Here is a 121,896-nt window from a genome sequence, read left to right as displayed (position 1 = left end):
ACTTCCACCTCAATAAGCGACGCCACCCTACACCTTGAATCCCATTAATAAAAATGCAGAGAATTCTTGGAGTAATAAACAAGGGCGGTTGTTTTTCTCTCTTATTTTTTCCATTATTTTGCAAATAATCTATAAAATAGTTTAACTCTTTCACCAATATTAAAGTCATGCATACTTATCCCAGCAATCAAAGATTTAGCTCTTTGGGTTTAGGCGTTTCATGGTGGGAGGAAAGAGTACTAGATCCATTTATTTAAAATCCAGGCTGAAAAACAAACAAGAAGTCCTTGTCCATCTGAAGATCTTAATATATTTATTTGAAAACCAAGTTGTGTGAAAGAGAACACTAAATAGTCATATACCATCTCTTCAACCAAAGACTTGGACACAAGGTCCGCACAGAGGCAATGATACATGCAGTGAATAGCAGGTCTCAGCATGAACTTCCTCACAGGCGTTTCCAATATGAGCTTGGACAATCTTCTTCAGGTGAGTAATAAAATCCTGGGGAAGCGGGGAGAGAGAGAAGCTAGGGTTATTCTTTATTTTAAAAACATTGAAAAAACCCCAAACAAACTACTAGATGTTGAAGTCTAAAACTAGCCTATAGACTTCCCTGGTGGTCCAGTGGTTAAGACTCCACGCTTCCACTGCAGGGGTAATGGGTTCAATCCCTGGTTGGAGAACTAGAATCCCACATGTTGCACAGTGTGGCAAAAAAAGAAAAAACAAAAAAACACGCAAAATAAAAAACCAAAACAACAAACAAACAAACAAAACCAAAATAGCCCCTAACTCTGCTGATGCAGTCCTAATACGACAGTTCGTGCTAAGACAGACTATAGTTTCCGAATTCTCATTTGACTGGATATTTTACCCTTTTAAAAACTAACAAGGGGAACTTCCCTGGTGGTCCAGTGGGTAAGACTCCACGCTCCCAATGCAGGGGGCCAGGGTTCGATCCCTGGTCGGGGACTAGATCCTGCATGCATACTGCAACTAAGAGTCCGCATGCTGCAACTAAGAAGTCCGCATGCTGCAACTAAAAGATCCTGCATGCTGCAACTAAAATCTGCATGCTGCAACTAAAATCCCGCATGCCGCAACTAAGACCTGGCGCAGACTAAATAACTAAATACAAAAGTAAATAGATAAATAAATAAATATGAAAAAAAACCTAACAAGAATCTAATTTCCAACTGAAAACTTCTAAGCCATTTTGTAGTTAGCTGTCTTGAAAGACTTAATCAGGGGGTTTTCAGTAAGGTATTGTGAAAGGCTGAAGAGGGCTAATGTGAGTTCAGTTCTGCACCCAGACTGCACCCAGGGTATTAATATTGTCATGTGCTGGTTGGGTAAAGCTTAGGAAACCATCAAGAGCTGGAAGACAATTTTCAAAGGCAGGAAGGCAAGTTATAAATCTCCAAACTGTGTCTTGGAGGCTTGAATATATTTTTCTACTAATAGCAGGGTTTCTGCCTTAACATTTATCTGAGATTTCTATAAAAGCTTTCATTAATTGCTTACTTAATGTGTAACACTCACAGCGTTAGATTTGCAACTTGATATTTCAAATGTATTTTTCTTTTGTCCTAATGTAATAAATGGTACTGATCTTACTTTCTTTAAAGAGTAGAATAAATTCATATTTGTTTGACAACGTACTTGTAGTAGGGTGGAATTAGAGAACCTTGATTATACAGTTTATATGTATCTTCAGATACGTGATGACCATTCAAAAAAAATTGGAGGAAACAGAATGACAATTTCGTGAAATTGCAATCTTTTTGCATCTAAAAACCCCCTTCAACATTGTTAGGACATTAGCATAATAATAATCTTTTTCAACTGGACAAAGCTTTGTGTTACAGTCTAACTGACCCCAAAGTACCTATAAGCACTATGGCTTATACATATTAGATGTTCAATAGCTTCTCAAATAAATGAATGGTAAGGCTTTTAGTGCCAAAAGTATTGCCAAAGGAAAGGGAGAGAGAGAAGAATCAGTGAGGAATTTAGACCTGTGCTACTCAAAGTGTGATCTACGGACCAGTGCCCGTCCACAAACTATAACTGATCCACAACAAGGAGCTTACATCAAAATGGAAATCACCTCCGTCACTGAGCTGTCAGTTCAGCTGACTTTTTTGGGGTTAGTGGGTAGCAAGGCTTTTTTGATGAGAGAAGCATTGAGTTACATTCTGGAGCAAGCTCCCTACTTCGTCATGGACCTATGAAATCAGTTTGCAGTCCAGCCACTTTGAATAGCACTGGTAGAACACTAGAGGGTAGAGAGTCAAAGAAGGAAAAAGGAATAGGTATATTTCATATTCATGAAGAGGTCAAAGAAGGATAAATTTTAATACTGTTTAGGTAAACAGGGATTAAGTACAAAAGGGAAAAAGTGAGACCATGTCTCTGTATAAAACATTTGTGAAGAACTGACTAAGAGATTTCCCTTGATACACAATTTTGTTCCACACACACCTCTGGTCCTTAGTCATCAATATACTCAAATGGTTCTGGGGGTTCTGGCTCTTGCTCCTCTTCCTCAATTTTCGGGCCATGGGCTGCCACAGGTTCCACCAGCTCTTCAATGTCTTCACTGGTATCCTTCAGAATGATGATGCCTCCAATGGACAGCTATTAAACAGAGCAAGGAATGAAGAAGCACAAGCTCCACTCGTATTTCCAGAATGCTCCAGAATCTTGAGTGCATATTTGTTAAATGGTACCTCAAGGCTACTAGAATGATTTGGAAATAAAGAACTGGGATGGAACTACCTTTCCTTGATGACAGTCAGGAAACCTGGGCATTTGTGCCTGTGTGATGCTACACTAGTGACTTAACTAAACTGTTCAAACGTAAGAAGGGACTAATAAAATCTTCCTGATCTATTCCTTCAGGTTAGTCTGAGGGCTGAATGAGGACATCATTGCCAATGTGCATAAGAAAGGATAAAGATAACTGTAATCTATAGGAGTACCTGCAAACTTAACCCAGTGGTTCTGGATGGTAGAACATGTGGTGTTGCTGTTTGGATGATGCATCCCAATTTAAGAAGTATTTCTCAGTACTGCACTAGCCTCAGTCGGACTGCAGGGAGAATGTTTACTATCCAAAGACGGTATTCTAATGCCTTGTTACTCAGTGTGTGGTCCTGTACCAGTAGCATCCTCATTACCTCAGAGCTTGTTAGAAATGCAGAAAACTTAGTCCCGCTTTAGATCTCTGAATTTGTATTTTAAGAAGATCCTCAGGTGATTTATATGCATGTTAAAGTTTGAGACGCACACTAGTCTAACAGATACTTTATCATTTGTGAGAAAACCATCATTTTGGACACAAGAGACAACCTAGAAATGAAAAGCCAATTTTTCTCCAGCAATTTCAGAATGATAGAGCAATATAAGTATCACAAATATCTGAGTGTTTTTCACTATAATCTACAAATCCTTGTGATGCGAGACAGTGAAAAACTAGACTAGAAACAAAAGGGAAGTAGAGTATAGAAGCAATTCTATTAAGCCCTCTCCCAAACATATTAGCAAAAGGTAAATTCAAAAATCAAACTGTCTGCCCTTCTCTGGTGTGCTAATCTTATTCTATTTGCTTGCCTGTGTCAAAGGAAATGGAAAGCTGCTCTCTGTAATTAAATCAGTCAACAGTGAAGGGAACATCTGGCAAAAACATATTTCTACCAAAGCACATTACTGGGAAGGAAAAAAAGCCCAAGCATGTTAGGAAAATGATTCATATATGTATAAGCATCTCTGCAGTTCAACCTAATCTAATTTTTACTCATCAGAACTCTGCTCTGCCACGCTATAAAACTGGTGTGCCTTCATGAATTTCTAAACTATTTCCCTTCTCTCAATACATACATATTCATACACATTAATCTATAATCCTTTCACTTAAAAAGCTTGCTTTCCTTGAAGAAAAGCCATTTTATGAATGGACCCTTCCTTTAATACCAATATTCATCCAAGAACAGAGTAACATGGCCACTATCCTAATACTCCACGGTCTAAAAGTTTATTTGAACCTTCTAAAGGACCAAATGGAGATCAATCTTTTACTCAACAGAAAATACCCATGTTCACCAAAGGACTTCCTGCATTTTGGAAATACATGGCTCCAGATTACAATGGAACTATTTCATGCTTAACTGGAATGCTCCAGCCCAAATCCTGCAATATAATCAACATATGGGAAGAGCTTTTTATAGCTACATGGTTTAGATTTATTAATGCCTTATATGTTAGAGAGAAAGTTCACACTCTCTAAGCAGAGAATAAGATATATGACATTCTGTTTTCTGAGAAGGCTAGTGACAATGGAAGACAGAGGCAATGGGGCACTTCGGCTGCCAAATGTTCCACACTCTCTATAAGACATCTTTTAAGATGGACAGGAAACAGAGTAGGAATGCCACCCATTTTCAAAACTAAAGCTGCTGGGACTTCCCTGGTGGTCCAGTGGTTAAGAATCTGCCTTCCAACGCAGGGGACGCGGGTCTGATCCCTGGTTGGGGAACTAAGATCCCACGTGCTGTGGGGCAACTAAGCCCATGCACCGCACCTATTGAGTCCACGTGCTACAAACTACAGAACCCATGCACTCTGGAGCCCACATGCCACAACTACAGAGCCCACGTGCCGCAACTAGAGAGAAGCCCACACACTACAATGAAGAGCCTGTGTGCTCTGGAGCCCGCGCACCACAACTAGAGAACAGCCCGTAAGCCACAACAAAAGATCCCGCGTGCCACAAAGAAGATCCCATATGCCACAACCAAGACACAACGTAGCCAAAAAATAAAAAATGAAATAAATAAATATTAAAAAAAAAAAAAAACAACCCTAAAGCTGCCTCTTTCAAATGCAATGTCTGAGGAAGGATCTGATGACCCTGCCATTGAGGGTTCTGGAGGGAATGAGTCAGGGGGCACCTCTTTCTTCACTGCATACACACAGAGGCAGTCTTTCCATCCTTTTTTAAAAAATTGAGATATAATTCACATAACATAAATGATCTCTTTTAAAGTATACAATTCAGTGATTTTTTTTAGGATACTCACAAAATTGTGCAGCCACCTCCACTATCTAATTCAAGAACACATTCATCAACGTAAAAGAAACTCTGCATCTGCCAGCCGTCATTCTCCATCCCCCACTCCCAGCTCCTACAACCGCTAAAGCAACTTCTGTCTGTATGGATTTGTCTATTCTGGACATCTCAAATAAACAGAACCATACATTATGTGGCCTTCTGCGTCTGGCTTTTTTCACTTAGGATAAGGTTTTTAAGTTTCAAACACGGTGGAGTATATATCAGTATGTCATTTCTTTCAGCTGAATAATATTGCATTGTGCATATCACATTTTGTTTATCCATCCACCACTTGATGGACATTTAAGTTGTTTCTACCTTTTGGCTATTATGTATAAAGCTGATATAAACATTAGTGTACAAGTGTTTGTGTGGACATTCACTTGGGCATATACTAAGGAGTGGAATTCCTGGGTCATGTAAGTCTATATTTAACTTTTCGAGGAACTGCCAAACTGGTTTCCATACAGGCTGCAACACTTTACATTCCTACCAGTACTATATGCGGCTTCCAATTTCTCCATATCCTTGCTAACTTTAACCTACAAACCTATTGTCTTTTTTTTTTTTGCGGTACGCGGGCCTCTCACTGCTGTGGCCTCTCCTTGTTGTGGAGCACAGGCTCCGGACGCGCAGGCTCCGCGGCATGCGGGATCCTCCCGGACCGGGGCACGAACCCGCATCCCCCGCATCGGCAGGCAGACTCTCAACCACTGTGCCACCAGGGAAGCCCCTATTGTCTTTTTGATTATAGCCATCCTAGGGTATTATGAAGTATCTCCTTGTGGTTCTGATTTCCATTTCCCTAATGATGAATGATGTTGAGCATCTTTTCATGTGCTTTTGGCCATTTGTAAATCTTCTTTGGAGAAATGTCTATTCAAATCCTTTGCCCATTTAAAATATACATTTTTTTAAAAATCATTGAGTTTTAAGAGTTTTAAAAAATGTATTTGGGTATAAGTCTCTTATCAGGTATGTGATTTGAAAATATTTTCTATTCTCTGGGTTTTTTTTCCACTTTCTTGATAGTGTCTTTCGTAACACAAAAGTTTTTAACTTGATTAAGTCCAATTTATCTTTTTTTTGCGGTTGCTTCTGCTTTAGATGTCACACATGAGAAAACACTGCCTAATCCAAGATCATAAAGATTTACAGATAGGGTTTATGTAGTGTTAGCTCTTATATTTGAGTCTTTGATCCATTTTCAATTAATTTTTATATATGCTGTAAGGTAGGGATCCAATTTAATTCTTTTGCATATGGATAGCCAGTTGTCTTAAGCACCATGTCTTGAAAATACTATTCTTTCCCCATTGAAGAAAACCAATCGACCATAAAATGGATTAAAGACCTAAACGTAAGACCGGATACTATAAAACTTCTAGAGGAAAACACAGGCAGAACACTCTTTGACAGAAATCGCAGCAAATTTTTTTTTAGATCCATTTCCTAGAGTAATGGAAACAAAAGCAAAAATACACAAATGGGACCTAATTAAACTTAAAAGCTTTTGCACAGCAAAGGAAACTATAAAACAAAAAGATAGCATACAAAATAAGAGAAAATATTTGCAAATGATGTGACTGACAAGGGATTAATTTCTAAAATAAACAGCTTATACAGCTCAATATCAAAAAAACAAACAATCCACTCAAAAAATGGGCAGAAGACCTAAATAGACATTTCTCCAAAGAAGACATACAGATGGCCAACAGGCACATGAAAAGATGCTCAGCATCACTAACTATTAGAGAAATGTAAATCAAAACTACAATGAGCTATCACCTCACACAGGTGAGAATGGCCATCATCAAAAAAAACTACAAATAATACATGCTGGAGAGAGTGTGGAGAAAAGGGAACCCTCCTACACTGTTGGTGGGAATATAAATTGGTGCAGCCACTATGGAGAACACTATGGAGGCTCCTTAAAAAACTAAAAACAGAGTTACTATATAATCCTGTAATCCCACTCCTGGGCATGTATCTGGAAAAGACAAAAACTAATTCAGAAAGATATATGCACCCCAATGCTCATAGCAGCACTATTTACAATAGCCAAGACATGGAAGCAACCTAAATGCCCACTGACAGATGAATGGATAAAGATGTGGTATATATATGTGTACGTACACACACACACACACACACACACACAGGAATATTACTCAGCCATAAAAAAGAATGAAATAATGCCATCTGCAGCAACATGGATGGACCAAGAGATTATCGTATACTCAGTGAAGAAAGTCAGATAGACAAAGACAAATATAATATCATATCACTTATCTGTGGAATCTAAAAAAACGGTACAAATTTATTTACAAAACAGAAGTATACTCAGATAATACTGTAGAAAGCAAACTTACGGTTACCAAAGGGGAAAGGTGTGGGGGGGGGGGATAAATTAAGGGGAAAGGGTGTGGGGGGGGATAAATTAGGAGTTTGGGATTAACAGATACACACTACTATATATAAAAGAGATAAACAACAAGGACCTACTGTATAGCACAGGGAACTACATCCAACATCTTATAATAACCTATAATGGAAAAGAATCTGAAAAAGAGTAGATATATACATAAATGTATAACTGAATCACTTTGCTGTATGTATACCTGAAACTAATACAACATTGTAAATCAACTATACTTCAATTAAAAAAAAAGTCATATTGACCATAAATTTTTGGACTCTCAATTTAAAGTCATTTATCTGGATGTCTATCCTTATGCCAATACCAGTTTTGATTACTGTAGCTTTGTAGTAAGTTTTGAAATTGGGAAGTGTGATTCTTCCAACTCTGCTCTTCTTTCTCAAGATTGTTTTGGCTATTCTGGGTCCCCTGTATTTCCATATGAATTTTAGGATCAGTTTGTATATTTCTGCAAAATAAAGTTACCTGGGATTTTGATAAGGACTGTGTTGAATCTATAGATCAAATTGGGGAGTACTGCCATCTTGAGTAATACTAAATTTTCCAATTTGTGAACATTAATTATTGGCTCTGTAGTTTTTTTCCTTGTAATGTCTTTGCCTGGTTTTACTACAGAGTAATATTGGCCACACAGAATAAGTTTGGCAGTGTTTCCTCCTCTTGTATTTTTTAAGAGCAGTTTGTAAAGGATTGGTGCTATTTTTTCTTTAAACATTTGATGGAATTAACCAGTGAAGCCATCTGGCCCTGGGCTTTTCTTTATAGCTTCCTGATTATTAATTCAATCTCTTTACTTGTTATATATCTATTCAGATTTACTATTTCTTCTTGAGTCAGTTGTAGTAGTTTGTGTCTTTCTAGGACTTTGTCAATTTCATCTAAATTACCTAATTTGTTGACATATAGTTATTCACAGTATACTCTCATAATCCTTTTATTTCTGTAAGGTTGGTAGTAATGTGTAAGGCTGGTAGTAATGTCTCCTCTTTGTTTCCTGATTTTAGTAATTTGAGTCTTTCCCCTTTTTTTGATTAAACAGATAGAAATTTATTTGCCCTATATAGTAAGAATCATAACAATATCCAACTTTAGTATACACATACTGTGTGCCAGACATGGTTCTGTATGGCTCACGTATGTGCCAAACATACCTATATGTTGTGTCCCCTCCCCCAATTCATATGTTGAAATCCTACCCCACCCCCACAAAGTGTAATGGTATGAGAAGTTGGGTCTTTAGGATGCAATTAGGTCATGAAGGCAAAGCCCTCAGGAATGAAATTCATGCCCTTATAAGAAGAAACATGAAGGGAGTTTGCTTTGTCTTTCTCTGCTATGTGAGGATACAATGAGAAGAGGGCTGTCTATAAGCTGGGATGATGGCCTTTACCAAGAACTTGCTCATGCTGGCACCCTGTTCTTGGACTTCTAGTCTCAGAACTGTGAGAAAGAAAGATTTGTTGTTTAAGCCACCCAGTCTTAAACAGTAGGTGGCAATTTGCTATAGCAGCCAGAACAGACTAAGACATATTTTAATGCAAATTACATTTTTATACAGTGTGTACACATCAACACCAATTTATGATTGCACTGTACACTTGTCTTTTAAATCAGATAAGAGGAAAAAAGACCAGGGAGTGGGTGGTGAGCTGGCCACCCTGGGGACAGGGTGAGAGCAGACTCGGGCCACAGGGTGGGGTCCCTCTGGTCTAGAGTTCTGTGACCACATTTTCTGAACTCCAACTCATCTGATAAAGAATTTTACTGGATCCCTTCATAATCTTAAGAATTACTGAAGACCACAAATAACAAATATTGGCAAGGATGTGGAGAAAAGGGAACCCTTGTGCACTGTTGGTGGGAATGTAAACTGGTTCAGCCACTATGGACAACAGTATGGAGGTTCCTGAAAAAACTAAAACTAGAACTACCAGATGATCTAGCAATTCTACTCCTGGGTATGTATCTGAAGAAAATGAACATTAATTTGAAAAGATATATGCACTGCAATATTCACAGCAACATTGTTTACAATAGCCAAGATATGGAAGCAATGTAAGCGTCCATAAACAGGTGAATGAATAAAAAAGAATAAATGGAATACTACTCAGCCATAAAAAAGAATGAAATTGTGCCATTTGCAACAACACGGATGGAATTGGAGGGTATTATGCTCAGTGAAATAAGTCAACGAACTAGCAGAAAGAGAAACTAAGAAAACAATCCCGTTTACAATTGCAACAAAAAGAATAAAATATCTAGGAGTAAGTTTAATCAAGGAGGAGAAAAACCTATATACTGATAACTGAATAAGACATTGTTGAACAAAACTGAAAATACAAAGAAATGGAAAGACATTTCATGCTCATAAATTAGAAAAATTAACAATATTAAAATGTCCATATACCTAAAGCAATCTATAGGTTCAATGTAATCCCTATCACAATCTCAATGACATTTGTTTTTACGGAAATAGAACCAAAAAAATCCTAAATTTTAAAATGTAAATACAGAAGACCTGGAATAGCCAAAGAAATCCTGAGAAAAAAGAACCAAGCTGGAGGTGTCACACTCCCTGATTTCAAATTATACTACAAAGCTGTAGTAATCAAAGCAGCATGGTATCGGCAGAAAAATAGACACAACAGACACACAGATCAATGGAACAGAACTGAACATTCAGAAATAAACCCACATATACAGACAACTAATTTATGACAAAGGAGCCAAGAGCATACAGTAGAGAAAGTAAAGTCTCTTCAATAAACCGTGTTGTGAAAACTGGACAGCCAAATGCAAAAGAATGAAACCAGACCACTTTCTTACAGCATACACAAAAATTAACTCAAAATGTATTAAAGACTTGAATGTAAGACCTGAAACTGTAAGACTCCTAGAAGAAAACACAGGCAGTATGCTTTCTGACATTGCTTTTAGCAGTATCTGTCTGGATATGTTTCCTCAGACAAGGGAAACAAAAGTGAAAATGAACAAATGGGACTACTTCAAACCAAAAGTTTCTCCACAGCAAAGGAAACCATCAATGAAAAGAAAACCTACCAAATGGGAGAAGATATTTGCAAATCATATATCCATCATACAAGAGGTTCATATCCAAAATATATAAAGAAATTTACAACTGACCAATAAAAAAACAAATGACTAAATTTAAAAAATGCAAAGGAGTTGAATAGATATTTTTCCAAAGAAGATACAGGTGGCCAACAGGCACATGAAAAGATGTTCAACATTGCTAATTATTAAGTAAATGCAAATCAATCAAAACTGCAAGATATTACCTCATACCCATTAGAACAGCTATTATCAAAAAGGCAAAAAATAACAAGGGTTGGAGAGGATGTGGAGAAAAGGAAACCCTGGTACACTGTTGGTCGAAATGTAAATGGATGTAGCCATTGTGGAAAACAGTATGCAGATTCCTCAAAGAATAATCCAGCTATTCCACTTCTGGGAATATGAAAACACTAATTTGAAAAGATATATGTACCCCTCTGTTCATAGCAGCATTATTTATAACAGCCAAGATATGGACACAACCTAAGTGCCTATTGATAGAAGAATGGATAAAAAAGATGTGACACACACACACACACACACACACACACACACACACAATGGAATACTTACTACTCAGCCATAAAAAAAGGATGAAACCTTGCCATCTGCAATAACATGGATACACCTTGAGGGTATTATGCTAAGTGAAATAAGTTAGATGGAGAAAGACAAATACCACGATTTCACTCATATATGGACTAAAACAAAAATATTAATGAACAAGCAAAACAAAACAAAGCAAAAAAAAAAAAACCATAGAGAAAACAGTAACTTCTTGGGGGGTGCGGGAGGGTGAAATGGAGAAAGGGGGGTCAACTGTATGGTGATGGATGGAAACTAGAGTTTTGGTGGTGAGCATACTGCTGTGTATACAGAAGGTGAATTATAATGTGGTATACACAAAACTTACATTTGTTATAAACCAATGTTACCTCAGTTAAAAAAAAGAAGAAAAGAATCCTTCTTTGTCTTTCAACAGTGTGATTATGATGTGTCTAGGTGTGGATCTCTTTATCTTACTTGGATTCACTGAGCATCCTGGATATGTAGATCAATGTTATTCATAAAATTATGGAAGTTTTCAGTCATTATTTCTTCAAATATTCTTCTATAATTTTCTCTCTCTTTTTGGGACTCCCTTTAGCCCATTTCTGTGTATGCTGGTATGCTTGGCTTTTAACAGGTCTGTTCATTTTTTCTTCACCCTTTTTTTGTTGTTCCTCAAATGACCTATTTTCAAGTTTGCTCAAGTCTTCCTGAATCAGCTGTTGAGCTCCTCTAGCAAATTTTTCATTTCAGTTATTGTATTTTTCAAATCCAGAATGTCTATTTGATTATTTTTTACAATTTCTATCTCTTTACTGATATTCATGATTTGTTTAGATAACATTCTTATACTTTCCTTTAGTTCTATAGACATAGTTCCTTTAGTTCTTTGAACATATTTTAGTTGATTTAGTCTGCCTATTATGTACAACACCTAGGCTTCCTCAGAGAGAGTTTTATTTATTGCTTTTTTCCTGTGTATGAGTCATGTTTTATTGCTTTGTATATCTTATAATTTTCTGTTGAAAACTGGACACTTAAATAATACAATGTGGCAACTCTGGAAATCAGATTCTCACCTCTCCCCAGGGTTTGCTGTTGTTGTCTGTTTTGTGACTTTTCTATAAAGTGTTTTCTGTTGTGTGTGATCACTGAAGTCTTCTCTCAGTTACCTGATTGGACAGCTAATGACTAGCCAGGGATTTCCTTAAACATGTGGAACAATAAGTCTCCGAGTCTTTGCTGAGGGGCTATGTGTGTGATTGGGGCACACCTTCAATAGTCAGCCAGGCACAGACAGAAGAAATCTTTTCGCTTGTAAATGAACAACTGTTACAGCTTCCTCGGATTTATTTTGAGCAAAGGCTTAACAATCATTTAAGTTCCAGCTGAGGAAAACCAGTCTCCTCATATGGCCTCATGACACTGAGCATATACTTTGCTCTCTTTAGTTCTTCATAATTGTCAAAATCACTAGGTGTTTTGTGTGCTTAAAGTACTCACTAGTTGTGTACTAATATACCTGTTCCAGCATGAGCAGTTTTGAAAGGATGCTGTTAGAATATATTCTCCAGAAACATGTCACTTTAGCGAGCTGGGTTGCAGATTAGATAGCGACTACATTTAATGTGTCCATTAGTGGTTCTATTAATTCATTCATTCGACACTACAGACCAGCAGTATTAGGTCCTAGTAATGCAGAATTAATAGGAGATGGGAGAAAACCTGCAAGCTATTCCGTCTTTCCCGGCCTGACTGCCTGCTGCCCACAGATGGCTGATGATTTGTCACCACCACCAAGTAATATTCACTGACTGAGGATTTACCATGTTCCACATGTTGTTTTAAGTGTTTCACATATAACAACCTATTTAATCTTTACAATATTCCTAGGCGGTAGGTAGTATCACCATCCCAATTATTAGATGAGGAAACTGAAAGACGAAGCAATCAAATGACTTGTCTCAGTTACACAGCTAAGAAACAGCAGATCTGCAATATAAACTCAGTTCCGCCCAATTCTAGCTCTTCCACTAAATATCTTCCATCCTCTGCGCTTGTCTCCTCTAGCTGATAATCTAATCAGGTAAGAGCTTGACTCACAATTGTGGTTAAGAGTTGTCACCACCATCAGGGACCACCTTCAAGCTGATGAGAATGGGTTTACTTTTCTATAAGGATCTAGAAATCTTGTCTATGACATTTGAGACAGGCCCAGGATTTGAATGTATTAAATATGTCTACTAATGGTTCTCTAGTTTTCGAGATACAAGAACGTAGAAAATAAAGACATTATCATGGCTCAAATTTCTGATCAGCATTCGTTTCTAAAATGAAACATTCTGCCCTAGAATAAATTAAATGGTGTGAAGATCCTTTTCTAATTGTATAATAGAACACTCTAAGTGCTTATGTATTAAATGTATTACCTTGTTCAATCACATTCCTATGAGTTAAGGATGATAATTCTTATTTTATAGTAGTGAAAACTGAGGAAGAGAGGATTAGTACTTGGCTTAAGGTCTCATAGGCTGAGAGTGGTAGAATCAGGATTCAAACTCAGGATGTCTGGCTCCAGAGTCTGTAGTCCAAATCACTATGCTGTATTAGAAACTTCCATGATGTAAGCCTTTGGTAGATGAAGGATGTTTGCAGGGTCACACAAAGAAAAGTCTCCCCAAATCTATATGGAATGCAAGGGAATGTCCTCTTTTGCTAAGAGATTTATTAGTACTACAGAGCTTTTCCCAATACTTTGGAGATTTATCCTTCTCTATAAAGATTCCATTGCCCTACAGATTAACATCCTACTGGTATATAGTTAAGGGCCATTGGTGACTTACTGGTTTGAAAGGCTGGTATCTGCAGGTCTCTGGCATGCTTAGGACCTTAAGCTGGGCAGGCATAACTCGGGCTGGGTTATCCAATAACTGGAAGTTTGGCTCAGGTTCTTTTTTCTTCTCTTTTTCTTCCTTTTTCTCTGCCTCATCCTACGGGGGAAAAAATAGCCCCATAAAGGTTCACTTCTGTTCTACATCACTGAATAATGTTTAATAAATTTACTGAGCAACTATTGGGTGCAAAAGGTAGTTAGGATTAGACATAACGGAAGTAGAAGTAAAGTGATACCAGACTCAGACAAGAGAGATGGTAACTCTGCTTGGGGGTGAGAATGATACTTAACTTAGTTGTAAAGAGTGAGAAGGTTTTTCTATCATCAGAGATATTCAAAAATAAATGATGTTCCCTTTGCCTGAAAGGGCTTTTCTCTCTACCACCATCATCTCACTGTCTAATGAAAATCCTACTCTGCCCTTCAAAACTCATTTTAGTTGCCATTTCCTCCAAGAACTCATTTTTGATTTGTACCCTTCTATTCTTCCCATGAATGGGTATAATTTCTAAAGTCTCTTCCAATTAAAATTTTGAGTCTCCATGCTTGGAACAGGATAATTATTTAAAGGAAGCCAAGAGCAAGGTATAACAATGTTCAACTAAGGAAGAATCTGGACCATGACAGAGAAAGCTACATCAACCCATATGACCACCAAGTTATACCTACCACTTCCATTTTCTCCTCTTCCTTTTTTTCCTTTTCTTTTTCCTTCTTTTTAGCCTTGGCAGTTATAGATAGCACAGCAGTGGAAACCTAGAGGAGTGAACAGGGTAAATCATTTTAATCCCTTACTTACACGCAAATGTACAAGCCCAATGAGAATTCAGTTCTACAGTACTATTCTGTTTCCTGGTAGTAAGTATCATAAAGAACAAAATAATCTGGGAATATAAAGATAACTTACTGTTACAGTCATCAGGTAAATCTTTAGTTCCTAGAGGCCTGTGTCCAATATAACTCTAATTTTTTCTGATCTGTAGTATACCTTGGATGTGAGTTTGCTATGATAAGTTTCTAAGATAGAGATTTGGGTGCCACATCCTTTTTTACTTCATAGGGAAAGCACTGGAAAACAAAAATTTTCTCCAAACCTGGTCGTAAAGATCTCTCACTGGACTAGATGCCCTACAATGGTAATCCACAGTGGGTGAGTCGTTAACCTAGAATTATCCTCCTTGATGGGTCTCATTGAAATCAAAGGTGAAACAGGTACTTCGAAAGGCTGGGCAGTAATGGTGTAAAGCTGCCTTTGTTTTAGACTCAAAAGGGAGAGGGCCCTGAAACACAGCTGATGAACAAGATACTGTTGTCAAAGGATACCATCACCTACCACCCGCAAATTTGGTCAGTTATATAATTATCCCTACTTAACTATAACATGTACAGCAAATAGTCAACTGGCTAATATGGAACATTTTCTTGAGGGAAAAAATCATTTTCCTAAACCTCAAGTGTCATAAAGGGTAATTTTACTGAGAAAACTACAGGGGCAAGCACAGCTCTCAATTTCACCATACTTTAACTTAACACGTATCAGTGAGTGTCTTCATGCTTGTGGGGAGGAGTATAAATTGGTTATATCCATTTTGAAAAGAAATTTAGTTGACACTTATAAAAATAAATAATGTGCATTACTTTTGATCAAGCAATTCCATATCTAAGATCCTAACCTATAGATATACTTGTACAAGTGCACAAATATACACGTATAAAAACTCTATTCCAGTCCCATTTGTAACAGTGACAAATCAGAAATAACCTTAAATGTCTATCAGATAAAGAACTGGTAAGACAATGATATATACATAAAGGGATTGCTCTGCAGCTTTGGAAAAAGAGATCAATACACATTGAAAGTTTTTTAAAAAACTGTTAAAGTGAAAACAATAAGATGCAGAACAGCACACAGAATAATTCGATTTGTGGTATAAAAAGTATAGCTATGTGCAGAAAAAACATTTGGAGGGATTCACAAATTGTGATTCCTGCAACATGGGACTTGGATGACCAGGAGAGAAAAGGGCTTTCACTTTCTATTCCTGTGTAACGTTCGATTTTACTATGAGAAGTATTACTTTAAAAATACCTACTTTAAAACATAACAATATTTAAAACAAACCCAAGTAAAACACTAAGCAGCTCCTATATAGGTACAAATGGTGCCCAAAGTAGCAAAAAACCTACCTTTTCCTTTTCTTTTTCTTTTGGTACTTCCAGAGGGGCAGGATATGCAAATGTTGATGGTTTACAGTTTGATTTATATTGAACTTTCGGCATCTGAAGAAATAAGAGAATTCCCCCCCTCTATTAAAATAATCAAAATCAAGATTTAAGTATTCTATGCTCTTAACAAGCATACAGATGCCAAGGGGTGCCAGAAGTTTCAATCCTGGCTAAATTACACAGTTATTCAATTATGTTACCACTCCTCCCTTAAAGGCATCTCTTTCTTTCACTGAATTAGTTTTGAGGTGCTTTACAGAACTACTGTGGTTCCCTATACTTTCTTCAAGCTCTGTGCCTTTAAACAGGCATCCCTTTCATTTTTACTGACCACACATCCTGCTTCAGAGCGTTAAGTCCCACTCACAGTGTGAGCGTCAGATCAACTGTTACCTTCTTTGTAAAGTGTCATCTGATTATCTAACCTGCATTCCTAACTTCCATGTCCCTTCCTTGTACCACAGTAACAACCTATACACGTCCATATACAGTTTCTACACCATATAATCACAACTTACAAGAGTCTAGCATGAGCCTAATGGAAAAGTCGGCTTTGCATTACTTATTGACCAGGTTTAAAGTTCTCTAGTCTGAATTTTTCTCTATTTACCCAAGAGAATGGTAATGAGCATCACATTTACTAGGACAAGCAATCTTGTCTTTTCCATCCCACTTTCACTGTAAGGAATGGAAACAGAGATCATAAAATTGTGTGCCAGAGGAAGAAGTCCCTAAAGATTATACAGTATGTTTAACCACAATGTTAAATGTTAGGGATTGGGAAAACAAAAGATTCTTGCTCTGAGAGATAAAACTGCTCAATATTTACAAATGTGAGTAGTTTAATACTGAAACACTTAGAGGATAATTAATTGGCTATACAGTTATACTGAAAAAAATCAATTCAATGAAATACTCAATCTTTACCGGCCATTTTTTGGCCTAAAATTTTTCCACTCTGAAAACTTAACAGAATGTTTTAACAATGGCGATGACCAAATGTAAGAGTTATTTAAAGATCAAAAAGCCTCTGAGAGGATGCAAGACCAAGAAAGTGATTCATCAGGCCATAGGACTGAGAAAAAAGACATAAGCAAAAATCTCATTTAAAAAAAAAAAAAAGGATAGTGTGATGACAGGGAATGTATCACCTTAAGTCTTTGACTTAAGTGACTAGTTTTCTGTCAGTGTCCCTGGCTCCTCACTGCTGGTCTTGCTTTCTGCCACTACCAAACGGACATCCTCCTATCTTGTTTTCCCTTTAGCAACAATCCTCTCTTCCATCAAATGCTCTAGCATCACATAACACTGAAACATATCCCTGTCTCAAACCTTCCTTCCTTAATAAGATTTAGTTTAGGTCTTCCTTGCCCAGATTATTGCAATAGCATTGTAACAAATTTCCACTGATATCAGAATGTTTCTAAAATGCAAATCTCATTTATCTGCATGAAATCCTACAACAGCTCTCACAGACCTTCAATATTAAATAAAATTCATCAGTGATTATAAATCCTTTGCATATTTTTATATTTTGCCCCCCTCTTACCAATCCCTCTCAATTGATTTACCCAAGGTTACGCAGTTAGTAAAAAGACTTCATTTTCAAAACTTCCACCAACACACTCCTCTCAATAAGGTGATGATTCAGTCTGAAGGGAAAATACTTTATTAATAAGATGCCAACTAATCTTTAAGATTTTATGAAAATCCTCGTGAGTGGGTGGCAAATAGGATATGGTGAAGATACAATATAAAACTGAGGTCTCACAAACATACCTTTAAGTCCTTGTTAAGGCCAATGACACAGGTAGGGGTATAAGCCAATGACAGGAAGTGTGAAAGAGGAAACCAGAACCAGAATTGGGTAAAGACAAGGACGCCAACCACAGAAGGCATATGGGTGTGCCCAGTTCTGGACTGCAAGGAGATTGTGACATTATGTCCACCTGTAGAAAAGGAGAGAAATCATAAACATGAATCTAGTTGAGCAATAATAAAGATTTCTAAGTACTACACTAGGGAAAAATTTGGTGATTATTTTGAGAGTATAGTTCTAAAATCTAATATGAAGTCACTGGAATTAGTTAGCCAATGAGCTATCTAGGGTGTCCAAAATTGGAAATACTGGACTAAGGGTAATTTAGAACTTCTTTCTATATAGATAGGCATTTTTCAAAAACTAAGCCTGAAGGATATCAGAACGTGTATGCTTAATTAAATATTAATCTATATTGTACATTGGCTTTTAATGTGCAAACAAAAAGTAAAATTTTAGTACATATCATATTTGTAAACAGTGGCAAAGAGACAAGAGGTAAATACTGTTTGCTTATTTTTATTCTTTCTGCTTTAGTCATGTCTGAATGTAGGCAGCTCCAAGATTAACTAGCCTTGTGATCTTGGACAAATCACTTTACCTCTAAAAGTTTTTTTTCCCATTGGCAAAATGAGAGTTTGAACTTGAGCATTTGAACTAGAGCACTACCACTAACAAAAGAAAAATTTTAATATCCAATCCTTGATTCAACTGAAAAAATTTTTTGAGGAAGCACAATATGTAAAACAATGAAATCAGAGCTAATTCTGTTAAATCAGAAGAGATTTGGGGCTTGAATCTGACCTGTAAATCTACCTCTTTCCACGTCCCCTAGACTTTCCCTTGAGGGAGTGCAGAGAAACACAGTTTGAAAGCTAGTGAACAAGAACTAAGATCCAAGTATCAGTTAGCTAAGATCTCTACTGGGACCTCATAAGGCTGAGATTCTAGGAGGCTTTAGGGGTTGCAAACTTGAATGTCTTTAGGAACTGGTCAGGTAAACAAATGAGAAAAGTTGGACTGAAACCAGTGTGAATTGAAGCAAACTGAAAAGTTCATGTCGGGCTTCCCTGGTGGCGCAGTGGTTGAGAGTCCGCCTGCCGATGCAGGGGACACTGGTTTGTGCCCCGGTCTGGGAAGATCCCACATGCCGTGGAGCGGCTGGGCCCGTGAGCCATGGCTGCTGAGCCTGCACGTCGGGAGCCTGTGCTCTGCAACGGAAGAGGCCACAACGGTGAGAGGCCCGTGTGTTGCAAAAAAAAAAAAAAAAAAAAGTTCGTGTCATATTTAAAGAGGACATGTTACTAGGGGTGTTAGATCCAGGGTCACTATGTAATTTTGTTTTTAAGAGTACACTTGAATCTGGATTTTGGACAAAATTTTGCAAATTTTGCTAGGCAGGCAAAAACGTATTTAAGGCAGGTACGGCCCATGGGCTGTTGTGTTGCAGCCTCTGGCCTATAGTAACAGTGTTAGTGTTGGACCCCAGAACTTTGAGACACGAATCTTTTAGTTTATATAATATAGCCCATAAAAATAAGGCTTGTTTGTGCCTAGTCACCATCCTAATATGAATTCCAATTCTGGATTTCCATTGCTCACATTTCACTTCTCTTCATCTCAGTATCACACAGACACCTTCATGTTTTTTATGTATTTATTTATGGCTGTGTTGGGTCTTTGTTGCTATGCAAAGGCTTTCTCTAGTTGCGGTGAGTGGGGGCTACTCTTTGTTGTGGTGTGCAGGCTTCTCATTGCAGTGGCTTCTCGTGTTGCGGAGCACGGGCTCTAGGTGCATGGGCTTCAGCAGTTGTCACACGTGGGCTCAGTAGTTGTGGCTCACGGGTTTAGTTGCTCTGTGGCATGTGGGATTTCCCCGGACCAGGGCTTGAACCCGTGTCCCCTGCATTGGCGGGCCGATTCTTAACCACTGCGCCACCAGGGAAGTCCTGCCTTCATGTTTTGCTTGGAGTTAGGAAGTGAGTACTAACTTTACTAAGCCAAAAAGCATTTTTTATAAGAATCAGCGTTCTACTGTTCAACCAAATAACCTAGATTTTCTTAATACTCCCTCTACAGATATTTCATTTAAGATTTTACCTAGAAATAAATCAGGTATACTTTAATTGTGTTTTTCCAACAGGAATGAGTTATACTTTTACTGTCTACTTATATTCTTCCCTACTCTAAACCCTACATTCACAGAATGCTTACAATATATTAAAAATTTTGAAATACTGAAAAAGATTCCAAGGAGCCTCCAATCTAGTGAAGACAGATAATTAGATAATTAAAATAAGGCACAAAAGTATTATGTTAGGTATAACTGGGTACTAGGCCCACCTACATGGTGGAGGCTGAATACAGTAGAAGAGGGGGGAAAGGCTTCCTAGAGAATGTGATATTTGATCTAAGTTTTGAAGCTGAATTTTCTTTTATTTCAATGAAACCTATCTTCTTCAGACTTAGAAACTAAACTAGCCTTTAGTTCTAATAGTTTGAGATTTAATATGAAACAAGGGCAAGTTTATTCTGTTGATAGTGTTTGCACAGTTTTACAAACTTCACCATAAACTTTCTTAATCTTCAGCTTTTCTCCTTGAAGAAACCAAATCATTGAGTGAGTTCTCATAAACTTTACTCACTCCTTTGAAGTTGCCCTCTCCAGATTTTCTCTACTACCATTCACTTCTGAGAGAGAAATTACAGGACTAAAATTTTTTCTAATGCAGTTGCAGAAATGTTTTCCAGGAAGAAAGGATATTAGCAAAGTGAAAAAGGGTAAGAAAATAATCTTATGCTCCTAATAGCAAATATGGCAGTACACGACTTTCATGTACTTAATGACACTAAAAAGAGAAATGGAAAGAAGCATCAAAACTTGATTGGTTCACCACAGATCAAACAGACACTCCCCAAAAAAAAGATGGAAGGAGCGAAGGGCTCAAAGAGGAAGGAGGGGAAACCAGAGAGAGGACTTCTAGTAAAGATGGCAGAATAAAGCTAAAACAAAGAATTATTCTCTCCCCAATTTCGTAACAAATGACTCTAACTTAGTAGTACTAAAGAATGAGTAAAGGGTTGAAGCCTAAAACCACAAACTTCAAAAACTAGCAGCTAAAAGAAAACATAAAAGATTATGGAGTAGTAAAATGCTACTTCTAAATCCTATTTAAAAACCAGTTACCAAAAGTAGCCAATCTGAAAAGGTTACATACTGTATGATTCCAACTATATAACATTCTGGAAAAGGAAAAACTAAAGCTATAGAGACAGCAGAAAGATCAGTGGTTGCCCGGGGACTGGGGGTGCGGGGGTGGGGAGGGAGGGAGGGATGCAAATGTAGAGCACAGAGGATTTTTAAGGCAGTGAAAGTATTCTGTATGATACTGTAAAGGTGGATACATATCATTACGCATCTATCAAAACCCATAGAGAGTGAACCCGAATGTAAACTAGAGACTGACAAAATCCAGTCAGTTAAGGGTTAAGTCTTAGTATAGATATCTTGGAAAAAGAAACAGCAATAAAAGAAATGGTGGTGAGCACTGAATCCCTTTAAATAAGAAACTAAGACTAAACTGTGAGAATTATGATTTCACAAGAGTATGTAAATGTTACGAGCTATGACAATGTAAACATAAAAATTTTGGAAGGTGGCAAAGAATGAGAAAGGAGAAACTATGGCATGTCAATGTCTGTATCATTTATACATGGGAGAGAGTACCATCAAGAACTGAAATGGTTTACTTCATCTAAAGTATCTATAGAATACTGTCCTTATTTATATACAGCTGCAACGAACTATCTTTAAATTAAAAAGAGAGAAAAATATAAATTGTACGTTAAACACTAAAAATTTAAGCAGAAAACTCTCAACTTCTTGGAAAATTAAAACAGAACAAACTTTACTAGACAAATGGATTAAAAGAGAAGGGTATTTGCCTCAAAAATTTAGAAAACAAGGACTTCCCTGGTGGTCCAGTGGCTAAGACTCCACGCTCCCAATGCAGGGGGCCCGGGTTTGATCCCTGGTCAGGGAACTAGATCCCACATGCATGCCACAACTAAGAGTTCGCATGCCACAACTAAAGATCCCACATGCTGCAACGAAGATCCTGCGTGCTGCAACTAAGACCCAGCTCAGCCAAAATAAATAAATTAATTAATTAAAAAAAATTTAGAAAACAGCACCAACATTCTAAGAACGAAAAAGCAAATAAGAGTCAAGCAAAAATAAAGAATTTAGGGGAAAAAAAGATTAGCAATAGCATATAAACAAAAAGAGAAATCTCTAGCAAATCTAATTAAGAAAAAGATAATATAATCAAATTAGAAAGGAGACAGATTTTTTTAAAAAGCCTTATATATAAGGGAGATTACCTAAAATTAAAAAATAAGGATGCTGAAAATCTTAATATGACTAAAAATACTCTAAGTACAAAACCTGACAAGGTTAACAAAAAAAACTTACAATATCAAAAACTTCAGCTTCTTTCTCTGATTTCCTTCACTAGAAATATAAACACATTTCTAGTTGACCAATAAAAGAATATTTGCAATAAATATGGCTAACAGTGTTTTTATTAGAAGAAATTAAGATAACCAACAAGTTTTAGAAAAGCTCATCTAGTAATAGAATTACTATGAAAACCTTGAGATACTATCGTTTTACCTTCCAAATTAGCAAAGATTAATGAAAAAGATTATATTCTACATGCCTAGGGTACAGTTAGAAAAAGAATCTCACACTTGAATGAAATAGTTATGCTTCCTCCCTTCTACCCTACTGAGTGAGATATCACCAGTAATAACAGTTAAAGAATAGGCTGAATGAACCCCAAGTCCAAGGTACTAAAGCACACCATTCTATCTCTTTTTTTTTTCTTTTTGCGTTACGCGGGCCTCTCACTGTTGTGGCCTCTCCCATTGCGGAGCACAGGCTCAGCGGCCATGGCTCACGGGCCCAGCCGCTCCGCGGCATGTGGGATCTTCCTGGACCGGGGCACGAACCCGTGTCCCCTGCATCAGCAGGCGGACTCTCAACCACTCCGCCACCAGGGAAGCCCCACCATTCTATCTTGAAAGGGTAGCCCATCTCTTTCTAAATAAACCATAGTGTAGTGGTGAAGAATGTGAAGTCAGGAGCCAGTTGGTACAGTGTGCTATGCATTTACTAGGCAAATATTCCATGTATCTTATTTTAGGATGATTTAGCTGCTAGAGTTTGTCTAAAACCTAATTTTTTCCTCAAAAAAATTCCAATGTCAAACTGTTTAAAACTGATATATATTAAGAAAATTAAAGGAAAAGAAATCAGCCAACACTCACTGAGCACTTTACTAAGTGACTGGGACTGTTTTAGTTGCTTTACATGTATTTTTAATCCACCAACACTATGAGGTAGACCTTACGAAACAAGAAAACAGACATAAAGAGGGGAAATATAGCTAGTACTGTAAAGGGACTGGGATTCAAACCGTAATAGTCTGCAGTCTTAACTCTACTAAATTATTTCTATGAACTACAGGCTCCAAATTTTCTCCAGGAGTAATTTGTCCCAGACTCCATTTCTACATTGTCATATAGTTAGAACATATATTTCATTAGATTTAGTTTAAACAGACAAATTAATATGGAAGATTTAAAAACATTTACCTGCATCCAGTATGCCCTGGGCCAGAATAGCGCCAAACTTGGCCATGACATCATCGTGTTTATCATTGATGACTTTCGAATACAGCTGTCTGAACTGATTCACCTGAAGGAACAAGAAAAACAATTATAGTCTAGTTCTATTCACTTGCTGTGTCATTTTCGAGCAGGGAATAGACTGCTCAAATGGCAATGAAACCTGAGTTCTGATTCACAACATTCAAAAAGAGAGTGTTCTGGGCTTCCCTGATGGCGCAGTGTTTGAGAATCTGCCTGCCAATGCAGTGGACACGGGTTCGAGCCCTGGTCTGGGAAGATCCCACATGCCACGGAGCAACTAAGCACGTGAGCCACAACTACTGGGCCTGCGCACCTAGAGCCTGTGCTCCACAACAGGAGAGGCTGCAATAGTGAGAGGCCAGCACACCGCGATGATGAGTGGCCCCCGCTTGCGCAACTAGAGAAAGCCCTCACACAGAAACGAAGACCCAACACAACCAAAAATAAATAAATAAATTTATTTAAAAAAAAAAAAAGAGAGGGTTCTGGACCGGATTTGAAGGCAGAACAGTCCCATGGTTGAAATCATGGATGTCATGACTTTTCTGGTATGGGAGCACCAGCTCTGTTTTCAATCCTCATTCCACAGTGGATGATTCAGACTCGGGGGAATGCTGAGTGTGATTTCATATTGTACCACTGTTAGTCAGCAGGCTTAAACAGTTCAAGTGAACACTAAGGCTTTCAGTGAACTCTGAATTACACCTCTTCTGCTCACCATCAACCTACAGATTTCCTAATCGGCACAGTCCTTCAATTCTACCTTACAACAAACTACCTTTCACTGCAGCTGTGTGAGGCATATTTTGGATTTATATTCACATATACAATAAAGATTTTCATTATGCTTACACATCAATTTTCAGAGGACACATCACAATAATTACTCTTACCAAAAGAATACATCAAGGGACTTCCCTGGTGGCGCAGTGGTTAAGAATCCGCCTGCCAATGCAGGGGACACGGGTTGGATCCCTGGTCCACGAAGATCCCGCGTGCCGTGGAGCAACTAAGCCTGTGTGTCTCAACTACTGAGCCTGTGCTCTAGAGCTTGCGAGCCACAACTACTGAGCCTGCACTCTAGAGCCCGTGCTCCGCAACGAGAAGCCACCGCAGTGAGAAGCCTGTGCATGCCAAGGAAGAGTAGCCCCCACTCGCTGCAACTAGAGAAAGCCCGTGCGCAGCAATGAAGACCCAATGCAGCCAAAAATAAAATTAATTAAAAACAAAAAGGGAAAAAAAAATCTTAAAAAAAAAAGAACACAGCAAAATGGAATATATGCTGACTCATTCAGGGAGGGATTACTGGTAATTTTTGTTTGCTTCTTTATTATTTTCTGTATTTTCTAAAATTAACATATATTACTTTTATAATTAGAAAATAATATTTATAAAATATATGTTCTCATCAAAATATCTGATTTTTGGGTGACAATAAGGGAAATATTTTATGCTTCCTCCATGTCTTACACTTCTCTATTTTCCCACCAAGTGCTTTTCAAATGGTAAGCACCCAGAAAGGAGTCGGCTTGTTCAAGAAGCACATGATCACCAGAGCTCCCCAAATCTGCCAAAGGCAGAAAATATTGAATTTGAGTTTCCCAATATAATGATTTTATCTGCATTACATATTCTTTCAGAATCTCTTACCCTTTTCATTTATCTTGGTCGGGGAGGCCACACTGTGATACAGCTCAGAGTAACATAGGGTCAGACAACACTGGCTTATAAACACCTCTGCTCTAATAAGCTGTTTGGGTAAGTTACTTGGCTTTTCTGAGTCTCAGTTTCTTCGGCTGCTGTAAGGACTATATGAAGTAATACATATGTAAAGTAATGTGTAAAAGTAATGTGCAAAAGGCATTTTATGATTCAGTAAGCATGGCTGTCTTACCATATCAGAGCAGAGTCCTACCAGTCCTCCATGACTATCCTCTCTGCAACCTAAATACTGCTATCAAAATGATATTCCTTAAAATGGTTCTCACTTATTTATTCATAGGCAACGACAGAATGTGATAGCGAAAACAATGAACTAACTCTGCCACTACCCAGCATATGACCATTAGCAATCCACTCACTTCTTTACATCTTACTTTCTCTAACTATAAAACCCTGCACGATGAGATCATCACAAAATTCCCTTCTAGTTTTAAAAATCCTAAGGTTTGATGATTTTACTCTGGTTCAACAAGTCAAATTCCTTTGATTCTTAACTTATTTTACATGAACACTTATATTACCTTATATAGGATGGAAATTTTATGTGCTAAGTTTACATGAACTTACAAAAAGAAACGTTGGACAAAGCACTGTATGTACATTATAAGGAAGAACTTAAATATAAAACCACATCCCAAACAACAGGACATTTGGTGAAACTAAAAGATGGAATTAAAAAAATCAATGCAAATACATAACGGGTTTATCCAATCAATATTAAGTAGACTAGTACTTTAAAAAAGCTAGTTTTTGTTCATCACTTAAAAATTTTTCCTCACATTTTATTACTTATGCAGCAGTAACTTAATTTTCATTATTACGATTCTTCATAAAGAATTATTATATTAGGTTAGGATAGTATCTTATTTGGAAGGCGACTTTGAGCCCATCTGGTCTACTCTGCCTAATTTACAGATGTGAAAAATGGAACCAAGATAGGTAAAATGACTGGCTTGCTTGTGATTACAAACAATTAATTGCAGTCATGGCTAAGGATCATGATTTTCTGACTCAATTTCATCGCTATGAATAGTATGGCCCCCACATAAAACAAATTAGAATTTGTAGGAGAAAATCATATTAATTTCCCATTTTATATTATGATAATCTCACAGAAAAGACAATTAAATTTCAGACAATGCCGTGACCCATGCCTTCTGCTGTGCCTGATTATCTAAAATCTACCTTCTCCAAATCCTGCATTTAAAACACTCATCATGTTTTTAACTCTGTACACCTTATACTGTTGGAAAAAAACAAAACCCATACTTCTATGTCAGCGAGAAAAATAAAGGATGGGAGAAGGGCATAAAGTTCCATAAACGTCTTTTCTGTGGTTACTTATCACCTAGGTGTGTCTCTTCCTGTTTTTTTTTTTTTTTTCCTGTTTTCCTGGATATAGAAATGAAGCTGTACATCAGGGATCAGTTTTAGAGGTTTTTTTTCCCCTCTTCTCTTTCTATGACATTACATTAGCTCTTATGACTTCAACTAGGTATATAATTCCTTCCATGAGCTCACTGAGGCCCGAAGAATTTTGGAATTCAGAATTTAGAAAGGTGACATGGTGCACACACCATAAGTTATGCAATATGCTCAGTGGAGCGTGGGGGTAATATCCCGTAAGCAACCAAATTAATATTTCTGAAGCAGCAAAATGAATGTTTACTAAATGGGATAAAGGCTATAAATGAGTTCATACTGGCTCAGATTTTACAGCCAAATGAGTCCTTAAAGACAGACAAAACTCTTAGTTTTCAGACCTTTCTGTAAATTAGAATTGCAGATAAAGGCCATGAACTTATATAATTTATCTGGGCTAGCTCCCATCTCTTTCTTTAGTTCTGTTTTTTTTCCTATGCTCTCATCTTAAATCCAACTGACTTGCTATAATCTCAAACTTAACATGCCTAATGTGAAAATTATCTTTATTCTTTTTCAAGATTCCTGGCAATGCTATCATGATTTTCCCACTATCAATATCCCAAGTGATGTTTTCAGCTCCCTCCTCAATCTTATTAGTATTATTTTGTTCATGGTAGTTGGTTGTGCCTTTTCTTTATATTATCACCAACACTTTTAGGGTCCAAATCCCTGTCTTACTTAAGGCAACAGTATGGTAATACAAATTACTATTTAAAAATGTGTTATGCTGTAAAATAAAACCTTATAATATAAACGTTCATGCTGATTTATTTTAAAACTGCAAAAGCTGATCAAACTTGGCCAAATATGATCCTACTTCCAAAAAGGGTACATGCCAGTGGTGGGAGAAGCTTCCTTGTAATAGGCCTCAGGCTAGATGATATTAGGCAAGGAGGAGCATAGGATCCCATTCTTACACTTTAATATTTTTATCTGATTCTATATATGATACTTGTTATATACATGTTCAAATAACTGCTAACAGTGGAATTCACTTAATAAGAAAAACAGAAGATAGATCCTTCATAAAGAGTTGGGTTCTGGAGACAAAATAACTCCAAGGACCCATAAAAGAACAGTATTCTAGTTAAATGGTTCTGAACCTCTGGTCTAAGAGCCTTCTAAATTGGGTTTGTAATCACCCAAGGGTGTATGTATGTTCTGGGGTCTATGTTTGTGAGAGTGAGTGAGCAAGAAACTGGCAGAAGAAAAGCAAAGATGTACTGGAGTTAGTTAAGCTAAGACCACAATGTGTAGAGCTTAGTGTTTAGACAGCATTCTGTAAAAGGATGTGAGGTAGATCATGACTGCATAAAAAACATTTCCTTTGGAAATTTCCATTAAAAATCTCACAAAATATCTGAGAAATGTCCCTTCTGTATTCCTTTGAGGAGGGGGTTATAGTCTTGATGAAATTAACACTTGATCTTTGATTTCAAGGCATTTTCATGGACTGGTTTGTAACCTTGTGACTAGGACTCTGTAGCCTTGAGAACTTACTTCTCTTCAAGCTTGTTAACAGCTTTTTCTTTTCAGCAATATCACATACCACCCCAAAAGAATATCAATTTTTTAAATTTTGGCCACGCCACGTGGCTTGCAGGATCTTAGTTCCCAGAGCAGGCACTGAACCCATGCCCCCTGCAGTGGAAGTACGAAGTCCCAACCACTGGACCGCCAGGGAATTCCCAGAATATCAATGTTGCCTTCTTCGCAATTATCAGGTAAGAGAGAGATATAAACTATATATAGCCTACAAAGCTCTTGATCACATGCTTAAGAGCAGAAAACGATGAAACAGAACTTAAAGTTTAAGGATTCATGAAGTGAGTAACAATTTTACTCTAAGGGATAGTGTTTCCAGAAAGGACATCTGTTGTATACACTTTTGCTTTTGTAGTCACTGGGGTACACATTTAACTTTCCCCATTGAGTTTATATTAATGGCACAGCCTACCAGCTATAACTGCATTTTAACATTCTTATCAATACCCAAGATTCTGACACAATGTGAAGACGCAAGTGTACACCACATATTCACATCAGCTAAGACTTCATTCAACAAAATTTATGGAATGATTACAAAATACTAATTATTTAAACTGCTGTATTTTTTACATTTTCTAAATATGAAAAAGTTTTATTTATTAGAATAAATAGTTGAAAGGTTTTTGAAACTATACAGCCTACCCTAACCTAACCCCACCCCCATTACAAAGTACTCTGCCATTGTTGGTACAGAGCTTATGGTTATAAAATCAATGAAATCCTATAGCAGAGGATGGGAAGATGGGAAAACATTTGTCATGTTCACAATACACATAACAAGAAAGCAACATGCGAGGTCAAAGTGAATAAATATCTATATATTACTGTTAGGGGACGTGCATTCCATGGTCAAACTTCCCTCTTTAATGACATTACTCAGTTGGATAACCTCCAGCTGATAAAGCTCAACAGAAGATCAAAAGTAGAAATAAAAGATGCAAAAGCTACTCATAACTGCTCTATTTAAAAACAAAAACCAAAAAGAAATGTGGTCTGCTTGAAAAGATGTTTATATTCTAGAAGATACAATATATTAAATAATGTATTATTAAAAGAGGATGAGAAGTTTGATTCTATTTTTGCAATAATCCAATTTTTATAAGTCTTAAAAGTGATTTTAGGAGAGAGTAGGACTGGATAAAAAAAAAAAAAAGAAGGACAACAACAAAAATGATAGCAACTGCTCAGAAAAGGAAATCTATTAAAGCTCCACAGAATAATCAATGAGTTCTGAAATTTTTTTTCTCCTCCTCCCCAGTCTATCTATTGATACTTTGCTAAAAATGAATCTGCTTAATGAGGCAGAAGACAGTATACCAGTGGCTTTTTCTGTTGTCAATTTCTTTGACTGTTTCTTATATAGGAGCAGAATTATACAAGGTTGTTAAATGCCCTAACTTTAAATTAAGAATTAAAGATCTGAAATTACTGCATAAGCTATATACATCTATTAAACATGTCACACATGGTAATTTTTAGTATATGCAATAAGATTTATGCACTTTCTGTTTCTCAACAAAATGAGAAGTTCTGGGTGAGGTGCCAAGATACATTAGTTACCGAAATCTGAAATGAGGTCTGAGAGACTAACATGAGGAAATTTTAAAACAGATGCCTCAAAATCTGTTAGGGGGCCATCCACAAGGTATATATGAGGACTTGATTGTATCAATAGAAGGATATGTCTACGGGGATTTCTCTACGGGGAAAGGATTTCTCTACGGGGAAAACTGGGCTTTAAGTCTTTCCCACTAACACTAAGCCTAGAGATGGGCTTCAGAGAGACCATGTGGTGAGCATGTGGTGAGCCTAGTATGATCAGTGGCCATGGTGCACTGACATCTGACACATGAGTTATGAGGCATTAGCTACTGACTGAGGCACAAGCAATGAGAGAGAGAGGGGGAGAGAGAGGGAGAGGCAGGCAAAGGTGCACTGAGAGCCAATTATACTCCTACCTACAAGAAGGGCAAAAAATGCAATAGTGTTTCTGTGGACAGATGTGGGTCAAAGAAGAAAGAAAGCCTTCCTGGAGCCATTTGAAACCCTGCCCAAGGGATCTCCAATGACGGCAATGACATTCTAACAGAGAATCTGGATGTACTCATTTCTAAACTGAGATTGTATATATTATATAAAGTTTTTATTACCTCAGAAGGATGGATCAAAAAAAATCACAGACCACTTAGTTTGCATCTTGTATCACAGGAACAAGTTATCCTACTGAATAAATTTTAAAAGCACAGCAGGAGGCAAAAATTCAAGTTGATTTTTATGATTTTGTCAACCCATGAGTTCTAATTTTTCAAGTATGGCTATATAACTAAATTAACAAAGTGACCATAAATTTATAAAAAATGCAATCAAAGAGTATTATATACTTAAAGTTCTCCTATTCTCCTACCTCTTTACTTTCTGTGAGTTCAGTGTACACCATATTTGAGGTAGAAATGTCCTCAAAAGAAGATAAGCTACCAAAGAAAAGCCTGAACCAGCTCTCTTCTAGAGAATTTTTTTGTTTGCTCACCTTGGGACAAGTGATTTCAGTCTGCTGGATCATGATGAGAGCCGAAGCTATGAGAGCTCCTTGCCTCACATAGTTCACAGGGTCATTTGTCATTGGTTCTAGCAAATTAATTGCTTCCTGAAAGCATTAACAAAAAAAACTTTTAATAAAGTTTATATAGCTAAATTTTCAGATTAGTTACTGTCTTTCTAAGTCAATATTTTCATCTAACATTGTAATCACAAGTTAATTTAAGACAACTTGGATGCAACAGTCAAAACTGAGTATGCTTTAAGTTTCAATATAATTGATGGTAAGTGAAAAGGAAGCTTACAACACAAGTGCTCCTGTCTTGGGGTAAAAGAGATAAAAAAGAAAGTAGAAAAAATGAGATTAATGTTTGATAAACACCTATTATTTTCCAGGTGCAGTGGGAGGTATTTTATATATATTATCCATTTAATCCTCTTCATCCTAAAACAACAATAACAGCAATACAAAACAATCTTTAAAAACAAAGAAACAGAGTTAGGTAAAGTAAATTGCCAAAAATCACATAAGTGTAGCAAACTCAGGCCAGTCTGACTCTAAGTATCCAACTTCCTTCAAATACTAGAGTAAGATAATATCTTAAGATGATTTTACAAAATCTAATTTAAAAAATTAAATAAATCGAATGTAAATTGAAACAAACAGAAAACAAAGAGAAACAAAACTCCCAAAACAAAAAAGATTTTACCTGCTAGGAGAATGGCAACACAAATTAAGTCAAATAGGACTAGAAATGATTCCATGGTTACACTTCCCACATATGGTGGGATTTTCCAAAATGTTTACCAGGATATCCCCAATATCATATTCTTCAGAATACCAGTTCTATGAAAACAGGATTCCTTGATTAAATAAGTTTGGGAGCTCCTGCATACTGTATATCACCCCCTCTTGCGATTCAAAAACGTATCTAGCACACCAAGGGCTCCAGGAGTGTACATATCATAACAAAAGGTTCAAGAAACCTTATTAAAGAAACTACTAGACCTTTGCATAGCCCAGCATCTGTTCATTGTATTTGACCAAGAACTCTTTTGCTCCATATAATTTCTATTACACACCCTGCAGGACCTTTGTTCAGTACCCCTTACAAGATCCTTAGGTAGGTATAAATTTGGAGGAACAAAGCAATTATTTTATATGATTATCAAACTTAATTTAATACAGTATGTCATTTCTCAAATGTCCTTTGTTCCAAAGCCAAGTAAAGGAAGAATAAATTGAATCCTTTTTTGGGGGGCGTGGGGGAATGACTTCAGATTTCCTTTCACGTTGATTTATTTACTTAAGAAATATCAGAGCAAGAGACTGGTTCAAGATAGCGGAGTAGAAGGATGTGCGCTCACTTCCTCTTGAGAGAGCACTGGAATCACAACTAACTGCTGAACGATCACTGACAGGAAGACACTGGAACTCACCAAAAAAGGTACCCCACATCCAAAGACAAAGGAGAAACCACAATGAGATGGCAGGAGGGGGGCAATCACAGTAAAATCAAATCCCATAACTGCTGGGTGGGTGACTCACAAACTGGAGAACACTTATATCACAGAAGTCCACCCACTGGAGTGAAGGTTCTGAGCCCCACGTCAGGCTTCCCAACCTGGGCGTCTGGCAACGGGAGGAGGAATTCCTAGAGAATCAGACTTTGAAGGCTAGTGGGATTTGGTTGCAGGACTTCAACAGCACTGGGGGAAACAGAGACTCCACTCTTGGAGGGCACACAAAAAGTAGTGTGTGCACTGGGACCCAGGGGAAGGAGCAGTGACCCCATAGGAGACTGAACCAGACCTACTGCTTGTGTTGGAGGGTCTCCTGCAGAGGCAGGGGGTGGCTGTGTCTCGCCCTAAGGACAAGGACACTGGCAGCAGAAGTTCTGGGAAGTACTCCTTGGCGTGAGCCCTCCCAGAGTCTGCCATTAGCCCCACCAAAGAGTCAGGTAGGATCCAGTGTTGGGTCGCCTCAGGCCAAACAACCAACAGGGAGGGAACCCAACCCCTCCATCAGCAGACAAGCTGATTAAAGTTTTACTGAGCTCTGCCCACCACCAGTCCCTCCCATCAGGAAACTTGCACAAGCCTCTTACACGGCCTCATCCACCAGAGGGCAGACAGCAGAAGCAAGAACTACAATCCTGAAGCCTGTGGAACAAAAAACACATTCACGGAAAGAGAGACAAGATGAAAAGGCAGAGGGCTATGTACTAGATAAAAAAACAAGATAAAACCCCAGAAAAACAACTAAATGAAGTGGAGATAGGAAACCTTCCAGAAAAAGAACTCAGAATAATGATAGTGAAGATGATCCAGGACCTCAGAAAAACAATGAAGGCAAAGATCGAGAAGATGCAAGAAATGTTTAACAAAGACCTAGAAGAACTAAAGAACAAACAAACAGAGATGAACAATACAATAACTGAAATGAAAACTACATTAGAAGGAATCAATAGCAGAATAACTGAGGCAGAAGAATGGATAAGTGACTTGGAAGACAGAATGGTGGAATTCACTGCTGTGGAACAGAATAAAGAAAAAAGAATGAAACGAAATGAAGACAGCATAAGAGACCTCTGGGACAATATTAAACGCAACAACATTCGCATTATAGGGGTCCCAGAAGGAGAAGAGAGAGAGAAAGGACCCGAGAAAATATTCGAAGAGATTATAGTCAAAAACTTCCCTGACATGGGAAAGGAAATAGCCACCCAAGCCCAGGAAGCACAGAGAGTCCCAGGCACAATAAACCCAAGGAGAAACATGGCAAGACACATAGTAATCAAATTGGCAAAAATTAAAGACAGAAAAATTACTGAAAGCAACAAGGGAAAAAATGACAAATAACATACAAGGGAACTCCCATAAGGCTAACAGCTGATTTCTCAGCAGAAACTCTACAGGCCAGAAGGGAGTGGCATGATATATTTCAAGTGATGAAAGGGAAGAACCTACAACCAAGATTACTTTACCCAGCAAGGATCTCATTCAGATTCAATGGAGAAATCAACAGTTTGAAGACAAGCAGAAGCTAAAAGAATACAGCCGCACCAAACCAGCTCTACAACAAACGCTAAAGGAACTTCTTTAAGTGGGAAACACAAGAGAAGAAAAGGACCTACAAAAACAAACCCAAAACAATTGAGAAAATGGTAATAGGAACATACATATCGATAATTACCTTAAACATGAATAGATTAAAAGCTCCAACCAAAAGATACAGGCTCTCTGAATGGATACAAAAACAAGACCCATATATATGCTGTCTACAAGAGACCCACTTCAGACCTAGGGACACATACAGACTGAAAGTGAGGGGATGGGAAAAGATATTCCATGCAAATGGAAATCAAAAGAAAGCTGGAGTAGCAATATTCATATCAGAGAAAATAGACTCTAAAATAAACAGTGTTACAAGAGACAAGGAAGGACACTACATAATTATCAAGGGATCAATCCAAGAAGAAGATATAACAATTATAAATATATATGCACCCAACACAGGAGCACCTCAATACATAAGGCAACTGCTAACAGCTATAAAAGAGGAAATCAACAGTAACACAATAATAGTGGAGGAATTTAACACCTCACTTACACCAATGGACAGATCATCCAGACAGAAAATTAATAAGGAAACATAAGCTTTAAATGACACAATAGACCAGATAGATTTAATTGATATTTATATGATATTCCATCCAAAAACAGCAGATTACACTTTCTTCTCAAGTGCACACAGAACATTCTCCAGGATAGATCACATCTTGGGTCACAAAAAAAGTCTCAGTAAATTTAAGAAAACTGAAATCATATCAAGCAACTTTTCTGACCTCAACACTATGAGATTAGAAATCAATTACAGGGAAAAAAACCTAAAAAACACAAACACATGGAGGCTAAACAATACGTTACTAAATAACCAAGAGATCACTGAAGAAATCAAAGAGGAAATCAAAACATACCTAGAGACAAATATGACAATCCAAAACCTATGGGATGCAGCAAAAGCAGTTCTAAGAGGGAAGTTTATAGCTATACAAGCCTACCTCAAGAAACAGGAAAAGTCTCAAATAAACAGTCTAACCTTACACCTGAAGGAACTAGAGAAAGAAGAACAAACGAAATGCAAAGTTAGCAGAAGGAAAGAAATCATAAAGATCAGAGCAGAAATAAATGAAATAGAAACAAAGAAAACAACAGAAAAGATCAATAAAACTAAAAGCTGGTTCTTTGAGAAGATAAACAAAATTGATAAACCATTAGCCAGACTCATCAAGAAAAGGAGGGAGAGGACTCAAATCAATAAAATTAGAAATGAAAAAGAAGAAGTTACAAAAGACACCGCAGAAATACAAAGCATCCTGAGAGACTACTACAAGCAACTCTATGCCAACAAAATGGACAACCTGGAAGAAATGGAAAAATTTGTAGAAAGGTATAACCTTCCAAGACTGAACCAGGAAGAAACAGAAAATATGAACAGACAAATCACAAGTAATGAAATTGAAGCTGTGAGTAAAAATCTTCCAACAAACAAAAGTCCAGGACCAGATCGCTTCACAGGTGAATTCTATCAAACATGTAGAGAAGAGCTAACACCCATCCTTCTCAAACTCTTCCAGAAAATTGCAAAGAACACTCCCAAGCTCATTCTATGAGGCCACCATCACCCTGATACCAAAACCAGACAAAGATACAACAAAAAAAGAAAATTACAGACCAATATCACTGATGAATATAGATGCAAAAATCCTCAACAAAATACTAGCAAACAGAATCCAACAACACATTAAAAGGATCATACACCATGATCAAGTGGGGTTTATTCCGGAGATGCAAAGATTCTTCAATATACACAAATCAATCAATGTGATACACCATATTAACAAACTGAAGAAGAAAAACCATATGATCATCTCAATAGATGCAGAAAAAGCTTATGACAAAATTCAACACCCATTTATGGTAAAAACTCTCCAGAAAGTGGGCATAGAGAGAACCTACCTCAACATAATAAAGACCATATATGACAAACCTACAGCAAACATCATTCTTAATGGTGAAAAACTGAAAGCATTTCCTCTAAGATCAGGAACAAGACAAGGATGTCCACTCTCGCCACTATTATTCGACATAGTTTTGGAAGTCCTAGCCACAGCAATCAGAGAAGAAAAAGAAATAAAAGGAATACAAATTGGAGAAGAAGAAGTATAACTGTCACTGTTTGCAGATAACATGATACTATATATAGAGAATTCTAAAGATGCTACCAGAAAACTACTAGAGCTAATCAATGAATATGGTAAAGCTGAAGGATACAAAATTAACGCACAGTAATCTCTTGCATTCCTATACACTAATGATGAAAAATCTGAAAGAGAAATTAGGAAACACTCCCATTTACCACTGTAAAAAAAGAATAAAATACCTAGGAGTAAACCTACCTAGGGAGACAAAAGACCTGTATACAGAAAACTATTAAGACACTGATGAAAGAAATTAAAGATGATACAAACAGATGGAGAGATATACCATGTTCTTGGATCAGAGGAATCAAAATTGTGAAAATGACTATACTACCTAAAGCAATCTACAGATTCAATGCAATCCCTATCAAATTACCAATGGCATTTTTTACAGAACTAGAACAAAAAAGTCTAAAAATCTGTATGGAGACAGAGAAGACCCCAAATAGCCAAAGCAGTCTTGAGGGAAAAAAATGGAGCTGGAGGAATCAGACTCTGTGACTTCAGACTATACTACAGAGCTACAGTAACCAAGACAATATGGTACTGGTAGAAAACCAGAAATATAGATCAATGGAACAGGATAGAAAGCCCAGAGATAAACCCACACACCTAGGGTCAACTAATCTATGACAAAGGAGGCAAGGATACACAATGGAGAAAAGACAGTCTCTTCAGTAAGTGGTGCTGGGGAAACTGGACAGTTACATGTAAAAGAATGAAATTAGAACACTCCCTAACTCCATACACAAAAATAAACTCAAAATGTATTAGAGACCTAAATCTAAGGAAAGACACCATAAAACTCTTAGAGGAAAACATAGAAGAACACTCTTTGACATAAATCACAGCAAGAGATATTTTGATCTACCTCTTAGAGTAATGGAAATAAAAACAAAAATAAACAAATGGGACCTAATGAAACTTAAAAGCTTTTGCAAAGCAAAGGAAACTACAAACACGACGAAAAGACAACCCTCAGAATGGGAGAAGATATTTGCAAACGAATCAAGGGAAAAAGGATTACTCTCCAAAATATATAAACAGCTCATGCAGCTCAATATTAAAAACACAAACAACCCAATCCAAAAATGGGCAGAAGACCTAAACAGACATTTCTCCAAAGAAGACATACAGATGGCCAAGAAGCACATGAAAAGCTGCTCAACATCACTAATTATTAGGCAAATGCAAATCAAAACTACAATGAGGTATCACCTCACACCAGTTAGAATGGAATCATCAGAAAATCTAGAAACGACAAATGCTGGAGAGGGTGTGGAGAAAAGTGAACCCTCTTGCACTGTTGGTGGGAATGTAAACTGATACAGCCACTATGGAGAACAGTATGGAGGTTCCTTAAAAAACTAAAAATAGAATTACCATATGACCCAGCAATCCCACTACTGGGCATTTACCCAGAGAAAACTATAATTCAAAAAGACACATGCACCCCAATGTTCACTGCAGCACTATTTACAATAGCCAGGTAATGGAAGCCACCTAAATGCCCATCAACAGACGAATGGATAAAGAAGATGTGGTACATATATACAATGGAATATTACTCAGCCATAAAAAGGAAAAAACTTGGGTCATTTGTGGATGGACCTAGAGACTGTCATAGAGAGTGAAGTAAGTCAGAAAGAAAAACAAATATCGTATATTAACACATATATGTGGAACCTAGAAAAACGGTACAGATGAACCGGTTTGTAGGGCAGAAATAGAGACATAGAAGTAGAGAAGAAACGTATGGACACTAAGGGGGGAAAGTGGCGGAGGGATGGTGGTGGTGTGATGAATTGGGAGATTGGGATTGACATATATACACCAATATGTATAAAATAGATAACTAATAAGAACCTGCTGTATAAAAAAATAAAATAAAATTCAAAAGAGAAAAATCAGAGCGATTAATAAATAATACAAATACCATATAAATGTATTCCTTTTCCTCACTTTCCTGAAAAATGTAGTGCCGTTGTTTAGAAGAGAAAGTTTTGCAAATGTTACTCATATTGTCAATATTGTTTATGAAGTATTCATGATAAAAATATAAGAAAATTTCCAACTTATAAGTTAAAAGACACTAACTTGGCCTTTGAGGTATGTGATATGACCTCAAAGATACATTTTAGACTAAATAGGTGTTTCAGGCTTTTAAGAAACAAAATTAACGTGCCAAGTTTCAGACAGATAGGTATTGATACGTAGATCATACAAACTATCTAGAAATAAAGCAGACTTGTTTAGTATGAGTAATGAAGAATATTCATTGAATTAAATTGTCAGATACTGTGTCTCAAAGAACATTTGCTCCTAGATAGCATATTAAGTTTAGAATAATCTGGAAAGAAAAAAATCTAATTTACATTTAACTTATGAGGTCTGACATAAATGTCTACTAAATACCGGAGGGAGAAAATACTTAGTAAAACATCCAACTATATTTTTCCTTTGTTTATAGAACAGATGTGTCCTAGAAAAAAATGAAGGCCTATTTCTATAAACTGTATTTTATACACACAATGACTTTTCTAATAACACTGAAGATACATTCTCATGTAAGAAATTCTCCTCCAAAAGAAATGAAAACATTTAAAAAACAAAACTGTGAGGACAGAGACCACGTCCAACTTGTTCATCATCATATCCTTAAAATGATCTTCCCTTCATCATTCGACAAATATTTACTGAAACTCTACTATGTGCCAGGTCTGACTTTAGGTTTTAGCAGTGAACATTCTGTTCTCAGGGACCTTACATTTCAGTGGAGAGAAGACAGACAATAAATAAATAGGTGTAAAAATATGTCAGGTGGGGCTTCCCTGGTGGCGCAGTGGTTGAGAGTCCACCTGCCGATGCAGGGGACGTGGGTTCGTGCCCCAGTCCGGGAGGATCCCACATGCCACAGGGCGGCTGGGCCCGTGAGCCGTGGCCACTGAGCCTGCGCGTCCGGAGCCTGTGCTCCGCAACGGGAGAGGCCACGGCAGTGAGAGGCCCGCGTACCGCAAAAAAAAAAAAAAAAAAGAAAAACAATGTCAGGTGGTGATGAAGAAAAATAAAGCAGGGTAAGGAGACAGAATAAGAATATTGGAAGGGCATGTCTCTATAAATTTTTATACAATTCTCGCCACATATAGTGAAAATGCCTATTTTAATTCCTAGCTTTAATAATGTTTTATGTGACTAGAAAAAAATTATTTGTATCCAATACTAATACTCTTTATTAGAGAAAAAGTCAAGCAAATTAAAATGTAATTCCTGGAATCAATCAATAAACTAATAATTATGCTTTACTTTAGTTCGGACAAGAGATGATTTTTAAAAAGTGGCTCCTTTCTGATGTAAAGACACTGGGAATATAATCATGTTCTTCTTCCCTCTCTCTCTCTCTCTCTCTCTCTCTCTCTCTCTCTCTCTCTCTCACACACACACACACTCACACACACACACACACACACACACACACATGCCTGTGTGCTATTAAAAGAAAAGTGCACCTTTTGGGGAACTGGCCAAGGTGTGTTCATGTGCTCTATGAAAGGCAAAATGTGGTGATTTATGTTATTGCTGTGAATCAAGAATACTTGTTACTAAAGCATTGGTGCATTTCTTTATGACTCTCATGACAAACTGTTTTCAAATCATCAATGTACCTAACCCAAGTCTTTATTTTGTCACTTTTGTGGGCTTAACAAATACCAGGTTATCTATTATGTTCTTGAGAAAACAGGCAAACAGCAGTTAAATATAAACTTAAAACAAACACACAAAAAAATCAAACTGAGTTGACTGTGGTGGCCTCAAATAAGAACTTTGATTTCCACAATACTTATTATGCAAATTAAACATGTAAAATAACAATGTAAAGCCAGAGTAGCTCTTCAAAGAAAAAAATACTATTTCTTCTTTTTAAAGAAATCAATGCTTTCATAAAAAATTCAACAGCATTGTTTTCATTAGAGCCATCCATGTAATGTGGTGGTTTGTTCTTAAACAGCTTTGAGCAATCCAGAATAGTTAAGTGAGGAAGTTCTGGGAAGCTTAACTTGTGAGGCAAGTTAAGTCTTACAGATCACACCACACTTGTATTTTTACAACTGTTACATAAACTTTTCGGCTACAGAAAACAGTCTGGCGCCAGAAAAGAACTGACCGCATTGGCTTTGGCCTTTACCTTGTTTCCTGTACCAGCACAGCAGATGCCCAGGGCCATTGCAGCTCCATAACGCACATGAGGATTGTAACTCTCTGACAACAATGAAACGACACTGGGGCACTGTTCAGGGGTCCTGATAAGAAACAGAGAAAGTGAAGACAGTGTTATAGATAACATATTTTAAATCAAGATGGAAGAACTTTAATCAATTTTTTGAAAGTTATGGGAAACAACAGAGTTATATTTAACACAGAAGTTACAGAATTAAAAATCTCCAACAGAATTCTAATTATTGATATTAGAAAGCTATCTTCAACATTCAGAGAATATATGAAAAGAAAGAGGAACATATCAGTGATCCCTCAACCACAGCTCTGCATCACAGCATTACTCATTCCCTTCTGTCTTCTCCAGGGTGGGGAACAGCCCTACGGGGGGTGGGGGGGTGGGGTAATGGGGACAGGGAACACTGCCCTACGTCCATTCTTATAACTCCTGCTTACTCTGTGTCTTGTTTCAGAAGACAAAAGTCACTTACAGAGACTCCAAGATGTTTCCAAAGCTGCACAAAAGATTTAAAACTCCCAGTATTACTCTGAATGAATATTAAATTGTTAAATAAGACTTGGTATGAAAAAATTCTGATTTTTTTTGTCTTCAGCAATTATTTTTGTGTTGATAAGAATAGAGAAATTGTTCTTTTCTCATCTTCTTCATATTTGCAGCAAATACAGAAGAGAGGACAACCTTGACAAATGAAGTATCTGATCTCATCTTTGAAGGACTATCCTGTTATAGTGGTCACTCCTGAGGGGGCAGCAGGTTGGGTGTAGTAACTAGAAGAGACTGTAAGGGGAGTTTCTGGAAGGCTGGTACTGATGTTGAACTAGGTGCTGGTTACACAGGTGTGTTCAGTTACGAAAATTCATCAAGCTGTAGGCTAATTATGTTCATATTTTTAGATGTATACTACACTTCAATAAAAACTTAAAAAGAGACTATTAATATATTACGTTTCATTAGAACGCTTTTTCTTTTTTCTTTTTCTTTTTTTTTGCGGTATGCGGGCCTCTCACTGCTGTGGTCTCTCCCGTTGCGGAGCACAGGCTCCGGACGTGCAGGCTCAGCGGCCATGGCTCACGGGCCCAGCCGCTCCGCGGCATGTGGGATCTTCCCGGACCGGGGCACGAACCTGTGTCCCCTGCATCAGCAGGCGGACTCTCAACCACTGCGGCACCAGGGAAGCCCAATAGAACGTTTTTTAAAAAAAGTATCCTGTTGTGAATAAAAGCAGTTATTACCTACAGACCAATTTAAATCTATAATTCTATGTTGAAATTGTCCTCTAGCCTCAAACTCCAGTGAATGGTAAATTCAAATTTCAAATGGAGTAGAGCCACGTTTATGCAAACTGTCTATAAAGGTGGAATTTTGGGGGAGAGGCAAGATAGGGGTAGGCGATTAAGAGTACAAACTATTATGTATAATATAAATAAGTTACAAGGGTATATTGTACAACACAGGAAATACAGCCAATATTTTATGGTAACTATATATGGAACATAATCTTTTAAAATTGTGAATCACTGTTGTACATCTGAAACATATATTATACATCAACCATACCTCAAAAAAGAAAAAAAGGTAGAACTCTGCTATCACTCTTTCTTGAAAATGTTCTTTCTCAGTTTGATGAAGCTAGCTCCTAGTACGAAAAATCTGTAAACAATCTAGTGGCAACAATACAGAAGAATAGTATAAAGAAAGCAATGTACTAGGAAACAGAAGATCTGGGTTCTAGTCTTAGTTTTGTTAGTTTCTCAGTACATGACATCAGGCAAATCACTTAAATTTTCTTTTCTGTAACTAGAGATAATATTTCTTGACTATCATGCAGGAATAATATAAAAACAAATGAACAAATACACATATGCTTTCAGTTAATGAGTACTGAGGTAAATAACAGTAAGTTATATAAGAAGTAAAAAACCCATGTTCTAGTTCCTGTTTTGCCTCTAAATAGCTGGGATAATTTTAGACAAGGTTCAATTAACCATACACTTTGGGGTCCCTTTTCACATCAGAAAAAGAACGAATTGGACTAAAAGTTCCATAAGGTCTGTTCCACTTTACAATTCTATGGCTTTTAAAAATGAATCAATCATCAAAGGTTTTAAATCAGTGTTCATTATTATAGGACATTTCATCAATGAGAAATATTCCTATGAAATAAAAATGAAATTTTAAAGGTGATATCATACCAAAGAGGTTGCTGGAGAATTACTGTAGTTGACAGCATCATTGTTTAACTTTTTAAAAATAAATAATTAATTAATTTTTGGCTGCATTAGGTCTTCGTTGCTGTGTGCGGGCTTTCTCTAGTTGTGGTGAGCGGGGGCTACTCTTTATTGCAGTGCACGGGCTTCTCAATGCGGTGGCTTCTCTTGTCGTGGAGCATGGGCTCTAGGCGTGCAGGCTTAGTAGCTGTGGCTCACGGGCTCTAGGTGCGCGGGCTCAGCAGTTGTGGTGCGCGGGCTCAGCAGTTGTGTTGCACGGGCTTAGTTGCTCCGCAGCATGTGGGATCTTCCTGGACCAGAGCTCAAACCTGTGTCCCCTGCATTGGCAGGCAGATTCTTAACCACTGCACCATAAGGTTAAGTCCCATCATTATTTAACTTTTATTTTTCACTTGCATTGGGCTAAGAACTTAAAAGTTCTGTCCATAATTTTTTTTAAAATGTATTTATTTTTATTATTTATTTTATTTTTGGCTGTGTTGGGTCTTTGTTGCTGCACGCGGGCTTTCTCTAGTTACGGCGCACGGGCTTTCTCTAGTTGCGGCGAGCAGGGGCTACCTCTTTGTTGCGGTGCGCAGGCTTCTCATTGTGGTGGCTTCTCTTGTTGCGGAGCACGGGCTCTAGGTGTGCAGGCTTCAGTAGCTGCGGCTCGCGGGCTCTAGAGCGTAGGCTCAGTAGTTGTGGTGCATGGGCTTAGTTGCGCCGAGGCGTGTGGGATCTTCCCGGACCAGGGCTCGAACACGTGTCCCCTGCATTGGCAGGTGGATTCATAACCACTGGGCCACCAGGGAAGCCCAGTTCTGTCCATACTTTGATACTCAAATCCTCTGACAACTCAAACATCTTATCACATAACAAATTATAAATAAAACCACTCAAGACTGCACATGTCTCAAGGGGCAAGGATGGAGACTGTGTCTTCTGTATTTTTCCCATAAATTAGTGGCACAGTGCTAGGTACTAAAGATAAAATAATTTTTATTACTTAATAAAAGACAAAGGGAGCCAAACTAAATATATATTTAGAGACTTGACCAACAAGTATTTCCTACTAGGTTCAAATCCTAAGCGTTAATCACTGGGAAAAATATCAGGCCCTTCCTTGTTCCCCTCCTCACTTAAGTTTTTAACTCATTATCAGCTAGATAATCAAAAATGAGAGAGTTAACAAGTACCTCTGAGTTACTTCATAAGGGCTAATTGTGTGTCTTTTAATTTTATGTGCTTTGAAGTTCCCAGTAGGGGGACCACATAAAGGGCTAGGGAAGGCCTACTTTAAAAAGTAAAACACTGAAACAGGTAACTAAGTTCTGATTTGTTGTTTCAATAAAATTTCTTGGCTTGTAGCTAACAGTCATCTTACCAACTTACTATTTGTACAACCTTCCAGAGAGCAGGAATTGTGCAAGGGCATATGCACAAGTCATTACCATATTATCCAACCATAAAGTGCACATATGAATTCCTTTTTTTAAAAACATACTGGCTATTAACTACTGTTTATTGAGTATTTTGTACAACCTCAATATTAAATTGTATTAATCAAAATGCTTTCAAGAATATGTGTCTTTTCTAATCTATCTTCCCTAGAAAAGGAAAAAATATAGCACTATACGTATACAGGCAGAAACACTGTTCTAAGCACGTGGGTTTGGTCCATCGCAGCGGGAATTTGGTGAGGACATAAACCTCACGGTAGTCCCTTGGCAGAGTTATGAATTTATATTTTCATTAGGTAGGTGCCACAGGATTACCATAATGACACAGGAATTAAGAGTATTCCCTCTGTTTAAGTCCCTTGTACTCCCTACCAACAGACTCCAAATAATCTGAGCAGCATCCTGAATTTTGAAGTGCCCGTTGAACATCTTTAACTAAATAGTCCACAAATACCTCAGTCAATACACAGAATTCTGTACAGAAAGAGGAATAAAGGGCACCCCTCCCCTAAACTGCTTCTCTTTCCGTCATGACTATTCATCTATACACCAAGAAAACTCACATTTTCAATCATTCTATTCTCTCATTCCCCACATCTAATCTGCCCAATCAAGTGAAACCTTTAAATCTTGTTTCTGTTTGCACTGCTTGTTTTAGACCCTGATCATCTCTCACTTGAAATAATACAGTGATTCCTTAAACGATCTCTCTCTTCCTCCTCTCCCTTTCGTTTTCAACATGCTGTGGTAGAGAGAACGTGGGCTTGGAATTTGAAAAACCTGGATTCCAATTCTAGTGCAGCCATTTATTAATAGAATGGCAATCATTAAGTCTCTCTGAGACTTAACTGCTTCATGCATAAAATGATATCTGCTCCACCTTATTTATGCTGGGGAGTTAGTGGTGTGGTAGAGTAGAATACTATACTATAATTACTAAAATCTTAATGCATAACCAGAAATTGCCTTTGGGCCAGAACCAGGAATTTGGTTACTAGTATGCTGTAGTTTGGGCTCTTATTTTTTAAGAAAGGTAAGGCAACTCATACCCAAAAGTTCATTCAAAACAATGTAAAACAAGTTGGATATTAAACCTAGAAAACTGGTTATATACAGGGTTCTGACCTCCAGATTTCCTCACCAACTTTTTAGGGAGCTAATGGCACAGAGAACACTTTACCTACCTTGCCCCTCAGCTGCAGCAAGGACAGGACATTCCAGGGAAAAGTGACTCACAAAGAGCTTATCCTAAACGTATCTTAAAACTTCATTAATTTTATGATCTCCCACTTGTTAAAAGTATTATACTTAGAATAGGGCATTAACAATTTCATGAGGTTTAGAAAAAAATTTTGCCTGCGAACATAAATACAGAGCTTTGCCTGGGAGCCTAACGCAAAGAGCTTTACCTAGTTGATTACCATAAAAGACTGATATAGGTTGTGAGGGCTATAAACTCAAAAGCACATAAAAAATTCTTTTATGTTTCTCAGTCTAATAATAGTTCCAACTCTGACACCTTCTTCAGAAAATTTGTTAAGACAAGGAACGACAAATTCTTTAATTAGCTTAGACATTCAACCTCTTCAAGAGTACAATAAAATCATAATATTCTAGGTTTATTTTAATTTTTCAACAGGCAGCTCTAAAAGGACAAAAGAATTTTTCTAAGCAATGATCGCAATGCAAACATTCACTGAAAGCAAAACTTACATTAATCTTTATCCAAATACATAATACATGTTGGTATATATGTCTAATTTTTAAAACTAAGCTAATAAATGATAAAATTATATCATCACCATCTTGAAACTGGTAATGAATTAATGGACAACAGCATCATTATCAAAGACGCTAACATCATGAAAAGAGAAACAACTAGACCTTATACCTTATGTGCACTGCCAGCCCCTTCTTAATAAAAAAGGAGGAGGAGGAGAGGGAGGAAGGAGGAAGGGAAGGAGGAGAAGGAGAAGAGAAAGAGTGAAAAATTGAACCAGAATGTGACCAAGCCTCTAGATCTAACTATCAATTTACAGGAAATATAGAAGACCAAAAAACATTATATTGCACACAGGGATGCAACTGAGAAAGAGGGGGGCAAGGCAAGGGAAGGAGAAAGAACCTGCAAATTAATAGAAAATACACTAACTCTTTAATAACAATTCATAAGGCTTTTTTTCAGTTATTTTAGATAATTCTGACTCTCCTTGAATGTTAGCTTTTCTATGTAAACATTTATCTCTTTAAGATAATGTCACAAAATAATTCCTGTAGTTTGTTTTAATGGCTTTGGATCAACATTTAAAACTAAGTATTTAAATGACTAATCCCTGATCAGCAATACAAGTTCATCTCTATGTCTCTGTGAACATATTTAGAAAAATAAATGTCTAGAAATGTTCAAGTCACAGGAAAAATAGTGGATTTTGTTATATTGGCTGGGGATAGTTAGAGAGCAAGGAATTCAACACTTTGATTAGCACAAAATGTGTTACCTATGACTTAGCTTTTCCTCATATTTACATTTTGATATATTAAATTTAAAAGTATATTTACTCAGACAATTACAAATTTGCTAGCTGCATTTGTTCTCAACAATGGAGCTACATGTTGTGGGAATTCTAGCAACATTTCTTGCTCTCTTTATTTCTTGGCTAGTTTATAAAAATTTAAAAAGTGAATACCATTAAAAGAGGGGAGATATTTAACATTTTGAATTTTGTTTTCATCACAACATAAAACATACATAAAATATTATCACAAAAATAACTGAAAAAGAAGAAAACAGTTTCATTTCCCAAAAACACTTCTGTCCTATGAAACTCTGTATCCTAAGCTACTGCTATTTGTAGTTTTTTACTACCGTTTTTATGAGTTTTTTTTTTACCATCAATTTAGTATTTACTGAATTATCTATCTACTACATGTAAAGTACCACAAGGAAAACAAAACCACACAGATCTTGCCCCAAACCTTACAAATTTAGTGCAATCTTTAATGTTTCTTTTTTAACATCTTATTGGACTTCAGAAAACTAAAAATAATTATAGTTTTAGACAAGCTTTTGGTAAGTTTCCAAACAGATTAATTTCTTTCAGGTGCTGCCAAAATGGAGTGAAAATATCTCAAATAGGTGAGAAGAAAGTAGACTGAAAAGATTTATATAAAGAAATTGCTACTTCACCATAATAAGAAACATGGCTCTTAAAAATCTCAGATTGCATTCCTGAACCTAGAGAAATGTGTAACATTCAAAAAGTTACAGAATTATCAGCATGTTTCCCCCTGCCCTTCAAATCATCAAACTAAGAAATGAAAAATTCTCTAGAGGGGGTTCAACAGCAGAATTGAGCAGGCAGAAAAAAGAATCAAATAAGGTTAACTGATAATATTAAGTTAGGTTAATTGAGAATTGAAGTTAGGTTAGTTGAGATTATCCAATCTGAGGAGCAGAAAAAGAATGAAGCAAAATGAACAGAGCCTAAGAGACCTGTGGGTGACACAAAACACACCAACATACGCATAATGGGAGTCCCAATGGGAGAAGAGAAAGAGAAGGCTGAAAGAACTCTTGAAGAAATAATAGCCAAAAACTTCCCAAATTTTGATGAGAGACTAGAAACTTAACAAACTCCAAGCAGGATAAACTCAAAGAGAACAGTGAACAAAAAAGACAAAGACTACATTCTAGTAGGAGAAAGACAATAAACAATAAATGATAAAGTAAGTAAAAAGGTGAAGTTCTAAGGAGAACCAAAAAAGTAAATCAAGGTAAGGCGTATTGGAAGAGCCAAGAGAAGGGGGCATTTTGCAGTATTCTTTAGAGTAGTCAAGGCAGGCTTCAATGATAGGTGATATTTAAGCAAAGAAAAGAAGGCAGTGAAGAAGTGAGCCAAGTGGCTATCCAGAGAAGGAGTATATTAGGTAGAGGAAACAGCTCAAGCAAGGGCCCTGTGGGGGAATGACGCCCAGCATGTTTGAGGAGTGGCAAAGAGGCCAATAGTTCGAGTGTAGTGAAGAGGGGAAGAGTAGTTGAAAACAGGGCCAGACTATAGGAAACTTGGTTTTTACTATGAGTGAAGTGAAGGGCAGTCAGGATTCTAAGCAAAGGAATGATATGATCTGACTTGTTTAAAAATGGTAATTTTGGCTGCTCTACTGAGACCAGAGGGCAAAGGTAGAAGAAAGAAGATGAGTTAAGAGGCTATCTCACAAATCTGGTTAAGATATAACTGTGACTCGGTGGTAGTCATGGACATGGGGGAAAAAGTTTGAAATTTGGTACATATATTGAAGTAGAATAAACAAGATTTCCTGATGGTAAGACGTGAAAAAAAAAGAGACTGGAAGAATGCAACGGCCTTTAACTGAGATAAAGAAACCAATAGATAGAACAGATTTGGAGGGAAACGGCAAAAGTTCAATTTTGGACATTTTGAGTTTGAGATGTTTTTAGACATCTAAGGGAAATACTGAGTAGGTAATTGAATGTAACAGTCTGGAGTTTGAAGGAAAGGCCTAGGCTAGAGATACAAATTTGGGAGTTTTAGTATATAGGTAGTATTCAAAGCCTTAAGTGTGTCTGAGATCACCAAGTGTGAAGGGACAGGAGATCCAGAAATGAGTCCCAGAGGAGCCCCAATATTAAACAGGTTGAGATGAAAGAGAACAAGTAAAGGAGACTACACAGGAGTAGTAATGAGGTAGGAGAAAATCCAACAGTGTGGTCTAGTGGAAGCTAAGCAAAGAAACTATTTTAAGGAAGGGGAAGGGGAAATGATCAACTGGGTCAAATGCTGCTGTGAAGTAGGCAGAGCAGGTTACATCACCTCCTTTTTACAAATGTAGAAATTAAAGCTCAGAGAAATTGGTTTGTCTGAGCTCCTAACCCTTAAGTATGCTGCTTGTCTCATCTCATGACCACAAGATCACAGTCATTGGGCTGGAAATAGAGTTTTAGGAGTTTTTTTCAACAAGTTAATGGAAAACCGTAAGAGTGAATGGAAGGAGAAAATGAAGAAGGAGAAAAGTCAACAGGATAGGAACCTCTGAAAATCTACATATTAAGAGGGTAGAATAAGACTTAGAAAAGATTCTGTAAGAAAGACAAAGAACGCAGGCAGGATAAGGTGTCTTTGGTTTTTTTTGTGTGTGTGTAGGAACCTCCCTCCCTCTCCTGGACCAGCCCCTTCTCTCCACCCACCCACCCCACGGCCCCCCAGTCCATTCTCTACTCTGTTGCCCAACAGCAGGTTTCCCCTGAGGTGCATGGAAGCCACAGGAAGCAGGCCTTCGTGCTGCCTTCAGGACCTTCGCCTAGGCCATCCCCTCCCACCCCTTGGTCTGACACCCTCTGGGCTCATCTTTAGGCACCTGTCCCTCCCGAAGTATTCCTCCTGTTTTAGGCTGTAACAGCATTTATCACACTGCGCAGAGGACCGCCCTGTTCCCCGCGCAGTCTGCAGGGTGGAAATCCTGTGGCAAACACACCTCTCAGAATTACTAGAAATTGACCTTCCCTCTCTGAGCATGCTGCCTTATCTGTAAAACAAGATACTGATAGTCTGTGATTATGGTGGGGATTGAATAAGATTTTTTAAAGCAGCAGGTACTGCCTACGTTGGGTGCAAAATGAAATGGGAGCTTTAAAAAAGAACTTCTGACAGCTGCAGCTGTTCCTTGCAAACTGCAGGACACGGATCCAGCCCACGACCGCAGTCTTGTGTAGTATATTCAGGCCGCACTGAACACGGGACCTGCAGGTGGCGGAGCGGACTGTGTTGATGGAACAGAACCTAGAACTGGGGCGATGGGCTGAGGCCCAGCGGTGACAGGTCGCTTCTAACGGCTCCTGGGCACCCAGAGCCTGGAGCTGCACTGGGGTGCCGGGTGCCATGGTTCCGGGGTGCAGAGGTTCCGGGGTCTCGAGGTCCCGGAATCCCACGGTCCAAAGTGCCGGAACGCGACCCAAACCCAGCCCCGACCAGCGGCCCTCGCGCTGACGGCCCCGCCCCGACGGCCCCGCCCCTCAGATAAGGTGTCTTTGAAGTAAAAAAAAAGATACAAGTTTTAAAGAGAAATGCTCAGTCAACAGTGATGAATACTGCACAAAATCAACAATTGGTGTTAATTAGTGACTTTCTAAGAGTTATTTTAATAGAATGTTGGGGATAAAAATCTGATTACAAGGGTTATAGATTGGGTGGGTAGTAAGAAGGAAAAAGGATAGGCAATTCTCTAAAGAAGTCAAATGATGAAGGAAAGAGACTTAAGGGATAAGGAAAGGTTTTTATTTTTCATTAACTGTAAACCTGAGCATGTCTGCAAGAAAGAACTTAAAGCGGAGGAAATGAATATTCAAGGCATGGATTCTATGTGTGAAAAAGAAGATACTTTATTCAGCAAGATTGCAAAGAATTACCATAAAGAGTTGGGACTAAGGATTTAAGTAGAAGTTAGTTATGGTAAAGAGGAATGACAACATGATCCCAAACGATAGAATGGATGAAAAGAAAGACATTTTAAGAAGTTGAAAGGTGACAGAGCTTTCAAATGGGTCTAAGTCTTTCATTAAAATAAGATGTAAGAGACTTCCCTGGTGGTGCAGTGGTTAAGAATCTGCCTGCCAATGCAGGGGACATGGGTTCAAGCCCTGGTCTGGGAAGATCCCACATGCCGTGGAGCAACTAAGCCCACGTGCCATAACTATTGAAGCCTGAGTGCCATAAGTACTGAAGTCTGAGCACCTAAAGACCGTGCTCTGCAACAAGAGAAGCCACCATAATGAGAAGTCTGGGCACCACAAGGAAGAGTAGACCCCACTTGCCGCAACTAGAAAAAGCCCGTGCGCAGCAACCAAGACCCAACACAGCCCAAAATAAATAAATTAATTAAAAAATAATAATAAGAGGTAAATTCAGTCACCAGGGAAGAATGAGCGAAGTTTTAGCTCTTTCACTGATCTCGTCAAAGAGAGTGAACAAGAAAGGAATTAAAAAAAAAAAAGCCAAGAAATATTTCAGCTGCACTGAGGGCCCTGTTGAAGTGAGTTAGTCTTAGCTGTACCATATCTATAATTATCAGTATATGCGTTTGCACCCCTCATGAAATTATAAATTATATTGATATAAAGGCAGAAAATGTTTATCTTGTTCATCACTGTATCTCCACAAGCTAACGGAACTCAATGAATACTTCGCAAATGAATGAATATGTAGTGGACACAATCCGCATATTGTCAAAAATTCCTTAGTGTGTTAGTGTTTGAAAGATACTATGACTGAGAGATAAAAAATATCTTTGACTGATATTTAAGTTGTCAAGATATTAGACTGTCCCTTTAAGTAGAAGACAGAATCTGTTCAATAAATTAAAAGGCATCAGGGATAAAAATAAGTATTTTAGAAAAAAAAGTACCAATTAGGTGTTTTGGTTATGGTCAGATTAGAGTTTGAGTTTGACCTTTAAGCTACTTTAGTAAGAATTAATTTATCTGGAGTTCTTGGTAAATGAGATATTCTACACAAATAAAGTTTCCAGATATTTGAAATCTCATTCTACCATTTAGAATCATACTTTTATATTTTTTTGTCATTTTGGATGAAAATTAAAAAAATGCATTTCACGTATTCCTGTCATCCAAAACAGAGCTGAATAAAGATGATTTAACCTTTATTAAATATATGGTAGTCAACACTATGGTATCAATTACACCACAGAGTTGTGGAGGGCTGAGTTATGAGAGCTACAATTCTCTATTGTGAGTAGATCTACACGCCTACACTTGTTAATTCCTGTTTTTTAATTGCCCCCCTTTGCTATTACCAAAGTGCTTGTCCACCTCTTAATCTGTTACTCTACTCTGGAGAAGGGAGGGAAACGTGTGTTAAAACTGTCTCAAATATTAAAACAATAACAACAAAAAAAAACCGTCTGAAGAGTGAATTTATCAATGGATATTCTTTTGTACTATTTAGATTTACCACCATGTGCAAATGTTTGTTTTCATTAAAGATGGGGGACAGAAGTTTTTGTGAGTGTGTTTAGAGCAAAAAGATTTGGAGTGGGGACTTATAGACAGCCTTCTGCCTAATGTGCATGAGGTTTTAGAACACAGGTTTAGTTATTTGTCAACTGAGAGATTCATCTACCCTTTTATTATTATTATTTTGCTTTCTCTCCGATTATCAGCTATGCTTCTAATAACTCAAGGTTGCCAAATAAGTAGTTGTTCTAGCTAGTTATGTCCTTTAGCCATTAAACTAATTAAAAATACAAAAATAAAATAAAAACATTCCAAGAACCAATTTTAACTACTTTTAGTTAAGGTTTAAAAAAAAAAAGTGAGGGACTTCCCTGTGGTCCAGTGGTTAAGAATCTACCTTCCAATGCAGGGGACACAGGTTTGACCCCTGGCAGGGGAACTAAGATCCCACATGCCGTGGGGAAACTAAGCCCATGAGCCTCAACTACTGAGCATGCGAGCCACAACTAGAGAGCCCGCGTGCTCTGGAGCCTGCGTGCCACAACGAAAAGATCCCACATGCTGCAACCAAGATCCTGCGTGCTGCAACTAAGACCCTATTCAGCCAAAAATAAAATAAATAAATAAATATTAAAAAAAAAAAGAAAGTGAGTGAATGTGGGTGAGAAGGGTCGGCATTGGCACAGTATTATAAAATAATAATGTTTGGTATTTTTATAATATACTCAATGAATATTTTAATAAATTTATCTGTAAACACAAATCAATGAAGGTTTCTTTCATACAAGTCTTTTCATTAAATATAATGATGCTATTTTCAATCTGACATTACTTGTTTTGCAGATACCTATCTGCCTGCATGAGCACAGGGGTCAAATTGTGGTTCAGAATAAAGCAGTTATTTTAAGATATTTTCATAGTCCTGAAGAGAAATTCTGGCACATTAAAATCCATCTGATTGTTCTTGAGGATTATTTTATTCGTTTTCACCCAAAATTCTTAGTAAATATTTTTTGTAAAATATTGAATTTTGAGTTAAAATAAAACAAATATTGAATAAAATCTGAAGTGCTCAGTAGAACTGAAATGAACAAAATATTTTCCAATAACTTTCACACAAGGGAAGGAATATAAATTTGAAACAGGGCATAAATGCTGTTGCCAATGTAGAAGTAATTAAATAATTTTAAACTATGAGCAATCTATGATGATCTTTATTTATTTTTTGCCACATGGCATGCGGGCTCTAGTTCCCTGACTAGGGATCGAACACGTGACCCCCTGCAATGGAAGCACAGAGTCTTAACCACTGGACCGCCAGGGAAGTCCCCTATGATGACCTTTTAAAAGGAAACCTTGAGAATGCTGAAGTTCTAGTACTAAGCTAGTCTTACAGTTTAAGGAAAACTCAGATAGAATAGCTGATAAGACTTTTACACTAATTTTCTGAAATAAGGCAGAAATGTATTTTCATTATATATCACATACTTTCCCCAATGTATCTGTGAAAAAAAAAACTGCCAATGAACCAACTCCCAAATCCAGAGGCCATCTTTTTAAAAGCAAGCAATGAAAAAGTCTCTTCTAAAACTTATGTAAGCATGTAGAATTCAAACCTTTCTGTGTTCTTCTATATAAGGTTGTAACCAGAGCAAATTAATTGTGTTCCACAACAAAGGCATAAAAGCTGGATAAGAATCTTGTTTCACTGGTAGAAATTAGAGCTCTGGAAATCACTCTAAGGTTCACTGGGCAGAACCTTCACGGAATTAAAGCTCTAGTATCTCTAGATTGTATCTTATTCTTTCTCAAATGGGAAAAACAGCCTAGGGTTAATCTAAAACAGAACTACGTTAAGCTAAAATGACAGAGTTTATTACAGTCCCCCCAATATTAAAGAGAGCTCTTAAGAATATAACTTGAATAAGGGTCACGAACTGGTTTAACATACTTAACTAGTGATTTTATGAGTTATAATGAATGCTGCTACTCTCTAAAAATGAATGTATCAAAGATGAAATAACCTCCTTGGCACGCTTACAGCTATACAACACATTTGTTTCATTGCTTTCAAGCACCAGTGCTGGAGGCTCAGAATAAGTCAATGGGAGGAGGACTTCAGTCACAGCAGCATCTGGTCTACTGAGCAGATAAGATGACATGCTTGGGAGAGTAAAGAGCAAGCAAGAGGTAAGTATTTAACAAATAAATATAGAGTTGATCTAAAGAGTTTTCTTTTTTACTTTCTTCACAAACTCTGCTACCATAATCTTTTATTTCTATTCAGTGGTTAAAAAAACCAAAATGAAAAATTTACAAATGTTAAAGGGGAGATTTTTAACGTGGGATTTGTAGATTTTATGAATAAATGATTTAATCTTCCTCTCAGCTTCCCCTCCTTCCCTCGGAAACTGGGAAGGTTAAGAAAAAAATTACTACTTAAAACCAAAAAAGAACTGGTTCAAATTTGGCATAAAGCGATAAACATAAAGTGATAAATTTGGAAAATATTTGTTGCAGAAACATGCTTTCTTCGAAGGATGAAATAAGTAAAAACAAGTATCTGGATTCTAGTAATACGTATTTTCTCCCCTTCTTTCAAACTAAAGGAGTTATAAAATGTTTTACAAAAATGGCATTTATATCAGTATTAAAATAAACCTGCTCAGACAAAACCCAATTACAAATAAGGATTCCTAGCTGGTAAATCATTTATTTATACGTTATGGGGGCTTGGAGTGTTTCTAGGTAGATGGCCAGTGTGTATGAAAAGTTCTATTCAGAACTATTTGGTGCTCTGATGTTTCTAATCTTCTGTACATATTCTAAAGTAAAGGTAAAAAGACATTCAAGGGTCAGGAAACACCTAGGTTTTTATTATACCACTGAAAAAATTAATATATCTCGTTTCATTAATTGGAGCATACCAGGCATACGTTTATGAGGATTGGCTGCATTGTCACAAATGCACAAGAGACCTATTGAGGAGGGAGGGGCTACTAATAAATTCAACTTTTTAAACTGGATTTTGAAAATAAAGAAATAAAATAATGCAATTGACATATTTTTATATCTAGGGGAAGCTCTCTGGCATTCAAATTCAAACTCGACTCCACCACTACAAGAAAAAAAAAGAGGGAGAGAGAGAAACCAAAAATATAGTCTTTTTTTCACAGCTATCAGTTTCTTTCACTAAGCCTTCGGAAACCGGAACCTCTGCAGAATACTAAACACTCGGGCCTTACCTACAGACATGGACAAATGTATGTATGCTCTCATTTTATAGAACTTGAAATTCTTTTTTTAAGGAAGGAGTCAACTTTGGCCTTGAGTATTTGGCATGGGTACAAAGGCTTAAAAATGCAGATGACCAGCTTAGCTACTGACCATGCTGACCACTGTCTGGAATCGGAAAAAATTAAAGAAAAACAATGAATGGCTCTCTCTTATAGAATATTCGAACGACGCACAATTCCTGAGCACATTTTGCAGAGCTCATTTGACCATTTAATCTCTTCTAACTGGTCTGGATTACAGACAGAATCGATACCAGACGAAATGAAACAGATTGTTGAGGAACAGGGAAATAAGCTGCACTGGGCAGCTCTTCTGATACTCATGGTGATAATACCCACAATTGGTGGAAACATCCTCGTTATTCTGGCTGTTGCACTGGAGAAAAAGTTACAGTATGCTACCAATTATTTCCTAATGTCCCTGGCAGTGGCTGATTTGCTGGTTGGATTATTTGTGATGCCGATTGCCCTCTTGACAATAATGTTTGGTAAGTATTTCATTTTGTTCCTGCCATCAAACCACCGAACTATGGTATACTATTAGAGAAACAGATACTCATTTAATCTTTAAATATGGACTTGCACTATTTAAAGGTACAGTGAGTAAACAGTCCCTCATTTTTCATCATTTTCTATGGTTGATAATCAGTTTTAAAGAGCAAAAAATAATTTCTTGGAAACAATTCCATTCCCTCCTCAGCCACCTAACAAAATCATTTAAAAAGTCATCCAAGTTAGCAATATTCATATATTCTGCATACATTACCTAAAAATTATTGTGAAGAACAGACCTATACTTTACCCCATTACTAGTACTTTTTTTTTTCTTGATAAAGCAATATCTAGGACACTGCTGTGACAGTTAGTGTGCTGGGTTAATCATTAATAATAAGGTCTTTGAATCACTGAATTCCGATATAAATCTCTAAACCCCAATTTAAATTGGAATTGTTCTAAAAAGTCTTGTTATATCTCTTTATAGTTTGTGTACGTAAGACTTAAACACAAGTCTTACACATGTGTCTTGTTAACAAAAAACTATGTTTAGTTGCTGAAGGAATGGTCTGGCTCAGAGCATCTCAAGAGATGATCCATCTGTTTAATTTTTATGATTTCTGACCATTTATGTCCTTGATATATGTTAGAGGAATCAGACCTCTAAGTTACTAAAATAAGGGATCAAAACCTGAGTTATTACAATAATTTAAAATATAATTAGAACTGAAATCTTAGTTATAATATTGATAAAAAAGATAACGATATTAAAATGATATAAGTAGTTTCCTATTCATGCATGTCATCTCTAGTTAGAGAATTTGGGTACACACAAATAATTCTGATGATGAATTATGAGGGCTCTTAAGAATCAGCAGTAAGAGAATATTTAACTTATTTAATGCTTGACATTAATTGATATTCCATTCATTAATTGCTTAAGAAAAAATGATTATTTGTAGCAGATAGGGCTTCTTGGAATTGCTTATATGGTGAAGATAAAAATATTTCAGGTTATAGAAGTAAGATTTATTAACTAGAATATATATTAGAAGGTGAAGAAAAACTGCCATTCAAACTATTGTATTCAGGTTTAAATGTTACATTTTTATAAGTAAGTACAGAAAGATATCTAAAAGTAAGTACTTGATCCCCCATATATAATCGGATGGTGACGGGCTAAAACTTCCCATTCTAAATCAACTCTTATCCAGGCTTTAAATTCTGTGGTAGGACATGCAGTAATGAATAAGGTTTTCTGCTTTAGAAGACTCTCTAATCATTAATATTGCCTGTCTATACTCCTCCCTTTTACAAATTTGCAACCTTTTGAATAATCTAGTGCTACACATAACCATGGAAAATAATTAAGAAATCTTACTCTAAAGGAGAACCTAAACAATCTTAATTCTGAATAAAGTTTAAAAGAAATAAATGAGGATTATGCAGGAACATTTATGCATATATGGTAAAGACTGTATAGGCATTGATTCAAACTCTTATCTCCATGCACACAATAGTTTAATGTGTCAAATCACTCTTTAAATTGTGCTTTGCTAGGCGTACAAAAAATATTAAAATGCTCGTCTCATACTACCACAAAATTTAATTGACGTTATGTTGAATAAATGAGATTGAAGTGAATTTTAACTTTAAAATCCATGAGTCCATCAAACATCTATTAGTCTTTGCAAAATACTGTGGTAGATACTTACATCAACAACTAAACAGTTAAGGAATCTTCAAAGGCAAAGTTTCATGGCATTAAATAAGCTGACAAACAAAACACAAAAGCAGACAACAGTGATAATCCCATGTATTCCACAGGAAAACAGTAGGTACATAGCAGCTGAAAACTAAGTTTATATTTAAATATTTGGGGCCCAAGATATTCTTAGCTATAAGAGTCAGCAGAAAATCCAACATATTTTAACACAAAATATGTAGAATGTCTTCCTATGTCTGAAATAATTATTACATTTTTAACCTAATTTCCTTCTTTCAAATGTAAATTTTTAATTACAAAATAAACTCTTTCATAGACTGAAACACTTCTACTATCAGTAATTAAGCTATATAGAAAGGTTAGTAGATTTTTAAAAATAAACTAACCTGGGAACTTAACCACTATTCAAAATATTACTGAATTAATTCATTATTGAAAACATTATTCTATTTCTATGAGAAAATATATGAGAAAATGCATGTTGCCCTCTAAAAAGCTTCAAAAGGATGCATTCATAAATTGGGAACTGCACATATTATAAATGGGGACCTGACTTCAAATACTAAGAGTTTTTGATAGCCTTTCATGTGTTAACAAATACTAAGACTTTCTAAATTAATGCATTTATAAGAATTTCTATAATCTTAAAATGCAGAAGTAGATTTTGTGTATTTTTCTCTCATTATAGGGATAATCTTCAGAACTTCTGAAGTCTGTACAAACAAAAGTGTCCCTGGCTCTGTAAACATAAACAAACTAATTACCACTATGAATGACATGTTATTTTAGTTATCTCACGGAAATTCAATGACAGTAACACTGAAACTTTATATTCTAATAAAATGTAGTTTTTAAAAAAAAGGAGAGCACTGAAAATTTTAAAGTGGCTTTTATACTGAGAAACATTTTATTGAACCAAAAATTTGTATAATATTTGATTATATATTATTTGAATTTCTTCCAAGATTATTATGACTGGCAGGCAAAACATGGTCTTTCAAATTGTGCTACATCAACTTTTCTGTCACTTCTTCCTCTTTGGGAGCATTGGACTTAACCTTTACTTTCCAGTTTTTTACTGTTTTGTCTATAATTCTTAAAAATCATGATCACAAATTAGTAGCTTATAACATAAGGCTTGAAGTTGCCTAGGTTAGAAATACTTGAGTAGGACGCAAAGGAAAACAGAACATCATATGCCGATATAAAAAAGAAAGATTATTCACAGTTTAAGAACGTCTCCGAACTTTGCCTTCTCTCATGAAATAAATGATTAAAAATGTAAAGGGAGTAAATACAGCATTTGGTCATTCATTGGTCATTACTGGCTTATTTACAACAAGTTTTAATCCATGTCTCATGATCTGTAAGTTGAAACAGTATCTGTGGTACAGTTGAAAGAGGGTGTATAAAATGGCTGAAAGATGGGGGTTTGAAGCAAGATACCCTAGGCTTTGAATCCTGGTTCTCTTGTATTGGCTTATGCAAGTCACTTAACAACATATCAGAGTTCAATCACCTTGTCTGTAAAATGGTTATGCTACATCTTCCATTGCCAATATCTTGTGAAATTGTCAAGTAGGTCCCAGCACGTTTTAGGCACTAATAATTGGCAAGTACCAGTACAACATGCAAAGGGTTTATATACTTAAATATAAGATTTAGTTTGGATGTGAGTTTCACCAGAGATGAGATAAATGTATAGCAGTAAAAGAAAAACAAATCAGTTATTCATTTATGCAGTGAAATGCTGCTCCACCTAATTCTTAAATGAGGGAGCAAAGCAATTAAAGGCACTTCTTTTCGGAAAGTGGAAATTTTAAAAAACCAAGGAAAAATTTTTATAAGTATTAAATCACTCGAAACGCTTAAAACACTATATTGGACATCTAACCCCAGGATACCTCATATGCTCAAATGTAACGAAAAAACAAGAATAACAAAAACAAAGCAGAAGCTTTGTAATAAAAATTTAAGCACTGGTCTAGGTCTGTCTTTTCCAGAAGATAAATATAGAAACATAAGAATTTGAGATTAAAAAAAACGTGTACTTGAAAACTATGTCCTTTTTGGACATTAGAGCCATTTAGGATTTGTCCTGCTCCAATACATTCATGAACTATTTACCTCCACGAACATAGTCCTCTTGGGATGGCTTTAAAAATAGTCTTTAAATCCTTAAAAGGGAAATCTTTTATGTGCCAGATTCAGAGATTAATGTCAATTACTTTCCAAAACAAAAAAACGAACAAAAAGGCATGGCAATGTTTGGCAATGCACATAGGTTACTTATGCTTCTTTGCCACATATATAACAGTTAAAATTCAACTTTAGTAAAAGGCATACTTTCATGACAAATTTAATTAAAAGTTGAACAGTTAAACATGTTCTCATGCCCTTTTTTTGAAGTACAGTTTTAAGTTTAATTGGATGCACGCACTCTTGCTACAGCAGGCAGGAAGACAAACATACCAGGTTTTATACTGATGATATGGCTCATTGTTTCTAAGTGGGAGTGTTTTAATGGTTGGGCTAGTTGGCTAGTTTCTGTCAAACAATAATAGTAATAAGAACTAACATTTTGAGTGCTTTCTCTATGCCAGATATTGTTCTAAACACTTTACATGTATTATTGCATTTAATCCTCAAAGCAACTCTATAAAATCAGTATTATTATTATCATGCCCATTTTACAAGAGAGGAGATAAGAATAAGTAAGTGGCAGAGATACAATTTGAACCTAGGAGAACTGATTCTAGAATTCACACTCTTAACCTCTGTTACACTGCTTTCTCAAATGAAATGAGAAATTATATCAACCAAAACTATAATATTTGGCAAAGACAACATTTATATCTCAAATAACTCTATCGAACAGGAGGGCCACAGAATTTTCTCTAGGGACAAGGCAGAACCCAATATTTTTCTAAGGTTATGTTTCATATTAAATGATACAGAATATGTGGGTCTTAACCAATACTTGCATGAATCCTTGAAATGACTGCCAGACATCTTTTCTGAGGAAGATATTAGACATAGGTCTAAGAAGTTACTGAGCCTTCCCTGGGAGACAAATAGAAACGTATGTAACTGAACGGCAGTTCTACCACCCCTTATGTATGATGGTACAGCACACAAGTCTTCATTTTAAACAAGATATTTGTGCTACTAATATTTTTAGATAACAAACTGTCCATGATCCAAGACTCATCTAAGACTTGTTTTGCTCCTATAATTATCAATTTGTAATTATTTTAGGCACCCAAAGAAATGCCATTATTCAAACCTTATTGGAAGTAAATTCCTCTTTGAGTTTAATGAAGTGGATAGGGCAACGAGGTGGGAAGTGGGATTTGTTTTTGTTTTTGTTTTTTTTGCGGTACGCGGGCCTCTCACTGTTGTGGCCTCTCCCGTTGCGGAGCACAGGCTCCGGACGCGCAGGCTCAGCGGCCATGGCTCAGGGGCCCAGCCACTCCGCGGCATGTGGGGTCTTCCCTCTGCGGCACGTGGGATCTTCCCGGACCGGGGCACAAACCCGTGTCCCCTGCATCGGCAGGCGGACTCTCAACCACTGTGCCACCAGGGAAGCCCGGGATTTGTTTTTCAGAGAAATTTTGTGTGCTTTCTTTTTGTGGGACAACAAATACTATATAATTTAAATGTCTTCCCCTTTCTGTATTAGCTTTTATTAAAAAAAAGTCTAATTTAGAGCCCCAGCAGTAATTAATTTAGTTTAAGTACCTGATAACTTATTTCCCTTAGATTCTTTCTTTCTTTTTATGTTCCATTTAAAATAATACATTACATTCTTATGGAAATAAGTTAGACATAATACATTATAACAAATAAATGAAATTATAAATCCTTAAACCAAATTAAAACTCCTAATAAAAATAACATATAAGTTTTTGAATAGCTAACCTATCTCACCATACCAAGTTAACCTTTTTCAGTTACTCTGAATAGTAAAAAACTTTTCTGACCTTGAGCCTATCAAATTAATACTATTTAGAATGAAAATATCTGGACTAGAAAAAATCCTTTCATAAACTGAGAATGTCTAGAACAGTTTTTAACTTGTATAAATTATTGTATCACGTGATTTCTACTTTAGGCAATTATTTTAGCTTTGTATAAAAGATACCTATTTAATGCAGTCATCTGTTACTTTTATATTAGTTTCATAAAAACAGTCTATTCACTAGTATTTCATGAAACTTGGAATCATAAAGGTTAATCAAAAAGATCCATCACTCTTAATTCTAAATCTCAGTCTCTTTCTTTCTTAAAGAAATTTCTCTATCACGTTTCAACATCTCTACTATTATCAATTAAGAAAGCACTCAAGTAATAAAATTTTAATGATCTGCATTAATTTTAATATCCACTATCCACTTTCTGTTCCAAAATTGGAGTTTATAAAATAAATTCATTATGTTGGAAAAGGAGGCTAACAAGGTTTCACAGGCTTGTGAAAACCAGCACTAAAGAGCTTTCCCTCTTAGCTCACAATTAGAAGTATGTGGGTCAGGCAGTTCAATTCCAAAGACATGTACTTTTCATATGAGAATTCTATTGTGGCTTCCTACTCACGGCTACTAGATTTATGACTAGAATTTTCCAGACCTTAATTTAAAAAAATATAATCCATAATTAGAATAGCTAAATAGGCAAGTTTAAATTTATTAGCAACCCACTTTGAAAGATGATGGAGATCATGCATTTAAAAAAAGGAAGCCTATAAGAAGATATAAGATATAAGACATTAATTATCTGCCTTTTAAAATCCTTAACTATGATTAACATCTCTGGTTGTAGCTCTAGGCTTGAGTATTTTTCTACTTCCTACTCAGTTCTAAATCTGAACTTCAGGATAGTTGAAGATGAAGCCTCACTTCAAGTAGCTTCCACTGCAAAACTATCTGTCATGGATGATTCTTTCCACTCTAGACCATAAGTTTGCTTAAGCTCAGGTCAAAGAGTACATTGCTGCCTTTGTTCAAGGTCCTTTTCCACTAGTTAACAGGAAAACTGAACACTACGGCTAAGAGGGAGAAAGTCTGATTGATTAGATTCATTCTAAACACAAGTTTCTCTGCCATACTTTATTTCTTTGTTTATTTTGAGCAGTCTTGCATAAGTTTGTTTCTGTGAGGAATTCTGAGTGCCTATCCTACGCCAGCAAACTCAATACACAACCTTTTCAAGAAAGCAGTGCTTCTCAAACACTAATCTGCATACAGATCACCTGGGTATTTCCTTCAACTGCAGTATGATTCAGTACCTAAGGGATGAGGCCCAAGAGCCTGCAGTTCTAACTAGTTCCTAGGTGATGCTGATCCTTGCTGATCTGAAGAGCACACCTTGAGTAGCAAGGCCCTAAAGAACACTTTCAATTAACATTTAAATTTTGATAAATAAATGCTCCCTCTCATATTCAAAGACTTAATTGTACCACAATTTACTCATCCACAAAATCAATGATATAATCTCTAAGGTCTCTTCCAGCTCAATGATTATAATTTATCATCTCTGTCCCTTATCCCCACCCCCAATTCAGTGAAGTAGGAAAAGTCTGATTACAGTAATTTACTTAAAAGTATGAATTACTCTTTCCACCTAATGCTTTAAATCCTTTTGAAAGAATCTGCTGAGCATGGAACCAAGTACCAAGGAATCATTTATCTTTTTTTCAATAAAAAATTCATACTGATTTTGTTTTAAAAAGAAATATTTTAATATTTCTATTAAGCATGCCACATACCAACTTTGGAAACAGAAGGCACCAAATGGTGTATTTGTCAGCCTTGCTACCTACCTTTTTTTTTTTGCTACCTATTTTTTTTTTTTTTTTTGGCTACCTACCTTTTTTTGTGAAGTATCCAAATATTTTTCACTGAGATCCCACTTGAGTCTTGAAAAAGACATATTCAAGTCTATCTAAAACCTCTTTCCCTAAATTATGGTCCTTTTTTGATCTGGGATACTAACCTTTCTCCACACCCAGGCTTCCTGAATTTAAACAGTTTACAATTAAAGGGTCTCTTGGTGCTCTGAAACCCTGAGATAGTTATCTTGGTTCCCTCTTCAATTATCTCAATCATTTTATACCTGTCAAAGTCAGATACACTCGCAAAAACCAGGAAAAGAAAAGTAGTTTACATGTCAGTGGACATACAATTAAACCATAAAAAGGGTTTATATAATCAAAAGTTAATATTTCTAAAGTGTTTCAGACTGTATGAGGTATAGAATAAATGCTTTTTAAATAAAAATTTGTTAAATAAAGTACTATGCTTAATAATGAGATTTTCATTTTAAACCCAAGTCTGTACTGTTTATTACATCTCCTTGCTTGGAGTGAAGGATGGACTATATTGGAAGGGTAACAACCCATTTTTCTTTGGAATAATCTGAAGCCATTCCTTTTGCAAACTTTATTTAAGAACTATTTCTGTCAAAAGGAAAACTCAAGTCATTCCACTTAATTATTTCACCAAATTAGAGTTTGCTATAAACAAGGATCATACTGCTAGTTAATGCTAGAAGTAAGCCGAAATCCCAGGCCTCACTGAGACTGCCATGCTAATATTCTTTTTGCCACATTATATTGCTTCCTCTATTCGGTAAATTTTTTTTTTTTAAATACAATAGCAGTTTAAAAATAAATTTTATCTGAATAGTAAGGTTAAGTTCCAGTTGCAACACTGTATACATTTTTAAAAGATCACAAAAGGAATACACAAAAGAGCAAAGGTCAAAATAATGCTAAAAATGCTAAACTGATTTAGGAAAAGAGCTGTAATTATTATACAAAACAGAAAATGTATTTAAAGGGTACCATCTACAGAATGTATTTAATATTACTGACTCCATTATCTGAAGTCAAACATTACCTTGGAGCTTAAGTCGTAAAATTTCAGATGAATACAGAAAAAGGTTAAAAAATATGTATCACTTAAAAAAGAAACTGTAGATTAAAGGTTGCCATTTTGAGGAGAATATGTTTTTGTTTTGTTTTTCTTTCTTTCAGAGGCTATGTGGCCCCTCCCACTCGTTCTATGCCCTGCCTGGTTATTTCTTGACGTTCTTTTTTCTACTGCATCCATCATGCATCTCTGCGCCATTTCAGTGGATCGTTACATAGCCATCAAAAAGCCAATCCAGGCCAATCAATATAACTCACGAGCTACAGCATTCATCAAGATTACAGTGGTGTGGTTAATTTCAATAGGTATGTGGGGAATGTCAGGGTGTGGGGTGGTGTATATAGGCTTTGGTTCCATTTGGCTAGGAGATTACCAGGCCTGGTAGACACTGTTACACCAATACAAGCTCCTCACAACATTACATTCATCGTACAGCCTCTAAAGCACACTATCAGCAAAAAGTGTGAAAAAGAAGAAAAGTTCAAGGCTTGATTTTGACATGCAGGAAGACTAAATCTGAAAACAGTTTTCATATATGTCAACCGATCATTAAGGTCTGGGTAGCATGCAGAATCTTGAAATTTTATTAAAGTAACAACAATTTAAAAAAATGAAATGCATCTTAAATCACACCTAAGAAGATAAATAGGAAAAGAGGAAAAAAAAAACAAAAACAAAAAGAACCCAAACTTTTTGTATGCAGGTATCAGAGTTCATATATTCACCTTGGAAACCAGTATGTATGCAGACTAAAGGCATTACTGTCTAAGTGTTTTGAACATGTTTAATTACAAGTTTTAAGAGATACACAAATGATGTTCAGAAATAATTTTTGGGAGAAATTGTATTTCTTCTAAACTGTTTTTATGCCCCTGTGCCCATGTTTAATACTCAAGATAGCTGCTATATTAGAGTATCTTAGCATGAAGTACAGCATAAATGATAACTCAAATCTTTTAAATAAGTTAGTATCAGAAAAACAGATTCACAACGGTCACTATGATCATTAACGGTTTGCCAGCAGATTCACATTCTCCTAGTAAGGAAAAATTCAAAGAAGAAAAAAAATCAAGAGAGACCTGAAAATGCTAAAAGGAAAGCAAGAAAAAGATGTGACTTCTCTCCCTAATCAGAAAAAAGAACGCTGGGGGAAAAATCAAGAAAGCAAGACACTGAAAATGACCTTTATATTCCCGGAATAAAGATACCAAGGCCAAACCTCTTTTGAAAAATTTGGAGGTAAAACTAAGGACTGTTACTAGTCTGGCTTGGGAGGAAATTAGGGTCAAGGAAAACTCTATTCAGAATGGAGGTATCTGCAAGTAGAGAGAAAAGGCTAGCTTTGGGGACAGAGGCTGATTGATAGAAGAGGCCCCTAAAAAAGAAGCTACGGAAAAGGCATGGATGGGTGACAACTGCCAAAATTTAGAGTGGAGAGAAGGAAAACTAAAGTAGTTCATATCAAACAACCCATACCTTTTTGGTAAGCTCAGTGTGATAAGGGAGAAGGAAAGGGAAACAGTGTGTGTTAGGGTAGGCTGGAGGCGGGGGGTGGGGGGGGGAGACAATAGGGCAAAGGTAGAGGGAAAATAGGAGAAATGGCTCCTTAAGAGAATTAAAACACTGAAACTGAAATATAATCAAGCCAATAAACAGCCTGTTGGTACCTCAATCAAGGCTGGATGACATGAATTTATAAATTGATCAAATTTATAGAGTACCTATGATATGTTAGATACTAAGAATACAAAGATAAATAAGAAAAAGAATCTTTGCATTCAGGAAGATGGACTAATACTAAGTGATATGTATACAGGAAGAAAAGAATAAAAAGATGAACCCAAAATTACAGCTTAGAAGGATCTTACAAATCTACTTTTTCCTTTTACAGATGAGAAAAGAAACCTAGAGGTTTTAAACAGTTGGCTTAAAGACTTAACAGCTTTTTAGCACAAAGGCCAAGATCAATGCCATTTTCATTTCATCACACTTTGTGTTGTAGAACCAATGACAATTTAGTGACTTTGTAAAAGAAAACGCAAATAATGAGGTTAGTTCAGTTTTTAAATTCTACAAAGTGCTAAAAAAAAAAAAGAGCTCACTTTCTTCTTCTGAATTTACAGTTATCCTAGGTAACATCTGACAACAGTAAGGCGAAAGGAGAATAAGAGGGTAAGGTATAAAAAATACTAGTGAAAACTTAAATGACATTGACCAACAAGCTGGTTGGGAAGGTAACCTGAGCCTTGATGGGAGTTAGTGGAATGTGAAAAAAGAGAAGGAAGGATGCACTAGATGTCAAGATAACTGTAAAGAGAAGTAATGAAGAGCAGCAGGACAAGAAAGGGAAATATCAGAGTTCATGATTTTCGATATGGGCCAGTTTTTTCTTTTTTTAATTTATTTATTTTTGGCTGTGTTGGGTCTTTGTTGCTGCGCACGGGCTTTCTCTAGTTGCAGTGAGTGGGGGCTGCTCTTCATTGTGGTGTGCAGACTTCTCATGCAGTGGCTTTTCTTGTTGTGGAGCATCTAGGCACACAAGCTTCAGTAGTTGTGGCATGCAGGCTCAGTAGTTATGGCTCGTGGGCTCTAGAGCACAGGCTCAGTAGTTGTGGTGCACGGGCCTAGCTGCTTCACGGCATGTGGGACCTTCCTGGACCAGGGCTCGAACCCATGTCCCCTGCACTAGCAGGCAGATTCTTAACCACTGCGCCACTAGGGAAGTCCCTATGGGGTAGTTTTAAGTGGACTTATGGATGGATGGCTTCAGGAGTGCACTGGAGTTGAAGAGTTCAAGAAATATAAAATTAGGTGTTAGAAGAGTAATAAATGGGATGAAGTCATGGAAGATGATAGCAAGGTTAACAGTGGATAGAAAACTATAGCAAGGGGCCAAAACCATTAAGGAAGACAGACATATATCCTGGAGGTTGGTAGATGATCTAGATGGAGAATAGAGTGGTATAAGCTTAAATAGACTTTAAAAGGGAAGTGCTTTGGGGTGGGGAAAGAACAGTGTAATGATTACCTGCAAGTAACAGGGTAGAGGTGGGGCCAGCCAAGTTTTTCTATAAAGGGCAAGACAGTAAATATTTTGGTCTTACAGATGCTATATGGTTCTGTCAGAAGTACTCAACTCTGCAGCAGAACAAAAGCAGCCATATATAATACATTAACAAATGGGTATGGCTGTGTTCCAATAAAGTTTTATTTAAAAAACAGAAGGCAGGCCAGATTTGGCCCTTGGGCTATAGTTTGCTGACCCCTAGTGTAGAAAAGAAAGTATACAGAATCCTCTTTCTGGTGTTATACCTGAGGAAAAGCAGAAAAAGCAGTGGCCTCCATTAGAAAGGGTTTGAGGAATATATTCTTGTCAAGGTCTCTTTGCTACCATAAAAAGGCTATGCAGGTGATAGGAGTACTTTTAGATTCATAAAAGTGAATTCTTTCATGATACTTCCTAGAGTTGTCTAAAGATCAATTAATTCAGACTTATTTTAAAGTATCTGCTGTTTCAAAGGGAAAGGATTAGGGTTAACCCTTGTGCTATCTTGCTAATAAGCTACTTCACTAATAAACAAGGTCATATTTAAATACCTACTTCATGGTATTTAAAGTATAATAAAATTAGCATGAGGTACATTTCTTTCGTTTTTATTAGAGGAACCTTCAATCTTGAAAATAAATTTCATGGCTTCCCTGGTGGCGCAGTGGTTAAGAATCCGCCTGTCAATACAGGGGACACGGGTTCGAGCCCTGGTCGGGAAGATCCCACATGACGCAGAGCAGCTAAGCCCGTGCGCCACAACTACTGAGCCTGCACTCTAGAACCCGCAAGCCACAACTACTGGACCCAAGTGTTACAACTACTGAAGCTCGCGTGCTTAGAGCCCATGCACTGCAATGAGAAGCCCGTGCACCACAATGAAGAGTAGCCCCTGCTCACTGCAACTACAGAAAGCCCGCATGCAGCAACAAAGACCCAACACAGCCAAAAATAAATAAATATTTTTTAAAAAGCAAGTAAATTTCATGATCCACTCGCTCTCAAATTTTTAAGTAGCATTTGAAAAAAAACCAATAAACCCTGAGTTTTCCCTAAGAAGTCAGAAAGAAAAGGTTAAAAGACATTCACAAATATCAAAAGATAAAACTGTCTGTTAAATGAAACTGTGTAACCTCAAAGATTATAAAATAGGTATCTACTCAGAATTAAGATATTGCATGAATGTATTCTTAAGTCTCTTTAGCTCAACTACACTGGATATTAAGATAAAAGCAGCTTCTCTTCTGAATTCTTTTCCTTAACTTGGGATAGATCAACAAACAAAAATAGATAATGAGAAATGGAGAATAAATGAAGACATTCTCTACTATTTCATGCATACACTATGGTTTTAGGGAAGCTTTAATTACAAAACTGAAACCACTAACCAATCTCTTTAAAAACAGCAGGTTTGCTTACTTAGGTTCTATTTGTCAAATCTTCCACTGATTTATTGCTTGACAGATTCTGCATTGTGGGTACCAGGAATTACAATACACTAATAGGGTAAAGTCAGTAAGATAAACTTTAAAAGGACCTAATCTAAGAGTCAAAGGTCATAAAATAACTCAATTTATCTTGTTTCTTCTTCCTTAGGTATTGCCATTCCAATCCCTATTAAAGGTATAGACACTGATGTGGGTAACCCAAACAACATCACTTGTGGGCTGACAAAGGATCGTTTTGGCAATTTCATGCTCTTTGGCTCACTGGCTTCCTTCTTTACACCTCTGGCGATCATGATTGTCACCTACTTTCTCACTATCCATGCTTTACAGAAGAAAGCTTACTTGGTCAAAAACAAGCCACCTCAACGCCTAATGTGGTTGACTGTGTCCACAGTTTTCCAAAGGGATGAAACACCTTGCTCAACACCAGAAAAAGTGGCAATGCTGGATGGTTCTCACAAGGACAAAACCCTGCCTAATGCAAGTGATAACATACTTATGCGAAGAACGTCCACAGTAGGAAAAAAGTCAGTGCATACCATTTCCAATGAACAGAGAGCCTCAAAGGTTCTAGGGATTGTGTTTTTCCTCTTTTTGCTTATGTGGTGCCCCTTTTTTATTACAAATATAACTTTAGCTTTATGTGATTCCTGCAACCAGACGACTCTCAAAATGCTCCTGGAGATATTTGTGTGGATAGGCTATGTTTCCTCAGGGGTGAATCCTCTGGTCTACACCCTCTTCAACAAGACATTTCGGGATGCATTTGGCCGGTACATCACCTGCAATTACTGGGCCACAAAATCAGTAAAAACTCTCAAAAAATGCTCCGGTAATGTGTACTTCCAGAATCAAATGGCAGAGAACTCTAAATATTTTATGAAACATAGAATGCGAAATGGCATTAATCCTGCCATGTACCAGAGTCCAATGAGGCTCCGAAGTTCAACCATTCAGTTTTCATCAATCATTTTACTAGATACACTTCTCACCGAAAATGAAGGTGACAAAACTGAAGAGCAAATCAGTTATGTATAGAGTAACGGCACAGTTTTTATGTAACTAATACAATGATGAGTAAGATAAAGAAGATATAAATATACCAAGAATTACACAAAAAATTACATCATGTATCAAAAATCATCTCTGTAAATTAAGAATTATGTATTAAGATTACCCAATTTTATTTGGGCAAAATTATTCTAACGAAAAAAATCATTTTTGTATAGTTGCAAATTAAAAAACAATCCAGCACACTAGTTAAATGCTAAGATAGTCAAATGAAATAAAATTAAATAAATCAATAAACTTCTGGCTTACAAAAAAACAATGTCACCATAAGAATTTATTTAGTTCCTAATTGTATGCAAAGCTATGCTAAGAATGAAATAAACAAAACAAGTATTAACCTTGTCTTCAAGGCATTAAAGACATAAGGCATAACACAGAACAACAGTGATAGGGTTGAACAGAGGACTAAAAATAAGTGCATAAAATAATGATCACATCTGAAGGTAAGCTGAGATTGCCATTCATAGTCTGGCTTAGTTAAATGTAGTCACAATTTTGCACTGATCAGGAAACTGTCTTGATGGAAGGGGTAGGGAGAGTAGCTGGATATCACACAAAGTGACACGGTCTTAGAACTAGAGCTGTTTGTTAGATGGCTCACACCAAGCATCTACTCAGCAGAGGTGCGTCTACCGGAGGAGAAGGAGAAAGCAAATGAAACCAGTCTTGGGTACCTAAACCTCATTATGTTTCTCAAAGAGCATGCAATAAGGCATGGGACCTTATTAATCCAGGAACCTAGATTTTAATGATCTTATAAATGAGATCATGGCTGCCCAAGCTTCCCCAAAGACTTGGTTGAACTTCTGGTACAAAATTTTTTATTCATCTTTTTGTTACTTTACTTTGCACTACAAGATCTGGAATAAATCCAATCTATGCTGTTTACTAACTGATTGAATTTACAAAAAATACTTAATTTCTCAGTCTCCTCATCTACGTTTCATAGGGTTCTTATGAGAATGAGTTCATGTGGGTACTCTGTAAATGGAAGCCAATTCTATTTACTTTTGATATTTTAATTTTTTTTTTTTTTTTTTTTTGCGGTACGCGGGCCTCTCACCGTTGTGGCCTCCCCCGCCGCAGAGCACAGGCTCTGGACGCGCAGGCCCAGTGGCCACGGCCCACGGGCACAGCCGCTCCACGGCATGTGGGATCCCCCCGGACCGGGGCACGAACCCGCGTCCCCTGCATCGGCAGGCGGACCCCCAACCACTGTGCCACCAGGGAAGCCCCGATATTTTAATTTTTTAATTATTTTGTTTATTTTTGGCGGCGTTGGGTCTTCATTGCTGTGCGCGGGTTCTCTCTAGTTGCGGCGAGTGGGGGCTACTCCTCATCGCGGTCCGCAGGCTTCTCACTGCAGTGGCTTCTCTTGTTGCGGAGCACGGGCTCTAGGCACGTGGGCTTCAGTAGTTTTGGCATATGGGCTCAGTAGTTGTGTCTTGTGGGCTCCAGAGCGCAGGCTCAGTAGTTGTGGTGCATGGGCTTAGTTGCTCCGTGGCATGTGGGATCTTTCTGGACCAGGGCTCGAACCCGTGTCCCCTGCATTGGCAGGCGGATTCTTAACCACTGTGCCACCTGGGAAGCCCTTGATATTTTATTTTTATGCTACTCACATAAATGGTGAATAAATTTAGGCTGAGGGAATCTGCAGTGAAGACAGCCCATATCTTAGCCTTTCCTTTTCAGGCTGACCCATTCTTATGCCTCAACCTATTGCTCCATCCTTGCTCCCTTCCAGGCAACACAGTTTAAGAAAATTATCACAAGAAATATGCTGGCTATGGAGAAGCTCACTCAGCATAAGAAAACCAGGTATATACAATTCAAATTGCAGAATCCTTTCCTAGAACATGGTTCTATTACAGATCTTATGGGCTCTATGTCATCTGCCAGAAAGAGTATACCTTACAAATTTAACTCCTAAATCACTAAAACTTTAGGCATTTTTGTGACAACTCTTTTTTCAGCAGTGTTAAAGGTGGGTTATCTCCGCATGAAAGGATGTTTAACATCACTAATCATTAGAGAAATACAAATCAAAACTACAATGAGGTTATCACCTCACACTGGTCAGAATGGCCATTATCAAAAAAAACTACAAACAATAAATGCTGGAGAGGGTGTGGAGAAAAGGGAACCCTCTTGCACTGTTGGTGAGAATGTAAGTTGATATAGCCACTATGGAGAACAGTATGAAGGTTCCTTAAAAAACTAAAAGTAGAATTACCATACTGCCCAGCAATCCGACTACTGGGCATATACCCTGAGAAAACTGTAATTCAAAAGGAGTCATGTACCACAATGTTCATTGCAGCTCTATTTATAATAGCCAAGACATGGAAGCAACCTAAGTGTCCATTGACAGATGAATGGATAAAGAAGATGTGGTACATATATACAATGGAATATTACTCAGCCATAAAAAGAAACAAAACTGAGTTATTTGTAGTGAGGTGGATGGACCTAGAGACTGTCATACAGAGTGAAGTAAGTCAGAAAGAGAAAAACAAATACCATATGCTAATACATATATATGGAATCTAAAAAAAAAATGGCTCTGAAGAACCTAGGGGCAGGACAGGAATAAAGACGCAGACATAGAGAATGGACTTGAGGACACAGGAAGGGGGAAGGGTAAGCTGGGATGAAGTGAGAGAGTGGCATGGACATAAATACACTACCAAATGTAAAACAGATAGCTAGTGGGAAGCAGCCACATAGCACAGGGAGATCAGCTAGGTGCTTTGTGTCCACCTAGAGGGGTGGGATAGGGAGGGTGGGAGGGAGACACAAGAGGGAGGAGATATGGGGATATAGGTATATGTATAGCTGATTCACTTTGTTATACAGCAGAGACTAACACAACACTGTAAAGCAATTATACTCCAATAAAGATGTTAAAAAAAAAAGGGATGGGTTATCTCGAATAAGAGGCAAAATAATTTACGTTCCTTAAAAAAAAAAAAAAAAAGTCATTCTTATCTATTTTGGTTCCAGTCTCTAATATGAAGTGTTTGGCGTATGTTAAGATTTACATTCTTGCCAAGTCAGAGATTAAGTTTTCAGATATCACTCCAACAGTATTCCAAACTGTGTCTTAGGTATCTGATGGCATATAAAATTGTTTCAGAAAATTTAAATACTAGAGATGGCAATCTCACTGGCAAAGCTCTATCCCTAGACAATCTAGATTAGAAGGAGTATCTTCCCACATGCTCTATACTGACTTCAAATTTGTGTATGTGCTTAAACATATGCACACCCACAGAATTAACTATAAGACCTTTAAGCTGTTCAGCTTCAATTCCTGAAAAAAAATTCCTTGCTTACAGTTAGCTGAGAGCTAGTTAATGAGATCATTCTAGTATTTCCAGAAGGTTCTAGAAAAAGAAATACAACTCCAATATAAACTATTTCTGAAAAAGTACAACACAGCACAAAATTTTTAGCATTTTGATACATAACTGATATTTCTATTCTAAAACATTTTAAGGAAATCTATATTTAAAAGCAAATCTCGAAGTTAACCACTGCTATGGCAACAAAGGGACTCTCTTTAATAGTTCTATCTTCAAAGAAAAGGAATAGATTGTACCTATTTAGAAGAATAATTTTGAAAAAAATTTTTTTCACTCTACTCCGTATTTATTTATTTATTCCTTGCGGTACGCGGGCCTCTCACTGTTGTAGTCTCTCCCACTGCAGAGCACAGGCTCCAGAAGCGCAGGCTCAGTGGCCATGGCTCACCGGCCTAGCCACTCCATGGCATGTGGGATCTTCCCAGACCGGGGCACGAACCTGTGTCCCCTGCATCGGCAGGCGGACTCTCAACCACTGCGCCACCAGGGAAGCCCCATTATTATTGTTAATTGAATGCGAGGGGAAAACAAAGATGCAGATAGAAGGAAGAATTAAAAAAACAAAACTAAAGGAAGTTACAGCATCCAGACACTGAGGCAGAAACAGAAAACAGCACACAGAGAATATGTATCAAATTGATACAAAATTGTGAATGGAGATATTGTAAAGATAATTTACACATTTGGTGGTAACTATCTGATTGCTAGGGTTCCTTCAAATGCTAAGGATCTATGACGATGCAACATATTTCTATTCAAGAAACCATTTTTTGTGGTCTAAAAAGTATCTGCACCAAGAATCTCCCTCTGATCTTGTGAGATCCATCCATATCTGCAAGTAAATTAATGTATAAATTGAGAAATATTTAGTGTTATATTGTAAGCTTAAGTCATAGCAAAGATGATCACGGATATCAAAGATTATCTAATTTTTTTTTTTTTTTTTGCGGTATGTGGGCCTCTCACTGTTGTGGTCTCTCCCGTTGTGGAGCACAGGCTCTGGATGCGCAGGCTCAGTGGCCATGGCTCACGGGCCCAGCCGCTCCGTGGCATGTGGGATCTTCCCGGACTGGGGCACAAACCCGTGTCCCCTGCATCGGCAGGCGGACTCTCAACCACTGCGCCACCAGGGAAGCCCTATCTAATTTTAAGAAAGGTCTATATCAGATCATCACCTTGTTCACCATTATAGCAACTTAATTTCAACAAGTATATAAAAACTAATACTTCTATTAGCCTCTTTCTTCATTTTCCTTTCCGATGTGAAGATGAAATAATTCAGATTCTGTTCAATTCCAACTGAGTTTTCAGTCAATGCCAAGCACAGTACTGTACAGAGTAGTGACAATAAATCTGCTGACTAGACTAATAACAATGGACCCACGAATCACCTATTTACTGGATTAAAATTACACTAGGTTCATTTCAACTTGGCAAGAATGTTTTTCAATTTAATTTTCTATTTTTATCATACAGATTATGAACATATAACCCACAAATACCAGTAGAAAGAAACAGTGAAAACACTACAACTCCCTGGACTATCCTAAGAATAAAGGAGATAATATACATGAAATTTTTTTTTTTTTTTTTTTGCAGTACGTGGGCCTCTCACTGTTGTGGCCTCTCCCATTGCAGAGCACAGGCTCTGGACGCGCAGGCTCAGCGGCCACGGCTCATGGGCCCAGCCGTTCCACGGCATGTGGGATCTTCCCGGACCGGGGCATGAACCCGTGTCCCCTGCATCAGCAGGCGGACTCTCAACCACTGTGCCACCAGGGAAGCCCTACACATGAAAATTTTTAGTTTCCTACAAAGACAATTTCACCTTAGTTGCTGAAGTACAAATATGTGTTTACTGATATGTTTTCAGTATTTGTGTCCAATAAGTACACTTTAAAAGAAGTTTTAAAAATTAAGAAGAAATAAATCCTTAAAACACAATTCAAGGGGGCCAAATGTCTGTGGTTATTTTAAAAGTATCATTTAAAAGGGAAGAAATGATAAAATGGAGCACACTAAGAAAGCAACCGATGACACATCAGAAAACATTTACTAATTCTTAGGATACAGTACAGAAACTTTCCAAATATTAAACTTAATAAGGAAATTTGAGAATAAAAATGTTCTATCACAGACACTCAGAAAGAAGGCGCTCTGAAGTAAAGGCATGGTAGAGAAAGCATTGGTCTATCCTGAGACTTGTTTTGAATTTCTGTTCTACCATTCAGCTCTATGACAACAGGAAGTTTTGTTAACAATTTTGGAATTCAATTTTCTTCTCTTCAAAAAAAAATGGGAATACTGTTTTATTTCTAAGGTTTTTTTCACCTTTAAAAGTTATCACTCCAAGGCTTCCCTGGTGGTGCAGTGGTTGAGAGTCCGCCTGCCAATGCAGGGGACATGGGTTCGTGCCCCGGTCCGGGAGGATCCCACATGCCGCGGAGCGGCTGGGCCCGTGAGCCGTGGCCGCTGAGCCTGCGCGTCCAGAGTCTGTGCTCCGCAATGGGAGAGGCCACAACAGTGAGAGGCCCGCATACCGCAAAAAAAAAAAAAAAAAAAATCACTCCAGGGAGTTGACAACAATCTAAAATTAGAGAACTTGGCTTTAACTGCAACTCCTTAGACAAGTTGATTACATTTAATTTTCTTCATCCATGAAGTTTTAGACAAAGTTACCTATAAAGTCTTTTCCAGTTTCTACCTCTTATAAGAATCATTCTGAAGAAAAAAGAAAACAACAGCAACAGAACTCTGAATGGTCCCTTAGAAATAATGAGCACAAAAACAACTCATTAGCTGGATCTGAGTATCCTAGGTAGTAGAGATCTTAGCAAAGCCTAAAAGCAGCTCATGGAAGACATCTGCTGCTGAAACTGGGAACTGAGCACATGTGTAAGCTACAGTAAACACAAGGGCAGAAATGAATTTTGATAATTAGAGAGCAAAGCACTGTCAGGTTAAAAATGGAAGAAAAACAGTTTTCACGAAAGCTCAACTTCCTGTGTGGCAGAATACACACACTAGGTGACTGATTTATATGATATAAAATATAAAGTGACTAATAGGAACAGTTAGTAGCCGACTGAATAGATAAAACACAGGAAGAGACCATGATGAGTAGGATTCTTTATACAGGCCAATAGTTACTAAGGGCACACCTAGAAGAATATATTTTCCATATACAAATTATCTAGTTTTCCAATAAGAATTAAAAAAAAACCTCCCCGAATAGCAATAATAAAACCATTTGTTTTTGGTTTTCAATTGTGTCTAATCTCTAGAACAAAATTAAGGAAAGGTTAGCATCACAGGTTGGCTAGAATGATATGCCAAAGATGACAGGAAGGAAACAGAACTATTCAACTTCTATTCTGCTTCCATCTTTTGTCTCAGGAGAATGCTTTTTAGACCAGAAAGATAGAAAGTAACGTTGTTAAGACTGATCAAAATGCAAAACAGGTGAAGAGACTGGGTGCCTTAAATGAGTTCAAGTCTCTAAGCTAAATGAATCACTTCCCTGAAACAGAACTTGTGAATATAATTGTAGAACCACTGTTGACAAATCTGAGCAAAAACAGAAAATGGCAAAGATACAAAAGGACTGTACGTGGCTAAATATTCCAGTGTTCAAAAAGAGACAGGACTCAAGAAATTTAAACTATGGAGCCTGCTGTAGATCTTTTGAAAAAATGTGGAATAGCTTAACACAAATAGGTTTTATCAGATCTCAGAAAAGGAATCAATGAACACGTGATACTTCTATGAATTTACTAAAAACAATAATAACCAATTAACCACATAATCTGTTTTAGAGGTACCAGACTAGTAGATCTGTATAAATACTATGACTTTAGGATTTAGTGAAAGTTCTCTAGTCTCTCTGTGAACAAGTTAGACAAATGAGGTTAGAGGTAATACAATAAAGGAGATTAGTATTTTTTTGAACAACCTCATTCAACAAAACTGACTGGTGTAAGGAGAAACCTATTAACATGCTATATGGATGTGTGCTTTGCTGTTTTATTCAACATTTTTATCCACAATAGGAAAAATATATTTAGTGCCTGCAGTAAATGGTTAACTTCCTATCTTGCATCTTAGAGAAGGTCCTCTAACCAGTTCACAGTGGATGTTGAGTAAATATTTGTTGGAAAAAATATATATACAATCTATACCAAAGATGAAAAGTACATGAAACTCATCTTACATGCACCTTCAGAACTTATTTTACTGTGTAATTTCACCACAAGTAAACTCTAATAAGCAGTGCCCAAAAACGAGCTGAAAGAAATACTTTTTATTTTCCTATGTTGCATTTTAAGATAAAGTACCTAAGCGAAAAGAAACAGTGTATATGAAATTGGAGAGAAGAACTACTGTAAGAAGTACTACTGCATCTACCACAACTATTGCAACTGCCACTACTCATACACACTTGAATAGCACTTACTAGTGCCAGATACAGTTCGAAAGACTTTAGACATATTAATTCACTTAACTGTCAAAAAACAGTCTTAGGTACTATTACTATACCCTTAGGAATTTGAAGTTCAAAGACGCTAAGTAACAAGCCCAAAGTCACTCAGCTAGTAAGTGACAGGGCCAAGATTCAATCCTGGCAGATTGGTTTCAGAGTGTGTCCTCTAAATCACAACCATACTATAATGCCAAGGGCATCTCCAAATCTGCACATTTTCCACTCCTTTGCATTTAAACAAAACCTAATACCTTTCACTCTCATTAAAGAGCTTCAAGAACTCTACAAGTCTGTGTGAGAGATAGCATCCCTTTTGAATTACCAATATACATGGGAAGAGGACTACTGCTTCTCAAAGAGCATCTCAGACTCTCAAAACATACTGGCTTCTTTTTCAGAGGAACAGTACTAACTTTAATGTTATATGGTCCTCACTCTGAACCTAGACATACTTCCTCAGATATTTAGTTTCTGTTTAATTACTAACTACAAATAGAAATGGAATATAAATAGAATCAGAAGTTAGAAATTATTACCTGAAGAGAATGAACCCAAGTGATTCTACTGCTGCCCTCCTGACATCGTCGTTAACATCACTTACCTAGGAAAAAATTTAAAGGATAATTACATTATACTACATGCATCCTATTACTACACTCATCACGTTACTAGAATAAACTGATATGAGAGGCCCACATCATTTAAATGTAAACTAGATCTCATTAGTATATTACCGTAGCCACCTCCCTAATCCATGGTTTCACTTTCAGCAGTTTCAGTTACCCCCAGTCAACTGTGGTCTGAATATTAAATGGAAAATTCCAGAAATAAACAATTCATAAGTTTTAAATTGCATGTCATTCTGAGTATTCTAATGAAATCTCACACCATCCCACTCTGTCCCGCCTGGGATGTAAATCATTCCTTTGTTTGGTGTGTCTCAGTTGTATATGCTATCCACACACTAGTCACATAGTAGCCCTCTCAGTTATCAGATCGATGAGGTACTGCAGTGCTTATATTCAAATAATCTTTATTTTACCTAATAATGGCCCCAAAGCACAGGAGTAGTGATGCTGCAATTCAGGTATTCTCTTACTGTGCCTAATTTATAAGTTAAACTTTATTACAGGTATGTATGTATGTTATATATATGAAAAAACATAGTATATGGACTATCCGTGGTTTCAGGCATCCACTGGGCGTCTTGGAACATATACCCCGTGGGTAAGGGGGGACTACTGTATTCCTCTATTAGAATGTCTTACCCCAATTAAGAAAAATTCATCTGAGAATTTCTTCATTTCAAGGCTTAGAAGCCTTTATAGTTTGGTGAAGTTTAAGATGCAGGGCTACTTCTAAAGACTATTTCAGCTCTACCATAGCTTTTGTGGGCCACGTTGAAAATCTAACCATTCCTTCAATGTTGTTTTCAAAACTGTATGTCCTAAACTCAAGCAAAATACAACCATCTATAACATACCACATGCTGCACTGATAAATAATAAATTATTAATAAATACTGTGTCATGTGAATATCTCTAGGAAGAAAGAAATAATAATAGCTCTAAATCCTTTCTGCATGGGAAGATGACCTTGGGTCTACCATCTCCCAGCACCAAGATGGTAGAAACCTACTGGGTTAAGACATATGGAACGTCCACTGTGTTATCAGGCAACATTATTTATCACTGAAAAACTGTACCTGGATTGGGTGACTCTGAGTGGAAAAAGCCTGTTGGAAAACATGGGCATTGGCTTTCCTGTGCAACGTGTCTCCTGTCATAGAGCATGTCCCTTAGGGGTACCTGGAAGCTAACTTCACAGGCTGGAAAAAGAAGTCGTTCCTATTGTTCATTAGATTTCCCTACCCTGGGGTGGTGGCACACATTCACATGGTCTTTCTTTTTAAACACAATAAAAGAGTTTAATAAGGTGTCCAGTTTACAAAATAAATCTAAAAAAATCAATAGCTTTTGTTTTACACCAATAATAACCTGGCAGAAAATGTAATGGGAGGAAAATTCCATACACAATCATAACAATAAATATGGAATACCCAGGAACAATTCTCCTGAGGTGTGTTGAAGTCCTAGACGAATGCTTTACAATTTATTTGCAGACGGGAAGACATATCATGTTCCTCAAAGGAAGCAGCTGATATGCAGTTTGAGTTTTCTGTGTTGCAACTCTCATTACACTTGTATTAATCTGTTCTGGCATCTGTATTCCCTAAGCTCAATGTATTCCATTAAGCTCAATGATGCCAAAGACTCCGTGTCATTCCCTGCTGTGTTCTAGTGCATGTCCAAGTTCCTGGATCCATTCACATGGTCCTGTCCCTTATAAATGAGGGTGCCCCTTGGAATAGAGTTTCAGAAGTTGCTCCTAAATGACTTTAAGGACTTTCATTCAAATAGACACACTGTCATCCTTTCCTGTATCCTTCTGAAAAGCTAAGTGAACCTGGCGCTAGGTTATGGCTGACTGTGCTCCATGAATGAGAATCTGAACCTGGGGCCGCTGGTGATAGTTATGTGGTGTGGGTGTGCAGTCATCAGCACATTTAGTGTCCGTCTGCAAACTTTCTCTTCCATGCCTATCCAAGAAAGGTCAGAGTACTTACAGCAACGTGTAGCAGGCGGCGAATAGCTTTGTTGTTACCTGAACCACAATAAGCCATGGCCACAGTATACATTCCAGATCGTCGAAGAATTGGATCCTAAGAAATAATTCAATATCAATCATCAACTTATTTCAGATAGTAACTTCTACAGGCTTAGTTTCATCCATCAGGGGAGCTGGTTTTAGGTAAGAAATGAACTCAAGGAGCACCATTTTGTGGTTGGCAGTTCTCTACACAAATGGAGAATTAAAAGACTCTAATATGGTAGTAGTTAACTGCTTCTAATTCCCAATATTCTGTGCAACATGCCTATGCTGCCTCACACTTTTTATAAAGTATAAACTCAAGCCGAATACCAACACTCACTGCCCTATGATTCTCAACTTCCATTTGTCAAACAACAAAGAAGCTTGCTTCTAATTCTACATTCTAACTTGCTTTTACCTTACCACTTAATTCTTGGCCACTGAGCACTGAGTGGAAGAGATATGTAGTCTGATAGGTGAGCAAAATAATTAGTTTTATCAATAAACTATAGCAGTGGATGTTTTTATCAGATTACAGAGGACAGTACTGTTTACCACTGACTACCTACCATATACAATACCATTGTAAAAACAAAACAAAAGGCAAAGGAAAAAAATCTCACCCAAATAAATAAGTATAGAGATTGGCACTGTTTTCTGATGAAAAAACAATGAGTAAACTTTATGTCTTATTAAATGATTATGAAATCATCCCCAAAACATTATTTCTAAAAGAAATCAACTTATATATTTCTAAAGAATTTTTCTAAATCTGCTTATTTGAAAAATCACTGAAGTCTTGATTAAATTTAAAATTCTCAAATTAGCCCTGCTCACCTCTTTTAATCAGTGTTTTTCTTTCCTAAATTCTATAAGGCTTTATATATCTTTTGAGAAGTTTTATCAACAAATGTGCCTAAGAGTTCTGATAGGAACAAAGATAATTTCCAGTAAAGGTTAAGTGTTTCTGTAAATGCTGGATATAATAACCGGAGGGTGAAGAAATGCAGGGAAAAAAGGATGAATAATATGTGACCTTATCACGGCAGAGAGATTCAATGAGAGCATCAGCCTCCTCCATCCTTCCGTACATCACTAATGCTATGCCAACTGCAAGACCACGTAGAATCTTCTCATGTTGAGTTTCCTGTGCATAGCCAACCATGTCCTCAATAGCCTGGGCATTTTTAGAGCCCAACATAACCAAACCTAGGGCCAGGCCAGCTGCTTCCCCTAGTGAGTGAAAAGCAAAACATTAAAGAGTACGAGTTATGTACGTAAAGTAAATAAAACATATCCTATTGGAAGTGCTAACTATTAGCATCAACTATCAAAACAACCATTAGCTTCTGAGAGCATTGTTTCAAGTCATCAGACATAAAGAATAGTTTATGTGGAAGTACATCCATATATTTACAGCTATTTTCCTTTTAAATCTTGATAGGATACACTACAAAATCCTACAGAGATTTCAAAGGAGACATTATGGCAATATTTTTTCTACATTATCACCTAGCAGTAGAGACAGCCTCAGGATACAAGCAGATCACTCTAATAAACTTCTATTTGCAAAAGTCAGTTATACAGACATACACACAAGACATACCATTTTAAAAAGCCTATATATCACAAAACATATTTTTATAAAATGAGTTTGATAAATGGGGCAAATAGAGAAATCTATTCCTATACTTCCTAAAAAGAATTCTCTACAAATAGAGAAATCCATTAGATTTTTAAGAGACCACAAAATATAGGTAGAAAACAAATATTACAGTTACATTAATTAATCCTAGAGTTTGTTATCTTTGGAAAGAATCACTTACCTGTCACAGCATCATCCTGATAAAGGTTTGTTTTTAGCAAATCATACACATCCTGGCGTGCAGTCCCCATGGCAGCCAAACCAAGGCCCAGACTGCCACCATGTCGAACAATCTAGAGAAAAAGAATGGGCTCCATTTATTTGGTACACTGCACTTAAAATCCAACTTTCATTCTAATTTCAAAATACATTGTGATATTAGGCATGGAAAGCAGCTGGCCTAGGAAGTATGATCAAAGGATACAGAGGGCCAGTGGTAACCTCACCAATTTCAGTTTCAAAAGAATGCTGCTTGCTGATGCAAAATAATAGTGGGTTGAAAAGGAAATGAAAAAAATGAAAGTGGAGACAGTACAGCTCTCTTTTAATAAATTCACATGAGAAGGGGAGGAGAAAGATGACAACAACTAAAAGGGAGAAGCAAGTGGTGAGGAAAGATTTTTTTAGGATAGGTGAGACCTGAAGATGCTTGTGGACTGAGGGAGGCAGCATAGAAGGAAACTGAAGATAAAGGAGAAAAAAGTTTCTTCATAACTTCATGGTTATGAAGAAAGTGGGAGAAAATGGTGTCAAGACCAAAAGTTAGTCTTTATTTGAAGAACACTTTTGTGGTGATCTGTTACTTTTGAATGTACGGTATCCTTTTATTGGTGACAGCACCCCACTCCTGCTTGGGGAATATTCCTCCCCGCTGGTTCGAGTCTTGGTGGAACCATCACTTAAAATAAGCTCCCATCTTCCCCTAGCGAAAGTGTGGGCCTGTGACCCAAGACAGGCCAATCAGATGCTCCTCTGGAATTTTAATCTTTCTTAGGTGGAATGACCCAAGGACCAAAAACATTTCAAGTTCATTCATCCTGACAGTAGTGCCCTGAAGAGATGATCCCATTACTTCTTGTTATCTAGATTCCTAGAACTGCCCTGTGCTTAACCTTTGTGAGAACTGGTTCATCAGCTTTTCCTTTAATTAAATAAGCTACTTCCAATAAACTCCTTGTTTAAGCAGAGGGTTTTATTGCTGGTAACCAAAAAGTTTTATCTGACAAGAAAATTTTTACCTGAGACCAACAGAGGAAATGAGGTAGAGATATGTATAAACTATATGATTTGTGGATAGGGGGTTTATTAGCTGAGAAAGACCTTCCTACTGGCCTCAGTCTTTTCACTGAAGTAGGACAGAATTTTCTGGCTCACTTAGCTACTCTCCCGATAACCTTCTAAAAGAGACTAACATAAAAGTTAAAGTCTAAAATCCTAGGTGTCAAGGTTCCTTAGAAAAAGAACAGGGCTGCTTAGTAAGTTTTTCCAAAAGAGTTACATTTAAAAAACCATCGAAGTTCAAACAAGCAAGATTCTGATTCCCAAAAGAGTACATGCAATTTCTTTGGGCTTTAGTTTCCTGAAAAATAATAGAATTAGGCTAAATGATCACTAAAGTCACTTATATAACATAACAAGACTCTGAAGTGTGGGAATACAACACATATTTTATCAATATAAATATCTGGTACTTTATTTTGCTCCTCACACACAAGGTTTAAAGGACTGAGAAGCACAATTTTAGCTTATAGAGAAGGAGAGGAAACTACCTTCAAAAGAAAAGATTCTAGGGACTTCCCTGGTGGTACAGTGGTTAAGACTCCATGCTCCCAATGCAGGGGGCCTGGGTTCGATCCCTGGTCAGGGAACTAGATCCCACATGCATGCCGCAACTAAGGAGCCCATATGCTGCAACTAAGGTGCTGGCCAGCCATAACTAAGGAGTCCACGAGCCACAACTAAGGAGCCCGCCTGCCACAACTAAGACCCATGCAACCAAATAAAGAAAGAAAGAAAAGATTCAATGAGAACAGTACTGGTTTGGGAATCCTACAAAATTTCTATTCACTGAAATAATTTGGCAAATTTAATGTTTCCCTGGACTTTTTTTTTTTTTTTTTTTTTTTTTTTTTTTTTTTTTGCGGTACGCGGGCCTCTCACTGTTGTGGCCTCTCCCGCCGCGGAGCATAGCCTCCGGACGCACAGGCTCAGCAGCCATGGCTCACGAGCCTAGCCACTCCACGGCACGTGGGATCTTCCCGGAGCGGGGCACGAACCCATGTCCCCTGCATCGGCAGACGGACTCCCAACCACTGCGCCACCAGGGAAGCCCTCCCTGGACTCTTAAGTAATGGGAATTTATTTTTCCATTCTAATACTTACATCATTGCTGGCATTCTTAAGCTGGTTAAGCAGATAGTCAATTATATCACCCCCATGATTGGCATGAATGAGACCTAGTGCATAGAGACCTCCACCTTCCTGATAGGCTGATCCTGGAGAGGTGTCCTTGGGAAGATATGTTGCCATTAACTGTAATGCTTCCTTCTCATGACCCTGTAAATTTGAGCCACCACAAAGGTGTCAGTAAAGGAAAGTTAGAGAAAAGAAGATGTAACATTTTCTATGATTATTGCTTTTTCTCCAGAGTGAAGGGGGAAGTGGGGCTCTCTCCTAAGCAACTTTATCACTCACACAAGAAGACAGCCTTTAAATGACCCAGTCACATCCTGGTTAGAAACAAATGCTGCAATTCCCACCCCCTCCTTGTTTTATAACAGTTCCCCAAATTCATCTTAGATAATGCAAATAACTTATTTCAATTCATTTTGAGAAATGTCTTAGCTAGTCTTCACAGGAAAAAGGCTTCCACTTTTTATAAAAAAAACAAACACACATTTCTTCTTTACTTTATCCTTCCCTGTATGAGGACTGACCCAATTTAACAAAATGTACCTGTCAATGAATTATAGTAAACTTTAGTTTTTTTCTTAACTCCAGGAAAATTGCTTCTGTTCTGATGCCTGCTCACAGTGATCGGTATATATTACCTTATGAATTACACCCAAACTGGCCGTGGCTGTAAATTTTGCCCAGTTAGTGGCTCTGGCTAACCATTCCAAGTTATCTCTGTAAGAAAAGGAAATTCAGCAACACTACTGAAATGAACTCCATAAAGCTTTTTATAACGCTAACGTCAAAGCATTAAAATGTTCACCTTGAGCTGTTACAAATCATTTTACTTTATGGATCTCAAGTTACTGATGATTCCATTTTACCTCCTAAGTTGTTCTTAATATTTTGAGGACTTTAAAAATGCATGACATGTAATTCCACTATGAACAAAAGCAAAACTGTATCAAATTTCTAAGCTTAACGTATTTCATTCAAAAACCTATATTCAAGGCAACTAATAGAGAAAATTAATTTTACCTCAAAACAAGTAGGCATATGCAATTTAAAAAATTTATAAAATAGAAAAGTAGAATTTAAAATTCAGGACTGTCAGGCAGGGAAAGTTCCCCACATCCATGTGACAATGTCAACAAGTCTCTGTCAAAGACAATTTTAAACCAAAGTGGGAACCTACAAGCATATTTACCTAAGAAACTGGTCACTGGTAGTCCCACAGTGCATAAAAGAGTTTGCTATAACAGTTGCTGTGTGACACACAGAGTTCCTTACCGCATCCTACAAAAACAAATACAGATTTTTATCATTAGCAAAGTATTCCTACAAACGCAAGCTTGCATGTGAACACACAGTAAGAGGCCCTGTTTTGTGGTGAAAACATGAATAAACTGAACTGGTATTTAACATATGAACCTTGGATATTTCTTTTATAAACATTAAATAGCTAGCTTATAAAAAACAAGCAAGTCAAACAAAGTTTTATTTGTGGTCTTAACTTGAGGTCAGTAGTAGATTTTGAGTAGGAATTTATGCAGCAGACTTTCTAATTTTTGGTTTCTGAACAGTTCGCCATTTCTCTTCAGTATCTTGCTCAAGGTCTCCAAAGTATTGGGGTAACCCAAGGAGCAATGCTGCACCTCTTCCGGCACTGTAACTCTGGCAAGCACCAAAGTTACTTTGTTCATTTTTATTTATTTATTTATTTTTGCGGTACGCGGGCCTCTCATTGTTGTGGCCTCTCCTGTTGCGGAGCATAGGCTCTGGACGCGCAGGCTCAGCAGCCATGGCTCACAGGCCTAGCCGCTCCGCGGCATGTGGGATCTTCCCGTACCAGGGCATGAACCCGTGTCCCCTGCATCGGCAGGCGGACTCTCAACCACTGCGCCACCAGGGAAGCCCCTATTTTGTTTATTTTTAATGAGACTGCGTTATAAAGATAAACATCAGAAAACTGTCATAAATGCAGATTATATTATTCTTTTTGCCATCTGTAAAAATTATTTTGAAAGTCTGGAGAAGCATGATTACATATACCTCAATCAAACAACTGTTTAGTAATGGAATAGTATATGACAATAAAAAATGAATAAATGACTTTGGGAAAGGATACTGGGTAAATAACACAGGCAAGGCAGGAAGATTTTTTTGTACTATGCATCTTTTTATATTAAAACATTTTTTGAACCAGATGAATAGATTATCTGTTCAAAAATTAATATTAATAATTGTTAGGATCAATATCTCAACAAAGGTTACAATATCAAGGTAAGAACCCCTATTCTCAAGGAGTTTGCAGTTCAGTGGGAAAAACAAACACACAAATAACCTGTATTAATGTTCTGATTGTGGTATTTGTCCAAATGCCACACGTATACATTCAAATAAAAGCTAACTTAAAAAAAAAAAAGCCACTAAACTTCCCAATGAGAGACTAGCACAAAAAACAGGAGCTCAATCAATATTCATTCCTTTTCTTCTTCAACAAGATCAAGCATTTCTCCCATTGTTATTTTTTTTAAATACTTATTTCCTTGATCAGGAATAAAATGCAACAAATTATTCAATAACAAATATAAGTACTTATTCAACAAAGAAATAAATATAAAAAAAGGCCTCCATTACAGATGAATTTCCTACCTTTGTGTTTTTTAGAATCATGAGATCTGTGTTATTGTTTCGTATTAAAAACTGCAGATGTAACTCAATAGCCATTTCACCACTTAGAATTTTAATCATTTTCAAAGTCTGATCCTTGGGCTCTGGACTCTGCCGAACAAACAAGAATGAAAATTATTGTATTACTGAAATCCAGTAAGCTAACTTTATTTTAACAGCACTAAACCAGTGAAATTCAGTCATACACACAACAAAACCCATATTTTAACAGTAGGATCTAGCAAACTCATGTATCATTTATTTGAGAGAAAGTAATTTATTTCTTTATTAGATGCCATTGAGATATGATACCAGCTTGATGGAAGAATGCAATTCATTCCAAACTCACTTCCAATATAAAATATTTTAATATTAAAAAAAACTGTAAAAGAGTAACTAATTACCGGTGATATGCAAGGAGAACTACTTTATACACAACCAACTTATAGTTTAGGTGAGAAACTCCCTCCTCCAAATTGAGAAAAAGCACCTTTAACCAACACATATATATGATCTCATGAACTACCAAGCCATCAACACAACTCTCCAACCATGTGAAGAAGAGTTGAAATTTATATACCTGATAACCAGAAACCAAAAATCCTGATGGAGGAAACATTTACATCCAACAGACCACTGCTCTAATCCTTGCCCCACTCTCCACACACCATGAATACTAAAAATAAAGACAACTAAACTACCCCCTCCCCCTCTATGATAAGTTGCCATTTATTTGTTAGAAGCCATACTTTTTTCTCACCCTGTGACAGGTAATTCAGAGTTATTCTGGACAGAGTTCATTCTTTGATAAGGATCTAAGGATTTTATTTCTTCTAAGTCAAGTGCCTTCTGGGATTGATCTTTTTTCTTTTTTGGCTGTGCTGTGTGGCTTGTGGGATCTTAGTTCCCTGACCAAGGATTGAACCCAGGCCCTGTCAGCAGTGAAAGCGCCGAGTCCTAACCACTGGACCACCGGACCACCAGGGAATTCCCTGGGATGAATATTTAAAATTTTACTTTTTATAGAAAATCCATTTTTATAAAATAACTTTGGTATCAAACTTAATAATAAACCTCCATAAAAGCAGGTATGAAACACTTTTAAATAATTTACAATATAGTGTGGAAATATATGTTTAAATGGCAACCTCAACTTCAAAAAGCACACTTACCACTTCTGGTGTCTTTCCTACAAGTACACTACCTGTCTTTTCTTCTGTTTCCATTGAGTCACTAAAAGGAAGAGAACCAATAGTTACTAATGTGATAAATCTTTTCTGAATAGTATGTGTGGGTGGCTTTTTTTTTTCCTTTTAATCAAACTGAAGGTCTGAACCATGTCCAAATTAAATATCTTGCAAGGAAAAAACAGTTAATTACTTCTTAAGTACTGCCATTAGGAAACGAAAAAGATTGTAAAATAAGATGGAGGCAACCCAGTTACTGGATTTCCACCAAATAAATTCATAAAAACACGCAAAGCAACTAACTAGGTTAGCAAAATATATGGACAACAAAACCAGGTGACAAAGTATCTCCCAGATTCCCAAAACACGGTCAGGTGAAGATACACCACCACGAGCCACAAAGACCAGTCTGAAGCAAAGCAGCTGGAGCCTCAACAACTCTTAAACGAACCAGCCGACATCCCCTTCTAGGTCAAAGCACTACACTGAGGAGAAAATGCTGGGCACAGAATCCAAATTAAAGCAGCAGAAATGAGGGAAAAAGAAGGCTGAAATAAAAGTGAGAAAGGAAACAGAGCCAGGAGATCTCAGAACACAAAGACACCATTTTGTTTAAAACTCCACAAACACGATAAAAGAGGAAATTCTAGAGAACAGGGAAATTAGGAAAACTATCCTAAATCAAGCCTCCTTTGTAAATATTTAGGAAAACTAATTTCAGTAAAGATAAACCACAGAAAAGGATCAAAGTAAAATCCCATTCACTATTATAAGAAAAGATTATTTGAAAAGAGGTCAAAGATATGAAGAAAACTTTTACAAGATATAAAAGAATATTATATATGAGAAATGAAATAATATAACTAGGGAAAAACTGGGAATGGAAGAAGAAGGATAATTACTTCAGAAATTAAGATCAACTCAGAAAGAACATGAAAGCAAATAAACACAAGAACAGGAGAGGGTAAGGAGAAAGACAATTTTAAAATCAAAAAGAAAGAAATTAAATGCTATTACCCCACGATTAGGAACAAAGGAAGAATGTTTGGATTTCCTGACCAATGCAGAAAAAAATAAAGGTGGAAAAGATATGAAAGTTATAAAGGAAGAAGTAAAATTGTCTCTGTTCACGGATGACATGATTCCTATGTAGAAAATTCTATAAAGGGATCTATAAAAAAAATTTACTAGACCTAATAAGTGACTTAAGCAAGGTTGTGGGATTCAACATTAACATAGAAAAATCAATTGTAATTCTATATATTAGCAACAAACAATTGGAAACTGAAATTTAAACGTACCACTTACAGCAGCATTAAAAGACCTAATATACTTAGGAATAAATTTAAGGGAAAATGTACAAAACTCCTGTACTAAAATCTACAAAAACACTGTTGAGAGAAATGAAAGAAAGCCTAAATAAATGAAGATTACAAGATTACTGACTTACAATAATTTTTATTAGTTCTAATAAAAGTGTTAAAAAAGCTGAGAATGGGGACTTCCCTAGTGGTCCAGTGGTTAAGAATCCGCCTGCCAATGCAGGGGACACGGGTTCGAGCCCTGGTCCGGGAAGATCCCACATGCTGTGGAGCAACTAAGGCCGTGTGCCACAACTACTGAGCATGTGCTCTAGAGCCTGTGAGCCACAACTACTGAGCCCACGCACCTAGAGCCCGTGCTCCGCAACAAGAGGAGGCACCACAGTGAGAAGCCCCCGCTGGCTGCAACTAGAGAAAGCCCAGGCACAGCAACAAAGACCCAACACAACCAAAAATAATAAAAATAAATAAATTAAAAAAAAAAAAAAAGCTGAGAATGTTTCTAACTGTACAAATATGTAACCCAAATGCCTAAAATCTAGCCCAACCTACCCCACCTGAGTTTCTTTTTTTTAATTTATTTATTTTATTTTTGACTGCGTTGCGTCTTTGTTGTCGTGTGTGGGCTTCCTTCCTCTAGCTGTGGTGAGCGGGGGCCACTCCTTGCTGTGGTGCACGGGCTTCTCACTGCGGTGGCCTCTCCCGTTGTGGAGCAGGGGCTGTAGGCGCAACGGGCTTCAGTAGTTGTGACTCCCGGGCTCTAGAGAGCAGGCTCAGTAGTTGTGGCAGACAAGCTCAGCTGCTCCGCAGCATGCGGGATCTTCCCAGACCAGGGCTCATACCCATGTTCCCTGCATTGGGAGGCAGATTCCTAACCACTGCGCCACCAGGGAAGCCCTATCTGAGATTTTTAATTTACCTGATTAAATAGCACACATGCTATCTGGCAAGCACCCTCCCCATCAGACAACCACTTCCATTTCTTTCCATAAGGGTCCATTTCTTTGGTTTTCCTTAATGTATGCAGCAGAGTGCAAAACAGAGCAATAGCTTTAGTAAGAGGCTAATCTATGAAAGCTAATGGTGAAATTTATTCTTAGATTATGTTGTCTATAAATATCTATTCCCAAAATGAAATAAAGATTGTTGAATTAGTTCTGATACAGAAAAAGATACTTTTACCTGTCTTTCTCTGATCCTGGAACAGTACCCGTATTGGTGGATCCAGGCACAGAAGCAATAGGGGTGCCAACAGTTCGAAGATTCTGGATTACAGATGACAAAAACTGCTGGCTAGCGCTTTCATACAAATCAAAACAAATCTGATAAGCCATCAGGAGGTTGTCTTCCTTTACCAGTTTTTCTAAGATATCACTCACGGCCTGAGGATCATCTAAGAAAATTAAGCACTGAAATGCAGATAAAGAACAATTAAATAATAATTGAAAACTTTGTCTACAAGATACTTACAGAGTGATAGTCAACAAATATAAGTAAAGGCAAACTGGGGCAGACTAACTATCTAGTCTAGCATTCTATTTCTGATCCTGGCACCAAAGTTTTCCTGAAAATGGAATCTGCCTTCCATAAGAAAATCCATACAACTTATATTCACAGCTCCTAACACTGTGCCTGGCAATCAGCAATATTCAATAACCAGTTGGTGAGTGAATCTTGGCTTCTTTAAATCTTATCCATAAATCGCTATCAAGTGCTCTGCAGTAACTTATTTTCTGCTTTACCATAAATTGTAGGAGTCGTTCATTCATTTAACACATTGTATTGTGCTGGGCCAGGACAAGAGGCACATTTTAAAATGACCATTTTGAAGTATTTCTCTTACTACTCTTAGGATTTGCCACATGTTTTAACAAAATCCACCCAATAAATTTAGGATTTTTCTTTTAAGAATTTAAATTTTCTTGTTCCCTTAAGCAGCAAATAACTCAATTTCAAAATGAACACATTAACCAAAGTTATTATAAATTAAGAATAGGAAATTATGGAAACAAAATAAATGACCAATACCAGGAGACTGGTTAAGAAAGGCAAAGTATATCCACTGAATGACTACTGCACAATCAAGAAAGAGTTTGTATAAGAATTTGTGAAATGTCAAAACATGAAAAAATGTTAAATTGAAGGAAATATATAATTGATACTGTTTGCTTCCAGGGAAGGGAAATTGGGAGCCAAAGGAAAGAAGTGTCAAGAAGACTTTTTACTGTATATCCTTTGATTCTTCACGAATTTTGAATCATGTGAATGTAATATTATCTGTTCAAAAATGTATTTTAAAAATGTAAAATAAATTAAAAAAAATTTTACAGGGACAAGGAATAAAATAGCTAAAAGAAATAAAATTACTTCTGAGGAATAAAACTGAAATATATAGAGGAAGAAAGCAAAGGACTACCGTTTTTCATGTAAGTTTTTAAAAACCATTTTTAAAACTATTAAAAACTATTTAGAAGCAAACAAAACTCCAAAAACCTCTACAGAGAAAAGTGAAAGGAAATATACTGTTAGGTGGACTTCGGGTGATATAAAGGTGGATATTTTTCTTCTAGCTTTTTCTGTGTTTCACACTTGGTTTAAAAAGCATCAAAAACTATATATAAAATAGATAAGCAACAAGGATTTACTGTACAGCACAGAGAACTATATTCAGTATCTTGTAATAACCTATAATGGAAAATAATTTGGAAAAAAAAAAAACCTGAATCACTTTGCTGTACATCTAAAACTAACATAATACTGCAAATCAACTATACTCAATTTTTTAAAAAAGCATTGAAAAAAAGGATGTATTAATCTAAATTTTAAATATGTATAGAGGATAGAAACACATATTGAGAACACATTATAATGAAAATATAACAAACCAAATGCGTGATAAAATGCTGTGCTCTAAGCAGAATACAAAAATTTGTCAATAAAACACAATCTAGCCATTGAAAAGAATGAGGTAGCTCCACATGTGCTAGTAGGTGGAGGAAAAACAGTTATGAATCTTTTAATTGGGAAAAGGCCAATGGAAAGGGAAAGATACACTTTTCATTTTATATATTTTCTATCTGTCTTAATTTTTTTTAAAGTGTGCAAGCAAGTCCATACAATCAAAGAGATAAAGAAAATATACCCAAAGGTCTTGTCTGGTGTTTGGGGAATGAAACCAAAGATAATTTTTATAGCTGAAATTCTTTTTAGAAATGACATAACATAGGTACCGTTTTTATCTTTTCTTCTACCTTTTTTTTTTTTAATCTCATTTTCAAAAATTTCCTTAAATGCCTGGATTATTTTCAAAGTGAAAAAAAGAATACATAGAAATAACATATTATAACAGCTTTTTAGTTTTGAGAGATTCAGTTTCTTATCAGTAAAATGGAATATAAACGCATAAAGTATCTTCACAAGGCTGTTGTAAAGATCAATTGAGATACATGTATGAAATTGTAGCGACGTGATGTTATATAATATAATGTAGTGAGGCATGGCTCAGCAGTACAGTGTAAAGTAATGCAATGTTATTACCTGACAAACATTGATGAAATCAGGTTTCTCCAAGTTCATGTAGATTTTAACTAGAACTCTCAGTACTTTATTCCGAAACTGTTTATTCTGCATTAAAGACATGCAGAGCTTGAGGCTATAAGCCAGCATTCCTGGGACATCATTCTGAAAGAGATAATTTGAAGAGATATGATTATCTGGTTACTGAAGCATGTTTATTTAGAAATCAAATTATTTTAATAGATATTCTTTAGTCATTCTAGGCAGCTAAAGATTTATTTGCTACTTAAACAATAAACCTTAAAATTTTTAACCATTTTAGATGAAAACCTTAAAAGAAAATTACCTATTTCCCTGTCTTCATGAAAAAAAATAGGTTGAAAACAATTAAATATTTAGTGATCATCCAGGATCATGACTATATGACCATAGTATACTATAACTGTGGTGGTGCTGTTAATTATTATAAAAAGATCTATACAGCTGTACATATACCAAGTGGCTATGCTTTTCAATTGTGTCTGCCTCTAGTCTTGCTAATCCTCATGACTTACCGCCTATACTCACTGGCCAGGAACACAGTGTGATAGAACTATTCTCCAGCTCTGAGTGACTCAAGCTTTGAGTGCTGTCACATCTAGCTGGTGCTCTCCCGAGGAAATTTTGACTCCAGATTATTTGTTTATTTATTTAATAAATTTTTAAAAAAATTTTATTTATTTTTGGCTGCGTTGGGTCTTCACTGCTGCGCTCAGGCTTTCTCTAGTTGTGGCAAGCGGGGGCTATTCTTCGTTGCGGCACGCGGGTTTCTCACTGCAGTGGCTTCTCTTGTTGCGGAGCACAGGCTCTAGGTGCATGGGCTTCAGTAGTTGTGGCGCACAACTACTGTGGCTTAGTGCTCCGCGGCATGTGGGATCTTCCCGGACGAGGGCTCAAACCCATGTCCCCAGCATTGGCAGGTGGATTCTTAACCACTGTGCCAGCAGGGAAGCCCCTCCAGATTATTTATGTTTACCTTGTGGTTCTTCAAAGCATACCCAATATTTGAGATACTAACCTATAAAAGTCCTTCAGCATGATAAGCATGCTGAAGAGCTACAAGTGTACTTCTCAAAAAGCGAGTTGAGAAATTAAAAATTCACAAAATTCACTAATTCGAAAAGATATACACACCCCAATAGCAGTGTTATTTACAATAGCCAAGATATGGAAGCAACTTAAGTGTCCATCAACAGATGAGTGGATAAAGATGTGGGGTGTCACACACACACACATATATATATACACAATGGAATACTACTCAGTCACAAAAAAGAATGAAATTTTGCCATTTGCAGCAACATGGATGGACTTGGAGGGCATTATGCTAAGTGAAATAAGTCAGACAGAGAAAGACAAATACTGCATGATATCATTTATATGTGGAATCTGAAAAATACAACAAACTAGTGAATAAAACAAAAAATAAAAGCAGACTCACAGATAGAACAAACTAGTAGTTATCAGTGGGGACAGGGAAGGGGGAAGGGCAATATAGGAGTAGGGGATAAAAAAGGGTTATTATAGGATTATATGAAATCATGTGTGTGAAACTTTCGAAAACTGTAAAGCACTATAAAATTTAAAGATAGCTTTGTTCAATGATTAAAAAAATATTTTTTTAAAAAAGCAAGTTGTGACCTATTGGCGTATACATTATGAAATCAACTTAATGGGACTAGCATTTTTTAAAAAATGAAATACAATTTTAAAATATCAGGATTACATTGTAAGTAGAAAAAGTAGGTATTATTTCATCCTAAGTTACATCTATATGTACATGTGCACTGGGATGTAAAGTAAGACGCATTTCTCACTCTGCTTTATTCTTTTTAAAAAAATTTATCACCCCTTTACCTTATAGGGAATAAGGCTTCACTGCCTATTCCCCCAGTGGATTATTCCATTTGTGCAGGAACTTTGTTGGTCTTGTTTGCCACTGTATCTCCAATGTCTAGAACAGTGTCTGACACATAATATGCACTCAAAAAATATTTGTTGAATGAATAAAAACAAATATTTTAGTTCTATTCACCTGAAGACAAGGAGAAACTACAACTGCACAAAAATCAAACAGAGCAAAATAAGGGCCGTTCTATGACACTGGGTCATTCATTCATTTACTCATTTAAACTAATCTTACCACTGCTGCTAAACACTGCCTTAGGCTTTGGAGACCCAGTGGTGAAAGTACCTATCCTTAAGGAGGTTATAATCTGGTGGACCTAGCTGGACCTAAGGGTTGAGGAGGGTATGGCTGGCAGGGATTGACAGAAGGATCTGTAAACAAATGACAGTTGAGCTGAACTGTGAATCTTGAACAGGAATACAGCAGGTAAAGAAAGAAAGGGAGAAGGATGTTTTTGGCAGGGGCAATACTTTTGGCAAAGGGAATGGGGTATGGTACATCTAGCAGAAGAGACAAGGTCAAAATGGCTGGAGTGCAAAGAGCTAGCTTGTGGAAAACGATAGGTAGTGAGGCAGGCAAAGTGGGCATGCAGATCAATGTCCATTTAACTCAGTCTTGCACCTCTCTGACCACTTTGGTTGGTGACTTACAACTGTCATAATTATTGCAAAACACCCCCAAACCAGGAATGTAGCTTACAGTTTTAACCATGATAAATGCATTACAATAGTAGTTTACCCATACAGTCTTCTTAAAAAGGGCAGGGTAATTAAGACAACTTCCCCATGCAAGATCTCAAAGGAATAAATGTGGTAAGATAAAAGCAACTATTTGACAAACACAAAACACAGCCAAGGTTCATTTATAAACATAAAATACATATATTTTATAAATATAAAAATAAAATTTTTCGCAAAAGAGCACCTTATTATATCTAAGTTAGATTTTCTTTTCACTATCCACGCAATTTTCAGTTTTAATTATTTGCTCTGCTGATTCGTCATCAATAGCAACCTCTAAAATCCCATCATCTACCTACCGACTCAAGTATAGTCTTCTCAAAGACGTCCAGTCTTCGTGTCTCCAGAGCAATGCCGATAGCTTGCTTATACTTGTGATCATCTAGACATCGTTGAAACATTTTATTCACAATGCCTTCCAATCTCTGGTCAATTGGTTTTTTTTCTCCTTCAGGCAAATCTGCATTTTCCACACACTGTTTGGTGTAGTGATCAATGCACTTTGCTATAGAGAAAATAAAATAACTCTGATCAAATGGTAAATTGGGCTATACTACTAGAAAGGACAATGCCTACATTTATAATCATAAAAATAACTTATGGGATGACTATGGAGTAATGAGCAAATTTCAAATTTTTTAAATGCTGTAAGTTATACCTTCAAATTAATATTGTTCTGTTCGTAACAGTTACACTGCAGGGCTACACACTAATTCCAGTAAGCTGACATTATTTAAAACATTTCTAGGACTTCCCTTGTGGCACAGTGGTTAAGAATCCGTCTGCCAACGCAGGGGACACGGGTTCGAGCCCTGGTCCGGGAAGATCCCACATGCCGCAGAGCCACTAAGCCCGTGCACCACAACTACTGAGCCTGCGCACCTAGAGCCTGTGCTCTGCAACAAGAGAAGCCACTGCAATGAGAAGCCCGTGCACTGCAACGAAGACCCAATGCAGCCACAAAATAAATAATTAAAAAAAAAATTTCTCTTTTTACTGTTTATTATTCAAAATTATGTTATTCAACTTGACTAAGTTGCTTATTCTACAGAGTTGGCTACAAACAGCTGCTGTTTTCACTCTCAAACACAAACACTTGCCATGATTGAGGATATTAACAAAAACCCTATTGTAGCAATTATCACATGGCTATAAATTACACTTCTTCACATTAATGAAACTATCAGATCCTTGATAGTAGAGAGTCTGTCTATGACCTGAAATGTGCCACAGGTTCTAAAGGCAATCCCAAGAAGATTTCCAAAAACCTTTCCGGCAATCAGCTAAAATATTCAGTCTCAATGTGAGGTAGGTTGAACCTATTCACATATACTTCCCCTCTCCCCCAAACAGGGAGTCTGAAAATTCATGCAGCGGTGCATGTGCATAATTTGGCTTTCCCATTTCACAGTGATTTGGGTGAATGGGGAGGATGAGGCAACATACTGAAGGGTATCATGTTTACAACTTACACTACTTTACAATCATAACTTAAACTTTTTAGGAGCAACCAAGAAAGGAAATTTCCCTAAACCTTCTTCCACCTTCTTAAGGAAAACAGCCACTCAAGCTGAATGACATATATAATAGTTATCCTCTCTATAACTCACTGGCCTGTCACCCTCCCTTTCAAAGAGAAAGGTACAAGGAAAAGGTTAATTAGTTGCAAACTATAGCCCCAGGAAACAGAAATGATTTGAACTAGGATAAAGAACTGCTGGTCTACTAGATGGCCCATGTTAATGGGTCTGTATTTTGGGGGAAGCAGAGGACTTTTATAAATTGGAATATACCACATTCAGGGTCCATCCAGGTAGGATTAGGCAGGTTCAGGTACAGTTAGTAAGAACTAAGTGGCACTCACAAGCAGACCTTAAACAAGTTAGGTTGCAGAAAATCTTCACCAGGCCCTAATATGAGCTTTTTGAACCAAATGCAGTTGTGAGGAAACATTCCCCTACCTCATCAGAAAGGAATCTCAGATTTATAACATTTGGGGAGCTTTCCTTAGTTAATAACTGAGGAAGAAAAATGTTACCTCCCAGGTTTCAAATGAGACCTGTGCTCTGACTTACCAGGTTTATGTCATAACTGTATTCCAGAACCGAGCTTCATTCCTAGCTGAAGTCTTATAACAATCGGGAGAAGATTGAAAATTCTAGCCTTGAATTTTCTGAGTGTACTGTTTATGACATTCATTAAGAGCCTAGGAAGGCTTTCCTAAATTCTATTTTATATATTCTCTCACAAATCTCACTGACATTTAAAAAAATCCATTCTAATAGTCCCAAGAAAACTAGAAGGGTGAACCCCATTTCCACACAAAGAAAAGCAAACAGAACTGGTCTACCAGTCAACAATCACCTTCTACAAGCTAAGACTAAGATGATACATAGGAAGGCATCTACCACCTCATAGCCTCTTAGAGACCAGCTGTCCTGACTAAAAGCATCATTTGTAAAATGTTAACATTGCAAGCACTTGCAGATCACCACAGGAAAAAATTATCAACATTCATCAAAAAAAAAATCCTTCAAATAAGAGAGAAGAGATAAATGCACTTAACTCACCATTTCTAACTTAACGTAGGGAAAGTGCTCTGGTTTCAAATGATACGGTCTATTCTTTAAAATCATCTGTTCTTCCCACAGGATTCACAGATGAAAACTCCAATTCAGTGAGTTCCCAACAACAATAAACTTACTTGCAACATTCTCACACCATCATGGCAAAAAAATTTTAAATGTGAACACAAAATCTTACTTCAAACTTCAGGGACATTTGAAAAGTACCTCTCTGGACTGCCTTGTGCAGCATTTCCCAATTTCTGAAAGAGAATACCAATATTCTCCTTTTAAGGGTTCAGGTGAATAATGCAGATCTCCTCTTAATCAGCAATTCAAAAAACTATACTATACACACTTGACAGAGAACACACTCTTGGGCTCTCTGTAACTATGATCTAAAGCTTGATAGTCAAAAAGACACGTCTGAAGGGTATGCAATCCCTTCTTTCATCTATTAGAACAGGAGTTTTCAAACATTTTTAAAGCTACAAAAGCTTTGAACGAACTCTTACAGAGCTGGTTCAACTTACAAGACAGAGAATCCCAAACCTTACCTGTGTGCTACCCTCTCACTTCAAAAATACAGAAGCAAATAAAAAAACAATGGCTACTAGTAGAAACAGTATGGATTTCGTAGTGAGGAAGCCTGGGTTTTAAATTCTGACCCTCCTATTTAACAGCCATGTGCCTTTATCATCTTGAAACCCAAGTTTTCTCATCTGTAAAACAAGGCTAGCTCCTTCTTCACAGGGCAACTGTGGAATAACCTATGCTATGAAGAACGACCAGTACAGTGCCTAGTACAATGGAAACACTCAATAATGGTTTCCTGTGTTAGAAACAACTCTATAAATTACTATCATTTAATTTCTGATATTCACAATAATCTGATTTAATTTTTTCATATAACAGTATGCTCACTGGAAAAGAGATAAACATAATCACTGAGATAACTATCTTTGTGTTAAGTTGGCTGCTTCTGAATAATTTCATAGATTCATTCTTAAAATATTTTGTGAGTAGAGTGTCTTTATTATTACTGTTATTCATATTATTGTTCATTAGGACAAAAAATAAAGCACAGAATTCTAAGGCAGATCTAAAAACTCAGGCTGCATAAAATTACTGTAGAAAGATTATGAACTTTCAATTAAAATGAAATGTGGCAACCTCAAAGATTCAGGGAAAAAAATGCTATATGTACTAGAGCAAGAAAGAAGCCAACAAGATAAAGCCTTACTAGATGGAAGATAATTACCTATAATAGTCTCCACATATTCAGAGTTATCATTGACATTGAAGAGGTCACCTGCTCCAAGTGCATAATTCAGAGACTCCTCAAAAGCCCCCAGGTGATAAAATACTTTAGATGCCACTAAGGCTGCAAACTGCCGACTCCGGAAACCTTCATCTTCATACAAAACTTCTCTGAAAGAAATTAGGAAGTATAGGCCTAGTTCAAACTGTGGTTCTCCTTAAAAATTCCAAATCTAAATACTCAAGCCGCAATTTAGTGGCAGCAAATCTCTAAATGAATTAATAAGCCACAAGACCCACAGATAATTAAGGTTGATCTACTTTATTCCAATTTATAGAAATAAAGTAAATTCTTACATTTTGTCTACAGACTCAGAAATTTCTGCCCAGAAGTCATTGACCACTGCATTCAATTTGTGTAGTGCAAATTCCTGTAGAAGATAAAACCAAAATTCGATTTTGAGACAGACTTACCATTATACTTCCTTAAAAAAAAGTTTCCAACAAATCAGTGGCCAAATTCTAAGTCATATTTACTAAATGACAAATACAAAAGTTTACCAACTGACTTTCCATTGGGCTTACATACTTCCTTTCTGTTTTCAATCATAAAACATAATGTCATTCCTTATCATACTGAACATTTTTCTTCTTTGACAGTATGTGTAAGATTGACTCTAGGCTGCTGGTTTGGATATAAATGAATTCAGGTGCCTAGAGCCAACTGAAGTATATTCCAAATTTTTGTCATATGAAAATAGTTTTAAAATATGTGATACAGAAGTAACTTTTTGTGATTGCCGTTGATAAGAAAACTGGGGGGTGTGTGTGTGTGTGTGTGTGTGTGTGTGTGTGTGTGTGTGTGTGTGTGTGTGTGGGGGGGGGGGGGGGGGTTTCCAGGTGCCACACTGAGATTTATTTGCCTCAGCTTTGTTAAACTCTAGGGAAAACCACTGCTGTTGCCAAAATACTGTCCTGTCCTTTGGGGCTAGATTTCAGTGACTAGGTATAGACTAAGTAGGACGGCTATTTTAAATGGTGGAAGATATACAGTTATCAGTAAATTCAAAGAGCTTCAAAGTACTCATATTAAGCCCAGTTAATTTTTCTTCAACTCATACCTTAAGCTGTGGTTCTTCTTCATCCAGAAGAGAAATTATTCCAGCTATAAGACAAAAGGTATATGATTATGAAATACATATCCTAAGATAAACTAATGCTTAGTCAAAAATATATCAAGAGTTGGAAAAAAAGTATTTTTTGAGGGGTGACTTCACTAGAGGAATCATTATTTTTCTTTAAAACTGAAAAGGTTTATATTTCAAATTTTAAGAATTAACTATGTTATCAAACCCTCATAATACCATATACATCACATTATTTGCCTAATTCAACAGTTTTCAAAGCATGGTTCCTGGATCAATTAGCATTAGCATTACCTGGGAACTTGTTAAAAATAAAAATTCTTGGCCGCATCACAGATCTACTGAATTAGAAATTGTGGGGATAGGGTCCAGTAATGGAGCCATAAGCCTTCCTTGTCATACTGATATTCATTACAGTCAATCACTGGCCTAATTTACTGACCAAAATGAGAAACTTTCCTACACAATTTTAGAATAAAATTATTCACACAAAATAAACCAAGAGTTATGAAATTATTTACAAAAGCAGGAGTATTTAGTCATCAACTCACAGAATAAAATAATTCGATTATTTCAAGATGCCTATATTAAGGCACCTCTGTTGTAATCACAAGTAACCTAGAAGGTTTTGCTAAATGATGAGCAATCTCACTTGTTCTGACTTCAATTACTGAAGCACAGCATTCCCCACGTGACCCTGAGGTGATTAGCACTAACACTGGGGAGTAAAGGAAATAACAGTCCTCTCCAAAAAAATGCACCCTGAAATACAGTCATATATCAAAGGGATTATTAGAAAAAAAGACGTGGGAAATTACCATCCTTGGACCATGAAGGAAACTAAACTGTCTCTCAGATATGTTTTCCATGTAGGTCTTAAAATCATTCCGGAACACTGAGCTGGAACACTGAGTTGAAACCGTGAGCTGATACAAAGTGTCAAGGCAACTTGCCTTAGGAGATGTAGCCATTTCTAACTGGTAAGTGTAGGTCTGCCAAATAGCTTCAAAATTTAGCAAACAAAACTATGCCATGGTTCTAGCTAGGGCATACTACTGTTCAAAAAGCATTAAAGCAGATAAAAGGAACTTCTTGGTACTCTAGGTTGGTATAACAAACCCAGAACAGAGAGGTTGAATTGACAGCATGAAGAGAAGACAGATTAAAGAATGCAATCAGGGGAGGGGAGGGGGATTGTGAACTAGTGACATCGAAGAGCTGATAGACAAGAGTACCTTAAATGTGGAACAGATCATAAATGGCAGAATGCTTTATCGAAACACTAAAAATGCTACCCATTCCCTTATCATCAATCAACGGTATGTCTGAACGGCTTTTACCAAAAGAGGTGATGGATTTCTGTATACTCTGTTTGGTTTCACTTATGACTATGTTATATGGTTGTCCTGGCTTAGAAATGCAGCCGTTGTCCGTGGAACACAACTAAATCAAATACCTACACTTCATACACAAATATTTCTCATCTTAAAAACAACAGAACTCACCTTTAGATGCGGGACGAGGCGCACCTGGGGAATGGGAAATGTTTCAGGATGCTAAAAAGTTTCTTATGCCATAATATGAAGTCAGCAGATATTACCTAAAGTTGCTGTATCAATTTATAGCATTATTTTAAATAGCATATTATTTATAAATATAAAGGTATGCTCCAGAAGACACAGCTTAAAAGTTGAAAACAGTTGCCTCAATGAATAAGGGAAAAGAGGAGTGGGAGACTATTGTTTTAAAGCTTTTACGCATAATTTTCCTTTATTATGTTAAAAAAAAAATTCATTCTCACGTCTCCCTCCAGTAACCACGTATCTCTATCTCTCCGCTCCCTTTCACAGCCAAACCTCTTGGAAAAACTTAACAGTGCATGTTGACCTCTTATTCACCACTGTGTTCTTAGTACCCTACAAGTGCCTAGGCAATAAATGAACAAATAAACTGACTAATCCAAACTAGTACCTGTTAGGTTCTGTTTAGCACCCGGGACAGATCCTAACCCATAGAGAGCCAAAGGACAGGAAACCAAGTGACAAAAGGTTTGGAGCAGAAGCTGATAAGTAATCTAGTAAACGTAACCAATGACAGTAACGAATACACACTATGCTATCACCACCGAGTCTCAGAGTAAGACCTCAAAAATCATTAGGTTTAAAGTCTAGTAAATCCCCACCAAGTGGTGTTTCAGCCTCTACTTAAAATACTCTGGTGACTGATTTATTGATTTGATTAGCTAACTGATTTCTTCATTCGAGAAATAATTCTGAACTTCTGTCATCTGCTTGGCAGTTGTTCTAAGAATTATGAAAAGTTTCCCGCCCAAAATTCTACCACAGAGAGAAAAACAGTAGTCAGGCAAGTAAACAAAGTAATTACAGGACTGTAATGAAGAGAGGGGACAGCTGAGGGGGAGAGATGCAGCATGTTTTAATAGAATGATCAGGAGAGACTAACATCTGAGCGGAAACTAAGGATTGAGAAGCTAAGGGAAAACTTGAGGAAGAGGAGTTTAGAAAGGGGGAAAAGAATGGGACAGGGCCTGAGATAGGAGAGAAATTGACATATTCAAGGAACAGAAAGGCCAGTATGATTAGGGTATAGAGAGGAAAAAAGTAGTACAAGACAAGCCAGGAATCAGATCATGTAGGCCTATAAGCCTGGATTTTATTATAAGCACAATGGAAACCACTGAAGGATTTTAACCAGAAAAATAGTATTATGTGATTACGGTTTAAAAAAGAATACTCTGACTACAGCACGAAGAATGGACTATACGGAGGCAATTGTTGGAAAAACAAAACCTTAAGGCTGTCAAAGCAAGGCAGGCAAGAGATGAAAGTGGTGTGGGCTAAGTAGAGGGATCTGAAAAACAGTGAGGCCTACGTCTACAAGCAGCAAGAAATTTAGTGCTCATTTTCTCTTTAGAGAACTCCGACTGGATGGAAAAGCTTTTCCTTACATTGAACTAAAATTCGTCTCCCAATCATTTGTAACCACTGGAGACAAAACTCTAATCCCACGTACACGTGACAGCTCTTCAAGTCTTTAAAGAGAACTATTATGTCTCCCAGGGTCTCCACCAATTTCTTTAAGCAATCCTTATAAACACATGGTTTGGAGCTCCTTACAAGTTACTGTCCTCTGATTATCAGTCTGTTTAGAGCAAAGCACTTGTGGGGCAAGTGCAGAGTAAAACAGGACGAGAAAAAAGTTTGTGAGCAGGCACGAAAAACGGCACCGAGGCTGTGGACAGCTACGTGCACATCAATCTGCAGCCCAGGACTTAAAAATCTCCACTTGAAACCTGACTTCTACAGCTTATCCCGCTGCAAACGTCATTCCACGATCTACGCACACAACGGTTAAGTGTAGGAAACCTGCCCCAGACACCCATGAGTTCTTTCTTCAAGACGGCATAGTTAGCATCTAGCCTCAAAACCACAGTTGGATTCTCAGTATAATGTCTGCTTTCAGGATGCTGTCTTCACCGAACACGAAAGTTCTCTGGGTGCTTTAACTAAATATCCTTAGAACAGACCCAGAAACGACCCGCCTCAAGCCTAGTTTAATTTAGATTTCCCTCTAAAGAGAAAGGTGCTAGGTCAGGTCGAGAAGTACTTAAGTAGCATGGGCTGCCTTACAGTCCGGCTGCACTGGGGGACCATCCCACCCTAACCACCTGCAAGGAAGGGCTGGGCTCGGACGGCCCCACGTGGTCAACCGCCGAAGGAAGAGAATTAAGGAAAACACGTCGGGGTCGGAGAAGGGCCCAGGAAGCCCCTCGTGTCCGGGCACGGGGGTGTGGCTGCGGAGCAAGAACGAGCCGGTCAACCCAGCGCGATTCCCCCAAGCCGGAGGGGGTCGCGAGGGCCCCCGGAGAGCCCGGGCCACACTGCCAGCCCCCGGCCCGGGTCGTGAGCCTCGCGCAGTGAGCAGCCGCGCAGGCCGGTGCTCCGCCGGGAGGTGCCCAGTCACCGGCCCTGACTCAGCTAAAAGCCGGCGTGGCGTCTCCTCCCTTTCGGCGCCGGCTGCGATCCCACTCACCGGCTGAAGTGATCATGGCTGCGCCCCGTACTAGCCCGCCCGCTCGCTCCCTCGCTCGCTCGCCGCACCGGCCGCGCCGTCTGTCAACTCCCTGCCCGCTCGCTCCGCCGCGCCGCCTGGCTCCCCGGGTGCCCGGTTCAGTCAGTCGCCTCTTCAGGCCACCGGCTCGCTTCTCATCCAGGACCCAGCCCGCCCCGGGGCTGCCCGCTGTCCCGCCTGCGGCCTGGCGCGAAGTCTCCCCAGGCCTGTGTCTTCCGTGCCGCCACTGCCGCCCCGCCTCGCGAGGGAGGGTGCACGGAGAGCTCCATGGTGTTCTCTAACCCTCCTCGAGGTCAGCGATCCCGCGGGAATGGAAACCGTCGTCCGCACCTGGGATCAGGCTTCAGAATAGCCACCCCTAGACAAAGGACTCCCTGCCCCCCCACCGTCACCCGCCATTGCTGAGAAAAACGGGTTGAGGAGAGGTGCTCGCGGGGCTCGCAGCGCCACCTGCTGCTCCGGAAGTCTCCCTGCAGCGCCCACCCCGCGCCCCAGCCAAGCCTTTAGGGATCCCGGTAAGGCAAAGAGCGTTTTCTTAGAAGGGTGATTTTCCATTTTTTTAAAAAAACCAGGGCCCAGCTTCCAAAGAAATCCAAACATAAATGCTTTACAATCATAGCACGATGAATCCCTAAGCAAGCACTGGTTTATAATAAAGTTGAACAATGAAGGTTTTTATTTACATTTGGAATAGTTAATACTGTACATGGTTTAAAAATCAGAAATATAAAAAGATATACAGTGAAAAGTGTTCTGAAGGAAAAACAAATTTTCCGTTCTTGTCTTACATCTGACCAGTTCCTCTCTCCCTCCGTAGCGACAGGTTCCTGTTTTTTATTGTATCTAATTTGGAATGCCTGTTGTGATAGCCATCTGCAGTCTTGTACCAGCTTTACTAAACAATTTACTTCCATAGTCAGTACTGAGAAAACCTTGACAAAGATTTGTGACAAATGGTGGCATTTTAAAGCCACTAGCCTTATCAAGCTACTCTTCAGCTGGATAGTGACCTACTAAAGCTTATTTCTGAGGCCTTCTCGAAACAATGTAACCCAGTGGCACAAGCCAATGTTTTGCAGTTGAAATAAAATTTGGTTTATGACACACTTGAGTGTATGTGTGAATTCTTTTTTTTTTTTTTTTTTTTTTAACTCTTGTGGCCAAGTTTCATGACATGTGAGATCTTAGTTCCCCAACCAGGGATCCAACCCGCGCCCCCCTGCTTTGGAAGTGTGGAATCTTAACCACTGGACCGCCAGGGAAGTCCCAGGGCATGTGTGAATTTTTTTTAAATTAGTATTCTTAGGCTATTGTTGTTAAAATATATTAAATATAATTATTAAACACTTTTCAAGACACTGTAGCTCAGATTGAAAGACACTCACCTTGGAAGTGTGCACGAAAAACAAACAGATTGAGTGCGTGGGAGTATTATTTTACAGAAGCACTTTGGCTGATCCCTCACATAAAGATAATTGTGCGCCCCACAGTCCTAAAAGAATCAGACACAAACGCTAACAGGTAACGGGAATGAGTGAAGCAGGCCGAGTGTAAGAAAACACCAGCTCAGCAGGATGGTGCAGGGCAACTGACACTAGTGTCAGGGAAGCAGTAGGGGGTGGTGGTGACTGTGACAGAATGAAGAGTGATGCCGCATCTAAGGAGAGCCATGGCTACTCAGCTCCGACGGTGTTGCAGTGCCAAATGCAGGGCTACTGTCGTGAGAGCTTCTGATTTTTCCAAGAAAAGCCAGAAATCAGAATTTTGTGTGAAATCCTCGGAATTTTACATGTTGGCAAGTTGGGTGAAATGGGTGAAGGGGGTGGAAAGGTACAAACTTCCATTTATAGGATAAATCAGTCCTGGGGATGAATGTACAGCATGACGACTTACAGTTGTATATTGGAAAGTTGCTAAGAGAGTAAATTTTAAAAGTTCTGATCACAAGAAAAAATTGTAACTTGGTGTAGTGACGGATGTTAACTAAACTTAGGGTGATAAGCAGTTCACAGCATACATATAGACCAAATCATTAGGCTGTACACCTAAAACAAATACAATGTTATATGTCAATTGTATCTCAAAAAAAATGTTGGCAACTAATTCTAAATGTTTTAAAGCAGAGAGGTGGCCAGTTTGCCATCTCTGCTCTTCAAAAAGAAGACATTCTCTATGGAAGGACGATTCTTCTCTGGCTGGGACGCTGAGCTTGTAATTGCCACAGTCTCATCTGAGCCCCATGGGAGCCCTCTGAAAGGTCCCTCTCTTCTTGGATATTCTGCTGTCCCAGGCCTCTGGCTTCTCCCTCTGCATTCCATTCTGCACTCTTTAGTCAGAGCAATCTTTTTCAAAATTCAACTCTGACCACGGCCTCTGCTCCTTGAAACCCCGAGTCCCCATCTTGGGCTCTATTCTTCTGCTTTGTTCTTCCCTGTTTCCGTGCACAGGCTTCTTCTCACTCCCCGTTCTCCCTGTGGGAGTGCAATGCCTCGGATTGCTATGGACAAGGTGGTGGCCCTAAAATGTACCCCTGCAGCCCTGCCCTCTCTCCAGAGCATCAGACTCACACACCTACCAGGCATCTCTGCTTGACGCTCCTTAATTCAACGACCTCAAAGCTGCATACATTGAGGCCCCACCCCCCACCCCCGCTGCATGTGTGTGTCCTGCCTTGATCCCAGTGTGATGAAGGGCATCCATCAGCTACTGAAGCAGGGCCCCCAGGGAGAGGGTGGGTAGAGGGCACCATTGACTGTTCTGTCCCCCCCACCTGGTCTGCACCAGATATGGTCCTCCCTAATCTCTCTCACACCAGCCCAGCCTTCCATCTCACTCCATCACCCGCTATTCATCTCCCCCTCTTCTTTCCTGGCTGCAACAGTTCCCAACAGCCTTGACTTCCTGCTCACCATGGCACAATTCTCCAGGCCATTCTTCACAGCTAGCCTGGAGCACTACCCAAAACAAGGAAGGCAGGGACTGTCTCCTCCAAGCTTCTCCAGGACTTTCATCCAACCCTGCTTCCCCTCCATCTTTATGTCCCACCCCTCTGCCCTGTGTGCCACACTCTGGCCATCCTGAACTGCTCCGATTCCCAAAAAGGCTGTGCGGGCATGGTACCTTGTCTCTGACCTCAGTACCTGCTCTCTGCTCTGTCTTCAAGGCCTCTCCCCCTCATCCCCAGCACCTCCTCCAGGAAGCCTTCCTTGACCACCCCACCATGTGTCCCGTTACAGCCTTTACCCACACAGCTATAATCATGTCTTCTTGCCTATGTCCCAACTGGACAAGGAACTACTCAAGGGCACAGCCACATCTTATTCATCTCCGTGTCCCCTAGAGTAACTAGTACAGGGTCAGGCACATAGCTGGTGCTCAATAAATATTTGTTGGATGAATGGATCAGCACAGGGTCAGTTAGTTATTGGCACAAGGCTAGAACTCAGACCAGTGTCTCAGAAACCCCTGCCCTCTCCAAGACTCTAAAATGTGCTCTTTTTAGAGGACACTTAGGACACAGTAAAACCACAGAAAGAATTCTTACCCAGTGCTCTGTTCATAAACAACTATCTCCCTCCAAATACAGGAATAACACAAAAGATCTCAAAACCCAAACGAGGTCAGCTGTGGGCTCACACAGTTACGCACTAGGCGGGGACCTCTGTCAGGGTGACGGGAGGAAACCGTGACCCTGATTTTTCTTTGCGGATGTGCCCACCTTGAGCAGGATTCAGTCCGAAGCTTCGCCGAAGCACCTCCCTGGCCCGCGCGGCGCCCTCTAGTGGTCACAGCGTTCCACAGAAGGCAGAGCTCATGGGAAGGGGCGAGCGCTCTATGACCACCCACCTCTACCCACCCCCATCCCCTCAACCCGCGAGCCTTCTGGCATTTGAATCCTGGGTCTTAGGAGGGCTCGGTCTCCTGTCAAGGACTGGGCTCGACTGCTTTTTGAGCTGCACAGTGATAAGGTGGAAAGGGCGGTGTCGGTGCCAGGACACCAGGGATCAAATCCCTGTTGCACAGCAGCCCTGGGGTCACCTGAGCCCTGCTGTAGAGGGGGCTGGTCCACCTACCTGGCGCAGCTTGTGAGGGGAGGTGCTCTAATCAAGGGCTTGGCATAGAACAGCGCGGAATAAAACTGGCCACGAGGCTAGTGGTTGCTTCCTGTACAGCACGCCGGCCACGTGCTTTCAGAGTAAAAGCGTTTATTCAGGGAGCAGAAACGTGAAACGCAGACGGTGACTCGGGCCTCCCGTAGGTATGTGCTTGGTTGGAGGGAAACGCCCAGCTGGGGCTGTAATTGTTTTGGATGGACTGAGGCACGAAAGAACCCGGGAAGCCATCGGAGACGCTGGCCTCTCTTCCCGCTAAGGACAGGGTCCAGGAGGGCAACGCCTATCATGGGCAACCGGAAGTCTGCCCTCGATGAAGTGATGCTGGAAGCCACTGTTCCCTCGCTGGGGGAGGGGTGGCTGGGGGCGGGGGGCGGGTCTATGATGACCAACCAGCTCTGGGCAAGTGGCCAGGGGTGGGAGGAGCCACAATGAACCCTCAAGCGAGACCTCCTGCACTCTGGCTGTCCTATCTAGTGGCTACTAGACCCAGGTGGCCACTTGAAATGTGGCTAGTGCAACCCAGGAACTGATTTTAAATTAAAATTGTATTTTATTGACATTTGAAGACTGGTACCCAATTCAGTCATTGGAAAACTTTTTAAGTATCTTTGGAACAATTGAGGATGTGAATATATTTTTTCAACTATAAATTTAATGAACTCTAAATACAGATTAAGTATATTGGATAAAAATTTAATTTCTGAATTGGCTGTAAGTGTAAAGTTCTCACAGGGTTTCAGAGACGCAAAATGCCTCATTAAAGTTTTTTTTATATTTACAGTTGAAATGATACTATTTTGGACATACTGGGCTAAATAAAATGTTCATAAAATTAATTTCACCTGTTTCTTTTGATTTTTTTTTTTTCTAATGTGGATACTAGAAAATTTAAAGCTACCTATGTGCCTGGTAGGTTCTTCTGAGACAGGGCTGGTCTAGACTCACCCCGAGGTCTCAGTCCCTCTGCCCTCCTATTCAGGCCTGGCCCCTTGGCCTGCTTCACCATCATGGCTGCTCTTTGCTGGTGGCACGTACGGGGCCAGACCAGATCAGGGGGCAGAATCTGAAAGTGAGACCCACCCCTGTCAGGGATCAAGGGGCTGTTCTGGAGAGGGCTATGCACCTGGGACGGGGGAGGGGAGGGATGTCAGAGTGAAGGCATTCTGGGGTTAGGGTGATGATCTGAGGCAACACCCTGCTCTGAGAAGACCTTGTTAAACAGTGAGGGAGAGAAAGAACTCATGTGACAAGACAGAGACCGAGTTTCTGCAGCCAGGACTCATTCTGAGGGCTTGGCTCCAAGGACTAAGCTAAGCGCCTAATTACTCCATGTAAGTGCAGAGCAGGACAGCAACAAGCATGACTTGAGACTGAACATCTGCATTTCTGCCTGAGGGTCTCTGAAATTCACTGTCTGCACTTCAGCAGGAACCCTGGCTGGAGCTGAGCAGCGCAGGGAGGAAGCCAGACAAGATTCTCTCTTTTGCCAGAGCCCTGGACCCACAGCAGCCCTAGCGCCCAGTCGCACACCATGGTCCCTTGGAGTCGAATTCCAAGATCCCTGTGAACCACAGCATGGCCCAGTGGGGTAGTGTCTGTTTCTCCTCCGTATTAGGCAGCCTCAAATAAAAGGCAACCAGAGGGCTCTGGCCCAGGGGCCAAAGGCATCAGAGGGATACGTGTGGGGTCCTGGGCGTCACACCTGCCCTCTCCATTTCCCCTTGAACTTTCCACGTGTCAGCATGTGGCAGGCTGCCCAGGCCAACTTCCTCGTCTGTCCCAATCCTTGATCCACTTACACACAAAACCAGGTCAGAAGGGGGTCATCTGGGTACAAAATAACCGGCTCCTCTACTGTGCTGGCTATGTTTGCCACCCAAACAGGACAAAGTGCAGCCTCCTGACCACCCAAACAGGACAAAGTGCAGCCTCCTGACCACCCAAACAGGACAAAGTGCAGCCTCCTGACCACCCAAACAGGACAAAGTGCAGCCTCCTGACCACAGGGGCAGCCCTGCAGCACGGATCTGCTACACTTTGAAGTACAGACTGCTTTCAGGTTCACGTGGCCACTGTCAACCTTCCCCAGGGAGGTGGGGTCCTAGGTGGTCTGCCCCCGGTAAGAGGGGCTTGTTTAGACCACAGGTGGAGGGGCCTCAGCCCTTGACCCCTTTGCAGCTTTGCCTTAAACTTTGGTTTGATAACCAAGGGATTCTTGTGCAGAAGGTCTCGTAAACAAATATTTTGAGAGGAAACTGTGACGCACGTAGTGTAAAGGGTTCTCTGAGACTCCATTAAGGCCATTTTATCTCGTTAGACATTCACGTGTGCAGACACACACCCTAATAAACACCAAGTTAAATGCTATCTCTTAAAAAAAAACCCTCTTTTTAAATATCTACTTACACTTTCCAGCTACATGTTTTCCAATCCCAGCCAATAGGGTTGTGGAGATGTCACCCAGGGCAGGACTGAGGGACTTTAGGCCAGACGATTCCATTTATTATCCATGGAATTCCATTCCATCTGCCATTTAACCAGATGCCTTGCTCCCAAGGGTCCCTTCAAGGAACACTTTTATGAGAATAAAGATCCATTCCGTTTCCAATTAGCCGGCAATTAGGTACTGTTTGGTTTTATTAGATATTAGGAATTATTGATTCAAGTCAGAAGTAACACAACCACTGCCATATTAGAAAGATTAGCACCGAAGGGCCCACACGGGGACCTGACTGGAGGCCCCTCACCGATGGCTCCTGGTACCACTGACCTAATTCTGCCCTCAGACAGGCCCACCCCAACCTTTGTGCCTTGTAAAGGGTCCCTAGAGGAGAGACCCACTGCCAAAGCCATCCCTTCTGCTACCTAGCTCTTCTGTCTGCTAGAAGACGGCAACAACATTTCCAGAAAGGATGGGGCGTATCTTAGCCATTCTCAAGGAAGCAAAGATGGGTATTTGGGAGGCAGAACCCAAATCTCAGTAAAGAAAGACCTTCTCTCTTCAACTATTCACAGCAAATACTGAAGGTAACGAAAAAATAATGAGTAAACCACCCTTTATACCAGAGGCTTGCAAACTCACTTGCCCACCTGGACCAGGACCAGGCAATGGCATATTCAGATGAAGAGAAGCAGAGGAGTGGCAGAGGTGGGCGGGAGGGATGCAGGACACTGGAGAGGACAACATGCCCCATCCTTCACCCAGAAAACCAGCTTTTTTACATGCAATCTCCCAAGTTTCAAATGTTGGCAACAAATACAGAAGATTTTTAAACACAGCAGAGGCTACTGTCATGTGACTTCTGCCTTAGACAATTTCCTAACTTAAAAAAAGCTCCCGCCCCCCCCATCAAATAACAAAACTTCAACCAAATTATTACAAAGAAATGAACAGAGAAATAGAAAAATATAGCAGCTTCAAAAATACCAGTCTTGGGGCTTCCCTGGTGGTGCAGTGGTTAAGAATCCGCCTGCCAACGCAGGGGACACAGGTTCGATCACTGGTCTGGGAAGATCCCACATGCCGCGGAGCAACTAAGCCCAGGTGTCACAGCTACTGAGCCTGCGCTCTAGAGCCCACAAGCCACAACTACTGAAGCCCGCGTGCCTAGAGCCCGTGCTCTGCAATGAGAAGCCCACGCACTGCAACGAAGAGCAGCCCCCGCTTGTGGCAACTAGAGAAAGCCCGCGCGCAGCAACGAAGACCCAATGCAGCCAAAAATAAATAAATAAAACAAATAAATTTATTAAAAAAAATACCAGTCTCCCCATTTTATCTTATTTTTTAACGTTTTCATCTTTAATGAAATGACTTTGGAAATAACACTCATTTCCATGAAACCAATACTACTGTTTTTCGAGTCACAGTAAGATCCACAGAATTATATCTGTAATTAATATGAATGCCAACATTTCAAGCAGTAATTTCTGTTATATGGCAAACAAAATCAAGAAAGCAACCGTCAAACAAGAGACCCATAGCTTCAGACAAGTCAAATCCCAGGATAGCGTGTGAGAACAGTTGCTGCTTCAGCGAAGGGTTTCTGGCGAAACCAATGATGAGGCTGCCAAAGGCTGTTCCCATAACAGCACCAGAATCAGCCACTCCTAGTGCTGCAGCACCTGCACCAATAAAATTGGCTGTAGTATCAATGTCTCTGCTGATTGCACTGGTCTAAAACTCCCTTTGGATTAACTGAGACACACCATTCTGGGCCCCATTAAGTACTGAAGAGCCCTCTCCAGCCCTAGCCTCTGGTCGAGATAACACTGAGGCAGAAATTGGTCTGTATGCAATTCTGGATCCAACTCGGATCAGAGCAGGGTGCAGGCGAGCTTGCGCAGGCGCACATCTTGCACTCTTCAGGGCAGCTGGAGGACTTGGTTGACAGGCAACGTGGGCTCCTCTCCTGCTTCCTCTCTTCCCGGGAGGTGGCCGTGGCCGTGGTGGTAGAGGTCCAAGGAATGGGGCTCCCCATTTTAAAACAAAGTCAACAGCAATTCATTTTGTGTAGGAGGAAGTCAGCTGTATCCTTCCTGTCATCCTACCTGCCCTCACACTCCTATGGAGTGTGGCTCCCTATTATAGAGAATATGGACCTATGGACCAGGCTCCCTATTATAGAGAATAAATTGAGGCATAGAGCAGGGAGGGCCCCTCCTTAGCATCAAAGAGCTCCTCGGCCACAGAAGGTTTCCCATTCCCCATTTGGTCGCCATCACAGCAAGAACTGAAATAACTAATACAAGTTACGTAGCATCTTGCAGAGTGCTGGGCACAACTGCACGTCTGCTGAGTGAATCATGCGTGAATGAATGAATTTAGCTGCTTCCCTTAGACAGTGCTTTCTACTTGGGAAAATCAGGAGCTGTGATTGCCATTCCAAAGACTGGATTTCTCCAGGGGCAGGTGAGAAAGACAAGGGAGTTAATACAGAGTTCCCTCTCTGAGTGAACAGTCAGATGGTCTTCCCGGCTTTTAAGGGAACATCATTGACCCTGACTGACTCATAAACAGAGAAAAAAGGATTGAGGAACTCGGCACCTCTGGGCTTCATCTGCTTTGACCTCGGGTTAGGACCTGAGATCGAGAACAGATCCTATGCTCTTGTAATCCATACCCCTAACTTTCCTTCTGTTTGGTGCTGTGGTTAGTCCCTAGCATCTTTATTCTCAAAGAACGCGGCACAGAAAGTTAATGTCAACATGAGGAAGAAACATGGTCCTTTCTTCTCAAGAATGTGCAAAGCTATTTATACCCTGGGCCTGCAGCACAGGGACCATACTGGCTCTGGCCCTAAAGGCCCCCAGGGTGGCAATGCATCTTTATTCTGCCTTGCCCTGGGAGCCAAAGCCCCAGGAAGCCCAACTCTCTCTGCTCTGGGGGACTCTTCCTAGAATTTGACAGGGAGGAGATTGTCTCATCTACAGTTTCTCAGAGTTGCCATGATTGGCATTTTGAATGGAACAATTTTGTGCTGCTGGAGATTGCCCTGCACATTGTGAGATGCCCACTAAATTCCAGGGCTGTCCCACAGTTGCAGTGACTCTCCCAGCACACCACACATGCACACACATGCACACACACACACACAAATTTCCAATACTGCCTGGAGCGGGTAGCCTGGCCCCTGGCTGAGAGCCACTAGGCTGGTAGCTCCCTCACGTGTTTGAGAAACAGAAGACCCAAAGGTTGAGTGACAGGTCCAAGGCTCCCCTCTCAGATCTGATGATTTCTAGTCCAGCTGCTCTTGAAATGATGGATACTCATGCAAACAATCATGGGATGTCACAGCACCGCAGAACCTCAAAGCAGATAGCCAGCTGTCTCAATGGCATAGAGAAACCACGGCACAGAGAGAAAAAATAACCCCACAGTGACCAGAGAGTGAGCAAATGCGAGGGGGGGGGGGCAGATTCCCGGAGGATACACTTTCTTAGGTCCTGCTTAGCTTAGTAAGTCCCGCTGCTTGGCTGGTAACAGGTCAATGCAACAGCCCCCTGGAAGGTGGGGTTTTGTAGCATCCCAAGGTCAACACGGAGGCAGGGTAGCTCAGTGAGAGCCAGCCCCCTGTCTGTAGGTTAGAGCCGGGGCAGCCACGGGTCCAGCCTTCATCTCAAGTCTCCGGCGGGCTCAGTGGGAGTGGAGGCAACTCTATCACAGGCTACTGAACCCTTTCTGGGATCCTCGCAATCTCCATTGGGATACACGACTGTCAGTGCCAGCTCCTCCTCAGGATCCTGGAAGTTACCTGGAACACAAGAGAAGGAATCACCCAATGAGAAGATAAAGCTTATGAGTGGGTAAGCTGGGAATGAAAGGGAAGGAGTTGGCCCCAGTGACTCTCTACTTTAAAAACACAACAAAATACGTAGCGAAAACCTTAAAAATGTACATACCCTTTGACCCAGCAATTCCACTTCTAGGATTTTATCCTAAGGAAATAATTAGGAATAATTAGTGGAACTGCTCCAGCCATCTTGCTACCAGCATACGGATGGAAACAGCACTGAGGACGGCCCAGCAAAGAGAAGGAAAAAACCTGGGTCCTTGAAAGTGTTGCTGGACCCCTAAATCAACCAGCCCTGAAACTGACTCCACCTCTAGACTGTCTTTTAGGTGAGATGATGAATTCCTCGTCTGCTTCTGCTAGTTTGAGTCATGGCTTCTTTACCTATAGCTGAGAGCATCCTAACTGATTCAATATCTGACAAACGGATTGGCTGAGTAAACTGTGGCTCAGTCACATTATGGGATTCAGGCATTAAAAATGACGTACAGGGCTTCCCTGGTGGAGAAGCGGTTAAGAATCCGCTTGCCAATGCAGGGGACATGGGTTTGATCCCTGGTCTAGGAAGGTCCCACATGCCGTGGAGCAACTAAGCCCGTGGGCCACAACTGCTGAGCCTGCGCTCTAGAGACCGCAAGCCACAACTACTGAAGCCCACGTGCCGAGAGTCCATGCTCCGCAACAAGAGAAGCCACCACAATGAGAAGCCCGTGCACCGCAACGAAGACCCAAGGTAGCCAAAAATAAATAAATAAAAATGATGTATAAAATTCCATAGGACTGAATGCACACACACACACACACACACACACACACACACACACATACACAAGTAAAATTCAGGAAATCTGAGTAAGGTCTGTGGATTGTTTCAATGTCAACACCCAGGCTATGATATTATCCTATAGTTTTGCGACATGTACATGGGGGAAAACTGGGCAAGATGTACACAGGATCTCTTAATGTGATTTCTTACAATTGTGTAATTGTGTAATCACATGCAATTAATTGTGTAAGATTAATTGCACGTGAATCTACGATCACCTCAAAAAAAAAAGATGAAAGATGTTGACATATAATTATCGCTGTGGAATACTGCACAATCACAGTATGCTATTGATAAAGAAAGCAGATTCTAAAACAGTGTATGTAAATGTATGTATGTATAATCTGCTATTTATTATGTATATTATAAATGTTTATGTATAGCCTGCACACGCAATTTGCATTTAATACATTCACTTCTACATGAGACTAAACAATTTGGTATATGCTACAGAGAGAGGTGATCAAAGAGTTACATAAAGTTGTTTATGGGGACTTCCCTGGTGACACAGTGGTTAGTAATCTGCCTGTCAATGCAGGGGACACAGGTTCGAGCCCTGGTCCGGGATGATGCCACATGCCGCGGAGCAACTAAGCCCCTGAGTCACAGCTACTGAGCTTGTGGTCACAACTACTGAAGCCCACGTGCCCTAGAGCTTGAGCTCTGAAACAAGAAAAGCCACCGCAATGAGAAGCCTGAGCACTGCAATGAGGAGTAGCCCCTGCCTGACGCTACTAGAGAAAGCCCAAGCGCAGCAAAGAAGACCCAACGCAGCCAAAAAAAAGAAAAAAAAATGTTTATGATTCCTTTGCTTTTTTTCCCCTTTAGTTTCCAGATACATCCAAAATGATGATGGAGAGGTTGACGTTAACATTTTTGCAGTTAAATATATTAAAATGTGATGTATTTTGCAGATGATTTATATATTATATAGAAGTGAATTTATTAATATTTAAGTAGTACAAGGCAATATAAATAGATAGCTAGATGGACAGACAGACAGAATGGTCTACCTAAATTATAGTTGACTCGGAGTGGGGGAATTAAATGAATGATTTTTAATATTTGTGTTTCTTCTTTTGTATTTTTTGAGCTTTCAATTGTGTAGACAGAATTCTAAGACAGCCCCCAAGATTCCCATTCCTTGGTGTACTTATCCTGCATAATCCCCTCCTCTGAGTGTGGGTGGGGCCTGTGATTCTGATGAGATGGTCATGCCATAGATCTGGGTATGTGACGAAGGTGATGGGGAGTCACTCCTGTGATTGGGAGTCACTCCTGTGATTATGTTATGTTATAGGAGACTGGAGATTCTCCTCAGGATGGAAGGAGCAGCTGCTGTGTATTGAGGGAGCCTGGGAGAGGAGACAGCTTCAGGGCCTCTTGGAGGTGACAGCCAGCAAGGTGGGGACCTCAGTGCTCCAGCAGGGTGCAGTCCCCCCCTAGGTGGGCTCTGCCTCTGGTCTCTCGCTGCTCCTGCAGTCCAGTCACTTCGCTATACACCCTAATCAGCGCACACCCCTGCTCAGAAGTCGCCAGGGTTCCCTATTCCTGACAGACTTGGGTCCAGGGCCCTGATGTGACTCCAACTCTCCTCTTCAGCCTTGGCCCTCACCAGTCTCATTCTGCACCTCACCCCCAGGACACTCTTTTCTGAGCTTGACATCATGCTGTCAAGCCTTTGTTCATGGTGTTCCCTCTCCAAATCTTCCCATTTCTAAGAAAATCCCCCAACCTCCAGCTCAAAAGTCACTTGTTAAACTCCCTGGATCCTCAGGGGAGACAATGCGTTTGGCTCCAGGTGCCCCATCACCTACGTCTGGCAACTGTCTTCCAGCCCCGCCCACAACCCCTTCCCTAGTCAGAGACTCCTGGGGCGAGAGCCCCGATGACCCAGCCTGAGTGCCGGCTGCCTGGGGGTCAAGGCACCTCACGTTGCTCATCCCCACGTCCCGCACAAGGCAACGTCTTCGCCAATGGTGGGCCACTCCATCCCTATGGTCCACTGTGTGCACGTGACCTTAACCCCAGGCCCCCCTCAGGGTCCAGGAAGCCAGGAAGGCGACACACTCACCCTGAGCTGGGTCACTGGGGGAAGTGGCATCTGGGTCCTTCCCCCGGCTCCAGGGACCCCAGGAAAAGCATGCCAGCAGTCCTGGGAGGCCGGGTCTCTCCCACGCTCCTTCTGCTAGAAAGAACACAAGGTCCAAGAGGCAGTGGGGTCAGATGGGGCATGACACGACTGAGAGACTTTCTGTTCAGCCACCCAAGAGCTTCAACTGTCAACTGCCCTAGTTTTAACTGCCTGATTAAAAAAGAAAGATTCTGATTTGCAAAAGGGGGTAGGTTTTTGAGCTTTAAAAAAAAAAACCAAAAAGAAAGACTGCTTTTATATACCTATTACCTAATTTCATCTTTGCAAAAACTCTATGTAGGTACCATGTTGGAGAAACTACAGTAACAAAAATGACATGAAATTAATTACAATTACATAGCACCAAAGAAAAAACTCAAGAAGCAGTAATTGCCCCCCTACCCCCGGATTTGTAGTTCAAACTATTTTTTAAATTTTATTGAAGTTTAGTTGATTTACGATGTTGTGTTAATTTCGGCTGTACAGCAAAGTCACTCAGTCATACATATATATACTTTTTTCATATTCTTTTCCATTCTGGTTTTTCACAGGATACTGAATATAGTTCCCTGTGCTATACAGTAGGACCTTGGTGTTTATCCATCCTATATACAGTAGCTTGCATCTGCTAATTCCAAACTCCCAATCCTTCCCTCCCCCACCCCTCCTCCTCCTTGGCAACCATAAGTCTGTTCTCTATGTCTGAGAGTTTGTTTCTGTTTTGTAGGTATGTTCATTTGTGTCGCATTTAGGATTCCACATATAAGTGATAACATATGGTATTTGTCTTTCTCTTTCTGACTTACTTCACTTAGTATGATAATCTCTAGTTGCATCCATGTTGCTGCAAATGGCATTATTTCATTCTTTTTATGGCTGAGTAATATTCCATTTTGTGTATATATATATATATATATATATATATATATACACACATACACACACACAATGTGATATATATATATCACATCTTTATCCATTCATCTATCAATGGACATTTAGGTTGTTTCCATGTCTTGGCTATTGTACATAGTGCTGCTATCAACATAGAGGTGCGTGTATCTTTTCGAATTATAGTTTTGTCTGGGTATATGCCCAGGAGTGGAATTGCTGGATCATAGGGCGACTCTATTTTTATTTTTTTGAGGAACTCCATACTGTTTTCCATAATCGCTGCACCAATTTACATTCCCACCAACAGTACAGAGGGCTCCCTTTTCTCCATACCCTCTCCAACATTTATTATTTGTAGACTTTTTTGCGGGGGGGCCACGCAGCATGTGGGATCTTAGTTCCCCTACCAGGGTTCAAACCCGCGCCCCCTGCATTGGAAGTGAGGCATCTTAACCACTGGACTGCCAGGGAAGTCCCTATTATTTGTAGATTTTTTAATGATGGCCATTCAACTATTCTTGAAATGGCCATCAAACTATTTCTTAATAGAAATAGAATTAATCTTTTTTGATAATCACACACAAAACAATTACATGTCGATTCGAGTTTCCTTATTATAGTACCACCTCAGTTATCTGGGGATTTACTTGAGATCCCTAACCATCTGGAATAAGGTCAACTGGAACAAAGTTTTAAAAAAGGACTCCGGAGAGCCAAGACACAGAAAATCCTTTCTCATAATTCTTCACTTGGGGCCAATTTACTCTTAATCTGTACCCAATTCTAAAAAGATTGGGTCCTTGTTTTTCAACCAAAATGCATCTGAATTAAGCATAAACTGGGTAAAAGAGCACTACCAAGAGGCAGGCAACCTACAAGTATAAGAATAGGCATCAGACAGTGAGAAAGAGACTGGAAAGCTCCGCAAGCACTAGCAAAACCTCAGGAGCATGAATCCATGGTGCAACCCACCGCAAAAGCCTGGAAGAAATTACTGGACAATGAGTTATAATTACACCCGTGACCTTTAGTCATTAACGAAAGGTTTCATGTTCAGTATGTTTTGATAAAAGTACAATCGACTTTAACACAATATATAGAATGATTCCCTTGCAAAATGTTAAAAATTTGAAATGTTAGTGTTTAAAAAGAGGCAAGGATTCTGCATGCCAAGCAGGGTGTCAGGAAATGGGAATACAGTGGTGATTAAACTCACAAGGGAAAGTGACAAAACCATGCAGAAGCAGGCTCGGGTTTCATTTGTGAACTTGCAAATGAGAGTGGGCGGGTCAGGGAGGGCTTTCTGGAGGAGGAAGTCCAGTTCTGAATGGTGAGATGGGATTGGTCAGGAAAAGGAGGATGGAAGAAAAGGCTTTTCTCTCTGAGGCAACTGCAATGTAAAAAAAGTTTAGGAGCCCAGAGCAAGCTTGGCTCTGGGGAATTAAAAGTTGTTCCCTGGGGGTGGGGGATGGGGGGGTGGTGGGATGAACTGGTAGATTGGGACTGACATGTACACACTAATATGTATAAAATGGATAACTAATAAGAACCTGCTGTATAAAATAATAAATAAAATAAAATTCAAAAAAAAAAAGTTGTTCCCTGGGAATAAGAGATGTCTAAGAGACAAAGGGCTCAGAGAATTTCTAGGCACAGGCTCATTAGGGGACAGAAAATTTTCCCCATGGGGCCAGGTCAGCAAAGGTGCTGGCAGCAACAACCCGAATGACAGTCCACCTCAGGACGTTCTCCATGTCTTTCAGAATGCTGGTCCTTGTGTTTCAAATTTAGCTGGCTTCCTCACAGACTCAACAGAAGAGTTGCGGGAAGGGGAGGAGAAGGTTAGGGCAGGCTCCACAGCTGAGATGAATGGTCTTCACCTAGGCAGGCCACGCTGGCAGGTAAGTCTGTGACATTTGCGACATCAGAGGTACCAGGTCTCCTTGCAGGAAAAGCCCCACCCCCGACCCCTGTAAGTCTGGCATCACCCAGTTGCTGAGTTAACACACCAATGCCCAGGGAGGCGGAACACAGCCTCTGTCGTCATTAACTCTTTAGCAAGAAGGTTGGCAGAGGCTGGAAAGCTTGGAGGGCGGCAGGTGATGGAGAGGAGTGGGGGGAAGGAAGCTAGAAGCTAGAAGCTAAATCACTCCGGCTTTTCACCGCTTTGCCAGATCCAGCTGTACTTAACATCCATATTTTAATCTCGGGGCACTGGAAACCTTCTGTAAAACCCTGTGTATCCGGATGGACGAGATTCTGACCCTTTTGCTGATGGCAGCAGTCACTGGGGCTGGGAGAAGACCCGTACTCCCCTCCCCACACTTCAGGAGAGTGGGGAGGGAAGCGAGGGAGACACTGCACTGGGTAGCCAAGAAGGACTGGTAAACTCTAGGCCCTCAGTCCCTCACATCCTTTCTCCCCTCAC

At 38.6% G+C, this 121,896-nt stretch overlaps 3 protein-coding genes across 6 annotated transcripts in view; 1 reads left to right on the top strand and 2 right to left on the bottom strand.

Annotated features, from left to right (window-relative positions):
- Nucleotides 1–204: 204 nt before the first annotated feature.
- Nucleotides 205–105,322, bottom strand: PSMD1 (proteasome 26S subunit, non-ATPase 1). 3 transcript variants are annotated; one of them, XM_079924170.1, is made up of 25 exons: nucleotides 105,171–105,322; nucleotides 101,094–101,137; nucleotides 100,330–100,403; nucleotides 99,974–100,143; nucleotides 96,448–96,653; nucleotides 93,482–93,625; nucleotides 91,127–91,353; nucleotides 88,608–88,668; nucleotides 87,418–87,546; nucleotides 85,970–86,058; nucleotides 85,419–85,497; nucleotides 84,751–84,924; nucleotides 82,550–82,661; nucleotides 81,760–81,956; nucleotides 80,698–80,793; nucleotides 78,608–78,672; nucleotides 40,511–40,625; nucleotides 31,056–31,172; nucleotides 23,777–23,879; nucleotides 18,079–18,248; nucleotides 16,261–16,353; nucleotides 14,743–14,829; nucleotides 14,024–14,170; nucleotides 2,488–2,643; nucleotides 205–504 (listed from the first exon to the last, which is right to left on the bottom strand). In XM_079924170.1, exons 1-24 carry the CDS (start codon nucleotides 105,184–105,186, stop codon nucleotides 2,497–2,499), a joined length of 2,862 nt encoding a protein of 953 aa, XP_079780296.1. In that variant the 5' UTR covers nucleotides 105,187–105,322; the 3' UTR covers nucleotides 205–504; nucleotides 2,488–2,496. The 3 variants fall into 3 exon arrangements, with proteins under 3 accessions (XP_079780296.1, XP_079780297.1, XP_079780298.1); XM_079924171.1 differs by lacking the exons at nucleotides 99,974–100,143; nucleotides 105,171–105,322 and having other exon boundaries at nucleotides 209–504; XM_079924172.1 differs by lacking the exons at nucleotides 99,974–100,143; nucleotides 100,330–100,403; nucleotides 101,094–101,137; nucleotides 105,171–105,322 and adding an exon at nucleotides 98,719–99,660 and having other exon boundaries at nucleotides 209–504.
- On the top strand, nucleotides 52,167–70,352 carry HTR2B (5-hydroxytryptamine receptor 2B). Its single transcript, XM_079923724.1, has 3 exons — nucleotides 52,167–55,999; nucleotides 64,766–64,966; nucleotides 69,304–70,352. Exons 1-3 carry the CDS (start codon nucleotides 55,651–55,653, stop codon nucleotides 70,191–70,193), a joined length of 1,440 nt encoding a protein of 479 aa, XP_079779850.1. The 5' UTR covers nucleotides 52,167–55,650; the 3' UTR covers nucleotides 70,194–70,352.
- Nucleotides 105,323–112,756: 7,434 nt separating the features above from the next.
- The window catches only part of LOC307188057 (uncharacterized protein C2orf72), a 10,368-nt gene continuing 1,228 nt past the window's right edge, over nucleotides 112,757–121,896 (bottom strand). Inside the window, exons 2-3 of one of the 2 annotated variants that reach the window (XM_079924773.1) lie at nucleotides 118,515–118,625; nucleotides 112,757–115,575 (exon numbers count right to left, since the gene is read on the bottom strand). In XM_079924773.1, the coding sequence (XP_079780899.1) occupies nucleotides 115,436–115,575; nucleotides 118,515–118,625 (251 nt within the window). In that variant the 3' untranslated portion in view covers nucleotides 112,757–115,435. Of the gene's footprint in view, nucleotides 115,576–118,514; nucleotides 118,629–121,896 lie in introns of both variants that reach the window. The other variant, XM_079924772.1, reaches the window with a different exon arrangement.

This window comes from Stenella coeruleoalba (assembly GCF_951394435.1).
Source record: "Stenella coeruleoalba genome assembly, chromosome: 6".
NCBI lineage: Eukaryota > Metazoa > Chordata > Mammalia > Artiodactyla > Delphinidae > Stenella > Stenella coeruleoalba.
Note: the sequence above shows the minus strand (reverse complement) of the source record. Positions and strands in the feature narration are given on the sequence as shown.

Coding starts and splice junctions, on each gene's coding strand:
- HTR2B (XM_079923724.1), top strand. CDS start 55,651: ATGGCTCTCTCTTATAGAATATTCGAACGACGCACAATTCCTGAGCAC. Junction 56,000..64,765: donor CCTCTTGACAATAATGTTTG/GTAAGTATTTCA, acceptor TCTTTCTTTCAG/AGGCTATGTGGCCCCTCCCA. Junction 64,967..69,303: donor GGTGTGGTTAATTTCAATAG/GTATGTGGGGAA, acceptor CTTCTTCCTTAG/GTATTGCCATTCCAATCCCT.
- PSMD1 (XM_079924170.1), bottom strand. Junction 100,404..101,093: donor AAGAAGAACCACAGCTTAAG/GTATGAGTTGAA, acceptor TATCTTCTACAG/GAATTTGCACTACACAAATT. Junction 100,144..100,329: donor TCTGAGTCTGTAGACAAAAT/GTAAGAATTTAC, acceptor AATTTCTTTCAG/AGAAGTTTTGTATGAAGATG.